The 123,204-nt window shown below is 45.9% G+C and overlaps 1 protein-coding gene and 1 pseudogene across 1 annotated transcript; one reads left to right on the top strand and one right to left on the bottom strand.

Annotated features, from left to right (window-relative positions):
• Positions 1-15,007: 15,007 nt before the first annotated feature.
• Positions 15,008-123,002, bottom strand: LOC145358389 (prostaglandin G/H synthase 1-like). Its single transcript, XM_080212418.1, has 11 exons — positions 122,752-123,002; positions 122,568-122,630; positions 112,149-112,265; positions 110,219-110,362; positions 58,540-58,683; positions 50,893-51,074; positions 43,426-43,509; positions 35,532-35,778; positions 34,087-34,373; positions 31,147-31,294; positions 15,008-17,038 (listed from the first exon to the last, which is right to left on the bottom strand). The coding sequence occupies exons 1-11, from the start codon at positions 122,756-122,758 to the stop codon at positions 16,680-16,682; spliced, it is 1,782 nt and encodes a 593-aa protein (XP_080068544.1). The 5' UTR covers positions 122,759-123,002; the 3' UTR covers positions 15,008-16,679.
• On the top strand, positions 66,726-66,905 carry LOC145358090 (small ribosomal subunit protein eS1 pseudogene; annotated as a pseudogene).
• Positions 123,003-123,204: the final 202 nt, after the last annotated feature.

Raw genomic sequence — 123,204 nt, 5'->3', positions numbered from 1 at the left:
CCTTAGTGATGGAAAGGGATAGGCATGAACCTCGGGTCAGTAGTTTTAGCTGGGGGAAGGGTAATTATGAGGCTATTAGGACAGAATTAGGAAGCATAGGTTGGACTAGGAGACTACAGGGACTGGGAACGTCCGAAATGTGGAGTTTTTTCAAGGAGCAGCTACTGCAAGTCCTTGATAGGTATGTCCCTGTCAGGCAAGGAGGAATTGGTCGAGCTAGGGAACCGTGGTGCACTAAAAAAGTTGATTCGCTGGTTAAAAAGAGAAAGGAGGCTTACGTTCGGATGAGACTTGAGGGCTCAGGTAGTGCACTAGAAAGTTTAGATTGGCTAGGAGGGAGTTGAAGAGTGAGTTAAGAAGGGCTAAAAGAGGACATGAGAAGACTTTGGCTGATAGGATTAAGGAGAATCCTAAGGCGTTCTATAGATATGTTAAGAACAGAAGGTTGGTTAGGGCAAGATTAGGGCCAGTTAGAGACAGCAGAGGGAAGTTGTGTGTGGAACCGGAAGAGATTGGAGAGGCATTGAACCAATATTTCTCTTTGGTGTTCACGCAGGGGGACATAAATGTAGCTGAGGAGAATACTGGGTTACAGGGGTGTAAACTAGACAGTATTGCAGTTGATAAGGTGGATGTGCTGGATATTCTTGAGGGTTTGAAAATAGATAAGTCCCCTGGGCCGGACGGGATTTATCCTAGGATTCTCTGGGAGGCAAGAGAGGCGATTGCAGAGCCTCTGGCTCTGATCTTCAGGTCGTCGTTGGTCTCAGGTATAGTGCCGGAAGATTGGAGGATGGCGAATGTTGTCCCATTGTTTAAGAAGGGGAACAGAGAATTCCCCGGGAATTATAGACCGGTGAGTCTTACCTCTGTTGTGGGCAAGGTTTTAGAAAAAATTATTAGGGATAGGCTTTATAGTTATTTGGAGAGTAATGAATTGATTGGAGATAGTCAGCATGGTTTTGTAGCGGGTAGGTCGTGCCTTACTAACCTTATTGAGTTTTTTGAGAAAGTGACCAAAGAGGTGGATGGGGGTAAGGCAGTTGATGTGGTATATATGGATTTTAGTAAGGCGTTTGATAAGGTTCACCATGGAAGGCTTCTGCAGAAAATGCAGATGTATGGGATTGGGGGTAATCTAGGTAATTGGATCAGGAATTGGCTATCAGATAGGAGACAGAGGGTGGTGGTTGATGGTAAGTATTCGTCATGGACTTCAGTTACGAGTGATGTGCCTCAGGGATCTGTTTTGGGGCCACTGCTGTTTGTAATTTTTATTAATGATCTGGATGAGGGTATAGTTGGGTGGATTAGTAAATTTGCTGATGACACCAAAGTCGGAGGTGTGGTAGATAGTGAGGAAGGGTGTCATAGTTTGCAGGGAGACTTGGACAGGTTGCAGAGCTGGACTGAGAGGTGGCGGATGGAGTTTAATGCGGAGAAGTGTGAGGTAATTCACTTTGGCAGGAATAACAGATGTGTTGAGTATAGGCTAACGGGAGGACTCTGAATAGTGTGGATGAACAGAGGGATCTAGGTGTATGTGTACATAGATCCCTGAAAGTTGGGAATCAAGTAGATAAGGTTGTTAAGAAGGCATACAGTGTCTTGGCGTTTATTGGTAGGGGGATTGAATTTAGGAGTCGCAGCGTCATGTTGCAACTGTGCACAACTCTGGTGCGGCCGCACTTGGAGTATTGTATGCAGTTCTGGTCCCCACATTATAGGAAGGATGTGGAGGCTTTGGAGAGGGTGCAGAGGAGGTTTACCAGGATGTTGCCTGGTATGGAGGGGAGGTCCTATGAGGAGAGACTGAGGGATTTTGGGGTTGTTTTCGTTAGAAAGAAGGCGGCTAAGAGGGGATCTTATTGAAACATATAAGATGATTAGAGGTTTAGATAGGGTGGACAGTGATAGCCTTTTTCCTCGGATGGAGAAAGCTAGCACGAAGGGTCATGGCTTTAAATTAAGGGGGGGTAGTTATAGGACGGATGTCAGGGGTAGGTTCTTTACCCAGAAGGTGGTGGGGGAATGGAATGCCCTGCCTGCTGCAGTTGTAAATGCGCCTAGTTTGGGGGCGTTTAAGAGATCCATGGATAGGTTTATGGATGGAAAGGGATTGGTTTAGGTTAGAGGGTCTTTTTTTTAACTGGTCGGCGCAACATCGTGGACCGAAGGGCCTGTTCTGTGCTGTAATGTTCTATGTTCTAAACCCACTCAGAGGGGAGAATATACACACCGACAGTGACCTGAGGCTGGAATTGAACTCAGGTCTCTGATGCTGTGAGGCAGCAGTGCTAACCACTCTGCCACTGCTCCTCTGAACAATGTTTCACTAGCCCCCAAAACCTGTTTGTCCTACTTGCATAACACACTCATTGTACACATACAAGGATCCAAACAACACTGCTTAAAGACTCAGATTTGGCCTGAGTCTGTATTATAGTTGAGATATTAATTGCTGATCATTCTGTATTGCATTTTCTCAGGGGGAATTATTAGTTTGTGTAGTTCTTATCCCCTTTTCATACCTTGATTTTGAACGTGGCTCGTTTTCTCTTTAAAGCTTGGCTTCAGTCTCCAGTTTCCTGTTTTCACTCTGACGGCTAGAAGTGAAATCAGTATTTTGGCTTTCTCTGAACCTCCTGGGATTGTGTGAATATATTATTTTTGCCAGCAGCGTTTTTGTTTGTGAATGGCTGGGAGCTTGCTAAATCCTGAAGCAAAGAATGAAACGCTGGCCTGCCCTGTTACTGATAACATGGTAGGCAGATGTTTAGGAGATTGGATAGTCCTCACTACAACCTCAGATCAGAGGACATGTGGAAACCATTAAGAAACTTGTTGCACTTCAGGCAGCTAATTGCTACTCTCCATCTTGTCTCCAAACCACCCTGGTTTGCCGACAAGAGGGTCTGGTCGACCTCAGCAGGATTTTATGGTTTCAGGATGAGCACGGCTGTAAAATCCCGCTCTCAATGTTTTCAAGGAGTTAGATACAGATCTTGGGGTGAATGGGATCAAAAGGTGAGGTGGGGGGGAAGTGGGATCAGGCTATTGACTTGAAAGATCGGCCATGATCATAATGAATGGCAGAGCAGGCTTGACGGACTGAATTGCTTCTTCATGTTCCTATTTTCAATGTTTCTAGGATCTCTACAATAATGTTGCATTGTCTATACAGTATCCCTGAGGGGAGGTTTCAGGGAGTGCTGCAATTTGTGAATCACAATGCTATTCAACGCAAGGACCAATTTCCCCATTCAACATGTGTTATCAGATCGCTAACTAACCTCATCCACACCCAGAATACTAACATACATTTGATTGAATGTCAACATTTAAGTGATGAAAGACAAACTTCAAAAAGACATCACTTGTGTGCTAACAGACTTTCTATGGATTTTATATAAGTTATATGTAAGTTCACAATAAATCAACCATTTCTGTGATGGTAGTGGTCTATACTGGAAAAAAAGTGCCCATTATCTATTATGACCTGGTGAGGAGGCGGGAATGGGGATGCACTGTCGATGTACTGAAATGTTCAACACTGTCACTGAAGCAGTGCTGACACAAATACATGCTGGATATTAAATAGAAGTGGTTTTGATGTAGCATAATCCTGTACACTGCATTGGTAGCTATCCCACCTCACTTGCATCTGCAGTAATGAATGCTTTTTTCGGGTTACATACTAAATGTAAAATAACATGTACTGGCCTCTACTGTGACTGTCTGTGATAAAGGTACAAGGATGGGGCATTTGGTATAAGACAATCCGATATCTCCTTTTCAGGCAATGATTGAGAAATCCAATGGACTGCACTGTAGGGGTTCTATGGTTATCGACATGTTGCTACTGTCCTGCCATTAATGACGAGTAGGTGATTCACTTGTTTGTGTCGATTCTATCGAGGGAAGGATTTGCTCACTTTAATTACTTTTTGTTCCCAATTACTCTGAAGCTGATATTGAGCACCTGGGTACATTTGCTCACAGCTATGGTTTTGATTAGCTCAGCTGGCTGGGTGGCTGGTTAGTTAGTGATGCACAGTGACTCCAACAGCATGGGTTCAATTCCAGTACTGGCTGAGGTTTGTTCATGAAGGCCTTTGCCCCTTGCCTGTGGTGTGGTGATTGTCAGGTTAAATCACTATCCCTTTGAAGAGGAGAGCAGCTTGTGGTCATCTGGGACTATGACAACTTCTCCTTATTACTTCGATTTGAATCAGTTAGCAAGATTGGTTGGAGTGAAGTTGTCACCAGCCTATGTTAAATCCAAATCAAATGATAGATCCTAATCTGTCAAAATGTAACGTGCATAGACAGAACTATTGAAAAGACAAGTTAAAAAAAATAGCCTACATGGGATCAAGATTAGTGAAATAAACCTTGGCTTTAAAATAAATATATTCATAAACAAGCAGCTTCATGCAGTCCTGGTGTAGAAGCAATGAAGTGTCCTATTCAATGTAAAATTGAATCTGTTGCTGTGGCTCAGGGGGAGGTGATGGCCTAGTGGTATTATCACTAGACTATTAACCCAGAAACTCAGCTAATGTCCTGGGGACTCAGATTCAAATCCCACCACGGCAGATGGAGAAATTTGAATTCAATTAAAAAGAATCTGGAATTAAGAATCTACTGATGACCATGAAACCATTGTTGGACTATCCCATCTGCTTCACTAACAGCCTTTAGGGAAGGAAATCTGCCTTCCTTACCTAGTCTGGCCGACGTGTGATTTTAGAACCATAGCAATGTGATTAGCTCTCAACTGCCTTCCAAGGGCAACTAGGGACGGGCAATAAATGCAGGCCAGCCAACAACGTCCATGAATAAATAACAAAGAACAGGAGACCATGCAGCCCAATGCAGTTCCAATGACACAGATAATGTCAAAGGTTTATTTACTGCTACCACAGGTACAAGTGCAGATCAATGCAGGAAATGGCTGGTGTGGGCAATTATTTACAATCTCTGCAGAAAATTGACCTTTCTCCTTGAGGCTGCCATTGATTTTAATATAAGACTGTTATTTTGTACACTTTTTTTAATATGTAGTGAAAAGATGCACTCCTGTCTGTAAACAAAATCTGATTTTACTTTGGTTGACTCACTGTCTGTGGCTGATTTTTATGACTTCTTCCTTTCTCAGATGGTTTGAAAAATAAAATAAACTTAATTTCCACGACCAAGCAGTTTTTTTTTGAGAAAGCCATGTTTCTTTTAAAAAGTAGCTGATGAATAAAATGTAAAGAAGGATGTCTAGTCAAACATACTAACTGAGGTATAAGCTTCAGTGGAAAATCTCCATGAATAATGAATTATTCATCTTTTGCTGAAGGAGTGAAGGTCCAAGCATTAATTTGGTTGAAATATCGAACCAAAAGCAACAGATGCTGTGTTGTCAGCCTTTGATTTTCACGCTGTTAGCATGAATTTAATTCGTTTTGATTAAAGAAGTCTTTTTTGATAGTCATGATAATGTTAAAATTGCATAGAATTTACAATATCGAGACAAGACTTGTCTATGTTGATGTTTATGCTCCACACAAGCTTCTTCCTACTCCTATCAATATATCGTTCTATTCCTTCCACTCTCAAGCTCAGATAGCTTCTCTGCATCTATTTTATTCATTTCAGCTAATCCTTAGGCAGTGCGTTTACCGCAGAGGGCTACAGAGGCTGGTTCATTATGTCTGTTCATGGCTGAGATAGGGTGATTTTTATTCAGTAAGAGGATCAAAGGCATTGGGGATAAGGTGGGAAAGTGCAGTTGAGGATTATCACATCAGATCAGTCATGATCTCATTGAATGTTGGGGCAGATTCGATGGGCCAGATGGCCGATTTCTGCTCCCACGTCTTATATTTAAAGTTCATTTATTAGTGTCACAAATAGGATTACATTAACACTGCAATGAAGTTACTGCGAAAATCTCCCAGTCCCCACACTACGGCATCTATTCAGGTACACTGAGGGAGAATTTAGCATGGCCAGTTATCATCTTTGGAGTGTGGCAGGAAACAGGAGCGCTCAGAAGAAACCCACACAGACATAGGGGGAATTTGCAAACTCCATACAGACAGTACCCAAGCTGGGAATCGATCCCTGGTCCCTCGCGCTATGAGGCAGCAGTGCTAACCACTGTGCCACCATGCCATCCCTGGTCCTGGTCACCACTTGGACATCCCAAGGTAACTTTCTGGTAGAGGCTTGACCAATCCCAGCTGGCTCCTCTGCTGGTCATATCCTGTGTGTGGGAGGATGACAGAGTGGAGGATGTGGGCCCAGGTTGGCCATTGGCCACAATATTTCTGCAGAGCCAAGAGGGCAGAACTCCTGCACCTCCCGGATCCACATAATTGTAACTATGGGAAAAGCCAGGATATCTCCAGCTGCCTTTTCAATTGGGAATCCTACAATATAGACATATAAAAGAATGTGACATGATGTTTCCCCTTGCTGCAGTGTCTAAAACCAGGAGTCAGAGCCTCAGAATAAGTGGGTGGCATTTTAGGATTGAAGAGAAAATTCTTCCCTCAGAGGATGTGACTCTTTGGAAATCTCAACCTCGGAGGACTGCAGATTTTCAGTCGATAAATATATTCAAGACTGAGATGTGGAGTTAGTGTAGAATTCAGCAATATTATTATTGCACAATGGAACAGACTCCAGGGGCCATATTTCATTTTATTCATTAAAGGGATGTGGGCTTCGCTGGCTAGGCCAGCATTCATTTCCCATCCCTAATTGCCCTGGAGAACGTGGTGGAACTGCCGCAGTCCATGTGGCATAGGCACACCCACAGCTCTGTTAGGGAGGGAGTTCCGAGGATATGACCCAGTGATATTGAAGGAACAGCGATATATTTCCAAGTCAGGATGGTGTGTGGCTTAGAGGGGAGCTTCCAGGTGCTGATGTACCCATATATCTGCTGCCCTCGTCCTTCTAGATGACAGCAGTCATGGGTTTGGGAGATGCTGTGTGAGGAGTCCACTCCTGCCCCTATTTTGTATGTTATATTAGTAATCTGATTTCCATCTGCAGGATTCCAAATGCTGAATTCAGATGGGCACATTGCACTTAAATGTCACATGTTTCCAGAGTGGGAGTTGGCTCATCTCAGCGGGTATTTGGATGAAATTGGTCCTTCCACTGTTGATGGGTGCAATGTTGCTGCCTTAATTCTCCTTTGTGTCAATAATCACTCGCGTTTAATCCTACTCTGGGTCACATTAGCTTCATAAATGTTGATACAATGACTCCTAGAATCAATGATTGCAGCATCACTCTGGATGGATGGTAAACCTGTCACAGACACAGTTTAGTAATTATCCTTTAATTAAAGATTTGCACAAAATGCAATCGTGTGTCCCTGCCACACAGCTTTTATTCTGTGAACGCAGAGTTTTCTTGAGATCATCTCACCAGAGAATCATTATAGCTATGTCTTCACTTTTTGTGATGATGGTCGTGAGTCATTTGTGGGCCATGTCATGCTCACAGCCCAGCGTCAACCCTGGCACTCACACTGCTGACACACCCAGTTCCTCACCCCTGATGCTGGATCTCTCTGGGACAAATTGCATCAATCCAACCAGGGAAATGAAGCGAGTTGCCTTAATGAGAGTTCCAGCACACACTGGGTCAAGTTGCTAGTTCGCTTACAGGACTGTTGAACTTTATAGTATGGTAGGACGTCATTCATAGAACATAGAGCAGTACAACACAGAAACAGGCCCTTCGGCCCATAATGTTGTGCTGAACATGAAGCCAAATTAAACCAATCCCTTCTGCCAGCCCTTTGTCCATATCCCTCTATTCTCTGCATAGTCATTTGCTCATCTAAAAGCCCCTTAAGCACCCCTATTGTATCTGCCTCCACCATCCCCGACAGTGTGTTCCAGACACCTACCCACAGTCTATGTAAGTAAACTTGCCCCTAACACTGTCTTTGAACTTTCCCTCTCTGACCTTAAGTTCATGCCCCCAGTATTAAACATTTCAACTCTGGGAAGAAGATTCTGACTGGCACCCCTATCTCTGCCTCTCATAATTTTATAGTCGTCTATCAGGTCTCCCCACAATCTCCGCCACTTCAAAGAAAACAACCCTAGTTTTTCCAACCTCTCCTTATAGCTCATAACTTCTAATCCAGACTGCATCCTAGTAAACCTCTTCTGCACTCTCTCCAAAGCCTTCCTGCTGTGTGTGAAAATGAGTCCAGGCCAGAAAGTGGAGTATTTTGGTTTAGTGTGCCTTACTGAAAGATGTGGGAAAAGGGCCTCTTAATATTTCCAAAGAATAAAACTGTTTCACTTACACATTGGCCCCAGTGTTTACGGTAGTTCATTAGTAAATCTCTGTGTGAGCACCACTCTTATACTTTAACGATGGAATTTAACTGGCCCACTACAACATGTCCATTCTGTGTTCCCGACCCAACACAATTAACCATGGTTCCCTGAAAGGAATGCCTAATGTATTTCAATACACTTGAACTTGCCCATTCATTCTAATAAAGTTACACTAATTATATCCAGACACTCTGACCATTATGTTAAAGCAAGTATATAAATAATAGTGACTTTAAGTGTGCATTTAAATTCTGATGAAGAACATCATCCATTCATATGTTTGAAATGCTTCACCATGCAGGCAGCAAGGTCACCAAAATATTAAACTCCCAAGGGAATTTGTTTGCTTACAACATTTCACCCCATTGAGTTGATCGGAATTCCAGGGACAGGAAGGTTGGAAATGTTTGCAAACATCCCGACCAGTTGTATCCAAGGAGGTCAGTCATTGATAATCTGACACTCATTCTACATTGTCAGTGCCTGCAGCAATCTACAGTCGTGTGTTTCGAATTCTGATACTGAATGGATTCAGGATACAGCACCGCCCATTTCAAGAGTCAGCAATACACTGGAATGAAGAGTAACAAGAATCTGAATTCTCTCCACTCTTGCCACTGCCAAAGCAAGGAGGACTTTGGGTGCTCCCTGCTGATGATTTTCTCAGCAAGAAGCCACTCATAAGAACAAAGAACAATACAGCACAGGAATGGGCCCGTCAGCCCACCAAGCTTGCACCAACACACAGTTTCTATCCCTCTGTTTGCCTCCAGTTGATGTGTCTATCAAGATACATCTTGAACGTTGCTAATGTCCCTGCCTACACCACCTCCACCGGCAGCGCGCTCCAGGCACCCACCACTCTCTGTGTGAAAAACTTTCTCTGCACATCCCACCGAAACTTGCCATCTCTCACCTTGAACCTTGTAGCTTCTGATTATCCACCCTGTCTACGCCCCTTATAATTTTGGAGATTTATATCAGGAATTCCAGGAGCCTCACTGATCACATCTTTCTCACACAGAGCCACTCCGCAAACTCTGACTTGTGGAGTTAGCTTCTGCTGAGGGTGTGCAGCTAGGGCTACAGACAGAGCCTACAGGGACAGGGTAACACTAAGGGGGCGAATTTTCCCAATCTGCACGTCATGGGAATTGAAGCGGGTGAGGGACATCCATTGACCTCGGATGGGATTTTCCAGTTTCAGGATGAGCGCAGCTGGAAAATCCCGCCCTACAGAGGGCCAGCACAGACAGCGCGGGCTGAAAGGCCTCCTGCCATGCTGCAACCATGCTGGACAGCTGAAATAAGTTCAGAAAATGTTGGATTTCTCTCCCATGGCCCCTTTGCCACTCTATCTCTCCCTCTTACATTAAAAACTTCCATGGCCAAGCAACTGGGCACCTGAACTGCCATCTCCTTCTGCAGCTCACTGCCAAAAATGCATTTCACCAACAGCACTCTTGTCAAATGCCAAACGGCACATTTTGCTGGGCTAACGGTGCTATTTAAATGCAGGTCGCTACTGAAATACCCAGCAGGGTATACACGGTCGGGACTTTCCACACTTTCCCCTCCCCCCACCCCCATCTCGGCAATGGATCTCCTCATTGTGGAGGTAGCTCGCAATTGGCTGCCAGTAAGGTCTTCCAGGCCTGCCAAAGACTGTGTTCTTCATGAGTCTGCTCTCCACATACACACAAGTGAACCTGTCACAATAGGGAACCCGCCACAAAACGGAACCCCCCTCAGTGGGATCATCTTTGGCAGGACTGGAAGATTCTGCTGGTGGGAAGGGCTGGAAATTCCAGCCCCATCTGTGGAGAGAGAAACAATGGTTCATCCTTCAGGTCCACCAGCCTTCAGGGACACACGATTGTGCTTTGCTCTCCCTTCACAGACACTGCCTGATCTGCTCAGCATTTCCAACATTTCTATTTTCACAACAAATTAAATACACAAGTGTGAATCGTATTTCAATTGGGAATTAATTGGGAACTCACCAGTACTCACATCGGAGCAGGTTTGCCGCTTAGAGGAGGTCATTAGTTAATTCGATCATTTATTTAACGGTACTCAGAAAAGTAGAAGAGTGGAGCGAAAGTGTTTTTGTTAATTCGAGGTGGACAATGTGCAGTCGGACAAATTTTCCAGCCCTTCCTGCCAGTGGGATCTTCCAGTCCTGCTGATGGCGATCCCCTGCAATGGGTCCCATGGACACAGCCAGCAAATGATACAAAGCGCTATCGCCATTGTCCACTGGCGAACTGCCTCCATTGGTGGAAAGCACGACATGGGGAATGGAAAATTCCATAGAGTCCCTTAAATACAAACTCCTGTCTTTCATCCTTCACTGCCTGGCAAACTGAGTTTAAATAGTAACCTTTTCTCAAATGAAGAAAGCAAAGACTTTGCGGCTATATTACTGTTGCTCTTTTCAGGCCTCAGGCTTACGAACCATTGGCCAACCACAATATTAACTGAAGTGGGCAAGATTAATGAAGGTTTGATTTGATTTGATTTAATTTATTATTGTCACATGTACGGAGATACACTGAAAAGTACTGATTTGCATGCCATCCGTACCAATAAAACCATACATAGCTTGGAAGAATTGCCACGGTCCGCCGCCATCTTGAAACATGGATGTGGTCAATCCGCATTGAGAGCAGTACCGCCCACGTCCCCATTCTCTCTCCACTCCCTGTGTCGTAGGGACTGGCGCTAGTACTTTAGGGCCTTGTGTCCATTGACCATGCACACAAAGCATTCTTTGCAAAATGGTTGGTGGAGGGGTTGGGAACAGGCCATATCAGTTGGTTTACAGAATGTATAGGTGAGGTTTAACCCGTCAGAGACTGCCACCGGTCAATGCCCACAGGGAAAGAGTCTAAATATAAGTGGTCCTAATTTAGAAAGGATTTGTCATGGTAAAATTATGGACAACTATTTCCAACTTGTCAGTGAAGCAGTAACTAGCAGCAAAACTTTAGGATTAGTCCGGGGGTATTGCGTAATTCCTCCACCCCTCGTGCACCCCTCCCCACACCCCCCACATACACACGCACACACACAAGCAAAAATTAAGGTATGGGGAATGCATGATCACAAGTGACTGTTGAAGTTGTGCCAATTGTAACACTTAAGAGTGAAAAAAGGAAACACGAAGGGTACAGCACAAAAACAAACCTCAGGGAAAGGGAATTAGGAGGAAATATTTGAGTGTCGAGGGAGAAGTGGCTCGGAGACAATGCAGCCACATGTCACCTTCTGTGCTGGGACTGCTATTGCTGAATGAATGAGTAAATATCATTGATTTAAAACTTTTCAATAATTTCTGAGGAAAGATCCCAGTAAAGCTCAGGCCTTTCATTAAATCAGCAAAAAAGGTACAGAATTCCAAACCTGATTTGGGAAAATACTTTCCTGCAACTTCAGAAATTAGGGAAGAGGAGCCCAACCCCAAAAGTATTTTTATAATCTGCCTTCAATTTTACAATAGATCCGGGATATTTCTCTCACAATGGGGATAATGAACCCACGTTCACCGTGAGCACAATATCTCGCAAGAGCTGGAAAACCAGATTCTTACTGGTGGGATCTTGTTTTTCGATTTTCTTTGCCCCCTCGCCGGTGACGCCTCATTGAAATGCATTTAAAGAGCTTCTCCTCCGTATTTCCCTACCCTACCCCAGGTAAGGAACTCCCCCCTTTGCCAATATTACAACAGCTATTGAAAAATGGGAAGCTGTTGCGGGAAACCCACTAGGGGAGGGGAGGAAAGGTAAGTGTAGCCCCAGGGGGTCGGAGGGGGGGTGGAGTGCCAACATGGTGTGTCCAGGGGGTTGTGCCGGAATGACCCCTCTGGGTAGGTCCACTGGGGGAGTGGGTTCCTCTTGTGTGTGGGCTAAGGGGGAGAGGGTTGCCCTGGTTCGTTTGGGGGGATGGGTAGGGTGGATGAGGCATTTCCTCAGTGGCTTATATGAAGTGGACAGGGAGGGACAAGTTACCCAGTGCTCATGCGGGGGCTACCCCATTTCTCATGAGGGGGTCCCCCCTGTTCTTGGCAGGGAGGTGGTGGGGGGGGGGTGGAGTTTCTTTTTAAAGCTCTTTATAAAGGGCCAGCTCTATCAGTCCCCTGCTCCAACACCATGATGGCAGAAACCATGTCCCCAGATCCTGTGCACAGAATACCAGAGAATATGGCAAGAAAACTCGGCTGCGCCGCTGGAAAGCTACACGCCGGGTTTCTCATCTCAGACAGTACACTGCACAGAGTGCAAAATCCCACCCAGTATGTAGGAGTGGTATCCAAACAGCTCACAAAAACTTTATTCAGTGTTAGATTGTGCTTGTGAAAGGGACTTTAACTTCAATGACAGTTGTGCATCATGCAAAGAGGTGTGAATACACTGGTAACTGCTTAGTCAGGAAGGTGTTACGATAAAATCCACTTAAAAAGTCATGTAAATATCTCGGTCAGTCTGGAATGGCACGGGGCAGATTAATGTTTCAGACGCAGACCGATGGATCGGCTGCGTACTGCTAGCATTTTCTGTTCCTATGCAAGGAATGTCTGTCACAGTCAATGTTAAACATCCCATGTCCGTCTCCGTGTTAAACTGCCCCCTAAATCAGATTTTCCGGCACAAGGAAAGGCTTTCAAAAATTGAGCAGTTACAAGCAAGCGTAAAAGACACTGGGGGGGAGGATTGTCCAGCAGCCTTGCCCCGAAACTGGAAAATCCCACCCAAAGTCAACAAACCGTTGCATGATGCCCTCACCTCCCCCCTGACACCAACCCCACCACCCCCAAACTCCTCCCACTCCCCCACCCCCAACTGACCCATTACGATTCCCACGGTGGGCAGGATGAGACAATTCCTCCCCTAGAGTTTTACAGCAGACAAACAGGCCCTTCCGCCCATCGTGTCTGTGCTGTCCTTGAACTCTGAACCTTTCAGCTTCATCAAGCGGGCTCTAAGGTCTTGCATTTGCTCTTTATTTAACAGCACTGAACTAAAATAAAAAAAATACTGGTTGCAAGTTTAACTTAACGCACCCGATTCACACTTGGCCTCATTTTAATACCTGTTGCATCCAGTGATAAATAAAACTGGGTGGTGGTGGGGGCAGGGGAGAATGTATTGTAAAACAGCAGCTTAGGATAAAATTAGCAACATTCATTTAACATTTATAACATAACAGAACTTCCACAAAGTGTTAATTTATAATGCAGAAACAATAGCTTGCTGAGTTTAAAGCTTTGTTAAATCTCATGTTAAGCATAGCATCATCTAAACACAACTTAGTTACCTCACTTACAGTCATATTCTCAATGGGGAGCATTCTTTATAAAACTTTCTACCATGGCATCAAAATACCATTAATTATTCTCCCTTATCCCTCAGATCATCCCCAAAATGCAAGCAGCATGTAGGAGTTGGACGGAATCGAACGCGGGTCTCTGGCACAGTATAGCCTATTGAGGACTTTGAAAGGCAGATGATTAGCTGGGGCATCAAACATACATTAATAGGGTGGAATTTTACCGGCACATCCACCCGAGGTTCGAACAATCCCGCTCGAGGCCAACACAGAGTGCCGTTCTCCGAGCCTTGCCTGCCTGCCCCCGGAATTGGAGCGGGCGTGTCAGTAAAATTCCAGCAATAGTGTCCCTACATTCCAAAAAAAAGGCCATTCGGCCCATCGAGCCAGTTTTGAAGTTTCTTTATCAGTGTCACTAGTAGGCTTACATTAATACTGCAATGAAGTTACTGTGAAAATCCCCTGGTCGCCACACTCCAGTGCCTGTTTGGGTACGCTGAAGGAGAATTTAGCATGGCCAACACACCAACTTTCCCACAAAGCATCTTACCCAGGCTCACCCCATTCCCATAACCCCATAAATTTACCCCGCTAACCCCCTGAACTACACATCTTGGATCACTAAGGGGCAAGTGCAGCAGGTGGTCAGGAAGGCGAATGGGATGCTGGCCTTCATAGCGAGGGGGATTGAATATAAAAGTAGGGAGGTCTTGCTGCAACTGTACAGGGCACTGGTGAGGCTGCAGCTGGAGTACTGGGTGCAGTTTTGGTTGCCGTACTTACGCAAGGATATTTTGGCCTTGGAGGGAGTGCAGAGGAGGTTTACTAGGCTGATGCCGGAGTTGAGGGAGTTGAACTATGAGGAGAGGCTGAATAAACTAGGCTTGTACTCGTTAGAGTTTAGAAGAATGAGGGGAGATCTTATTGAGACATATAAGATGATGAATGGGATGGATAGGATAGAGGTGGAGAGGCTCTTCCCGCTCAGAAAGGACAGTAGGACTAGGGGGCACAGCCTCAGGATAAAGCGGGGGGCGGTTTAGAACGGAGTTGAGGAGGAACTTCTTCACTCAAAGGGTGGTGAATCTCTGGAATTCTCTGCCCGTTGAAGTGGTGGAGGCTGCCTCGCTAAATATATTTAAGACGCGGGTTGATGGGTTTTTGATAAGCGAGGGGTTTAAGGGTTATGGGGAGAGGGCGGGAATGTGGAACTGAGCCACAACAGATCAGCCATGATCTTATTGAATGGCGGGGCAGGCTCGAGGGGCTAGACGGCCTACTCCTGCTCCTATTTCTTATGTTCTTATGTTCTTATGCAACTTAGCATGGCCAATCCACCTAACCAGCACATCTTTAGGAGGAAACCGGAGCACCCAGAAGAAACTCAGGCAGACATGGAGAGAACATGCAAACTCCACATGGACAGTGACCCAAGGCCGGAATCAAACTCAGGTCCCTGGCGCCATGAGGCAGCAGTGTTAACCACTGTATCACTGTGCCATCCAGAAACCTGAGAATCCTAAAAACTAGGAGCAAGAGTAGCCCCTTTAGCTCCGCCATTTAATATGAATCACTTGCATCCAATAGAAAGGAAACCATTCCCTAAAGGAATCACTTGGAATCAAAACTGAGATCACATCCAGGGACTGAGCAAGCCAAAGGTGGCACAAACATATACTGGCCAAGAGGGACTGTGTGGGAGGAGCTCAGATGGCCAAATATAGAAACAATAAGGAGAAATGTAGATGTGTGCAGGAGTAATCCAGGATGCTCCATCGATTAACAAAGAACTCGGTCGGTGTTTTAAAATACGACTTAAAACTTAACGAAAGCCACTGCAGAGTGGCAGAGTCAAACCAAGAGAAATGTGTGCCTCTGAATCTCTGAACAGTCAGACATCATCTGCTGTATCCTGATCCCATCTTAGACACGTATGAGCAGTGATGGACTGTCTAAGTTATTGAAAAGCGGTTTAAAATTTTAGCCCAGATAAATAGCAGCACTAGGTATTCTTAAAGGTGAATATAACTTTTGCCTTGGTCACAGACTCCAACTCTGCACATTTTCCAATATGGAAAATACCTAATTTATCGAACGGGCAATGTGATTTATTCCTAGCTCCAGGCTGTGTTCTATTTTCATCGAAGAAACATTGAATTAATATCCTGTACAACTTTCATCCAAGGGCTCCTGATGCTTAGAACATTACTGTTAATCAAAATGTCATTTACTGGAGTGTTAACTGATAGGTTAGCAGTATGATTTCAAATGATAATCCTTTAAAAGGGCCTATGGGACAGGGTAGGGCAATCAACATGACTCCTGCAGCATTGTGGATACACCACTGCTACTTCCTGGTTCCACAGGAAGAAGTGTTTTTGTCAAAAGGAACAACATTGAAAATCTCGATCTTTGAATGGTGATTGCAGGAGGCTCTGGAGAATCCTGAGGCAGCACAGGCCGGACCCACTCAATGGGCATGATGTTCTCAAAGGGGTTCACACATCAGCTATTATGTCCCTAATTTGCTTAATTGAGGGATGTAATGTCTGCCTTAGGTGCTCATCCTGCACACCTTAAACAATCTCGCTTATATGTTTGGCAGTGGAACCAATACTTATGCAAAACTGGTAGAGATCATCCCACTGGAACACACAAATTTCTATTTCAATCAGTTCAACAAAAAAAAGCACAGGTTTCGTATAAAATAAACTATCTAAAAAGACATTCTTATTTGGGTAAAACATTCCAAGTGTATTTAGTATCACACCATTTTCGTATTATGCTTCCTAACGTTGGGTATTCTTGGTAAAACATAAAGCAGAATTGGGTACAAAGGATAATTTACTGTTGTTACACGGTCAACATGCTCCTTAAAGCCAACTGAATGGAATAGTTCAGAGTTATCAGGAACGTCATTCCATGCAGCATTTTCTAATGTACCCAAAACTCCCACTGCCTTGGCCCAATAATTCCCCTGGCAGATTACAGCTCGGAAGATGGCTCTCTCTTTCCCTCCTCACTATCAATGTCGGCATCACTTGGGACATGGAAAGCCACGTACGGACACTTCTTAACATTGAGGCAAACCAGTTTCTGAAGCGTTGCTGTGTTGACGATATTAAAGCCTTTTTGCCCTCCAAACGTGCTTGGCTTCCAATAGTCCGGAGAACAAATTGGATTTCCCATGAGACCTTTGAGGGAAAAGGGAGCACCCATTTCCACCATGCTTTCCCCAAAAATGGCATTTTTGTATGGTGCTTCCAGCAGCAGTGCAGGAAAGAATTCCAGAGCGTCAATGTGTCCGTACAATTCCTCCAGTCTAGCTGCCACTTCCGTCTCACCTACGATGAAAGAAAATAATCAGATTGAATTTATTGAGCAAGAAGCCTTAAGTGTTTTATGAATGATTAAAAAAAACCCAGCGGGCACAATCTTACTGGCCCTTCACGCCACACTCCTGCTGTAGCAAGGTCGGAGAATTTAGTGGCCGGGCGAATCTCCGTTCACTGCGGCAGGACGGGAAATCCCATCGGTGTGAACAGTGGTAAGATTCCGGCCTGCATGCTTTGACTGTCAAATTATGCAAGAACAACCCGTATTTATACAGAACCTCTATCGTTGAAAATAAACATCCCGAGGTGTCTCACACAGGAGTGCAAGGAATAAAAATAGACATGATGCAGAAGAGGAGAGTTTGGGTAGAGTGAAAAAATGCTTAATCAAAGAGGTGAAGAAAATTAACAAAGGATTACTAGAGAGAGGGGGAGAAAACACAGTTTCTGCTTACTCAGCGCTCATTTACAGGCTCAAATAACTATTCTAATAAAGAATGAAAACAGAAAATGCTGGAAAAAAATCTCAGCAGCTCTGGCAGCATCGGTGGAGCAAGAAACAGAGTTAACTCCGAAGAACGAAGATAGATGGGTGATGGTGAGAGAGGCTGGGAGGAAGCAGTCAGCGCAGGGATCGCCTGTGGTTGTTCCCCTTGGCAACAAGCATACCATGTTGGACACTGTTGAGGAGAACGACCTACTGGTGGTAAGGCAAGGGACTGGATTTCCAGCACTGAGTCTGTCCCTGTAGCTCAGAAGGGAAGGAGGGAGAGAAGGAGAGCAATATTTATTAGGGACTCGATAGTTAGGGGGACAAATAGGAGGTTATGTGGCAGTGAAAGAGACTCATGGATGGTATGTTGCCTCCTGGGTGCCAGGGTCCGTGACGTCTACGGCTGTGTTTTCAGGATCCTTAAGCGGGAGGGCAATCAGCCACAAGTTGCGGTACACATCGCGTACCAACATTGATAAGACAAGGGATGGGGATTTAAAACAGGAATTTAGGGAGTTAGGGTGGAAGCTGAGAGCCAGGACAAACCGTGTTGTCATCTCTGACTTGTTGCCGGTGCCACGTGCTAGCGAGTTGAGGAACAGGGAGAGAGTGCAGATAAACATGTGGCAGCAGGGACGGTGTAAGACAGAGGGTTTCAGTTACATGGATAATTGGAGCACATTCTGGGGAAGGTGGGACCTGTACAAACAGGCCAGTTTGCACCTGAACCAGACAGACACCAATATCCTGGGAGGGAAATTTACTACGTCTCTTCAGGGGGGTTTAAACTAATTTGTCAGGGGGAAGAGAAAATGAGCTGTAGTCCAGAAGCCAGTGTTGAGAGTAGTGAGGTACTGAGATCGCAGGAGTGTGCCAGCAGACAGGATGGCGGGTTGAAGTGTGTTTACTTCAACACAAGGAATAAGGTAGGTGAACTTGGAGTGTGGATTGGTACTTGGGACTACGATGTTGTGGCCATTACGGAGACATGGTTAGAACAGGGACAGGAATGGTTGTTGGAAGTTCCAGGGCACAGATGTTTCAGTAAGAGTAGGGAAGGTGGTATAAGAGGTGGAGGAGTAGCATTGTTAATCAAGGATAGTTTAACGGCTGCTGAAAGGCAGTTCGAGTGGGATTTGCCTACCGAGGTAATATGGGCTGAATTAGAAATAGGAAAGGAGCGGTCATATTGTTAGGCATTTTCTATAGGCCCCCAAATAGTAACACAGATATGGAGGAGGAAATGGCAAAGCAGAATATGGAGATGTGTGAAGTTCACAGGGTAGTTATCATGGGTGACTTTAACTTTCCAAATATTGATTGGAACCCTTACATGTCGAATAGTTTGGATGGGGCACTTTTTGTACAGTGTGCAGGAGGGTCTCCTGACACAATGTGAATAAGCCGACAAGAGATGGGGCCACATTGGATTTGGTACTGGGTAATGAACCAGGCAAAGAGTTAGATTTGTTTGTGGGAGAGCACTTTGGAGATAGTGACCACAATTCGGTGTCTTTCATTATTACAATGGAGAGGGATAGGGCTATATGTCAGGGCAAGGTTTATAATTGGGGGAGGAATGATTATGATGCGATCGGGCAAGAGTTAGGGAGCATAAGATGGGAACAGAAACTGTCAAGAATAGGCACAAATGAAAAGTGGAGCTTGTTCACGGAACAAATACTGCATGTTCTTGATAGGTATGTCCCTGTTAGGCAGGGAGGAAATGGCTGAGTGAGGTAACCATGGTTCACAAAGGAGGCTGAATGTCTTGTCAAGACGAGAAAGGAAGCATATGTAAGGATGAGAAAACAAGGTTCAGTTGGGTCACTTGAGGGTTACAAGGTAGCAAGGAATGAGTTTAAAAGCTTAGGAGAGCTGGGAGGGGGCAAGAGAAGTCCTTGGCTGGTTGGATCAAGGAAAACCCCAAGGGTTTTTACTCTTATGTGAGAAATAAAAGAATGACCAGGGTGAGGTTAGGGCCAGTCAAGGATAGAAGTGGGAGTCAGCAGAGATAGGAGAGGCAATGAATGGATACTTTTCTTCAGTGTTTACCAAGGAGAGGGTCCATGTTTTTGAGGATGGCAGTGTGATACAGGCTGATAGGCTGGAGGAGATAGATGTTCTGAGGGGAGATGTATTAGCAATTTTGAAGTCCCCTGGGCCAGATGGGATATATCCTAGGACTCTTTGGGAGGCAAGAGATGAGATTGTAGAGCCTTTGGCTTTGATCTTTGGGTCCTCACTGTCCACGGGGATAGTGCCAGAGGACTGGAAAGTGGCGAACGTTGTTCCTCTGTTCAAGAAAGGAAATAGGAATGACCCTGGTAATTAAAGGCAGGTTAGTCTTACTTTGGTGGTCGCTAAGTTAATGGAAAAGGTCCTGAGGGATAGGTTTTATGACCATTTGGAAAGATGCAGCTTAATCTGGAATAGTCAGCACAGATTCGTGAAGAGTAAGTCTTGCCTCACAATTTTGATTGAATTCTTTGAGGAGGTAACTAAATGTGTAGATGAAGGTAGAGCAGTTGATATTGTATACATGGATTTTAGTAAAGCGTTTGATAAGGCTCCCCATGGTAGGCTCATGAAGAAAATGAGGTGGTGTGGGATAGAGGGAAATTTGCCCAATTGGATAAGTAACTGGCTATCTCATAGCAGTAAAAAGTCTGACAACACCAGGTTTTAGTCCAACCTATTTATTTGATAATATACTCACAAGCTTTCGAGGTTCCCCTCTTCGTCAGGTGAATGGAGAGTTCTGGCATCAGACAGAGCATATAAAGCACAGACAGTTTAGAGATTACTGATTAGAATGCGAATCTTTACACCTAACCTGCTGTTCAAGACCTGAAGTGGCTGACAATGTGAGTGGAGGGAGCACTGATCACAGGTTAAAGAGATGTGTGTTGTCTCCAGACAGTACAGTAAGTGAGGTTTTGCAAACCCAGGCAAGTCACGGGGGTTACAGATAGTGCGACATGAACCCAAGATCCCTGTTGAGACCGTCCTCATGTGTGCGGAACTTGGCTATCAGTCTCTGTTCAGCGACTCTGCACTGTCGTGTGTCGTGAAGGCCGCCTTGGAGAATGCTTACCCGAAGGTCAGAGGCTGAATGCCCGTGACCACTGAAGTGTTCGCCAACAGGAAGGGAACAGTCTTGCCTGGTGACTGTCGAGCGACACACGACAGCGCAGAGTCGCTGAACAGAGACTGATAGCCAAGTTCCGCACACATGAGGACGGTCTCAACAGGGATCTTGGGTTCATGTCGCACTATCTGTAACCCCCGTGACTTGCCTGGGTTTGCAAAACCTCACTTACTGGACTGTCTGGAGACAATACACATCTCTTTAAACTGTGATCAGTGCTCCTTCCACTCACATTGTCAGCCACTTCAGGTCTTGAACAGCAGGTTAGGTGTAAAGATTCGCATTCTAATCAGTAATCTCTAAACTGTCTGTGCTTTATGTGCTCTGTCTGAGGCCAGAACTCTCCATTCACCTGACGAAGAGGGTGTCCCTCGAAAGCTTGTGAGTATATTATCAAATAAATAGGTTGGACTAAAACCTGGTGTTGTCAGACTTTTTACTGTGTTTACGCCAGTCCAACGCCGGCATACCCACATCATATCTCATAGCAGACAGAGGGCAGTGGTAAATGGAAAATTTTCAGACTGGAGGCCAGTTACCAGCGGTGTCCCACTGGGAACAGTGCTGGATCCTCTGCTATTTGTGATTTTTATCAATGACTTGGAGGAGGGGGCTGAAAGGTGGGTCAGTAAATTTGCTGATGACACCAAGATTGGTGGAGTAGTGGATGAGGTGGAGGGCTCTTGCAGGCTGCAAAGAGACATTGATAGAATGCAAAGCTGGGCCGAAAAGTGGCAGATGGAGTTTAACCCTGATAAGTGCAATGTGATTCATTTTGGTAGGACAAATTTGAATGCGGATTATAGGGTCAATGGCAGGGTTCTGAGGAATGTGGAGGAACAGAGAGATCTTGGGGTTCGTATCCACAGATCTCTGAAGGTTGTCACTCAAGTGGATAGAGCCGTGAAGAAGGCCTATAGTGTGTTAGCTTTTATTAACAGGGGGTTTGAATTTAAGAGCTGTGGGGTTATGCTGCAACTGTACAGGACCTTGGTGAGACCACATTTGGAATATTGTGTGCAGTTCTGGTCACCTCACTGTAAGAAGGATATGGAAGCATTGGAGAGAGTGCAGAGGAGATTTACCAGGATGCTGCCTGGTTTGGAGGGTAGGTCTTATGAGGAAAGGTTGAGGGAGTTAGGGCTTTTCTCTTTAGAGAGGAGGAGGATGAGTGGTGACTTAATAGAGGTTTATTAGATGATGAGGGGGATAGATAGAGTGGACATTCAGAGGCTATTTCCTTGGGTGGACATAGCTGTTACTAGGGGACATAACTATAACGTTCGTGGTGGGAGATAAAGGAGGGATGTCCAAGGTAGGTTCTTTACTTAGAGAGTGGTTGGGGTGTGGAATGCACTGCCTGCTGTGATAGTGGAGTCGGACACTTTAGGAACTTTCAAGCAGTTATTGGATGGGCACATGGAGCACACCAGAATGATAGGGAGTGGGATAGCTTGATCTTGGGTTTGGACAAAGCTCGGCACAACATTGAGGGCCAAAGGGCCTGTACTGTGCTGTACTGTTCTATGTCCTATGTAATGTTTTGAGTCTGTATGACTCTTCTTTGGAACTGAAGAGGGGCTTTTGAGTTTTATGCAGCATTTTATTTTTATTCCAATAAAGAATGAAGAATTCATTAAGTGTTGGCCTCATGCTATTATCACTGAACTATTCATCCAGAAACTCAACTAATGTTCTGGGGACCCGGGTTTGAATCCTGCCATGGCAGACGGTGGAATTCAAAATCAATAAAACAAAACTGGAATTGAGAATCTACTGATGATCATGAAACCATTGGCCAATTGTCAGAAAACCCCATCTGGTTCACTAATGCCCTTTAGGAAAGGAAATCTGCCGTCCTCACATGGTCTGGCCTATATGTGACTCCAGCAATATGACTGACTGTCAGTTGCTCTTGGGCAACTCGGGATGGGCAATAAATGCTGGACAGCCAGTGACACCCATGTTCCACGAATGAACCAAAAGAATTGTAGTGCATTTGTTCCAGTAATTACTTCCCTGTCACTTTCCTTTTGTTCTTCAATCTCAATGGATTTTGATCATTTCTGTTCAAAGCAGGCTTATACAATGTGACCACAGAAACATACATGCGTAGGAACTCAAAGCAGGAGCAGGACATTTGGCCCTTTGAGCCTGCTGTGCCATTCATTTTGATAATGGTTGACCATTGAATTGAATATCCTGATCCCCCCTTCCCCCCATATTCCTTGATCCCTTTAGCCCCTAAAGCTATACCTAATTTCTTCTTGAAATCAGAAATGTTTTGGCTTCAACTATTTTCTGTGATAGTGAAGTCCACACATTAACCACCCTCTGGGTGGAGAATTTTCTCCTCAACTCAGTACTAATAGGTTTACCCGTTATCCTCAAACTAAGACCCCTAGTTCTGGATTCCCCACCATCAGGAACATTCTTTCTGAATCTACCCTGTTAGAATTTTATAAGTTTCTATGAGATCCCCTCTCACCCTTCTAAACTCCAGTGAATATAATCCTAACCGACTGAGACTCTTCTTATAAGACAGACCTGCCATCCCAGGAATCAGTCTGGTAAACCTTCGGTGCATTCCCTCTATAGCAAGGACATCCTTCCTCAGATAGGGACACCAAAACTGCACACAATACTCTAGATGTGGCCTCATCAGTTGCCATACTCTGAGTAAAAGCACCATTTGGTATCCATTCCAGTGCTCCAGTTTCCTCCCACATCTGAAAGATGTGCTGGTTAGGTACATTGACCCGAAGAGGCACCAGAATGTGGCGACTAGGCGAATTTCACAGTAACTTCATTGCGGTGTTAAGCCTTACTTGTGGTTAATAAATAAACTTAAAGCGGGAAATTGGCAACCGTGGCAACAAATTTAACCCGCAATTTAAATTACCATTGACTTCAATCAGTATAAAACAGGATTGGATGGCTTGTCAGAAGGATAAATTGGAGAATGTAGCCCAGGCTATTAGAGGGTCAGAGTGAATTTCATTGCTACCTCGTCACTTACTAAAGCAACAACCAATCAGCTTGATAAATATCAGCTACTTCTCCAGTCACTGAAATAAAAATAATACAGATGAAAACTCCAAGCCAAACATTAAACGCAACTGGCTCCAAAAGTGGATGCGAACAAAAGCCTGGATTTCCCACTTGAGCCATACTGGCTGTCACTTGTAACAAGGGTACAATTTGGCAGAAGGCTTCTTGGAGCTGTTTGGAACGCTCCCTGTCCAATTCTGGGTGCTTTCCCATACGGGTGATGGAAATCACACCCCACTGAACAAGAGCAGACACACTTCAACATTATGCAAATGATTGAAGCACGTTAGTTACTCTGTGGGAAGGCAAGAGTAGATTTGAAGCCAGATTTCCTTTCAGTGAAGCACTGTCAACTTTCCAACTCTGAGACGTGCATGATCCTACAAGTTATTTCATAGTGTTGACTGAAAAGTGTGGATTTCAATACCCACCTCAGGACACGTTAACTGTGTACTTGTTTTGATTAAAGAAAAACACTGAGAGCAACTAATAACCGGATCTATTTACTATTTTAAAGAGAACTGCCTACCACTTTGGTGTTATGGGCAAAATCTCACCAGTTTAGTCTGGGCCCAATTTTAGACCGGGAACCCCAATCCCTGGTTTTCCCCAGCAAACCAATTAGCTGCCTGCCTCTGGGTTCCCCAACCAATCAGGGAAGATGAATGGGAAGACGCCGGCAATGCAGGATCGCTGTTTGAAGGGATTCCAGTTGGATTCGCAATGTAAGCGGTTCTTGGAGGGCAAAACCACTGTGAGAGAGGACAGAGTTGCTTCATGCATGCCAGGCCCAGAGAAAGCTTCCTCACTCGCACACACCCATCCCTGGGGGGCCATGATTCAACCAGTGAGGAAGTGGAGAGAAATACTCAACAGAAAACAGTCAAGCAGGCGTGGGTTAGATAAAGGCACAGGCACAGTGGCACAGTGGTTAGCACTGCTGCCTCATAGTGCCAGGGATCCGGGTTCAATTCCCGGCTTGGATCACTGTGGGGTTTGCACATTTTCCCCGTGTCTGTGTGGGTTTCCTTCAGGTGCTCTAGTTTCTTCCCACAGTCCAAAGATGTGCGGGTTAAGAGAATTGGCCATGCTTGGGCGGAGAGGTGGCAGATGGAGTTTAATTCGAACAAATGTGAGGTAATGCACTTTGGAAGGTCTAATACAGATAAAATATACAGTAAATGGCAGAACCCTTAAGAGCATTTATAGGCAAAGAGATCTGGGTATACAGGTACACAGGTCACTGAAAGTGGCATTGCGGGTGGAGAAGGTAGTCAAGAAGGCATACAGTACGCTTGCCTTCATGGGCCGGGGTACTGAGTTTAAAAATTGGCAAGTCATGTTGCAGCTTTATAGAACCTTAGCTAGGCCGCACTTGGAATACAGCGTTCAATTGTGGTCACCACACCACCAGAAGAATGTGGAGGCTTTGGAGAGGGTACAGAGAATATTTACCAGTTTGTTACCTGGTATGGAGGGCATTAGCTATGAGGAGAGGCTGGAGAAACTTGGATTGTTCTCACTGGAGCAACGGAGGTTGAGGGGAGACCTGATAGAAGTTTACAAGATTATGAGAGACTAGGACAGAGTGGATAGTCAGAAGCTTTTTCCCAGGGTAGAAGAGCCAATTACTAGGAGGCATAGGTTTAAGGGGCAAGGTTTAAAGGAGATGGATGAGGCAGATTTTTTTTTTTACAGAGAGTAGTGGGTGCCTGGAACTCATTGCCATGGAAGCAGATATGGGAGTGACTTTTAAGGGGTGTCTTGACAAGTACATGAATAGGATGGGAGTAGAGAGATATGGTCCGTGGAAGGGTAGGGGGTTTTGGTTGAGTCGGGCAGTATGGTCAGTGCAGGCTTGGAGGGCCGAAGGGCCTGTTCCTGTGCTGTAATTTTCTTTGTTCTTTGTTCAATTGCCCCTTCTGTCAGGGGGACTGGCAAGAATAAATACATGAGGTTATGGGGAAAGGGCCTGGGTGGGATTGTGGTCGGTGCAGACTTGATGAGCCAAATGGCCTCCTTCTGCACTGTAGGGATTTTATGATTCTATGAGTAGGCCAATCAGCCCTTCAAGCCTGCTCCGCCATTCATTTCATCAAATTTGATGTCCGACTCCCTTGATCTGTTTAGCCCCAAGAGCCATATCTAATTTCTTCGTGTTACTGAGGAGGCGGTGTCATGGTATTTATTTATTAGTCACAAGTCGGCTTAGATTAACACTGCAATGAAGTTACTGTGAAAATCCCCTAGTCGCCACACTCCGGGGCCTGTTCGGGTACACCGAGGGAGAATTTAGCATGGCCAATGCACTTAACCAGCACATTTTTCGGACTACGGGAGGAAACCCATGCAGACAAGGGGAGAATGTGTAAACTCTGCACAGACAGTGACCCAAGCCGGGAACTGAACCTGTGTCCATGGCGCTGTGAGGCAACAGTGCTAACTACTGTGCTTGCCTCTGTTTTCTAAACCACATCTGCTTGACTGTTCTCTGTGCTATCGTGTTGCCCCATTGTCACTGGACTAGCAATCCAGAGAACCAGGGTTGTGCTCTGGGGACCTGGGTTTGAATCCCACCATGGTACGTGGTGGAATTTGAATTCAGTTTAAATCTGGTATTAAAAAAAGCCTAACAATGACTGTGAAGTGATTGTCAAAAAAACCCATCTGGTTCACTAATGTCCTTTAGGGAATGAAACCTGCTGTCCTTAGCTGGCCTACATGTGACTCCAGAGCCACAACAATGTGGTTGATGCTTAAATGCCCTTTGAAATGGCCAAGGAAGCCACTGAGTTCAAGAGGAATTAGGGATGGGCAATAAATGCTGGCCCAGCTAGTGACACCCATGTCCCCGGATTTGATATCAGGAAAGGTTTGTAGCCTTCATGAGGATTGGCTCGGTGAATGTCCTGGGACTCTCTCATCTCCCTAGCACTCCTCTGATCGATACACCGTACTGTCACACACATTCCTTATCATACCCTCCCCCTTAAACCTCAACTTCAGCAGACTCAGACTCATCCTTATTTTCTTGCCCTCACACTCCTTTATCCTCACAATCACCGTCCTCCAGCATCTGTCCTCCGTCGTCAGCTATCAGCTCACTTCACTTTAAAGACCCTCCTATGTTTCTGCAGGTTCTCCAACAGGCAATAAGTTGAGATGATACTTCAGGGAAATCCAAAGCACTTTTGCAAAATGTTTCACCGAGACTTTATTTCCAAACAAACCCGTGAGTTTTGATGAAAGGAACTGCTCCCCTCAGTATCAGTCTGTCTGACCTTGGACTTGTTAGTTTCATCTTTGATGCTGCTCACATTATGTCAGTTTCACTGAACAATGATTTCCCACAAATGCACTCATTTAAGCCACACAAGTGCAAGGTAATGACTACATCCAACAGGCAAAAACTAAAACCATCTCCCCTTGATGGCATTACCGTTGCTGAATCCTCCGCTATCAGCATCCCTGGGATTGTTATTGATGAGAAACTGAACTAGCCATATAAATACTATGGCTAAAATAGCATGCCAGAAGCTGGGAATTCTGTGGAGGGTAATACACTTCCAGACTCCCCAAAGCCAGTCCACCATCTACAAGGCACAAATCAGGAATGTGATGAAATACTCGCCAATTACCTAGATGAGTGCAGCTCCTCAAAAATGCAAGAAGCTTAACACCATCCAGGATAAAAAAGCCCATATGATTTGCATGTCATCCACCACCTTCAACATTCACTCTCTCCGTCACTGACTCACAGTAACAGCAGTGTGTACCATCCACAAGATGCACTGAAGCAATTCACCAAGTCTCCTTCAACAACACCTTCCAAACCTGCAAACTCTACCATCTACTAGATGGAGAAGGGCAGCAGACACATGGGAACACCATCACCTGGGATTTCCCCTCCAAACCACTCACCGTCCTGAGTGGAAATATATTGCTGTCCCTTCACTGTCACTGGGTCAAAATCCTGGAATTCCCTCCCTAAAGAGTACTGTGGGTGTACCTACACCTCAGGGACTGCAGCGGTTCAAGAAGGCAGCTCACCACCACCTTCTCAAGAGCAAGTAGGTATGGGCAATAAATGCTGGCCTAGCCAGCAACGTCCACATACCATTAATAAGTAAATGTATAAAAGCCCATCTCCTCTAACCTGTCAAGTTGTGGACACAGTGTGGGATCCGAGTTTGAATCCCACCCTGGCAGATGGTGACATTTGAATTCAATAAAAATCTGGAATTAAAAATCTAATGATGACCATGAAATCATTGTCGAAAAAACCCCCCAGCTGTCCTTTAATGAAGGAAATCTGCCATCATTACTTGCCCTGGCCTACGTCTGACTTCATCTTCATGTCCCATCACTGTGGGTTTCCCGCTGTTTGCACTTTTGGCCACCTGATGTGAGCTCACCCTTGGCAGAACCGGACAATCCCACCAGTGGGAATAGCCGGAAAAGCCCGGCCTATGTATCACGTTAGTAGAACTGTTTTGAAAAAGGCGTTGATAACGCAAGGAATTTGTTTTATAGTAGGACTTCTGCACGAACCACATTTCATTCAGAGAATTGATAGGAGAGTACTGGATGATGCCACTGATTCTCCTCAGGCCTGTGCTACGGGCTGTACAAACACTTTGACCACTTTCTTTGTGGATCACTGCCCAAAGATTGGTATCAAAGTTTTTCACCAAGTATGTCTAGAAAACCGGGGAGCAACAAAGACTGGAGTGGGCTACTTTAGCTTCACATTCTAAATTAATACAGAACAGACACCATCAAGCAAGGAACACCGGAGTATAATGGGACAATGCTGGTTCAGGGTCGGAAACAAGACTGGCCCTGATATTCATTAAGGGATGTAAGTGTTTACATACGACAAAGCCAGAGGTCAGAGTTTACCAGATGCTCTGCAGGATTTAATCATGGTTTACATTTTTCTTTCAGTAGGTTTCCTGTCTGAGCGCTCGGCTATCGACTGGGTGGGAAAGCAGCCAACAGCGGACGCTGGAAGAGTGGGGATTGGTGGATGTCAGGATGGTGTTAGGGATTGCACGGGTGATAGTGGGGAAGTGATGGGGGCAGGAGATTCTGGGAGGTGCGGCGGGGGGGAGACTGAGATATTGCAGGAGGTGTGGGGGGGGGAGATTGGGAGATTGCAGGAGGTGTGGTGGGGGGGAGATTGGGAGATTGCAGGAGGTGTGGGGGGGTGGAGATTGGGAGATTGCAGGAGGTGTGGGGGGGGGAGAGATTGAGATACTGCAGGAGGTGTTGGGGGGGGGGGAGATTGAGAGATTGCAGGAGGTGTGGGGGGGGGAGAGATTGGGAGATTGCAGGAGGTGTGGGGGGGGGAGATTGGGAGATTGCAGGAGGTGTGGGGGGGGAGATTGGGAGATTGCAGGAGGTGTGGGGGGGGAGATTGCAGGAGGTGTTGGGGGGGGAGATTGGGAGATTGCAGGAGGTGTGGGGGGGGGGAGATTGGGAGATTGCAGGAGGTGTGGGGGGGGGAGATTGCAGGAGGTGTTGGGGGGGGGAGATTGGGAGATTGCAGGAGGTGTGGGGGGGGGGAGATTGCAGGAGGTGTGGGGGGGGGGGGAGATTGGGAGATTGCAGGAGGTGTGGGGGGGGGAGATTGCAGGAGGTGTGGGGGGGGGAGATTGGGAGATTGCAGGAGGTGTGGGGGGGGGAGATTGGGAGATTGCAGGGGGTCGGGGGGGGGGAGATTGCAGGAGGTGTGGGGGGGAGATTGCAGGAGGTGTGGGGGGGAGATTGCAGGAGGTGTGGGGGGGAGATTGCAGGAGGTGTGGGGGGGAGATTGCAGGAGGTGTGGGGGGGAGATTGCAGGAGGTGTGGGGGGGAGATTGCAGGAGGTGTGGGGGGGGGGAGATTGGGAGATTGCAGGGGGTCGGGGGGGGGGAGATTGCAGGAGGTGTGGGGGGGGAGATTGCAGGAGGTGTGGGGGGGGGGAGATTGCAGGAGGTGTGGGGGGGGGAGATTGCAGGAGGTGTGGGGGGGGGGAGATTGCAGGAGGTGTGGGGGGGGGAGATTGGGAGATTGCAGGAGGTGTGGGGGGGGGGAGATTGGGAGATTGCAGGGGATGAAGGGGAGATTGCAGGAGATGGGGGGGTGCGAAATTGGGTGGGGGTAGATTTGGATATTGCAGGAGGTGTGGGGTGAGGGGGAGATTGGGAGATTGCAGGGGGTCGGGGGGGGGGGAGATTGGGAGATTGTAGAGGTGGGGGGAGGAGATTGGGAGATTGCAGGAGATGAAGGGGAGATTGGGATATTGCAGGACGTGGGGGCAGGTTGGGAGATTGCGGGGGGGGGTGGGGGTAGATTTGGATATTGCTGGAGGTGTGGGGTGAGGGAGAGATTGGGAGATTGCAGGGGAGCAGTAAGAGACTAGGGAAGTTGTTAAAGATAAAGGGATGGCAATGGGAATTCACAAACGGTTATGGATGGGGGTTAGTTTGTTGTGCTTAGAGGAAACATTCCTCATCTCCTGACACACAAGCTGGCCCTTCTTGCCTCCTTTTATCCCTAGGAAACCTGGCTGATAAAAAAAAATTACAAACATGCTAAAATGGAGCCTCCTCCAAATCAGTGACCAAACTGCCCGCCTGCGAGTGGATGTGTCAGTCACCTGGAACCTTATCCCCACCTCAACTCTGACCCCTCTTACTGAAACCAAAAGTAGGCAAGTAGGCAGCAGGTTGGAAATACTTTACTTCTGACTCAATCCAGACCTATCCACTCTTGATGGATAAAATTCCTCTCTTTATGTCTATTGCCCAATTCGCCAGAAAATATTGGGCTGGATTTTCCAACATCAGGCCCCAAGTGATGGTCACAAGCCCCAATCTTCCTGGTGGGAGCTTCCTCGTTGGTGGCCTCCATGCTTGCTGTTTGGCTCCTGAGGTGGTAGGCCCAATCAGAGGGCCTGCAGTGTGCTAAGGCCGGAAGCCCCACTGGGAGTTGCTGAGGTAGGCAGACGAGAGTGAGGGCGCCTCAACATGGAGTCACCTTCAGTTGCCTGTCTAGAAGCTAACAAGTAAAGAGGCCCAAAGCTGATAAGGTCATCCAGTTGGAGGGAAAATCCTCCACAGTGCTACTGATGGATGCATTGTGGCCTTTTATCTTGGTGGGCATGGAGCCTCCAATCGCCACCCCCAGAACGCTGCTACCTTGACTGAGCTGGCAGCCTCCTTCACGGTGGGAGGGGCCACTCCTTTGGCCTCAGAATGGTCCTAAGAGGGCCTTTATCGGACAATTGCTCACCAACATTGAGCGGGCAACTGACACATTTCCCAGTCTGCCCCAGGAAAGCCCCCTTGAGGCTCCCACCATCCCGCCCCCCCACAGCCAGGGGGTTAGGAACATCTGCATCTTACCAATTCCACACCTCATTCTCTGGATCCTTACCTGTTAGCTCCTGGAAGGATTTATACGGCGTTAGACCAAACCACTTCCGGTACTGATTAAACGGCTGTAGCCTTAAGTGTCTCCCGTGTTCAATGGCACCAATTGCCACGTGAAGAACATTCCTGTGGATATTTTTCCCTCCGCCAATCTGTAATAACAATATTAGCCATTTGTAAATGAATCCATGCTTGTTTTTGGCATTATTTAGATAGCTTATTCAATTCTTACACATTGACAATTTAGTAATGAACAATTGTACCTTGAGCTGGTCCCCTTGATGGGGGCTGGGGGGGTGGGAGTGGTGTTGGTGGGATCATGCTGCACAGCTATTCCACAAATGTATTCCTATTTTCTCTTTAGGTGTGTTACAGAGGTGCTGTAGAGATTACACTAATATTTAGGTCTTCTTATCAGGTAAATACAGTGAGGCGAATTTCCCTATTCCGCCCGCCATGGGAATCGGAACAGGGTAAAAAGTCTGACAACACCAGGTTTTAGTCCAACCTATTTATTTGATAATATACTCGCAAGCTTTCGAGGGGTTACCCTCTTCGTCAGGTGAATGGAGAGTTCTGGCCTCAGACAGAGCATATAAAGCACAGACAGTTTAGAGACAGGGACAGACCATGGAAAGGTCTGTTGACCTTGGGCGGGTTTCCCGGTTTCGGGGGGCTGGAAAATTCCGCCCAGTCTTTACTTTGGCAAATAGTTATTGACCGTTTCGTCATCCGCTTTCTAAAATTTTCTTTTGGTGAAATAAAAGGTGCAGACACCCTTGTTCTGACCCCAAGCAGAAAAAGAAATAAAACGTGGGTGAAGTTATCCGCACACAGAGTCTGCCAAGTTTCCAAAATTAAAAAAACAAAAGGTCTGACATGTTTCAACTGCTACCATAATGTGCTTGTTAAGAAGGCTTATGTAATATTTGTCTTTATTATCCAAGATGTGGGTATGCCGGCGTTGGACTGGCGTAAACACAGTAAAAAGTCTGACAACACCAGGTTTTAGTCCAACCTATTTATTTGATAATATACTCACAAGCTTTCGAGGGGACTGCCTCTTCGTCAGGTGAATGGCGAACCTGACGAACATTCACCTGACGAAGAGGCAGTCCCCTTGAAAGCTTGTGAGTATATTATCAAATAAATAGGTTGGACTAAAACCTGGTGTTGTCAGACTTTTTCCTTTATTATCCAAGGCAGAGAATGTAAGTACAGGGAGGTTATGGTGTAGCTTTATAAAACACTTGTTAGGCCACAGCTAGAGTACTGTGTGTCGTTCTGATGGCCACACTATAGGAAGGCTGTGACTGCACTGGGAAGGGTGCAAGTGAGATGCACACCTGGGCTGGAGCATTTCAGCTATCAAGAGAGGCTGGTTAGGTTGGAGTTGTTTACCTTAGAGCACAGAAGGCTGCGGAGAGACCTGTTGGAGGTGTACAAAATTATGAGGAGCATAGATAGAGTGGATAGGAAGGAACTTTTCCCCTTAGTAGAGGGCTCAATAGCCAGATTTGAGGCAAGGGTCAAGAGATTTAGAGGGAGCTTGAGGAAAAACTTTTTCCACCCAGAGGGTGGTGGGAATCTGGAACTCACTGCCTGAAAGGGTGGTAGGGGTGGGAACACTCACAGCATTTAAGAAGCATTTAGATGAGCACTTGAAATGCTGCAGCATACAAGGCTACGGACCAAGTGCTAGAAAATGGAATTAGAACAAACAGGTGTTAGATTTTTGGTGCAGACTCCATGGGTTAAAGGGCCTCTCTTTGTGCTGTAAAACATAATGATTCTATGACAATGTGGATAAGACGAACTAATGAAAGAAGATGGGCATGTTTTTGAATCTGATCAAACTGAGGGTTTTTGGATAAGGTGAGCCTTGTTGACAGCACATTGAAAAACATACATGATTGTTCTGTCAACATTGAACGGGTAAACTACAGTTATCCATTTGCTCTGTTTTCAGTGTAAAACCTAATTTAATTGAATGAAATGGTTGAAAATGTTGTGTTGCTCTGGATTGAAGCATTGCGGCTATCCCAACAGAAATGTGTATAGAATCTTGCAGTTTTGTGATTAAATTGTGCATGGCTCTTTGGAACAGATTACTGTGTTCTCATAATGCTGCATATCTTTAACTCTCTCATGGTGACAATTTTAATGATTGATTTCCATTTAATTGCCTAATATCGCGTACAATGACACCCCAATATCCAAGTAGCATTGGTGAAGATATGTTGGGACTCAGTTCTGCAATACTTTCCCATCTTTGCAGCATTAAATGGAGAGTCATGCATACTATAATTAGCAGGAGGGAATCTTATCGCCGTTCAGGCCAGCGAGAGTTTCCCAGCCCAGCACTGAATGGAGATTTGGCTGGTTGCCAAATTCTCCAAAGTAAGAAGTCTCACATCAGCAGGTTAAAGTCCAACAGGTTTATTTGGTAGCACGAGCCACTAACGTTCAGAGTGCTGCTCCTTCGTCCTGATGAAGGGGCAGTGCTCCGAAAGTTCGTGCTACCAAATAAACCTGTTGGATTTTAACCTGGTGTTGTGAGACTTCTTACTGTGCCTACCCCAGTCCAACACCGGCATCTCCACATCAAATTCTCTGAACTCACTGCAGCAGGAGCATGGTGTGAACGGCAGGTAAGATTGCGCCCATAATGTTTCAGCCTCTGTGTTAAATACTTTGTGTTCACCTGCACGATCACAGTATAAATCGGGGTGAACTTTACCGTCCTGCCTGCCACGGGAGTCGGAGCTGGTGAGGGGGGGGCGCGGGGGGGGGACCATGGAAAGGTCTGCCGAGCTTGGGCGGGATTTCCCGGTTTCGGGATGAGCGCGGTTGGAAAATCCCACCCATCCAGCGCACAATACCAGCATATCAAGCGCTTTCAGGTTTTAAATAGTTAAAATTAAAAAGACAATTTTTTTTTTACCCGGCCCGCTCTCTGTTTCGAAAATGCTTCAACTAAAGCTTCCGTTCCGAAATTCAAGAGGATATCTGTATTGAAAAGAAATTCTTCATAAGAGAACTCCTGGTCTTTTATGTTGAAGCTATCGGGCATTAGTGCGTGCCAGTGATAGAGGTGGTTGAACTCCACTGCAATCCGGTTTCGATACTGAAAGTGCTCGCTGAACAGAAGTTCGGGATTAAAAGTCATCTTGAAATTGTAGCCACTCAGGTGCTGCACATAGTCCTCAATAACGATTTTGATCGTTTCCCCTGAGAGAGCAGGAAATGTACAAGATTAAAATCAGAATTTTACTTAGTCAGGTTCCACATACTCCAGACTGAGACTTCTCATTTATTAGGTTAACAATTCGTTACACTTCAATAGCACGGGGCTCAGTTGGCTTTCTAATTTGACGCTTTTGAGTTTTCCGTTTTGCAGTCAAATCGATATAACACATTGGAACTCATCTCTCTTCACTGAATTGCCATCACAGAATTGTTCCAGTAGAGACGGAGTCCATTTGGACCATTGGGGTGAGATTTTTCTGGCTGGAAAATACCTCCGAGGGTCAATGGACCTTTACATAGTCTGTGTCCTGCCCAGTACGATTCCCTTGGGCAAATTGCGCCGCTTGTGTCTGCACTGGCCTAGCTTTACTGGATTAGATCTCTTGTTCCAGTGTCTGACACATTATAATCCACATTTCTGATTTAAAGTTCTCATCCGCTTACCGAGGTCACAACCTTCTCTATCTCTGTAGCTCCCTCCGGCCCTGCAACATCCCGTACATTCTCTGATCCTATGACCATGGTCTGTTGTGGATTGCCCCATCCTCCCTGCACCCCCCAGGTGCCTTCCCCATCTCATCCCCATACCCCGGAGTCCTCTCTCTATACCCCTACTCACCTCCACTGCATGACCCTCCCTCACCCCTCGCCCCCACCCCTTCGCCCTTATCTTGAGGGACCTTTTCTTTCACTGAGCTTTTTGCTACCCCTCCTACTATTCCGTTCTTGGGTTTGGTGTCTACTTGTTTGATTACAGCTCTGTGAAACACTTCTGGATGTTTTCCTGCGTTCAAGGGATGATGTAAATGTGATTGTTATTACTGGTTATTAACATTGTTCCCTCTGTTACCCTGTCCTTTAAATTATTTCTGAACACTAATCATTCGTGCCTTCACTGAGTGTGTTTGACTTTCTCTTATTAAATGGGCACAGCATTGTGGAACTGGATCTTGAAGTGTTCCTCTTGGGAGAAGGTCACAGTTGGGAAAATGCAATGTGCCACTCCACTGCGCCATTTCATTTGAAGGGGTCTGACGTGGATGGTGAGATCAGATGTGTCTCGAGAGTGAAAACAGGCAATGAAACATTGGTCAAAAGTCAGGGAAGAAAACCTTGTACAAAACAAAGGAAGATCCCCACCTATAAGTATGAGCCTGGTGGTTTGGAAAAGCTGCTCATCACTCCAGGTTGGATGCTCTTCCTTCAGGATATCGCAGACTCGGTTGTGCTCTCGAAGCCAGATGGTGGCGTACATCATCAGTCCAGGCACCAAACCAAATGTGTCGTGGCCAATGGCAAAGCGTTTTTCCTCTGGTAAAGTGCTGGGATAGTTCATTTTGATGGGTACATCCTTCACGGACGGAGGAAGAACTTCTCCTTTTATTACCTGAATGCAAACCAAACATTAATGAAACATTAAGGGTGGCATGGTTGTTGGCACTGCTACCTCACAGCATCAGGGACCCTGGTTCGATTCCAGCCTTGGGTAGCTGTCTGTGTTTCCTCCGGGTGCCCTGCTTTCTTCCCACAGTCCAAAGATGTGTGGGTTAGTGGCCTGGCCATGCTAACTTGACCCTGAGTGTCCCAAGATGCGTAGGTTAGATGGATTAGCCGTAAGAAATGTGTGGCATTAACGGGGTAGGGCTGAAGGGAGGCTCTAATATGACTGTCTGAGTGGAGTTTGCACATTCCACCCATGTCTGTGTGGGTTTCCTCCAGTGCAGACTTGATGGGCCGAATGGCCTCCTTGCACTGTAGGGATTCTATGATTTCTTAGTTTATTCCTTTACTTCACAGAGCAGGCTCGAGAGGCCTACTCCTGCCTCTGATTTGACTGTTCGTGCGTGCTTAAATTCTTTTCTAGCTTTTCAATGGGAAACTAAAAGCAAGAAAATAAAGCACACTTAATCAGCTATACCCACTCCTGAATGAGAAGATAATAAATCAAAGCAATTTTCATAAGAGATCGTAGTACAAAGAGATTGTGAAGGTTGTAGGGGCTGATAGAATAGCACTGCCTAGTGCACAGTCTGGTGTAAAGTCCAAGTATTGCGTCACCTTGAAGAAAAATTTGATGTTTTGAAGTGTTTTCAGTCAAAGTTTCCTCGTCTTAATGGAAATACTTGATATATTGTAACATTTGTTCAGGAATTCACAGGATAAAATGGTGTTGATGGGTTTATTGCTGAATCGCCACTTGATGTGTACAGTAATGCAGCACAACAGCAGTACAGTTCAACTTCTGACAGTCTATATTTCACCCCTTTTTGTTAATGGGGTTGTATATTGTAAGTAGACTCATCAACCTCACTGGATCAAATATTGATTCCCGTGTCTTGAGGTCATTGGTGCATGACGCATGATAGCCAGTTCTGGTACGACAGTGGTGCACTGGTTAGCTCTGTTGCCTCACAGCGTCAGGCACCCGGGTTCAATTCCGGCCTTGGGTCACTCTCTGTGTGGAGCTTGCATGTTCTCCCCGAGTCTGCCTGAGTTTCCTCCGGGTGCTCTCGTTCCCCCCCACAGTTAAAAGGTAAGGCAGATTAATGGGATAAATGTGTGGGGTTATGGGGACAGGGCAGGGAGTGGGTCTGGATCAGATGCTCTGTTGGAGAGTCGGTGCAGACTCGATGGGCCTAATGGCCTCCTTCTGCACTGTGGGGATTCTATGATGACAGGAGTTGGAAATGAACTCCTCTGATGCAGTGTGGGACATTTGCAAACATTAGCATCACACAAGTTGAGAGGTATTGATCGGGTGGATTCTCAGAGGCTTTTTCCCAGGGCTGAAATGGCTGCCGCAAGAGGACACAGGTTTAGGGTGCTGGGGAGTGGGTACAGAGGAGATGTCAGGGGTAAGCTTTTCGCTCAGAAGGTGGTGGGTGCGTGGAATCGGCTGCCGTCAGTGGTGGTGGAGGCAGATTCGATAGGGTCTTTTAAGAGACTTTTGGATAAGTACATGGGACTTAGTAAGATAGAGGGTTATAGATAAGCCTAGTAGGTAGGGACATGTTTGACGCAACTTGTGGGCCGAAGGGCCTGTTTGTGCTGTAGTTTTTCTATGTTCTAAGTCAATAACGACCATTTATTGATACTGGAATCAACATAATAATCTGTGGAATTGCTGACTCACTGCTTTAAAGGAAGGGTTTCAGAGGGTCACAGGGCAGACTAAAGGACCACTACTACCATCCACATGGTAAGTGATGCCAGGGTTGAAAAAGGAAACAAGGGAGAGGGGGTGATCTTGAGCCACTCATACCATCGCAGGATTGCCAGTGGGGGTTCACGATCCGGAAGTCGCTGATCTCGCAAGCAAGATCGGAATTTTGGATTGTCCCCGTCCCTTCCAATGACATCATCCCAGGGGCATGAACCTGGTACATACATTTCAATAAATATACAACCTCTTTGCCAGATAATGACCACACCACCCCCCCACACGCTCCCCCAAACCATCCCCCCACCTCCCTTGAGTTCCAACATTTTGGGGAGGGGTGAAAGGGGCCAAAGATTGCTGGGGGGGGGGGGCGGGGGGGGAGGAGTGGAGGCAATGACGCTGGAATGAGTGCCGGCTCCGATTGGGACGGGGTTGGAGTGGAGCTCCTGAGACTTCCATGGTGGGCTGGGAAGGAGGGAGGTGGGGAGGGGGGTGTCAGACTATTGCTGTTCTAATCAGGGCACCCTTCAGAGATGGCGCTCCAATCTCAGTGCAGCCAGGCTTTGCCTGTGTGTTTAGGCCCCAACCCCCCCGCACAACAGTGTGGAACACGCCCCCTTGATTTTTTTGAGCAGAGTGTTGTAAGATTTGGAGAGAAAACCAACCTGTTTCTCTGAAGAGAAGCACGCCGGTTTTCTCACCAGAAACAATATTCTGTCGCTTTGTGGTCAGATTTTGCCTCACATTACCTGCACTCACTGGAATTTAGTAGAATGAGGGATGACCTTACTTAGGCGTACAGGATGCTCAGGGGGCTTTGGCAGGGTAAATGCCAAGAGGTGGTCTCCCCTTCGGAGAGTCAAGGACTAGAGGGCATAATCTCAGAGCGAGGGATTGCCCATTTAAAACAGAGATGGTTAGGTGGATTGGCCATAACAAATTGACCTTAGTGTCAGGGGGACTAGCTGGGGTAAATGCATGGGGTTATGGGGATAGGGACTGGGCAGGCTTGATGGGTCAAAAGGCTTACTTCTACACTATAAGACTCTATGATTCTATAAGATTAAATTTGTTCTCAGAGGTTGAATTTCTTCTGAGAGTGAATCAGTGGAATTACCACAGAGGACTGTAGAGGCTACGTCATTAAGTATGTTCAAGGCTGAGACAGACAAACATTTAATTAGTAAGGGAATCAAGTGTTACGTAGATAAAGTGGGAAAGTGAAGTTGAGGATTAGCAGATTAGTCATTATCTCATTGAATGGTGCAGCAGAACCGATGGGCTGAATGGCCAGCTGTTGCTCCTACATCTTATTGTTTGATTATGTAACCACACTGGAGAACAACTGTCTGGGAATGTGACACTGGCATCTGATCCTTTCGCGCTTGTTTAATGTCCACTTGTTGGATTCAAAAATTCAGCCATTATGTAATTGGGAAGACATTCAGCTTTCTAACACAATGCATCACATTATGTTTGCTTGTGCACGCTTACATTTTGCTACCAGAATCTGCCAGTGATTGTGAAACTATATAAAAGGGTCCTTGTCAGTGTAAGCAGCGTTTGTAACACCAGCCATTTAATTACTCTGTAATTTTTGCACACGTGGGCATTTTAAGCACCAAGGTCCAATTTATTTTTTGCAATACTTTGAGCTGAACGAAGTCATGGTGGGGATTCTCTCGGCCCGCTATGCTGCTCCAGTACCGCAGCAGCCTGGAGACTTCAGTGGGGGCCTGTAGCAGGACTCACAACCAGTGAGTCTCCCAGGCAATGTCTTTGAACGTTATTAGTCCTGCACTAGAAATTGGCGCTAGGCTGATGACCATATTGAATTTCAATGTGGTTAGTGAGCCCCGGATGGTAATCTCCAGGCTCTCTAGTGTCTCCCTCCTCGCTGGGAGAACTTCCATCATGATGTGGATGTGCCGGCGTTGGACTGGCGTAAACACTGTAAAAAGTCTGACAACACCAGGTTTTAGTCCAACCGATTTATTTGATAATGGACTCACAAGCTTTCGAGGTTTCCCTCTTCGTCAGGTGATTCACCTGACGAACTTCCATCAACAGGGATTATAGCTGAACCCTATTAATGGGGACCAGGCGTGCTCACCCCACTGGTGGGGACAGAGGCCACTGAGGACCCCTCCAGGAGGTCGGCGGCAAGGGGGATGCTCCTTGGGCAATGCCAGCCTGGCGATATCAGCCCGGTACCCTGACAGTGTCAGCCTAGCACTACCCACCAGGCACTCTGACACTGTCCACTAGGCACCAGGCAATGCCAAGGAAGCAGGGTCTACTGGAAGGAGCGATCAGTGGTGGTGGGGGTGGGGGTGGGTCACCTGCTGTGCATTCTCCAAAGGGGTCAGTGGGAGAGGGATGGAAGAGGCAATTGGGGCTGTACATGAGGGGATGGTTTGGGGCTGGCTATTGCGGGGGGGGGGGGGGGTTGGTGATTGGGGCTAGCTGGGGTGGAGGGGGAGGAGGAAGGGTAGGCTGGCGATTGCGGAGGAGGGGGTGTTTGGGAAGCCTGCAATCAGCTCCCTACTAACAGATCGGTGAATGTGCAGTGTCCCGTTCAGCATTCTGCTGCCGGCCTCTCAAGTGGGCCGAGGTCCTGCCTCCCCCACTTACTGCCATTAATCCCCCTGAAGCACTCGCGGAACTCAGTGCCAGAAATTTGTGAAACTAAACATGCCCCTAAAAAATGGGCGGGAAAATCCCTCATTTTCCCATGTGTTGGGCACTTTGTTTTCTTTTGGGAGAATCCTGGCCATATGTCAGGTTCACTGAGGCCAAGTCATATTCCACAGAAGCTAACAGTTCAATTGAATATCTTTAGAATGGCACAGTAGCACGGGGTGGGATAGGTGCCTGAAGGGAAGAAATTTGGGGAAATGGCAATTGTTGGAACCACAGAAATTGCTCTCACAGAGATCAAGCATGGGCTCAAAGGATCGAACAGCGCCCTTCTGAACTTTGACCAATCCACAGGCAAAAATGGTGCCAAGGCTTTTAATGGAATCATCTTAGCCAGATTTGCATTCATTGGTGAGGTCACCAACTACTTCCCACATGAGTTCTGGCCTCCATTAGTTACAGTCATCCTGAAACTCAGAACAGGCAGACAACCAATGTTAAAATGATCACCCTCCACATGTTGTTCCCATTTACTTTCTATCAAAAAATGCCCCCACCATTGATCCTGAAGCTTGCCTTAGAGCTTGTGAGATCAATATGACACACAGGATTAGGAAAGAGAGTTAATGTGGTGGGCAACAGGGTAATAGCTGCAAACGTGACTGAGTCACCTAACCCTGTGCCCGGTTCCCCCAGTCCCAGCTCTGAGTCACCTAACCCTGTGCCCGGTTCCCCCAGTCCCAGCTCTGAGTCACCAAGGCTGTGCCCGGTTCCCCCAGTCCCAGCTCTGAGTCACCCAACCCTGTGCCCGGTTCCCCCAGTCCCAGCTCTGAGTCACCTGACCCTGTGTCCGGCTCCCCCAGTCCCAGCTCTGAGTCACCTAACCCTGTGTCCGGTTCCCCCAGTCCCAGCTCTGAGTCACCCAACCCTGTGTCCGGCTTCCCCAGTCCCAGCTCTGAGTCACCCAACCCTGTGTCCGGTTCCCCCAGTCCCAGCTCTGAGTCACCCAACCCTGTGCCCGGTTCCCCCAGTCCCAGCTCTGAGTCACCCAACCCTGTGTCTGGCTCCCCCAGTCCCAGCTCTGAGTCACCCAACCCTGTGTCTGGCTCCCCCAGTCCCAGCTCTGAGTCACCTAACCCTGTGTCTGGCTCCCCCAGTCCCAGCTCTGAGTCACCTAACCCTGTGTCCGGTTCCCCCAGTCCCAGCTCTGAGTCACCTAACCCTGTGTCCGGCTCCCCCAGTCCCAGCTCTGAGTCACCCAACCCTGTGTCTGGCTCCCCCAGTCCCAGCTCTGAGTCACCTAACCCTGTGTCTGGTTCCCCCAGTCCCAGCTCTGAGTCACCTAACTCTGTGTCCGGTTCCCCCAGTCCCAGCTCTGAGTCACCTAACCCTGTGTCCGGTTCCCCCAGTCCCAGCTCTGAGTCACCTAACCCTGTGTCCGGTTCCCCCAGTCCCAGCTCTGAGTCACCTAACCCTGTGTCCGGCTCCCCCAGTCCCAGCTCTGAGTCACCTAACCCTGTGTCTGGCTCCCCCAGTCCCAGCTCTGAGTCACCTAACTCTGTGTCCGGTTCCCCCAGTCCCAGCTCTGAGTCACCTAACCCTGTGTCTGGCTCCCCCAGTCCCAGCTCTGAGTCACCTGACCCTGTGTCTGGCTCCCCCAGTCCCAGCTCTGAGTCACCTAACCCTGTGTCTGTCTCCCCCAGTCCCAGCTCTGAGTCACCTGACCCTGTGTCTGGCTCCCCCAGTCCCAGCTCTGAGTCACCTAACCCTGTGTCTGGCTCCCCCAGGCCCAGTCTCAGCAGAAGCAGCAACTCTCGACATGTGTAGCCTCAAGAACAACACAGTGTAATTGAGGTGATTAAGAAAGGAGCTGGGATTGCTCCTGCAAGGTAACTATAGCAACCCGAGCACTATAAATGCTCAATGCCAAAAAAGCGATTTCCTTTCCCTGAGACTGATGTTATGAGCACATGCACAATCATGCCAATTCTTTTCTTTTGGTAATTCAGCAGCATGTTCAGGATTAGCTTCCCTCTTTGTTTTCAGCCAGAATTAACAAACTGCTGGTGAGATGACAGGAATGTTTGGCCTTGTCCCATGGGTTTTCTGGGAATGAGGTTTTATTGAGCAGAAAACAGGAAATTAAACACTTAATCTGCTGCGGCATTGTAAAATAATAATAGGCAGTTCACTCCTGCTGTCTGTATTTCCATGTGATTCTGCAGATGATAACGTCGCTTTCACCAAAAGCCAAACTGAATGGTTTCTGAAATGGTTCACTGTGGTTCCCGGGAAGGCCTCAGTATAAGTTGCTGTATCCCTCCTGATCTTTGCGACCCAAGTTGCAGGCTTCAGTCACAGTTTCCTTCTGAGGTCTGACTATTGGCATGCACTGCCACTCCACCGCACACCTGCAGGGACTGTAGCGGTTCAAGACAGCAGCGCAACACCACCTTCTCAAGGGTAATAAATGCTGGCCTCCCAGCGATGCCCATAAATTTAATCTCCATAAGTTATTATCATTTTAAAATGCTCACTGCTGGCACAGTGGTTAGCACTGCTACCTCACAGCGCCAGGGGCCCTGGTTCAATTCCATCCTCGGGTGACTGTGTGTGAGACCTGCACGTTCTCCCCGTATCTGCGTGGGTTTTCTCTGGGTGCTCCAGCTTCCTCCCACACTCCAAACATGTGCGGGTTAGGTGGACTGACCATGCTAAATTGCCCCTTAGTGTCCAAAGATGTATAGGTTAAGGGGATTAGTCATGGAAAATGTGTGGGGGCCAAAGGGGAAGGCGTGGGTGGGATGCTCTTTCGGAGACAGGGTGCAGACTCGATGGGCCAAATAGCCTCTTTCTGCTCTGTAAGAATCCTATCCAATATTTCTCCAGCTCTTGGGACTCAAGGGATCAAGGGGGAGAAGGCGGGATCAGGATATTAAATTTGATGATCAGCCATGATCAAAATAAATGGTGGAGCAGACTCGATGGGCCGAGTGGCCTACTCCTGCTTCTAGTTTCTACGTATCTTAAGTGCTTCCAAAACTGGCAGTGCAGAGGCACCAGAGATTAAAGCTGCTTTTAACTGATGCCACCACCCCAGGAATCGGTGTGCCAATACTTTAGGCCACCAAATTGCATCTAATTAAGAATTTTAGCTGCTGATTCTGCAGCATAAAGTCCCAATAACAGGGTCTCTGATCATTTCGTTTACAAAGAGCGTTTCTGGTTGGGTACCTGATATTTGAGTTTCCCGTCCTTGAAGAGTCTCAGATGATGCTGTCGCTCCAAAGTGCTTCCATAAATATGGCTCAAATCCACCTGGGAAATATAAAAGCACTTTAAGTTTTGGGCAAATGTTTTTTTCCCCCACTAATATCCCTCGAACACCCTGAACAAGCTGACACTCAAGAACAATGTTTTCGCATTGAACTTGTTTTGCTCCCAAAGGGCATCTTGCCCATAAGATAATGTCTTTAACTGCAGTTAATGGTTGTGCTCACCCACTGTTAGCTGCCAAAGCATTGTACAATCGGGAAGTGGATAACGAAGGAGGTGAAGGAAAGTGTTAAATTAAAAGCGGAGGAATTTAGAGTAGCTAAGAGCAGTGGGCGAGAAGAGGATTGGGAAAGGTTTAAATGTCAACAAAGATTGACAAAAAAGTTGATAAAGGAGGGTAGGAGAAGCTATGAAGCTGGGCTAGCGCTTAATATAAAAAAGGATAGCAAGAGTTTTTATAAATATATAAAAAGGAAGAGGCTGGCTAGGGTGAACGTTGGTCCCTTAGCGGATGAGAAAGGGGACCTAGTGGTAGGGGATGGGGATATGGCTAAGGTCTTGAATAACTTTTTTGTTTCTGTCTTCACGGAGGAGGACGTGAATAATTTGCCGGGTGTTAGCGATGGAAAGGTGGTAGGACTGGAGGGTCTTAATGACATTACTGTTACTAGAGAGGTGGTGCGCGACAGACTGGAGGGGCTGATTGTGGACAAGTCCCCAGGACCGGATGGAATGCATCCGAGGGTTCTGAAAGAAATGGCGGAGGTGATAGTGGATGCCTTGGTGGTTATTTTCCAGACGTCGCTGGATTCCGGGGAAGTGCCGGAGGATTGGAAAACGGCTAATGTTACGCCGTTGTTTAAGAAGGGTGCCAGGCAAAAGGCGGGGAATTACAGGAAATTGCGAGGCATCTTGAAGGGAATTGCTTGATAGAGCAGACGCAACACGGTTTCATTAAAGGGAAGTCGTGTCTGACAAATTTACTGGAGTTCTATGAGGATGTGTCTAGGGCGGTGGATAGAGGAGAGCCGGTGGATGTGGTCTTTCTGGATTTTCAGAAGGCGTTTGATAAGGTACCTCACAAGAGGTTACTGCAGAAGGTCAGAGGACATGGAGTTGGGGGTAGGGTGTTAGCGTGGATAGAGGATTGGTTGTCAAATAGGAGGCAGAGAGTGGGGGTCAATGGGTGCTATTCGGATTGGCGGTTGGTGACTAGTGGGGTGCCCCAGGGGTCGGGGCTGGGGCCTCAGCTATTTACCATTTATATAGATGATCTGGAGGAGGGAACCGAGTGTAGGGTGTCGAAATTTGCTGATGACACCAAGATTGGGGGAAAGGCAAATTGTGCGGAGGGTGTGGAGAGTCTGCAGAAGGATCTAGATAGGCTGGGCGAATGGGCCAGGAAATGGCAAATGGAATTTAATGTTGGCAAGTGTGAGGTGGTCCACTTTGGTAGGAAGAATGGTAGGAAGGACTATTACTTACGTGGCGAAAAACTGCAGCAGGCGACGGTGCAGAGGGACCTCGGGGTCCTTGTGCATGAGTCGCAAAAACCCAGCCTGCAGGTGCAGCAGGTGGTCAGGAAGGCGAATGGGATGCTGGCCTTCATAGCGAGGGGGATTGAATATAAAAGTAGGGAGGTCTTGCTGCAGCTGTATAGGGCATTGGTGAGGCCGCAGCTGGAGTACTGTGTGCAGTTTTGGGCGCCGCACCTGCGCAAGGATATTTTGGCCTTGGAGGGAGTGCAGAGGAGGTTTACTAGGCTGATACCGGAGTTGAGGGGGTTGAGCTATGAGGAGAGGCTGAATAAACTAGGCTTGTACTCGTTAGAGTTTAGAAGAATGAGGGGAGATCTCATTGAGACGTATAAGATGATGAATGGGATGGATAGGATAGAGGTGGAAAGACTCTTCCCGCTCAAAAAAGACAGTAGGACTAGGGGGCACAGCCTCAAGATAAAGGGGGGGCGGTTCAGAACGGAGTTGAGGAGGAACTTCTTCACTCAAAGGGTGGTGAATCTCTGGAATTCTCTGCCCGTTGAAGTGGTGGAGGCTGCCTCGCTAAATATTTTTAAGAAGCGGGTTGATGGGTTTTTGATAAGAGAGGGGATTAAGGGTTATGGGGAGAGGGCGGGAAAGTGGAACTGAGCCACGACAGATCAGCCATGATCTTATTGAATGGCGGGGCAGGCTCGAAGGGCCAGATGGCCTACTCCTGCTCCTATTTCTTATGTTCTTATGTTCTTAATTATGATAAAGGCGTGGATTATTCATGCGGTCCAACTCTCTTTGTTCTGACGGGAGATGAAGTTGCACGCTTGAACAGCTTAGAATCTGTACAGTGCTGAGGAGGCCATTCAACCCATCGAGTCTGCACCAACCACAATGCCACCTAGGCCCTATCCCTGTAGCCCCACCTATTTACCTTGCTAGTCCCCCTGACACTAAGGGGCAACTTAGCATAAGAACATAAGAAATAGGAGCAGGAGTAGGCCATCTAGCCCTTCGAGTCTCCCCTGCCATTCAATAAGATCGTGGCTGATCTGGAAGTGGTTCAGTTCCACTTACCCGCCTGCTCCCCATAACCTTTAATTCCCTTATTGATCAGAAATCTATCTACCTGTGACTTAAACATATTCAATGAGGTAGCCTCCACCACTTCAGTGGGCAGAGAATTCCAGAGATTCACTACCCTCTGGGAGAAGAAGTTCCTCCTCAACTCTGTTCATAACCGACTCCCCCTTAGTTTGAGGTTGTGCCCTCTAGTTCTTGTTTCCTTTCTAAATGGAAAGAATCTCTCTGCCTCTACCCTATGTAGCCCTTCATTATCTTATATGTCTCTATAAGGTCACCCCTCAGCCTTCTAAACTCCAACAAGTTTAGGCCTAATCTGCTCAATCTCTCCTCATAAGCTAACCCCCTCATCTCCGGCATCAACCTGATGAACCTTCTCTGTACTCTCCCCAAGGCCAGTATTTCCTTTCAGAAATAAGGGGACCAAAATTGCACACAGTATTCTAGTTGCGGCCTCACCAGTACCCTGTACAGTTGCAGCAAGACCTCCCTGCTTTTATATTCTATCCCTCTCGCAATAAAGGCCAGCATACCATTTGCCTTCTTGATCACCTGCTGCACCTGCAGACTGAGTTTTTGCGATTCATGCACAAGGACCCCCAGGTCCCTCTGCACCGTAGCATGATGTAATTTTTCACCATTTAAATAATAGTCCATTTTACTATTATTCCTTCCAAAGTGGATAACCTTACAACGGTTATACTCCATCTGCCAGATCCTTGCCCACTCACAGCCTATCCAAATCTCTCTGCAGACTTTCCGCGTCCTCCACACAATTCACTTTCCCACTAATCTTTGTGTCATCAGCAAACTTTGTTACCCTACACTCGGTCCCCTCCTCCAGATCATCTATGTAAATGGTAAACAGTTGAGGTCCCAGCACTGATCCCTGTGGCATGCCACTAGTCACCAACTGCCAACCGGAAAAGCACCCATTTATTCCAATCAACCCAATCACTTAGCATGGCCAATCAACCCAACCCGCACATCTTTGGAGTGTGGGAGAAACCGGAGCACCTGGAGGAAACCCATCCAGACACGGGGAGAACATGCAAACTCCGCACGGACAGTGACCCAAGCCGGAAATCGAACCTGAGTCCCTGGCACTGTGAGGCAGCAGTCTAACCACAGTGCCACCATGCCATCCTGGCTAGAATGGAGATTAATATTGCTCTTCAGTTGATGGTCATTGCAAGAACTGTTTGCTTGCTGGATGACCTGTCCATTTGCAATGCTGAACTAAAAAATGCCCAGGAACTTTCAAGATCACCAGCCTACTTCGTGCTGAGTTGGCCAATCTAAGCAAGCACTAAAATGAACGGCAGCATCTCTGGGCGTGAGGGATTGGGAAGAGAAAATCAAACGCCTTTGCTAGGTCCTCAGGGCAGAATTAGACTGAGCACTGTGATATCCCCATGGTTTGAACATATGAGCCATTGTGCCACAATAGATTTGTGCAGGTGCAGTTGTTCTGATGTTGTCACGAGTCTCCCAAACCACCCCACAGCTTAAACCACTGGAAGTGTCATTGCACTATTAATCAGTTATCACTGTAACCGTCATTTTACCTCAGGGTTTGCAAAGATTCACAGCTAACTGCAACCCTCGTTATATAGTTTCGTAGAAAATCATAGAATCCCGACCATGCAGAGGAGGCCATTTGGCCCATCGAGTTTACACTGACCACAATCCCACCCAGACTCTATTCCTGTAATGCCACATATTCAGTCTGCTAATTCCCTTGACACGAGGGTTAATTTAGCATGGCCAATCCACCTAACCCGTGCATTTTTGGCCTGTGGGAGGAAACCTGAGCACTCAGAAAACCCACACAGGGAGAAAGTGGAAACTTCACGCAGAGGTTGGAATTGAACCCGGGTCCCTGGTGCTGTGAGGCAGCAGTGCTACCCACTGTGCCTGTATGTCGCCCTTTCAAATAGGTGATTAATGATTGGAAAGTATCCAAGTTTTGAATTCATTATCAATCTTTGTGGTTTTAAGTTTGACATAGTAAAATCCATTATCTAATCAGATACCATACTGTGATGTACTTCATTTTAATAAATAAGGGAAGCCACACATTTTCTGTCACTTTCTTCTCACCTTAAATTAATCTCACTTGAATCTGAGAGCAAATGACCTATAAAGTGTTAGTTTTTTTTAGTTTATTTATTAGTATCACAAGTAGATTTGGCTTACATTAACACTGCAATGAAGTTACTGCAAAAATCCCCTTGTCGCACAGTCCGGCACCTGTTCGGTATACTGAGGGAGAATTTAGCATGGCCAATGCACCTAACCAGCACGTCTTTCGGACTGTGGGAGGAAACCGGAGCATCCGGGGGAAACCCAGGCAGATACGGGGAGAACGGTGCAGACTCCACAAAGTCAGTGACCCAAGCCGGGAATTGAACCCAGGTCCCTGGCACTGTGAAGCAGCAGCGCTAACCACCATGCCACCTAGTCTGGTGAAGACGTAGCAATTAGACTATCAGACTGGAGCACACTGCTGTTCCTGACCAGTCAAGGGATACAACGCACATTGTATAAATGTTTCTGAACTTTGAAATTCTCTAACCAGGCATGTGCAAAAAAGGGACTTGCTCGCATTTCAAAGTGGAATGAACATTTAATACACCAAATTTAAAAAAAGGCAAATTGGCTCACAGCAGAATGGATCGTGTCTCAAGACACAAGCATTCAGTGGGAACAGGCTAGGTTCAGTGAATTTCGCTGTGATTGAACAAAATGGATTAATACAAATATAGAACATTGTGCTCTAGACTACATCTTTCATTTCATGATGATAATAGTCCTGGCTGCATTTGAAGTGCTGCTCATTATTGTTTATGGTTTTACAACCATTTATTGAAATAGTGCATGTGATTAGATTTCTAAACCCCTGCTCAATGAGCTTTTTAATTGCCTGGGCCGTCCGCAGAGATTCTATTTTTATCCTGAAAAAATATCCTCAGTGCATGACTGTGAACAGCTCTGGAGAGAGTCACATCTTCCTCCCATGCCTCCTTCACTCTGCTCTGAACCCTCAATTCAACACTCGGTTACATCAGGGTTGTCTGCAATCAAGCACAATGTCGAAGGGGAGGGATAGAAAAGATATCCCTGAATCAAGATATTAAGCAAGATATGGGGGCACTGGTACAGTGGTTAGCACTGCTGCCTCACAGCACCAGGGACCTGGGTTCAATTCTGGCCTTGGGTCATTGTCTGTGTGGAGTCTGCACATTCTCCCCGTGTCTGCATGGGCTTCTCTGGGTGCTCCGGTTTCCTCTCACAGTCCAAAGATGTGTGGGTTAGGTGGATTGGCCATGCTAACTTTCCCCTTATTGTCAGAGGGACTAGCTAGGGTAAATGCGTAAGGTTATGGGAATAGGGCCTGGGTGGGATTGTGCAGACTTGGTGCAGACTTGATGGGCCAAATGGCCTCCTTCTGCACTGCTGGGGTCTTCATCGTTAATGATCGCTGCGTGCATCCAGATTCAAAGCGTAAGGAAGAAAAATGGACGCAATGTTAGGATTCTGGTGAAACCCAGGGTAAATTTTCAGCTGGCTGCTCCCATCTTGGAGAGGGCACCCTTCATTGAATGGATCAGGGTGGCATCTGAGCTATTGCAAAACTAAGAAACTTTGCTAACTAAATATTAAAATGGCTACTGGAGCCCAGTTGCCCAATATATTAGGTCAAGTTGGTTGCTTTGTAAGTTAGTCAGGACATTGAGGCTTGCCTATCAGCCATTCTCTGGATTTTCCAGTCCAGCTCGCAACGATGCCCACCTCTGGCAGGACAGGTGCTTGTTAAGTTGTACTCTGTTCCATTAGCATGGTCCAGTTTAACAAATAAGGCCCAAATCTCTGTTGGTTCTTCATTCTATAAAGATGCTCCACTGTTTTGTTTGGTCTTAGTTGATTTGACAGTTTGCCATTGGTCCTTTTGACTGAAGTACATATTAGAGATTTCTTGCAACATCTTTAGTTCAATTGTGAATCCTTCTACTTCATTTGTCAAATTAATTTATACAGGCACCCATGGAATAGCAAGATGGTTTGTGTTAGTGTTTTGTCTTAAAGAAAGTTATCCTCTAATACGTTGTAAATCTAAAAAGATCATAGAATGGAATTCCTAAAGTGCAGAAGGAGGCCATTCGGTCCATCAATCCTGCACTGACACCAATTCCACTTACGCCCTATCCCAGTAATCACCCTAGCTAGTCCCCTTGATACTAAGCGGCAATTTAGCATGCCCAATCAGCCTAAGTCGCACATCTGTGGACTGTGGGAGGAAACTGGAGCACCCGGAGGAAACGCCTGCAGACACGGGGAGAACATGTGAACTCCATACAGTCACTGAGGCTGGAATTGAAGCTGGGTCTCTGGCACTGTGACGCAGCAATGCTACTCGCTGTGCCACCGTGTTGACAAACAAAAACAAATGTGAACACTTGCCATATGAAGAACGCTGAAAGTTCCACCGACTTTCTTACAAGTCTAAAGATGTGCGGGTTAGGTGGATTGGCCATGCTAAGTTGCCTCTTAGTGTCAGGGGGATTAGTGGAGTAAATATATGGGGTAATGAGGATAGGGCCTGGGTGGGATTGTCGTTGGTGCAGACTCAAATGGCCAAATGGCCTCTTTCTGCACCGTAGGGATTCTATGATTGTATAAATGGTGCTTTAGAAAAGTCAGAAATCCTCCAAGTAATGTCAGGGAAAATAAAACTTCCAGATTACAAATGTGAGGGAGTTATCGAAGAAACCAGCATTTCAAAATCTCAGTTGCACACATAGATCTTTCCTATGATCGGGGCACTGTACCTTTAAAAGTCTCTACTTACCCCATGGCCAAGAGCTTTTGTAAACCCTGGACCCCTCTTGAAATCGGTCCTAAAGAACTGGTGAGTGAAGTGCTGGGCAAAGAAAGCAAACATCAAGTTGGTGTCCTGAGGATCTGGAATGAACGTCCTCCTCAACAGAAATTCCTCGGCTAACTTTTTTACATCGGGTAATTCCTTGTATCCTGCAAAGTTTCACAGTAAAGTTAGTTATTCATAGAATCACAGAATCCCTACAGGCCATTTGGCCCATTGAGCCTGCACTGACAACAATCCTACCTAGGCCCTATCCTTGTAACCCCATGTATTTACCCTGCTAGCCCTCCTGACACTAAAGGGGGCAATTTAACATGGATAATCAACCTAACCCACAAATCTTGGGACGTGCCATGATAAATTGTCCATTTATCACTTACAGCAAGCACAGGTTTGAATCTTTCTGTTGTCAACTGCAAGCTTAAAAAAAATTCTTTCATGGGATGTGGGCACCCCTGGCAAGACCAGCTTTTGCTGCCCATCCCTAATTGCCCTTAAACTCAATGGCTTGCTAGGCCATCTCAGAGGGCAGTTAAGAGTCGACAACATTGCTGTGAATCTCGAATCACACATATGGGCCAGATCAGGTAAGGATGGCAGATTTCCTTTGCTAAGGAGCATCAGTGAACCAGATGGCTTTTTACAATGATTAGCAATAGTTTCATGCTGACCATTACTGTGGCTAGCTTTTCAATTCCAGGTTTTATTCAGTGAATTTAAATTTCATCAGCTGCTAGGATGACCACTATGCCACTGTCTCCCCTTCTCTTCTGAATACACTTTCAGGACTGACATTAATTTTACTAATTCATCGACGACAACACAAATCAGAGATATGAGACAAACAGGTAATCATTAGCAATATGTCACGGCAAATCATTGCATCTGCAAAAGCAAAATATTTCAAATCCTGAAAATCGGAGATGAAAATCTGAGCTTATGCAGCCTAAATGCTGGATAAACTCAGCAGGTCTGGCAGCATCTGAGGAGAGAGAAACAAACTTAATGTTTCGAATTCATACAACCCTTCTACAGAACTGAAGTGATAGAAATGTGATGAATTATATAGTTGGAGAGACAGAATGTAAGGTCAGTGATAGGTCGGGAGTTAAAGAGAGGTTGATAAAGATGGCATGAACATGAGACAAAGGAGCTGGAATGCATGGAGAGTATAGAGTATTACAAAGCAGAATATACTTGTGAGAATGTCATAGAATCCCTACAGTGCAGAAAAGAGGCCATTCGACCACAATCCTATCCCTGTAATCCCACATATTTACTCTGCTAATCTCGTGACACTAGGGTCAACTTAACAGGGTCAACGAACCTAATCCTAACATCTTTGGACTGTGGGAGGAAACCGGAGCACCCGGAGGAAACCCACACAGACATGGGGAGAATGTGCAAACTCACACAGACAGTCACCCGAATCGGGAATCGAACCTGGGACCCTGGTGCTCTGATGCAGCTGTGCTAACCACTGTGCCACTGTGCTGCCCACTGTGTCGTTCTGAGAAATTGGTTCTTAAGTATTGATGCCCTACTTTGTGTTTTAAATCCTTTCCTTTCATTTGTGGCTCGCAATCAGCAAGCAGCCAGTGTTTGCCCTGGGGGCTGGCCAGGTGATTTATATGACCTTTGTGTGCTTCATTTACAGCCAGTCAAAACCTCATTGTGAAATTCATTAACTAAGTGTGTTTCACACCAAGGTTAAGACCATGCAATGGGATCACGTTCCAAGCCTCCCATGATGGTTCTTCAGCCGCCTACTAAGTGATGCACAAAGACAACCTATTCTGTGTATTGTCCCATACGCACCATAGAAAAGTGCCAAGCCTCTGCTCCATAACAAAGTGCCAAGTTTCTGCTCAACTTTCTCCCAGTGCAAGAGAGTCCAAAAACGAACTGAATAATGGCTAGGCATGCGTGGACAGTGAAACTTCAAACATATAACTGAATATATTTCCAACGCATTATTTCCTTGACTTAGAAGTGCTTTGTAGTGATAACCACACCCGGCGGGGGGAGGGGGGGGACAGAGTCTGAACATATGGTTTGTCTCTGCACTGGAGAATGCCCAGGGATAAGAAAAAGGGAATCGGGAACTAACTTTTTCTGGATTATTGATTTGTTTAATGAGGTTTTGCCTGAAATTTCACTGCTTCCTCAATGACAAAACACAGGATGAAGCAGACTGAGTGATCCCCTGTGACTGGCAACAGGGTGGGAGACAACGGGCGGGACTTTCCAACTCTTCTCACCAGCGGGATCTTTCAGTCCCACTAAAGGAACCCCCCACCCCCCCCTCAATGCGGGATGCCTGGTAGCAGGGTGGGTAAGTCACATAAAATGCCATAAACTTCGCTAGGACTGGAAAATCCTACTGGTGGCCAATGGTGAGTTGCCTCCACCACCACAAAGCAGGCTACAGGGTGGGGGGCTGGAGAGAGGGAGTGTCACCTTTGATGGGACTGGAAGATCCTGTCGGCCGCTTGGGCTGGAAAATCTTGGTTGATGATTTGTACAGTTATTGATGACTATTAATGAATTGGAAACTCTCAATCACTTGTTTGAGTTTTTTTTTAAAAGGGAGTTACGTAACAAAGCCACATTTGTTCAATAATACCATCATTAATACCCCACAGAAGCTTTATTAGTGTCACAAGTAGGGTTACATTAACAATGTAATGAAGTTATTGTGAAAATCCCTTAATCGCTGCACCCCAACGCCTGTGCGGGTACACTGAGGGAGAATTTAGCACAGCCAATGCACCCTAACCAGCTAAACTTCCAAACTGCCTGAACCGCTTTCTGTCTGTATGGATTGCTTTCATTTTTTTAATTTTCTCACTCTCTGGTCGGGATTCTCACTCTTCTTGCCAGTGGGATATTCCATTCCCGCCTCCCCACTGTGGGCTACCTGGGCGACAGGGTGGATAGAATGGGGAACCTCATGAATAGCAGCAGGACCAGAACATCCTACCTTCTGTCAATGGTGGACTGCCTCGACAAAACACCAGCACGGAGGGCTCAGAAAACCCCGTCCATTACTTGAATCTGTCATCAACGTTTCCTTTGTGACTTTGATAGGATTGTGACTGGCTTTCCTGTGCTTTCTGTCTGTTAGGAATTCCTCTTGAATGTCTTGAGTGTGTATTCGAATTTCATAGCATCTGATTATATTATGACTTTCTGCCAATGAGTCTTTTACAGATTGCAAATCAGTGATAAGCGCGGGATGATGTATATTACCTCAGTGTGATATACACGGTGTCACAATTTCTGGAAGCTATTGGGATTGAGTCATGGCTCTGCCAATAATATCAACTAAGCTGGAAAGATGGAAACAAATCATTGAGAAACGTAAGCTGTGCCCCATTTATACTCACATGATCTGGTACTTTGGACAGGAGCCCTAAAATAGATTGTCTCTTTTCTCTCTCACTGTCTTGAATGGAGAATACCAAAGGAAAGACCCTTTTAACTCTCCAAAGCTGTGACCTTATTTGCTGTCTCGTGTAATCAAAGTTATTTTTTAACCGCAGATGTTGTTGTATAAGTTGACTTAAAGCCTCGAAAATAATCACTCCAAGAACAGGGTTGTCTTGTACGCTGGGGAAAGGAGTGAGTTGCCAGGTTCACTTGGATGGTCGCCATTTTGAAATGTCATCTGCATGCAACAGGAAGAATGGGTGTGTGTTGAAGTCCCATGGATCTTTGCAACACAGCCAGTGTTGCCTGCTTGACTCCTCGCATCTAGTTATAACAAACCGGTAAAAGCAACCATTTGGAGGGGTGAAATCAGGTTGATGGTTAGTGCAAGTATGATGTATTGTGGCTGAAAATTGGTGGGGGGGGAGGTGTTGGAGTTTGTGTAAGACCTTGACTGGGACTCTCTGGAGATACCCTCACACACCCACACACCAGCATGGCAGATTCTCCCACAGTGGAGGCAGCTTCTTCTGGTCCCACCGATGTCAATTTGCATTGCTTGCTAAGCATGGCACCTGGTAATCCATGGGGAAGGGGTTGCCTTTGTGTGGACTGTAAGAACTCACCAGTGGGGAGGGCCCACTAGACTGGCCCCAGCTCGAGTATCGGGTGACGTACATCTGGAAAGAGGTGAAAGCTTTGGAGCAAGTGAAAAGATTCCCCAGAATGGTTCTGGGATGAGGATCTTTTCGTTGCAAAGACAGATTGGAGAAACTGGGGCTGTTTTCCTTCGAGAAGAGAAGATTTGACAGAGGTGTTCAAAACCATGAGGGGTTAGGACAGAGGAGATAGGGAGAAAATGGTTCCACTTGTGTAAGGATCAGCAACGAGATTTAGAATAATTGACAAAAGAATCAAAAGCGATAGGAGGGAAACCTTTTTCACATAGTGAGTGCTTAAGATCCCTAATGCACTGGCCTGAGTGTGTGGTGTAGGTTGCTTCAGTCGAGGCTTTCAAAAGGAATTACGCTATTATTTGTAAAGGAACAAGGTGCAGGTTATGGGAAGAGGGCAAGTGATTGGCACTAAATAGGTTGTTCATTCAGACAGCCTGTACGGACACAATGGGTCAAATGGCCTCCTTCTGAGCTGTAAAAACTTTGTGATTCTATGGGACACGATCTCATGAATAGTGTTGAGTCACGAGAATGTGAAATCAAGGTGCAATTTTCACAGGGAGGGAGTGGAAGTCTCTCCCTCAAACTGAACTCTAAAAGCTATTTGTGATGATCTCTCCTCCTGTTCTCTGGATTTCATTCTAAGTGATACCATCGCCAGCCAACACCTGGCACCTTTAAGTGCCCCTCCGTAAATGCTTTGGGAAAACATGAGGCAGGGTGCAAAAAAAATCATTTCGATTTTATCTCGTTATCTTTTGGAAGAAATGTTGGTTTTGGGCCAGTAGCGGGTGAGTTACAATAATCAGACTTGGCACAGTTAATGCTCTCACCGGAAGGATATTATCAGAAGCTTTCAGTCAAGGGAAGGATTCCAGTTGATAGAATAAGGTGTGGGATGGCAGCTTTACAATGCAAATATAGATAGTTATTCACAAACTGTTTTAGGCAAATGGTTCCGGCAGTGGAAGTGATCGGAGGGTTCATCTGTTACTCAAATCCAACTGGAAAAGTGACAGAAACAGGAAGTGCTGGAAAAACTCAGCCGATCTGGCAATTATCGGATGGGATTTCTGTGTCCCTGTGGCGTGTTTTGAGGAGGCGGCTCGCCATTGGCTGGCGGTGGGATATTCCAGACCCGCCTGCTCGCAATCTTCACCGCCAGCAGGCAAGGTGATGTAAGAGAGATAACAGGCCAATCTCACCAGAGAATGGCAGAGTGTTGGTTCCAACAAGAAAAACCAGAGTGCTTCCCACTACCAGTGCCAACGTGTTTTTGGGTCAAATTTTATGCCTCGTTACATAGAACATTACAGCGCAATACAGGCCCTTAGACCCTTGATGTTGCGCCGACCTCTGAAACCAATCTAAAGCCCATCTAATCTACCCTATTCCAATATCATCCATCTGTTTCTCCAAGGACTACTTAGCGATAATTTTATACCCATGGGGGTCACGCTGCTCCAGCTGTGTGTTCCCTCTGATTCATCCATCCTGCAACAACTTAACTGCTGCAAACACCGGGGAGCTCCGTATAAACAGCTCCCCAGCCCTTGCTCCACAATGGCTGCAGGGGACTGCAGGCAAGCCCCATGCTTTTCGGAGGGGCCTTCACATGGATGCTGATGAGGTGGAGCAGAGTGGAGTAGATACACTCTACCCCCCTGCACCTGGAGGCAGCCTTCCAGCAGGGTTACCTCCCTCTGCCTGGGATGCAGTGGCAGCCCTGGTCAATGCAAGAGCACTCCGGAACAGGGCAAGGCAGCAGTTTCAGAAGATGAATGATCTTCACTCATGATGTGGAGATGCTGGCATTGGACTGGGGTAAGTAAGCCTCACAACACCAGGTTAAAATCCAACAGGTTTATCTGGCAGCCCTACAGACAAGCTCTCTGTATACATCGGACCCCCTGATCAGATGAAGAGGATCACAACAGACACCTACAGATGCTGAAAGACGCCCTCATAAGAACAGGATACGGCGCTCGATTCATTGATCGACAGTTCCAACATGCAACAGCAAGAAACCGCACGAACCTCCTCAGAAGACAAACACAGGATACAGTGGGCACAGTACCCTTCGGCGTCCACTACTTCCCCAGAGCAGAGAAGCTACGAAATCTTCTCTGGAGCCTTCAACATGTCATTGATGAAGACAAACATCTCGCCGATTCCCACACCCCCATTTCTTGCCTTCAAACAACCACACATTGTCTAACAGACCATTGTCCGCAGCAAACTACCCAGCCTTCAGGAGAACAGTAACCACGACACCACACAACCCTGCCACAGCAACCTCCGCGAGACATGCCAGATCATCGACACAGATGCCATCATCTCACATGAGAACACCATCCACCAGGTACACGGTACATACTCTTGCAACTCGGCCAACGTTGTCTACCTGATACGCTGCAGGAAAGGATGTCCCGAGGCTTGGTACATTGGGGAGACCTTGCAGGCGCAACGACAATGGATGAATGAACCCCGTTTGACAAATATCCAAGCAGGAGTGTTCCCTTTCAGGCATTCAGCCTCTGATCTTTGGGTAAGCATTCTCCAAGATGGCCTCCACAACACACAACAACCCAGAATCGCTGAGCAGAAACTGTGTGGTTTCCGCACACATGAGAACAGCCTCAACCGGGATCTTGGGTTCATGTCACACTACCAGGAACCCCCACGACTTGCCTAGGCTTGTAAAATCTCAGTAACAGTTCTGGCTGGAGACAATACACATCTCTTTAACCTGTGCTTAACCCTCTCTCCACTCACATTGTCTGTACCTTTAAGACTTGATGACCTGTAAAGACTCGCATTCTAACCATTATTTTGTAAATTGAGTTTGTGTCTGTAAATGCCCTGTACAACTCCTCACTCACCTGAAGAAGGAGCGAGACTCTGAAAGCTTCTGCTGCTAAGTAAACTTGTTGGACTTTAACCTTGTGCTGTGAAACTTCTTATCCTTCTTCACTCAGCCAGGGTAAATGAACACTCCCAGTCTCTCTATGGGCTCCCCTCAGACACCCTTCACACCCCAACCCTAACCCTCATTTGACTACCTTGGCCGATGCTAACACCAGGCACCAGGTTCCCTTCCCTCCTTCCCACAATCACCATGTTCCCCCAGTAGCTGCCATGCTCCTCAGACTCCAGCCCCCACCCAAGCCCCATGCCTACCCACATTCATCACCATCTTAAATGTCAACACTTCCACCTACGCTCCCCCTATCTGTGTTATAGCAGGTCAAACTCAACCAGAACAGGCACCAGTGGGTGCAGGTACCTGGAGTTGTGTTTCAAGCCACTCCACCTGCAATGGGCCCATACGACCGGAACTCGGAAACTCAATGGCGCGAATTCCGCTCTCCAAATTTTGGGCGCACGCTGCCACTCTCACAGGCGGAGGGTGTGGGCTCCTCCAGTTGGCCTAAGGCAGTGATATCTATTTGGCAGAGTGAGGATTAAATGAGTGAAGTGGTTGAACTTACATGACTGTTCTTACCTAGTGTTCCAGAGGGGGTCGGGCAGTCCTTTGGTACAGGTGGCAGGAGTCGAGTGAAATAACTAACGTTGGCATATCCCTCCCAGGAAAGGTAATGATAGTCAGAGTTATAGGTTGGGGGACTCGAAATCAAATTTGACCGTGCTGTGGAGAGAAGATACATTACTATTAGTTATCTTGGTAGGAGATGGTTAATATATCAAGTTGTAGTTCATCCATCATCCACTAATTTAGGTGCTAGCAAATCAATCATTTTGTATTTGGTTCACATTGAAATAAAAGAGCATCCCTGTTGTCTAAATGCACAATTTCTTTAACAGCAGCATTTTGTTGTCAGTGTGGAATTTGCACTTTCTCCCCATGTCTGTGTGGGCTTCCTCCGGGTGCTCCAGTTTCCTCCCACACTCCAAAGATGTCCGGGTTCGTTGACAGGCCGTGCTAAATTGCCCCTTAGTGTCAGGGAGATCAGCAGGGTAAATGTCTGGGGTTACGGGAACGGGCCTGAGTGGGATTATGGTCAGTACAGACTCAATGGGCTGAATGGCCTCCTTCTGCACTGTAGGGATTCTATTCTACGATTCCGTAATCCAGCTTAGTGAACAGTGGATCAGAAGGAAACCCTGTGTGATAAGCCACGGGTATATCTACTGCCTGCATAGATGTAACACACTGCAGGCGGAATTTTGCACTCTGTGCACAGAGTGCTGATTGAGGCGGGACAGGAAAACCAAGGTGTAGCTCTCCAGTGTGTAGCCCTCCAGAATCTCTAGTGCTCTTTGTGTAGAAATGTTTTTTGTGGTTTTCATCATCGCGCTGGTGGGACCTGCTCAAGCTGGCAATGCTGGCTCCACAGACATCGGAGGATCTACACTGTTCCCCAGCCCCCAAACCCACATCCCTCCCCTCAAGCACCGTGCAAAACTTCCCTGGGTCAACCCCTCCTCCCCACGGATAAGGGGAATCTCCCCATCTGCAGCTGGGCAACCCCATCCCTCCACACACACATAACACCCCCACTGGAGCTTCCCAGAGGACCCAACCCTGCAATGCCACATTGTCAATGCATCACCCAGGTGTGTCCCTTCCCCCCGGGGCCTATACTTACCAGTGTGGCCCTTAGCACCTTCCCCTCAACTGTTTCATGTTTTTAAACATGTGCTGTAAATCTCGCTGACATGACTCAACACAGGGGGTTGGGGGGGGTGGGGGGGGGGGTGGGGGGGGGTGGAGGGCAGCAAAGCCTTTTAGCTGCATTTCAGTTCAATGATGAAAACATATACAGTGAGGTTATGAGGTTCCTGCAGTGGGAACCACGCTATGTCCCCAGCGAGGGGTGGTCGAAATCGGAAAATGAGATCTCGCCAGCAAGCATCTCTTTTTCCAATTCTCACGTGATTTTGTGCCCACACCGACACTGCCACTCGTGGCAGTCACAAGCGCAAAATCACCCCACATATTTTCCAGTTCCGAAGGAGAATTGGACTCTAAACTTTGGCTGGATTTTCCAGTCCTGCCGGTTGTGGGGATCATTGTGAGCGGGACAGGAAGTCCCGTGGCACGTGGGACTGTAAAATGCCATCCATTAACTCTGTTTCTCTCTCCACAGACACTGCCATGCCAGCTGACTTTACACAGCACCTTCTGTTTTTATTACTATTGCGGTTAGATTTAAATAACAAATGATCTCTTGAATTGTTTTCACTGTGCAATTGTCTGAACAATGACTAAAGCAGTCTTAAAATAACTCTCCACATTTGCATTGAAAAACTGCAGCCCCACAATTTACTCTATCAACTGGAACCTTTGTCTTGACTGAAAACTTTGGATAACAATAATCCCTTTAACGAGAGCATTAACTGCACCAAGCCAGATTGTTGTAACTTGCCTGCTACTGACCCTAAGCCACATGCTAATCTTTTGATAGCAGGTGACAGTTGTTTAGCTGAGGTATATGCGATCGGGCAGTTAATTCTTTCGGATGCACCACAGTAGGTTTTACTCAGCGCTGTACCTGTGATTTCGGGAAGAAATTGGTTATTGCTCTTGTGGATCAAGGGATATGGGGGCAAAAGGGGGAATCAGGATATTGAATTTGATGATCAGCCATGATCAAAATGAGTGGTGGAGCAGACTCGAAGGGCCGAAAGGCCTACTCCTGCTTCCAGATTCTTTGTTTCTATTTTCTATGCTTCTGTTTTTTATGTTTCTATGAATTTGGCTTTGTGGTTGCTTTTTTGTCTCGGGGATAGGGGTGAAACTAAGCCAACATCCACCTGCTTACCCCTCTGCGTCCACCACCCAACTCTCGGAGAGCATGCAGAGGATCTGACTGCATGCGCTGGGCATCAGTTGGAAATTGCTTGCTGTCTATGCAACCAAAGCGACAAGGAGGCAATGGCCAACAGTTCAAATCGAGCTGCTTGGATGTGGCAGACTAGGGAGAACAGTCTCTGGGAAGGGGATCAGTGTTGGTGAGTGGTGGGGAAGGGTGGAGTGGGAGGAAGGAAGAGGCAGGAAAGCCTGGGTGGGTGAGGCCTGGAATTTCTTTACAGTGCAGGGAAGTACTCTCCTTCTCACTGCTGGGTTCTCACCAAGTAAGTCCTCAAGCTTACTTAGTACATTGACAAGAAAGCACCACCAGGCATAAGGGATTGGTTAACACATTATTTGTAGGTTAATTTTTTAAAATATTTATTTGTTCACAGGATATGGGCGTTGCTGACAGGGTTAGCATTTATTCCCCAACTCAAACTGCCCTTGTGAAAGTGGTGGCGAGGCATCTTCTTGCAGCACTGCAGTCCATGTCGAACTTCAGTGTTGCTTGGAAGGTGGTTCCAGGATTGTGATCCAGGGGCAGTTAGTTTGCGTCAGATCAATGCTCACAGTCTTACCCTGTTGCAGAGCATTCTTATGACATGTACAGATCTTTCACCGTTTTTTTTTAAAGGTGATTGGACCCAGGATGAGGGATGTGGTAAAAGTTGTTCTTTCTGCTGACTGGCATATTCTCTAGCCATGCCTCAGATGCTTTTTAATGCATTGTGCTATCTGCCTAAAAGCATCTCTTTCTTGTGAGCCTTTCCTGTTTGGCCTACACCCATGTGTGAGTGATAACATAGTTGTCAGATGGCAAAGATTCTTTATCAAGAGACAATGCAGTTCGGTGGCACAGTGCTGCCTCACAGCGCCAGGGAGTCAGGTTCAATTCCCGGCTTGGGTCACTATCTCTGCAGAGTCTGCACGTTCTCCTCGTGTCTGCATGGGTTTCCTCCAGGTGCTCTAGTTTGCTCCCACAGTACCAAAGATGTGCTGTCTAGGTGCAGTGACCATGCCAAATTCTCCCTCAGTGTACCCGAACAGGCACAGAGTGTGGCGACTAGGAGACTTTCACAGTAACTTCATTACAGTTAAGTTAAAGTAAGCCTATTTGTGACACTAATAAAAAAAAACACACTGCAACTCGACAATGCACTGGACAATATCTTCCTCTAGTTTCCACCACAAACCTTTTGCCGAGGATGTCGGTGTGAAAACACAATTAAGATTAATGTTTGTCATTTGATGTTGGAGTGATTAGGCTGCATCACAGGTAGGTATTTTAAATATGGGTTAACTTTTGTGTAGTATCCATGCCCCTGAACCTTTTCCCCCTCAGGTGGGTATCTCCAGTATGATGACCAGCTTGCCTTGACTCTGAAAGGGCCAAGAGGATCTCACATGTTCATCAACTAGTTTTGCAGAAATTTTTTTATTCATCGTTGGGACAGGGGCGTCATTGGCTGACCAGCATTTATTACCCATCCCTAGTTACCCTTGGGGGGCAATTGAGAGTCAACCACATTGCTGTGGCTCTGAAGTCACATGTAGGCCTGACCAGGTAAGAACGGCTGAATTCCTTCCCTAAAGGACATAGCGAACCAGATAGGCTTTTCTGACAATCGACAATGATTTCATGGTCATTAATAGATTCTTAATTCTAGATTTTTTTTATTGAATTCAAATTCCACCATCTGCCATGACGGGATTTGAACCCGGGTCCCCAGAACATTAGCTGAATTTCTGGATTAATAGTCTAGCGATGGTACCACTAGACCATTGCCTCCCTTATATAGAATTCCTCTAGCGTGGAATCTTCCACTGCCACTTCTCGTAGTTGCTGATTTTTGAGTTGTGCAAAATGCATCAAGTCAATCTGTAGAACGTCTTCAAGTTCAGTATCAGTCAAATCAACCTCTAGATCTGAGGATAAATCTGGTGTCTTCAGTGGATTAGTCTATCTACTAAACAAATCTGATGCGACAATCATATTACCATATTTGCACCTAATCTTGCAGTCACTGTCTTGGATCTCTGTGTGGGTATTCTTCTAATTGTGCCAATGGTTGAGGTTGTACATAAGACCTAGAAGCTTTGTCAATCTGCAATGATCACTGTACCTTTGTCTGTCTTTAGGTACACTCTTCAATGCTGCAGCTTTTGAATTTGTCCAGATCTTTCTGAAATGTTTCCATTGGAGTGGATGCAATCACCAACTCAGTAACAGTCTCTGCCAGCTCCACTTAAGAGAAGTCACAGTAAAGACCCTTTTTCCACCAACAAAATGACCTGTGGATTTCTTTGGCTTTTGCAGAATGACATAAGTTCTAGCCAATGGATATGAAATTTTAATCTGACCCTGAACTGGTCTTCCAAGCTTGTTCCAGCTTTTTTGGATCTTTATGTTATTTTTTCTTTACTCTGGATGAGTTTAGCTAATGCATTTCCAACTCTTAATGGCTTGCTTGCCTGGTTCAGACATGCCCAGGTTAAGAAACAGTTCTGTACACCATTGAAACATTTTGAACTCGGATAGTATTCCGATTTAAGTTTGGGAATTTTGTAGACAGTTTCACGGTATTCCCCCACATTCCTTCTGCTGTAGTTACTGGGGTCCATTCCACTACTGAGGTACCTGGGATGTTGATGCTTTTGTATGCTCTTGTAAAACTCCTCCCATCAAGATGAGTTGTAGCAGAAATGCACCATGATGGCTTGCAAAGCAAACAATGACGTAGTTGTTTCTTTTTTGCAGCAACTCCTGATTATGCCAGTTGTTATCACAACCCTATTTGGTGTGACCTCCATAACAGTTTTTGGTTCTCCCTTGTTGGCGTTTGATTTGGTCCATACCCAAGGTACTCAGCATACCACAGCGCTGGTCTTATCATAGTGTCATCTTACTTATACAACTGACAGACTGTGCTCTGCAATCCCCTACTGGGTATCACACATCCAACATTGACTAAGAATCATAAAATCCCTACAGAGCAGAAGGAGGCCATTTGGCCCATCGAGCCTCAACAACAACCCCACCCAGACCATACCTCCATAACCACGCCTGTTTACCTCATTAATTCCCTGACACTAAGGGGCAATTTAGCATGGCCAATCCACCTAACCCACACATCTTTGGAGTGTGGGAGGAAAACAGAGCACCAAGAGGAAACCCATGCAGACATGGGGAGAATGTGCAAACTCCATACTGGCAGTGACCCGGGACCAGAAGCGAAGCCAGCAGTGCCACCGTGCTGCATATTGATAAACTTCAGCTCTGGTACAACGTTCTGTTTTCAGACTTTGCACTGTAGTCAGCATTTTTTAACAACTCTTTGACACAACGGATGGAATTTTCCCATCCTGCCCACCAAGGGAATGGTAGTGGGTGGGGCTGGGGGGGGGCAGACCATGCAAAGGTCCGTTGGTCACAGACGGAATTTTCTGGTCTTAGCGTGAGCGCTGCCAGAAACTCTTACCCCACATCATCACAGACTTTGATTGCTGCTGCCGTGTCGAGAGTATTCTTGAAAAACTCACAACACTGCTACAAGGCAGCGCATTTAAAACAATCTAACAGTGTCACCCTGTCATGCGGCACAGTGATGAGCACTGCTGCCTCAGTGACCCCGGCTTGGGTCACTGTCTGTGTGGAGTTTGCGTGTTCTCCTCGTGTCTGCGTGGGTTTCCTTCTGGTGCTCCAGTTTCCTCCCACATTCCAAAGATGTGCGAGTTAGGTGGATTGGCCATGCTAAATTGCCCCTTAGTGTCTTGGGATGTGTAGGTTAAAGGGATTAGTCAGGTAAATACATCTGATTATGGGGATAAGGCCTGGGTGGCACTGTTGTCAGTGCAGATTTGATGGGCCGAATGGCCTCCTTCTGCACTGTAGGGATTCTATGATTTCTGCTTCTATGATTTCTAATAAAATAAGTCCTTGAATTTATTTGCTGTGTGAACATCAAGGCACCAATCATGCATAAGAAGTTAATTATCCCTAATTACCAATTTTAATCTTGCTCACATTCTTCATAGGTTCATTTATTAAATGTCAGATAGATGATAAAAGTCTTAAATTGTGGCAGGGCTTGATAAGGTGTCAGAATTGTTGTGTGCTCAATGCAAACACAGAATGAGACTAAGTGTGGGAATTTACATTCCCATTGCGGAGGGATTCACTGTGGGAGAATCAAAGGCCCAGCCAAAGGTCCGATGACTGGATGATTGTGGTGGCAGGTGGGGTCAGAAAATCCCGCCCAAGACTGAATCAGATGACTAATTCCCTTCGGGCCCGTGTCCTCCGCAACCCCACACCCTCCTCCACTTCCTCACCCATCAACACTTTGAAAATTGTCCCGGAGGTATCGGAATCCAAAGACAATCTCCAGGCTGACGGTTTTCAAATCACGCCAGTATTGGATCCCTGACCCTGCTAGCATTCCTAAATTCACTCCACCTGTGTTCTGAATAAGATTTTCAATTAAGGTCCCGTGTGTCTGTTTTGGGTGGTTCTCTTTGCTCTATCAAGGAAATGCTGGAGAGAGAACAGTGTCCAGGCTAATCTTCACTTCATGATGAACACCACCAAAAACAGATACACTGGTTATTCCTCTGACTGCAAATTGGCCACAGTGCTTAAGCTAACTGCTTAACAGCAGCTGCAATCCACAGGTAATCCATTGGCTGTAAAGCACTTTGGGAAATCCAGAGGAGGGGACAAACATGATATCACAGAATCGCTACCGTGCAGAATCCCTACGGTGCAGTGCAAGGTTGGTGCCTTGATGTTTACGTAGCAAATAAATTCAAGGACGTAGTTTATTCGAAATCATAGAAGCAGAAATCATTGAAACCCTACAGTCCAGAAGGAGGCCACTTGGCCCATCGAGTCTGCACCGACCCCAATCCCACCTAGGCCCTATTCCCGTAACCCCACATATTTACCCCGCTAATCTCCCTGACACTAGGGTCAATTTAGTGTGGCCAATCAACCTGACCCACACATCTTCTGGACTGTGGGAAGAAACCCGCGCAGGAATGGGGAGTATGTGCAGTCTCCGCACAGACAGTAACCCGAGTCCGGATTTGAACCTGGGTCCCTGGCAGTCTGAGGCAGTGCTGCCTCCTGTCAATAAATCTTTCTAACACAGGAAGTAGCTACACCTATAAATCCAATTCTGAATCCTTAGTGGAGATGGGTATTTTTTGATCTCACAGCAGATCTCTATACGATGGTGGATGCACCAATTCCAATAACAGCTCTACACAATCTTTCTTATAATAGTTTCCACCAATTGCTTTGTGATTGGCCTAACATAGCAACATCTAAGTAGTAACCAGATTCAATTAATAATGGGGGGGTGGGGGTGAATGCAAAATTACTCCTTCTGATCAGTAACTGTGCAGTTTTAGTTTGAGGTGATCTGTCACATTGACCTCTTCTTATTTTCTTCTCAACAATGTGAGGGAGATGGAAATCGAACACTCTGTTATTTTTGGCACGGAGGGTGTGTTTCGTAAGGGTTTACTCCTAAATTCTTGGACAATGTTTACTGGTTGCATTTTTTGAATTCCTCCACCTGCTCTGTCATATCCACCTCCAGCACTGGGAAACATGTCAATGGCTGGCCAGTGTACAATCCATTCTTTTTTCAACCTCTCTGCCTAAGTGCTGCAGGAGCAGGCTGCACCAGTTACAAAAGAGAGTGACATCTGCAAGTTTGGGCTGATTCCCCACATTTATTGAATCTTGCCTCGGTCTGTCACACTCTTGCCTCTGTGAGTAGCAAATGCAATCAGGAATAATGAATATTGGGTTGGGGGGTAACTCTCCTGCGTCAATCTTAATTGTTCTTCCCAGCTCTTGGAGCAACATGGCAGTGGGTAAAAGCAAGAGGATGACCAAAGGAGGCAAGAAAGGGGCCAAGAAGAAGATTGTGGACCCCTTCTCCAAGGAGGATTGGTATGATGTTAAAGCTCCAGCAATATTTAACATTAGAAACATAAACAAAACCTTGGTTACCAGGGCACAAGGAACATCTCAGGAGGCTTGAAAGGCCGTGTATTTGAGGCGAGTCTTGCTGATTTGCAGAAGATGAAGTGGCCTTCCACAAATTTAAACTGATCGTGCAGGACGTTCAGGGCAAAAACTGCCTGGCCAACTTTCATGGCATCATTCTTAATTAAACAGCAGAGTTTGTGAGACAGCCCCAAAGTCTGTAGACAAGATAGTATGGAACCAAAAGAGAAAATGGTGGAAAATCTCAGCAGGTCTGGCAGCAACTGTCAGGGGAAAAAAGAGCTGGCGTTTTGAGTCCTTTGTCAAAACCCTTTGGTAAGATACCAAGCAGTTTGGCTTGTGGGTTTAATTTACGAACATGAGAATTAGGAGCAGAAGTAAACCACTTGGCCCCTCAAGCCTGCTCCGCTATTCAATAAGATCACAGCTGATCCGATTGTAACTTCAGCCACACGTTCCTATCCCCCCAGAGAACCTTTCACATACTTGGTAATCGACAAAATATTTAACTCTGCCTTAAGAATATTCAAACATTCTGCTTCCACTGCCTTTTAAGGAAGAGAGTTCCAGAGATTCTCAATCCTCTGAGAAAACATTGCTCCTCACTTCTGTCTTAACTGTGTATTTTTAAACAGTGCCCCGAGTTCTAGATTCTCCCACCAAAGGAAACATCCTCTCCACATCCGCCTGTCAATACCCCTCAGGATCTCAATGACTTGAATTCAGAATCACCCCTCTGCTGTGCTGCCATACCTTTATCTTTGGAAAGAGAGTTATTGTGTAACAACTCACACCAAGTCATCTGAGCGTAGTGAGGCTGGGAACCGAGATTCTGGTTCAAACCAAAAGACAAAATATTGCGGCGAGGAATTTGGTGAAAGAATTATTATGTCAGGAATAAAATATTCAAGGATTTTCATCCTCAAGCTGAGAGGTTGTAGGAAGGGTCATGTTTAATAACAGCGGGTGGCACGGGGTCCAGTGGTTAGCACTGCTGCCTCACAGCAGGGACCCGGGTTCAGTTCCAGCCTCGAGTCACTGCCTGTGCGGAGTTTGCACATTCTCTGTGTCTGCGTGGGTTTCCTCTGGGTGCTCCGGTTTCCTCCCACAGTCCAAAAGGTGCGCTGGTTAGGTGCATCGGCCATGCTAAATTCTCCCTTAGTGTACCCGAACAGGTGCTGGAGTGTGGCGACTAGGGGATTTGCACAGTAACTTCATTGCAGTGTTAATGGCAGCTGACTTGTGACACCAGTAAATAAACTTTACAAGGAAAAAAAATCATACAGGTTTCTCACAATTGTATTTTGCTACCTCAGCTTTAGGTACTGATTTCTGTACATGCTTGGAATATATTTTGTGTTGAAATAACTCTGTAATTTCTGTATTAGTTTAAGGCTGTGTACCACCTTGTACTCTTTCAATCAACTTTGTCCGAATCACTAGCAATCAGCATAAAAACATTCACCAGCAAGCAGTTCTTCCAACTAAAGCACCGGTTAGCAGCTGCCTTGATGAGAGTTCTGTGAGACACACAATACTGATACCTATACATCAATAAGGCACCTGGGACAATCAGCCCAAAACCACAACACCACAAACTTTCTTATCTCATACAAGCAGATGCAGAAACTATCTACAGATGCCTCATTACCTTTATAGAACCCCATCAAATCGAATGAAATAATAGAAAGGCTACAATCACAGGGATGTTCACACAATGACTGCTACATAGAAAATAGGTGCAGGAGTAGGCCATTCAGCCCTTCGCGCCTGCACCACCATTCAATATGATCATGGTTGATCATGCACTTTCAGTATCCCAAGCCTGCTTTCTCTCCATTCCCCTTGATCCCTCTAGCCACAAGGGCCAAGTCCAGCTCCCTTTTGAACACATCAAATGAACTGGCCCCAACAGCTTTCTGTGGTAGAAAATTCCACGGGTTCACAACTCTAAGTGAAGAAGTTCTTCCTAATCTCAGTCCTAAATGGCTTACTCCTTATTCTTAATGTGGAGATGCCGGCGTTGGACTGGGGTGGGCACAGTAAGAAGTCTCAGGTTAAAGTCCAACAGGTTTATTTGGAATCACGAGCTTTCAGAGCACTGCTCCTTCATCAGGCGAGATGAAAGCTTTTGATTCAAAATAAACCTGTTGGACTTTAACCTGGTGATGTGAGGCCCCTTATTCTGAGACTGTGAGCCCTAGTTCTGGACCTCCCCTACATCGGGAATATTCTCCTGGGGTACCTCAGGGGACTGGTCAGGAGATAGGCAGAAAATGACATTGGTAAGAAACCAATCACACTAAAACACTAATCACACAACACTTAGCAATCAGGGACTGACCACATGTTGCTTGGATCAGAGTTCAGAAACACCACTGGGAAGGGTTACTAAGCAGCAACGCTCAGCAACAAGGCCCCTCACAGCAAGAAAAAAGTTAGACTACAGAACACCTCAAGTAACAGTGCTGCAGTCGGCCACAGGTCACAAGCCAGACTTCCAAAGGAAACTGACTGCTTCCACTGCCTTTATTAAGCATTGCATTTTTGTATTTAACAACTGGAATTTTACCGGGAATCGGAGAGGGTGAAGAGCGGACCAAAGGAAGGTGCATTGACCTTGAGCGGGTGTTTATGGTTTCAGGACGAGCGAGGCCATAAAATCACATCTGTCATGATTAACATGCTGTGAAGCTGGTGACAGTGTATCTGTACTCCACGTGCTTGAAAGTGAAAGTGAAAGTCCCTTTTACATCAGTTCTGCCAAGTCAGCCCAACAATTCAAACTGATCTGAGTCTTACAGTGAAGTTAAAGAGTAGCCCAGATCTTGCAACAAGATTCTTGGTTCAAGTCCCGTGCCAACACTAGAGCACAAAAGTCAAGGCTGACACGCACTACAGTGCTGCACTGTTACACCTTCCATCTTTAAGATGAAATGTTCAACCATGTCTGCATACAGTAGGTGTAAAAGATCCCGTGGCAATCTTGAAGAAAGGTGGGGGGTTATCGCCAGTGTCCTGGCCAATATTCATCCCTCAATCAACATCACTAAAACAGATTATTGAAAGTTTATTTCTTAGTGTCACAAGTGGGCTTACATTAATACTGCAATGAAGCTACTGTGAAAATCCCCTAGTCGCCACACTCAGGCGCCTGTTTGGGTACTGAGGGAGAATTTAGCATGGCCAATGCAGCAAACAGCACACCTTTGAACTGTGGGAGGAAACCAGAGCACCTGGAGGAAACCCACGTAGACAAAGAGAACGTGCAAACTCCACACAGACAGTGACCCGAGGCTGGAATTGAACCGGGGCCCCTGGCACTGTGAGGCAGCAATGTTAACGACTGTGCCACCATGCCGTCCATTGCCACAGCATCAAGCATTCTTATTTGGCCATTATCACATTGCTGCTTGTGAGAAATTGCTTCATGCAGATTGGTTGCTGCTTTTTCTGCATTCATAGAATCCCTACAGTGCGGAATGAGGCCATTTGGCCCATTGAGACTGTACTGACTAGAATCCCACCCGTACCCTATCCTCATAACTCCAAACATTTACCCTAGCTAGTCCCCATGACACTAAGGGGCAATTTAGCATGGCCAATCAACCTAACCCGCACATCTTTGGACTGTGGAACGAAACCAGAGCACCCGGAGAACTTTCAAACTCCACACGGAGAGTGACCCAACCAGGGATTTGAACCCAGGTCCCTGGCGCTGTGAGGCAGCAGTGCTAACGACTGTGCCATTGTGCCTCCCATTCTAACAGCAATTAAATATTTCATTGGCTGTAAAGCACTTTGAAACGTCTGGCGATCATGAAATTTTTCAATTCTTTTCCCATACCTGGTGAGGCGCAAAGGCAGACTTTTGTCTGTTTCCATAGTGAGTAATTCCTGGAACAGGTCACTAGTCTGTCGCCAAGGGCTTATAGCTTACGGGGGCACCCTCCACATCAAGTGTGGCGGACCACGAGTCTCTCCTGCTCTGACTACCAGTTATTAGTGAGGATTTGCAGGTTGACACTCAGCTTGTTTGCCCGTGTTAGGAACGCACCTTCCTTGGCCATCGATCCTGGAGTGGGACTCAAACTTGGAGCTTCTGGCTCAGAGGTCGAGATACTACAACTGCGCCACAAGACTTCCAGTGGTCCGGAAAAGCACTACGTAAATGCAAGTCTTCGTTGCTTAAATGAAATCTCAATTGTTTAAAGTACTGTTCTAACCAATTCCTTGCATGTTTTTGTGCCATCAAAAGTTGTGACTCAGTAGTTTTTCATCATTTGTGTCTCTCACTGTGGTTGATGCCTCATTAAATTTAATCTGATTCAGTCAAGTTTATTTCTTATCAGCAATGACAGGTCAGTATCACTTGGTGCAAACAGATTGAGGATCAACCTTTAAATTCTTCCCCAAGCCGGGTGGTAAGAAAGGGGGAGATTCTTGGGCAGCCATATGATGGAAAAAAAACTCTAATATCACGATCCCTAGCTCCAGAGTACAACATGCACACAACATGCAACTGGAACTCTTCTTGTGAATCAGAGCACACCACATTGTCATTCTTTGGAGTTTATTTCAACTGATCCACCATCATTTGTAACATAGAAAAACTGCAGCACAAACAGGCCCTTTGGCCCACAAGTTGCACTGACCTAATTCAAATAGTGCACACAATTGCAACATTTTACCACAACCTCATCCATCAGCATTTCTCAATTGCAGAACAATCTCCGTGTGCCCTGTGTGTTTCTTCCCAACACTTAACTCACACCAGGTGAAACTGATTTTCTACACTGCTTTTAACAAGTTAGAGACTGAGTCTGTTCGGATTTTATTCGTTAGAGTTTAGAAGAGAGGGTATCTCACAGAAACATATAAAATTCTAACAGGGTTAGACGGGGTAGATTCAGAAAGAATGTCCCCGATGGTGGGCGAGTCCAGAACTAGGGGTCATTGTTTGAGGATAAGGGGTAAACCTTTCAGAACTGAGGTGAGGAGAAATTTCTTCACCCACAGAGTGATGAACGTATGGAATTCACTACCACAGAGTGTAGTTGAGGCCAAAACATTGTGTGATTTCAAGAAGAAATGAGATACAGCTCTTGGGGCTGAAGGGATATGGAAGGAAGGGGAGGTCAGGATATTGGATTCATTGATCATCCATGATCAAAATGAATGGCGGAGCAAGCTTGAAGGGCCAAATTGCCTACTCCTGTTTTTAGCTTCTATGTTTCTGCATAAATTGTACAGAATTAAAGCTCTGGCCCATTCAAATTCATTAACCAAAATTACATTGTTGGGTGTAGGCTTGGCTGAGAGGTTGGCCGGTGCCAAAACAGCACCCAGCTATGTTGGGATTCGTATTTCCAGGGCCAGTCCCATGAATGTACTGTGAGTGGGCTCCTGGACAGAAGATGCCTGACTCTAGAAGCTCATTTATTGTCGGTGGGACGTCTGATACCGCAGCTACATTTAAAGATCCCAGCATTCTGAAGGGATAGGCGCGGCAACTTTGCAATTTCTGATAATATGGAAGGAAATTTGGCCAAAAGCATGAAAGGAATATAAGAAAAGAGGGAATGGCGCATTTCTGTAGTGTTCCTTCCCCTTGTCTTCAGGGTTTTACTCATACACAAAATGAATATCAATCCCCATCCATATGTAAAAGCTGTTTAGAAGTACCCTAGCGATCTTGGTTCCTCCTCTGGGTTTCTAAGTAACCTACTGGAGGGACACTCCAGCAGAATATTCTGTCACTCATTTTCTCTCTCCCCAACACATATCTTTTTTTTATTGATTTGTGGGACATTGCTAACCAGCCAGCATTTATTGCCCATCCCTAGCTGCCCTTGAGAAGGTGGTGGTTGTTAGGAATGAGTTGATAGACCTTCTAACTAAGTCCTAATTTGATGTTAGTTATTCAATAGAAGCCACTGATATATACAGGGGCCACAGGTGGCACTGGGTGTTGATGGAGAATTGTATGTGGAGCCGGATCAAAGAAATAAAGGTAGTTTATGAAGAAGCAGAACTCGTGTCTTCTTTAGTGAACTGCACCCTAGAGGCTCAAACAGTGACGAGCTACCTTCTTGAAACACCGCGGTCCACGTGCTGTGGGTGGACCCACAATGCTATTAGGGAGGGAATTCCAGGATGTTGATTCAGAAGAGCCCACTGCAGGATTTAACGGGCAGGTTATAGGACAGCGCATTGGGTGAGTAAGGTACATTGTATGTGAAAAGCAACTGGCGGTGTTGGCAGACGAGGAGCACAAACTAATCAACTGTGTCCCTTCCTGAGCCATGAGTCCAAGGATGGGGAGCTCTGCAGACCTGTGGTTGAAAGAAGTCTGCTTTCTGAGTGTTTGTTCAAGCATTGAGAAGCAGACGTTCTCCAGGAGCTCATTTGCAATGTGTACTGAGCCTCATGTGGTAATGATTCAACTTCCCCATATCGGGGTATTAAAAGCAGCTATTGTATAAAGACCCGAAATTGATACCATAGAGGCTCGGAGTTTCAGAGCGGAACAGGTTCTCTCTCTTTGGGCCTTTTTGAAAGGCTTGGGGTTAGGTTGGAGAAGAGCATCTTTTTACCAAGTGATTTTACGCTTGGCAGCAAGGACATGCATGGATGGAATTTTCCCACCTCACCCAGGACACGGACCATGCAAAGGTCCACTGATCTCAGGCAGGATTTTCCGCCTTTGGGGTGAGGGTGGCTGGAAAAATCCTGCCCATGGTTTCAATGAGTGCAATGATGGTATTCTTCCTCAGAATAATCACCGTCTGGCCAAGGGCACACGGGAACAAGCCAGAAATGGAGTGTGGCAGCGGTTGTAGAAGGTAATTAGGACAAGTGCAGCACTGAACTGCACGTGCACATAATCTTGGAACTGATCTCAGTATCAGCTTTATGGTGAGATGGGAAAAACAAGATGAGTCACAGCAAAGTCAGAATTAAGCACAGCAATGTAGGTCACTTACGAGATAGCAAAATCCAACCTAAAACTGTGCAAACATGGCAATTGTCCTCAGTATCACTGAACGGGAGAATAGGGAAACTCTGCCTGATCACCATAAGGGAGGCTCGCCTTAGAAAGTGAAGAAAAGTTAAAGTTTATTTATTACTCACAAGTAGGCTTACATTCACACTGCAATGAAGTTACTGTGAAAATCAGAACGTTCACCACACTCCAGTGCCTGCCCAGATACACCGAAGGACAATTTAGCATAGCCAATGCACCCAACCAGCACGTCTTTTAGATTGTGGGAGGGATCCAGAGCACCCAGAGGAAACCCATGCAGACATGGGGAGAATGTGCAAACTCCACACACACACACACACACACACACACACAGACAGACCCAAGCTGGGAATCTAACTCAGGTCCCTGGCACTGTGAGGCAGCAGTGGTAAACACTGTGAAAATCCCCTAGACACCACACTTCAGTGCCTCAGCGAGGTCGAGATTGACTGGACTGATTGGTGCTCACACAGCTTCACACAAAGAGAGGCCATTCGGCTAAGGTCCTGAGGCAGATTTGAGGCCTGTGGAATTGAGCACAAACCTCAGTCACTGTCTACAGGAGCTCAGTGATTCTGCAAACCAGAGGAAGTTAACGATTTTTTAAATATTTGAAAAAGTACAGAGGAAAAAGAAGCCCCACCCCCAATCCCCCAGCCCCGCCCCCACGCCCAATCCCCCCAGCCCCGCCCCCACGCCCAATCCCCCCAGCCCCGCCCCGCCCCCACGCCCAATCCCCCCCGCCCCGCCCCCACGCCCAATCCCCCCCGCCCCACCCCACCCCACCCCCACACACAATCCCCCCTGCCCCACCCCCACACACAATCCCCCCTGCCCCACCCCCACACACAATCCCCCCGCCCCACCCCCACACAAATCACCCCCTGCCCCACCCCCACATAAATCCCCCCACCCCACCCCCACGTAAATCCCCCCCACCCCACCCCCACGTACAATCCCCCCCACCCCACCCCACCCCCACACAACCACTCCCTCCCCTCCAGGCCAACCCCAAAAAAGGACATGACCTTTTAAATAAAAGCACCACAGTGGATTATTTATAGACAGCAACTAAAAACTTACATTTGCAAAGGCTGAGTGTGATACCTTGCCTTTTGGGTTATACTGCACTTGTTGAAGGTTTAATAAAAGCATCATGTTTTAGATGTGAGGCAAAAGCTGGCGTTTGTGGTGATTCTTAACTGAAAATCTGACACGTGGGATTGGTGCATCACTGCGTGGGTGCTACTGTACTCAGTCCCTTGTACTATTTGGGACACGGTGGCACAGTGGTTAGCACTGATGCCTCACACTATCAGGGACCTGGGTTCAATTCCCGGCTTGGGTCTCTGTCTGTGTGCAGTCTGCTCGTTCTCCCCATGTCTGTGTGGGTTTCCTCTGGATGCTCTGGTGATGTGAGGAGGCACATGACCCAGGCCTAGCATTGGTATAGTGTTGGCCGAGAGATGTTAAGACCTAGAGATGGAGATGGCTCCACGCCTGTGACCCAGAGTGTATACATGTGTATTGTTACGAGTAGATAATAAAGTCTTGCTGTTAATGTACAGAAGGCTGTGAAGGCTTTCCTCACAGACGTGTTCCATAACCAATACCAGTACAGCAGGATCCGGCAGAAGCCTCACTCTGAGACCAGGCATCACAACAGCATAATGTCTGAATAGGAAATCACCCATAATTTCACATCTCTGCACTGCCACAATCCCCAGCAGGCCTCCTGCTGGAATAAACTGTCAAAGCCACCCTCTCTGGATGGGGAATATTCTATGGATAGGCTGAGATATGCAAGTGAACCAAAAGCAGCAGCAGCAATAGTTCAGCAAGCTCATACCCTGACCCTTTGACCTGCACCAATCCCACATGTCAGATTTTCAGTTAAGAATCACCACAAACCTCAACTTTGGCCTCACATCTAAAACATGAAGCTTTTTTTAAACCTTCAACAAAACACTCTGAAAGACGTGCTGGTTAGGTGCATTAAGTCGTGCTAAATTCTCCCTCAGTGTGCCCGAGCAGGCACCGGAGTGTGGTGACTAGGGGGTTTTCACAGTAACTTCATTGCAGCTTAAATGCAAGCCGACTCGTGATACTAATAAATAAACTTTACAGATCCCTCTCCATATTTCCTCTGGTCACAAAAATATCCGTTCAGCCTCCTATCCCTTTGTCTATTATGGACCCGTGTTATCACCGTCCCTTTGATCCCGTGTGTTTCTGTTTTCCAAATAAATCTCTCACACGATACTTCATCAAATGTGTTTTGAAAGTCTATACATACAACATTTACTACAGTGTCTTCATCAACTCTTTCTGTAACTTCATCACTTTAGCTATGCTATACATTCCTTATTAATCCATGCTTCTCCACATGAGAATTCAGTTTAACTTTGAATGGTTTCTATAGTTTTCCACCAATAATAGTTGTTAAACATTCATTACGTATTTTAAAACAGCAACACTAAAGGATACCCAATTGCAGCCTTGGCTGAATTTGTTATCTGCTGACAAAGCATTTCCAAATCTCACTTAGATCTACCCGATTGCACTTAGCCTAAGCAGAAATGTAGTATGAGAGGAACAAGATACCATTCAGGCATTGAGTCTGCGCGCACACAACTTTTTTCCAACCTTCCCTGGCCACAACTTTAATTGGTCATAGCAAATGTGGGAAAGGTTGTTCAATGACATACCACCAAACCCTCTTTGGATATTTGGGGCAACACGGTGGCATAGTGGTTAGCAATGCTGCCTCACAGCACCAGGGACCTGGGTTCAATTCCCGGTTTGGGTCATTGTCTGTGTGGAATTTGCACATTCTCCCCGTATCTGCATGGGTTTCCTCCGGGTGCTCCAGTTTCCTCCCAACATCTGAAAGACATGCTGGTTTGATAAATACTCTCTCAGTGTGCCCAAACAGGCACCGGAGTGTGATGGCTAGGGGATTTTCAGAATAACTTTGTTGCAGTGTTAATGAAAACCTACTTGTGATTAATAAATAAACTAAACTTAAACACGACAGCCAAATTGTGTAAAGCAAACTCTCACAAATAGTGATAGGCTAGTAACCACGTGATGTTTATTCCCATGAGCTGTTATATGAGAGATACATATTGGTCGGAACACCTGCGGGTGGGGATTTATCCATCTGGCCATGCTAAATTTCAGGTCAATCCCTGAAATGGTGTAATGGTTTTTATACATACACTTGAGCAAACGTAATTAAAATAAGGCACCGCTGATCCTCCGATGGTGCAGCACTCCCTCAGTGCTTCTCTGGAGTGTCAACGTAGATTTTTACACTCAAAGCCTGATGTAGGACTTGAACTTGGAACCAGTGTGATCAACTCTGAGCTAAATAATAAGGAAGACCTCAGCGTGGAGGGGTGTTGGAGAGGCAGTATAAGACATTCATGTGATATACTAATGAGACATATAACACAGAGTGATGGGGTTCCAGGGATAGGTGGGATTACAGGAATAGGCGGGACTGTTGGTGCAGACTCAATGGGCTGAATGGCCTCCGTCTGCAGTGTAGGGATTCTCTGATGCAACAACGCATGATATGGGAAATACATGTTGGACTAGCCAGCAGTGCCCACATCCAAAGAATAAATAAAGAAACATTTTGGGCTGGAAATCTACCACTCCGTCCACCATGGGAATCGGAGCAGGCGAGGGGCAGAACATGGAAAGGTTCTAATAACCTCAGGCAGGATTTTATGGTTTCAGGATGAACATGGCCAGAAAATCCTGCCCTTGGAGTGCTGATATCTTAATAAAGGATAACAAGAGACAGTTTAATTAGACAACTGCTTTGGATCCTTCTGATGCTGCACCGCGGTTGGAGAATAACTCTCTTCAACCATCATATGTCAAACTACCTGAGCCAGGACATATAGAACTCAGGGTGATAGGACAACTGGATACAACCCTGCAATGTAGAGAGAGAAAAATCATTGAAACATTCAATGTGATACTGAAACAGGCCTGTTCATTCCCAAGCGGGAAAGCTTGAATCAGTTTGCATCAGATTTGCTGAGCAGAGGATAGACAAGGTTAGTCTAAAAATGACACAGCTGAATATCCACAGCTGTTCACTGAACCTGGAAAGCTGAAGACACCATTGCACATCACGCTACATCCTCAAGCCAATGTATCTGTTAACACCTATTGTTCCATTGACATGGAACTGTGACAAACATTACAAAGCACACAACCTGCCAGATGAAGTGGAAATGGTCCACAGCTTAAAGTTTCCAACAACCCGTTCTGGTCTTTCCACGCTGACCTTTAATTAAGAAAGCCCACCATTGCCTCTACTTTCCTCAGGAGGCTAATAAAATTCAGTATGTCCGTTACGACTCTCATCAACTTTTACAGATGCAGCATAGAAAGCATCCTTTCTGGATGTATCACAACTTCTGATCTGACCCAGATCGCAAGAAACTACATTGGATTGTGAACATAGCCCAGTCCATCAGGCAAACCAGCCTCCCATTCCAGTGGCTCTGTCTACACGCCCCGCTGCCTTGGAAAAGCATCCACAGAATAATCAAGGATCCCATGCACCCCAGACATATTCTCTTTCACCTTCTTCCATCGGGAAAAAGACACACAAGTCTGCGGTCATGTACCATAAGAACATAAGAAATAGGAGCAGGAGTAGGCCATCTAGCCCTTCGAGCCTGCCCTGCCATTCAATAAGATCATGGCTGATCTGTCGTGGCTCAGTTCCACATTCCCACCCTCTCCACATAACCCTTAATCCCCTCGCTTATCAAAAACCCATCAACCCGCGTCTTAAAAATATTTAGCGAGGCAGCCTCCACCACTTCAACGGGCAGAGAATTCCAGAGATTCACCACCCTTTGAGTGAAGAAGTTCCTCCTCAACTCTGTTCTAAACCGCCCCCCCTTTATCTTGAGGCTGTGCCCCCTAGTCCTACTGTCCTTCCTGAGCGGGAAGAGCCTCTCCACCTCTATCCTATCCATCCCATTCATCATCTTATACGTCTCAATGAGACCTCCCCTCATTCTTCTAAACTCTAACGAGTACAAGCCTAGTTTATTCAGCCTCTCCTTGTAGTTCAACCCCCTCAACTCCGGTATCAGCCTAGTAAACCTCCTCTGCACTCCCTCCAAGGCCAAAATATCCTTGCATGAGTGTGGCGACCAAAACTGCACACAGTACTCCAGCTGTGGCCTCACCAATGCCCTATACAGCCGCAGCAAGACCTCCCTATTTTTATATTCAATCCCCCTCGCTATGAAGGCCAGCATCCCATTTGCCTTCCTGACCACCTGCTGCACCTGCAGGCTGGGTTTTTGTGACTCATGCACAAGGACCCCGAGGTCCCTCTGCACTGTTGCATGCTGCAGTTTTTCGCCATGTAAGCAATAGTCCTTCCTACCATTATTCCTACCAAAGTGGACAACTTCACACTTACCAACATTAAATTCCATTTGCCAGTTCCTGGCCCATTCGCCCAGCCTATCTAGATCCTTCTGCAGACTTTCCACATCCTCCGCACAATTTGCCGTTCCACCAATCTTGGTGTCATCAGCAAATTTCGACACCATACACTCGGTTCCCTCCTCCAGATCATCTATATAAATGGTAAATAGCTGAGGCCCCAGCACCGACCCCTGGGGCACTCCACTAGTCACCAACCGCCAATCCGAATAGCACCCATTGACCCCCACTCTCTGCCTCCTATTTGACAGCCAATCCCCTATCCACGCTAACACCCTACCCCCAACTCCATGCCCCCTAACCTTCTGTAACAACCTCTTGTGCGGCACCTTATCAAACGCCTTCTGAAAATCAAGAAACACCACATCTACCGGCTCTCCTCTATCCACCGCCCTAGACACATCCTTATAGAACTCCAATAAATTTGTCAGACACGACTTCCCCTTAACGAAACCGTGTTGCGTGTGCTCTGTCAAACAATTCTCCTCAAGATGCCTCGCTATTTTCTCCTTGATCATGGATTCGAGCATTTTACCTACAACTGACGTTAAACTAACCGGCCTATAATTCCCTGCTACCCTTCTTAAACAACGGCGTAACATTAGCCGTTTTCCAATCATCCGGCACTTCCCCGGAATCCAGCGAGGTTTGGAAAATAATCATCAAGGCATCCACTATCACCTCCGCCATTTCTTTCAGAACCCTTGGATGCATTCCATCCGGTCCTGGGGAATTGTCCACAATCAGTCCCTCCAGTCTGTCGAGCACTGCCTCTCTAGTAACAATAATGTCATTCAGGCCCTCCATTCCTACCATCTTTCCATCGCTAACACCCGGCAAACTATTCACGTCCTCCTCCGTGAAGACAGAAACAAAAAAGTTATTCAAGGCCTCAGCCATTTCCCCATCCCCTACCACTAAGTCCCCCCTCTCATCCTACAAGGGTCCAACATTCACCCTAGTCAGACTCTTCCTTTTTATAAAAACTCTTACTATCCTTTTTCATATTTAGCGCTAGTCCAGCTTCATAGTTTATCCAGCCCTTCTTTATCAACTTCTTCGTCATCCTTTGTTGATATTTAAACCTCTCCTAATCCTCTTCTCGCCCACTACTCTTAGCTACTCTAAACGTATCCGCTTTTAATTTAATACTCTCCTTTACCTCCTTCGTTATCCACAGCTGATTATCTCTCCTCCTACGATCCTTTCTAACCATCGGAATAAATTTCTGCTGAGCACCAAGAAAGATCTCCTTAAAGATCCTCCACTGCTCCTCAGCAGACCTACCTTCCAATGTGGTCCCCCAATCAACATTCGCCAATTCCTCTCTCATCCTATCATACTCCCCTCTGTTCAAACAAAGGACACAGGTCCGGGAACCCACTTTCTCCTCCTCCATCTGCATCAGAAATTCCACCATACTATGATCACTCTTCCCAAGAGGATCCTTCACCACAAGGTCCCTAATTCTACCTGCCTCATTACATAACACCAGATCCAAGATAGCTCGCTCCCTCGTCGGCTCCAACACACACTGTTCAAGGAAACTATCCCGGCAGCATTCCAAGAACTCTTCCTCAAGCCCATTGCGTCCAGCATGGGTCGACCAACTGACTCAAGAACAGCTTCTTCCCTGCTACTATCAGACTTTTGAATGGATCTACCATATAGAAAGCTGATCTTTCTCTACACCCTAGCTATGACTGTAACATTACATTCTGTGCTCCCTCCTTTCCTTCTCCTCCGTGTGCTTTATGAACGGTATGCTTTATCTGTACAGGCACGCAAGAAACAATACTTTTCATTGTTCCCAATACATGTGACAATAATGAAGCAAGTCAAATCAAACCATTAGAGCCAGTTTGTATCTGAGAACAAGCTTGGTAGGGACAAGTCTTGCATCCATGGTCCTACCTCATCCAAACACAGACTGGTTCAGTTGAGAGGGAGTAGACGTGTATTAGTTGCCACATAGAAGCAGTCTCCTACACAGATGAAGCAGTCATCAATCAAATCTAACAGACCAGATATGTTGCATTAATCTACCAATCCTGATGACAATGAAATTGGTGAACCAGTGGCATCTGTCAATTCTCCCCCCCAGCAAAGTCAGGGAGATCAAGGTAAACATATGGGGGAGATGGAGTATAACAAGGAGAATCAGACATCGGGTGGAGGTGTAGTAAAGGAGGTTAATTCTAACAGTGTGAAATGCTAGTGTGATTCACTATACATCATCACTGGAGGGGATGCAACATCTCATCATCTGGTTCTGTCTTGTACAACCCTTTGGACAAGGTGTGGTCACCATTAGAGATGTTCCAATAAAATTAGAGTACGATCTTATTGGCTGCTCATGCCACACAGCTAAATCTCTGTTCATTGCAACGGGATGGGAAAATCCTGCCAGCGTGAAGGCCATAAGGTTCCATCCTTAGTGTTTTCTTACCTTAGCGGATTCAGTAAGTACTCTGCATTAGCACAAGACCAAGAATATACGGTGAGACTGTGGAAGCAGGCGGGTGGGGCTCCGAGAAAGCAGCAAGACCGCGGGATTGGTGGTGGAATTAACACCCACTGGACACCCTGATAAGCAAATCACCAACCTGCAGCATAATCACAAAGCTTGCTGAAATGAAAGAGAGCTGGGATACAGCAGGTCCCGGAAAGGCCTGAGCCAGGAGGTCATAGAGGGCAGAAAAGGCCCTTCAGCCCATCAAGTCTGCACTGACAATATCTACTATATCCATAATGTCAAGAGGTAGAACGAAGGGTTGTGAATTTGTGGAATTTGCTACTCCAAAGTGTGGTGGATGCTGGGACAATACGTAAATTTAAGGAGGAGTTAGACAGATTTTTAATTAGTAATGGGCTGAAGGGTTAAGGGAAGAAGGCAGGAAAATGGGAATGAAAAACATATCAGCCATGAGCGAGTGGACTTGATAGGCCAAATGGTCTAATTCTGCTGCTATATCTTATGAACTTACGAAAAACCACATTATAGGGCTGAGAATCTGGGATGGTTGGTCATTCTATCTGGAACCTTTGATTCAGAGGTGACATACCCATGGAGCCATGACTGCTATCAGGTGACCTCCATTGTCCAATTTTGCTGTAGAGTTTGAGGGTCATGCTCGTTGACCTCTCCTTTGGAAGGCCACAAGTTACTCAGCGTTTATTACAACCGTTCCGGGCCATCTCCGCACTTTTTGTTGACAGAAACACAGGACCTTAACCTGACAGGAAATACATGTCCCTCTCTACATTGTGATAATACACTTAATTCGGAGAAGTGTCAGTCTTCAGTTTGCCGATTCCGGTAATGCAGACTCACCCCTGCACGGAACAGAATTCCCGGCTGGCAAGAAGATTCCTCGCAGCAAAGTCCTGGGCAGCAGGAAATTCAGCGCAAGGAATAAAAGTTCAGAATTTAGAAAACAGGGAGGGAGTTTTTGAGAAAAATAGTGAGTTATTAAAGGAGACGAAACAGATTTGAATTGCTTTGGGAATTTGGACTGCTATTAAAGGGGGATAGTGCAGGTGCTATGGAAGAAGAGGGGTGTAGTGGCTGGAATTGTGGATTCTCCAGAGGCTGGGCTGGATTGAAAGGCAGCACTTGTTTAAATAAGCCAGCCAGACTAAAACACTCTCAGGCAGATAGGATGGCGCCACCAAACCGCAGCTGGGAAAGACAAGGCGGATGAGAGGGTAGGGGTCAGGTCAGGGAGGGAGGCTCACTGAGATTAGTTGGGCGCCAGCGAAATGGGTCCAGGGCTGAGAGATGGGTCCAAATGCAAGGAGTGGCACAATATTGGCACTGCTACCTCACAGCACCAAGGACCCGGGATCGATCCCCAGCTTGGGTCACTGTCTGTGTGGAATTTGTACATTCTGCCCATGTCTGCGTGGGTTTCTTCCAGACGCTTAGTTTCCTCCCACACTCCAAAGATATGCTGGCTAGGTGCATTGGCCATGCTAAATTAACCCCTAATGTCAGAGAAGGACATTAAGCAAGGACAAATACATGGGGTTACAGGATAGGGCCTTGTTGGGATTATGGTCAGTGGAGATTCAGTGGGTTGAATGGCTTCCTTCTAAACTATAGGAGTTCTATGAATTGCCCTCTATTCTATTCCACGAGGGTAGGGACGATCTCTGGGGGATGAGTTGGGGGCTGGAATCAAGGTTAGATTATGGGGCGAGGGGAAAGCAGCCACATTCCTCTGGCCTATAAGCAGTGCTGAAAAGATACTTAGTTACAAGATCCTGTCATTCTTTATACAAATCAGCGACAGGGTTTCTCGAGCCCTGGGAAACACAACTCGCAAACATTAAATCTAAAAGCCTTCAGAAACGCAAGACATGATGCATCACGGTTAGCACTGCTGTCTCACAGCGCCAGGGACCCAGGTTCAATACCAGCCCTGGTTACTGTCTGTGTGGAGTTTGCACATTCTCTGTGGTGGTAGTTCCTTTGGGTGCTCCAGTTTCTTCCCACAGTTCAAAGATGTGCAGGTTAGGTTGATTGACCATGCTAAATTGCCTCTTAGTGAGCCAAGGTGTGCAGGTTAGGTTGACTGCCCCTTAGTATCAGGGGAACTAGCAGGGTAAATACCTGGGGTACGGGGATAGGGCCTGGGTGCACTGTATGGATTCTGCATTCTACGATTCAAATATTTAGATCAGGGGCATACCTCTGGAGATCAGATTGGCTGTTTCATCTCAGTCTGTCTCCATTAACAACAAGACCCCTTCCCACAACACCACACATTGTAGATGGAGGAGCTGAAATTGGAATTACCCTGATAATGCCGACTATCAAATCAAAATTAAAGACGGTAGTGAAAGTGTAGGAAGTAGACTAAAATATCCACGTTATAATCGAGATAACCTGGGAGAGTGTAAAAAAAAATTGCTGAAGTCAATTAATTTTTAAGAAGTGTTAAGAAGTTGCAAATGTTGACCAATTTAAGTGCCATTTAAGTGATGAGCTAATTCACACTGAAAACTCAAGGAATGCTTAAACTTAAAGAAAAGTAGATATCACTAGTGATCACCGTTAGTGATTCAAAAAGAGGACTAGCTTTGCCAACACTTAAAACAAGATACATAAATAAGGAGGAGGAGATGAATCTTCATTCAGAGGGTTGAGAATATTTAGAATTCTCTACCTCAGGGTTGTAGGTGCTCAGTCGCATTCAAGATGGGGATTGATGGATTTTTGGATTTAAGCAACCAAGGAATATGGAGATAGTGTGGAAAGACGGATGTCAGGTAGATTGGCCAAAACCTTGAGGGAACAAAGGGCTTAATCTGCTTCCTATCCTTTATGTTCTTATGCTGAAATATGCAAACAGTAGTAACTAATTCTGGGTTTACTGATATTGCTCCATAAACAGTTTACACTCATTGTAAGATTAATACTCAATAATGTATGCTATTTAATTTCCACAAGGGAATGGATAAATTGTGCTTGCGTGGGTGCTTGTGTGGGTTTCCTCGGACGCTCCAGTTTCCCCCCAAAGATGTGCGGGTTAGGTTGATTAGCCATGCTAAATTGACGCTAGTGTCAGGGGATTAGCAGGGTAAATACGTGTTATGGGAACAGGGCCTGAGTGAAATTGTGGTCGGTGTAGACTTGATGGGCCGAATAGCCTCCTTCTGCACTGTAGGGATTCTACGATGATCGTATGAGGAGGAAAATATATAGGGCTATGGGGAAATGTCAAACGAGTGAGACTAACTAAATAACTCCAGTAAGAGTTGGTATAGGCTGATGGGCCAAAAGGCCTCCTTGTGTGCTATATCATTTTGATTATATGGTTCAGTGTGGTTAACTCAGTGAATAGTGCTGCCGATAGAATTTCACTCTCTCTCTCTCATATACTCTCCTTCTGCAGCTAATAGCAACACTTGAGGCTAAATATTAGTGTTAGGTTGGTTAAGTGAAGGGGTGCTCACAACCTTTATGCTACAGCCTACAGGTCTTGCAATAAAGTAGGGTCTTTCCACAGAATAAATGCAGCTGTGACAGTTTGGCACAGGAAGGATTTAGACAAATTTTAAAACATGAGGCTTTAAGGGGTTGGATTCCAATATAATTCAATGAGGAATGGAGTGATGGGGGAGACAATGACCTAGTGGTATTTTCATGGAGACATATGATTCTGTGGAGACAGCTACAGACATTCACGTGGTATTAGAGTAGAGAGCGTATCTGACCATCGTCATCTTGTGCACTTAAAAGGGACTTATGTTAATGAGATATTGTTTCTTACAATGGACTTTGTAATCTGTGTTAATCTTAAATATATGAATATTTGTTAAGGTAAGGGGGGAGTAAAGGAGTATTATATTATAATCCAACTTTTTTCATACTTACTAATTTTTTTCTTGTTGTTAAAACTAATTAGTGGTCCTATGACTCTGTTCCTCCACAATTTATTTTAAAAAATGTATAAGTGCCAATTAGCTCATCGATACTTGAGCTGAAAGGCACTTAAATTGGTCAACATTTGCATAAGTCTTCTGAGCCCGGGTTCCATTCTGGTATCTTCCTGTCTGGTTGTGACACCAACCTGGATCATAACAAAATCCATTACTTCGTATACATCTGAATTTGATGTCAATTAACTTTGTCCAGTTCTGTACGCCAGACTTTAGAAGGATACCAAAGCTTTGTGGAGGGTGCAAAGAGGATTTACTAGAGTGGTACTGAGGATGAAGGGCTTTAGTCAAGCAGAGACTAGAGAAGTTGGAATTAAGTTAATGCTGACTACCCTGAGATTGATTGACGAGATATATGTAGTGCTATATATAGATGTAATAAACCTGCTCAGACACGCGGAACTGCAGTTGGCTCTGTTCTGTGTCCATCAAGGATCAGAACAATTCAGACCTGAAATCTCTGCACGTTGCTTCAGTTCTGCAGAATCTTACCAGTAACCACATTTCACCACACTGGGAGTTAACCTTGTGCACAAATCAGTAGTTAGCCGGGACTGATAGCTCAGCATATTAATTTGCTTTGAACAGAAATTAAACAACTTGCATCCGTTGGACAAACTGAAACAAAATAACAAAGCTACATCTGGAAAGGTTTGATAATTGTATGCTGAGGGTCTTTTCCAGCGCACTTTGGGAAAAAATCTCCAATTGAACAGCAAAGGCTGATGGGAGTTTGGTGTTGGGTGGGGGAGGTGGGTTGTAGTGAGCGGGGAGAGCACCTTCCACATAAAACTGCTGGTGCAGCGAATTCAAACCACCATCTTCAGTTTCCCATGGCGTGCTATCAGATTGAGATCTGCTCTCTCTACTCTTATGACAACCAGATCGTCTGATTGTAGGGACCTGTTAGTTTGATGGATGAGATATTTATTTCTCAGAATCTCAGATAAAATGAGAATTAGAATGATTATCTCCATACTGACGAATATTGTCGTATATTGGGCTGCAAGCAGTGAGAAATTGGGTTTTCCTACACGTCACGCACCAGTTAAGAAAAGCGAAACTGCCTGCTTAGGCCGAGTTCTCAGGGCCATTTTGCAACGGGCCATTAAAAGAGGGAACATTGGTCTCCTTAGTGCACGACCATGGATAAGTGTTTGAGGTTATAAAGTGTGTGATTATTCGAAATGTTTATGCTCTCATGCATTGCTTGTAATTGATAGAAACAGTTTTACTTATTAGTATCACATGTGGACTTACATTAACAGTGCATCGAAACTACTGTGAAAATCCCCTGTTCACCAGACTCCGTTGCCTGTTCGGGTACACTGAGGGAGAATTTAGTTTAGCCAATGAGCCTAACCAGCACGTCTTTCAGACTGTGGGAGAAAACCGGAGCACCTAGAGGAAACCCTCAGGGAGAACTTGCAAATTCCGCACAGACAGTGACCCAAGTCGGGAATTGAACCCGGGTCTCTGACACAGTGAGGTAGCAGTGCTAACCACTGTGCCGCCATACTTCCGGGCATAGTGTTTGAGGTTATAAGGCATGTGATTATTAGGAATGTTTATGTTCTCATGCCTTGCTTATAACTTAAGGTTAGCATTAGACTCCAGACAAAAAGAAACTCTTTCATGAAGCAATACCGTGTTAACAAATTAGATTATACAACCTCACTTTTATCAACAGGTTTTCATCAACTTAAGAAGAAAAGTAGTTTTATTTTTTAAAACGTCATTTGAAAGGCAGGGAAGTACGTCCAAACACTTTGATAATGGTCACATTATCAATAAGATGTATGAGTGCTGACTCGGGGTGAACTGCCGTAAATTGGTGAGATTAAGAATGATAGTGACCACCAAGTGCAGCTGGGCTTTCAGTGACATTTGATAAAGTTGCTGCATCAGACTTTATCACTGGAGGCTCATCCAGATAATGAAGATAAAAGGCAAATTGCATGAGCAACACTGGGTCACCACTAGTAACGGTAAATGTTGGCAGAAGTAGATAACAGGAAAATAAGGTTTAATACAGAACATAGAACATTACAGTGCAGTACAGGCCCTTTGGCCCCCAATGTTGCGCTGACCTGTGAAACCAATCTAAAGCCCATCTAACCTACACCATTCCAATATCATCCACATGTTTATCCAATGACCATTTAAATATCCTTAATGTTGGCAAGTCCACTACTGTTGCAGGCAGGGCATTCCATGTCCTTGCTACTTTCCGGGTAAAGAACCTACCTCTCACATCTGTCCATAGAACCATAGAACACTACAGCACAGAAACAGGCCTTTTGGCCCTTCTTGGCTGTGCCGAACCATTTTTCTGCCTAGTCCCACTGACCTACACCTGGACCATATCCCTCCACACCCCTGTCATCCATGTACCTGTCCAAGTTTTCCTTAAATGTTAAAAGTGAGCCCGCATTTACCACTTCATCTGGCAGCTCATTCCACACTCCCACCATTCTCTGTGTGAAGAATCTCTCTGTCCTATATCTATTACCCCTCAATTTAAAGCTATGTCTCCTCGTGCTAGCCATCACCATCCGAGGAAAAAGGCTCTCACTGTCCACCCTATCTAATGCTCTGATCATCTTGTATGCCTCTATTAAGTCACCTCTTAACCTTCTGTCTAACGATAACACACTCAAGTCCTTCGGCCTTTCCTCATAAGACCTTCCCACCATACCAGGCAACATCCTGGTAAATCTCCTCTGCACGACCTACCCTTCACAAAACCATGTTGACTATCCCTAATCAAATTATTCTTTCTAAATGATTATAAATCTTATTTCTTACAATCCTTTCCAAAACTTGGCCCACAACAGAAGTAAGGCTCGCTGGTCTATAATTACCAGAGTTGTCTCTACTCCCCTTCTTGAACAAAGGACAACATTTGCTATCCTCCAGTCTTCTGGCACTATTCCTGTAGACAATGATGACATAAAGACCAAAGCCAAAGGCTCTGCAATCTCCTCCCTAGTTTCCCAGAGAATCCTAGGATAAATCCCACCCGCCCAAGGGAGTTAGCTATTTTCAGACTTTCCAGAATTGCTAACACCTCCTCCTTATGAGCCTCAATACCGCCTAGTCCAATAGCCTGTATCTCAGTACTCTCCTCAACAACAGTGTTCTTTTCCTGTGTGAACACTGACGAAAAATATTCATTTAGCACCTCTCCTAACACTTCGGACTCCACGCAAAACTTCCCACTACTGTCCTTGACTGACCTAATCTTACCTTAGTCATTCTTTTATTCCTGATATATCTATAGAAAGCTTTAGGGTTTTCCTTGATCCTACCTGTCAAAGGCTTCTCATGTTCCCTTCTGGCTCTTTTTAGCTCTCCCTTTAGATCCTTCCTGGCTAACTTGTAACTCTCAAGCACTCTAACTGAGCCTTCACGTCTCATCATTACGTAAGTCTCCTTCTTTCTCTTCACAAGAGATTCAACTTCTTTAGTAAACCACGGTTCCCTCGCGTGCTTCCTCCCTGCCTGACAGGTACATGCTTATCAAGGACACGCAGTAGCTGTTCCTTGAACAAGCTCCACATTTCAATTGCGCCCATCCCCTGTAGTTTCCTTCCCCATCCTATGCATCCTAAATCTCACCTAATTGTGTCATAATTCCCTTTCCCCCAGCTATAACTCTTGCCCTGCGGTAGATACCTATCCTTTTCCATCACTAAGGTAAACGTAACCGAATTGTGGCCACTATCACCAAAGTGCTCACCTACCTCCAAATCTAACACCTGGTCTGGTTCATTACCCAGTACCAAATCCAATGTGGCCTCACCTCTTGTTGGCCTGTCTACATACTGTGTCAGGAAAGCCTCCTGCACACACTGGACAAAAACTGACCCCTCTAAAGTAGGTGCATTGGCCTTGCTAAACTCTCCCTCAGTGTAGCCAAACAGGAGTGTGGCCACCAGGGGACACCCACAGCAACTTCATTGCAGTGCTAATGTAAGCCTTACTTATGACACCAATAAGTAAACAAACTCTTTCTCATTCTAATGCGGTTCTCTATCACTCTCTCTCTCCTTTGATTTCTCAGTGGGTTTTTGAATTCTGCTGACATTCAGCATGGTGAAGCCCTGTTGAAGTGACCGATACTCCTCCCTGTTTCTTTCTCCTGCGACTATGGAACCTGCAGCGAGAAGACTTTTGTTGGCTAATCAGTCATGATGAGACATTGGGAGGAGGATGGTGGGCCGGATTTTTCACTGAAAGTTTCCACCCAAGGTCAACAGACCTTTGTGTGGTCCATCGAGTTTTCTGTCGCGCCGTTACAATTCCCATGGCAGGGAGGATAGGAAAGTTTCTTCCTTTGTGCTCTTCAAGCTTGTTGGAAAATGATACAGTATTGCCTCATTCACTGAGCGCCACGAGGAGCAGCCATCCAGACAGGAGGCAGATTCCAAGAAACTGACAATACTTGAGCACACGGCTGTGTGCCCACCCAACACCCCAAATCAAATGGTCACTGCAACTCCAAAAACTGCTCATGTATTAGGATGAGTAATCCTCTCTCACTGTGAAGCTGGATAGTCTGATTAAGAAATACACTTTGAAAAAAAAGTCTATAACCACATGTTAAAGCTCTCAGGAACCAACCCTGAGCCAATTATTGACCTGAGACTCATTAAGAACAAAGAATTACGAACAGCAAATGAAATCCTCAGGCTTCCTATTTGGAAGATTACACCTCAGTCAGTGAAAGATAAATTCAGCTGAAGAATATCAGATTTCTAACTGTTTTCTACCTATTTCCTTATTGTCTTTCTTTATTTTTCTATGCCCCCATTCCTTACCTTTTCTCCCTCTTTGCTTCCCCTTTCTCCCACCCACCTACCCCCCCATCTCCATCTGTCACAGTTTACCCTCTGATTTCAGCTTCTCTGCCGTTTGGCCATTCATACCTTCTATTCTCTCCATGGGCTGCCATTAGCAGCCTTTCCCCTTGTTCTTGTGGCTATGATTCATTTTTCATTCCATCCCTCTGCAGTATAAATATCTCCCAATATTTTTTACAACTAAGAAGCACAAAAGATCTTTGGTAATATATAGATCAGTTTAAGAACACAATAAATAGAAGCAGGAGCCGGTTAACAGGCGCTTCAAGCCTGCCCTGCCATTCGATAGAATCGTGGCTGATTTATTTTCTGTGCCATTTCCCCCTAACCCTCTATTCCTCAATCTCTTGTCTTTAAAGACTCTTAGCTGGAATTCGCCAGCCAGCGGGATTTCCCAGTCCTGCCAGCAGCCCATCCCTTTCCGTGGGTTTCCCGCAGACTTGGGGTGACGTCAATGGGAATTTCCATTGACAATGGCAGGATTAGAGAATCCTGCCACTAGCAAACAACACGCCACCTCCCACCAGCGGGAAACATGCGGTTGGGAGGCCACAGAATCTTGCTCCTTGTGTTTAATCCATTCCAGATATCATTGGCTATGAAAACAAACTCCCAGATTATACGATGCCCAGAATATGATAGTGCCGACTAGATCTTCAACTGAAATATAACCAGACACAAAAGGTGCACTGACCTCATGCTTCAGGTTTTGGATCCTCACATACAACATACTGGTTCTTCTTATAATCCTCACTTTGTTTGTGAGAGATAAATAGTCATGCAATTTACTTCTGAAATTTAGATCACTTATGTGAAAGAATTGACAAGATGCACAGAAGCAGTGGTTCAATAACTCATTGCCCTCAAGCCTGTATTTACTGCTCTTATAATTATAATGGAATTAAATGTAATCCTTACTGACTGTGAACTGAGATAGATTTATATAGTTTCAAATGTAATCCTCTTTTTGTTTAAATAAACCTATTGGAAACAAGAGAATTAAGGCTGACCAAGCAAATATTTCTCACTGCCAGAAAGTACTGAATTTTTGGAACCTCACAAAAAAATTAATATACATTTCATTGAATCCCTACGGTGCAGAAGGAACCCACCAAGCCTGCACCAGCAACAATCCCATCCAGGCCTCATCCCCATAAACCTACGCATTTAATCTCCCTGACACTAAGGGATAATTTAGCTTGACCTAACCTGCACATTTTTGGATAGTGGGAGGAAACTGGAGCACCCGGAGGAAACCCATACAGACATGGGGAGGACATGCAAACTCAACACAAGCAGTCACCCAAGGCTGGATTCGAACCTGGGTAGCTGGCGCTGTGAAGCAGCAGCGCTACCCACTGCGCCACCTTGCAGTGACTTGTGAAACTTTACAAATATTGGCAAGTGATGTTAAAATGTTTGAACATTGGCAATTTACAAAGAACTTCTTGCATGTTTGTGTGTTGATGCACATCAACGTCTAACAAGTACCTAGAAAAAAGTCAAAGGGTGTTCAATAATTTCAGTTACACTACACCAATATTCAGCAGACAACATTCAATATTCATTGCATTAGCATTCAGCTAAACAGAAATGACAGCTAAACAACAAAGAAAATCATATTTTTTCCAAGAAACACTCACATCAAAATGACCAACTCGACTCTCAGTTATTTCCATGACAGCTGCCAACTCAGCCAGTGATCAATTATTTTGCGCAAGTTTGAAGCCAGGATCTATATGCATCTGAAAAACTAACGGCACACTGAAGGCAGCTCATCACTGCCCAGGCAGAAGCTATATGTAGATGCAGGGGTGACCTTGTAGAGGTTTGTAAAATAATGAGGGGCATAGATCAGCGAGATAATCAACGTCTTTTCCCAAAGGTAAGGGAGTCTAAAATTAGAAGGCGTAGGTTTCAGGTGAGTGGGGAGGGATTTTTTCACAAAGAGAGTAGTGACTGTCTGGAACGAGCTGCCAGAGGTAGTGGTAGGGATGGGTACAATTCTGTCTTTTAAAAAGCATTTAGATAGTTACATAGGTAAGATGGGTATAGAGGGGTATGGGCAATATGGGCAATTGGGAGTAGCTTAATGGTTAAAAAATAAGGGTAGCATGGACAAGTTGGGCCAAAGGGCCTGTTTCCATGGTGCATGGCTCTATGACTCTGCATCTCTATACAGGAAGGAAGTGGAAGGTCTGGATGCTAAAGATGTAAGCTGTTTTGTATAGACTGAAATCCTCTATTTTTATTTTCAAAACTATTGTCCCTGAACCAGTAATTTCCACAAAGGAGTCTAAAGAAATCATCAAGTAGTTATTTTGCGCTATTTCATTGAAGTCATTGTTTACAGACCAGTCAACACAAAATATAACACAATGTTGAAAAATAATCACAAAACCTACCCCATACTATAAAACATGAGTTCTCAGTGCTGGCAAGAAGTTTTTAACTGTGATCTTACACAGCTGGACCTGGAGTGCCTCAAGCTGCCAGCTACTGTCGACAATCTACATTTGAGAGAGAAAGTAACTACACTCCGGCTTTAACTTCCGCCCTGCTTCTCTGGAGTCACAATACCAAGAAAGCGTGGGAATAGCAGCACTGGAGAAGATACGGAAAAAATTCACCAGAACTGAGAGGTTACATTCAGCAGGCCGGAGCTTCAGTAGTTTCAGTTTCCTCCCACAGTCCGAAAGATGTGCTGGTTAGGTGCATTGGCCATGCTAAATTTTCCCTCAGTATACCCGAACAGGCACCGGAGTCTGGCAACTAGGGGATTTTCACAGCAACTTCATTGCGGTGTTAATGTAAGTCTACTTGTGACACTAATAAATAAACTTAGAAAATAAGGAGAAAACTGAAGGATAATCTGATGGTAGTTATTAGGATAATGAAAATAGGTTGATAGGCTAAACAATGCTTCCTCTTGTAGAGAAAAGACTAAAACTAGAGGCCGTAAATATAAGATAGTCACTAACAAACCCAATAGGGAACTCAGGGGTAACTCTTTTACCCAAAGAATGTGGAATACGTCACACAAGAAACAATTCAGGCAAATAGCATAGATGCGTTCAAGGAAAATCTCAATAAGCATATAAGGGGAAAAAAAACAGAAAGATATATTGATAGAATTAGGATTGAATGAGTGTCATGTGGCGTATAATCAGCAGAATAGACCTGTTTGTCAGAAAGGTTTGATCCTGAGCTGTATGCACAATGTTACTCAATGAACAAGCCACACCTAGAATCATAAAATCATACATAGAACATTACAGCGCAGTACAGGCCCTTCAGCCCTCGATGTTGCGCCAACCAGTGGAACCAATCTAATGACCCTCTAACCTAAACTATTCCAATATTATCCATATACCTACCCAATGACCATTTGAATGCCCTTCACGTTGGTGAGTCCACAACTGCTGCAGGCAGGGCATTCCACGCCCTTACTACCCTCTGAGTAAAGAACCTACCTTTGACATCCATCCTATATTCATCACCCCTCAATTTAAAGCTATGTCCCCTCGTGTTAGCCATCACCAACTGAGGAAAAAGGCTCTCACTGTCCACCCTATCCAATCCTCTGATCATCCTGTATGCCTCAATTAGGTCACCTCTTAACCTTCTTCTCTCTAATGAAAACAACCTCAAGTCCTTCAGCCTTTCCTCATACAGCACAAAAGAGGCCATTCGGCCCATCTAATCCTCACCAAAACACCTGAACTCCCACCATCTGCCAGCACTTGGCCCACAGCCCTGAATGTTATGATGTGCCAAATGCTCATCCAGCCATTTTTTAAAGGATGTGAGGCAACCCACCTATACCACCCTCCCAGGCAGCGCATTCCAGACCATCACTGCCCTTTGGAAAGAAAGGTTTTTCCTCATATTTGCCCGAAACCCCCTACCCTCAGCTTAAGCCTATGTTGCCTCATGACTAACCTTTCAACTAAGCTGCTCCTTATCCACTTTGTCCATGTCTCTCATAACCTTGTACACCTCAATCAGGTCAGACCTCAGTCTTCTCTGCTCCAAGCCTACGCAACCTCTCTTCAAAACTTAAATGTTTCATCCCAGGCAGCATCGTGGCGAGTCTCCTCTGCACCCTCTCCAATGCAATCACATCCTGCCGATAAAATGGCAACCAGAACAGTACTCTAACTGTGGCCTCACTGAAGTTCTATACAACTCCATCATGATCTCCCTGTTTTTGTAAGCTATGGCTTGATAAATAAAGGCATGTGTCCCATATGCCTTTTTCACCATCCTACTAACATGCCCTTCCGTTTTCAGAGATATATGGACAAACACACCAAGATTCCTTTGTTTCATAGAACTTTCTAGTGTCCTACCATTCATTGAGTACTTTCGCGTCAAATTACTCCTTCCAAAGTGTATCACCTCACATGGTGGCACAGTGGTTAGCACTGCTGCCTCACAGCGCCAGGAACCTGAGTTCGATTCCCGGCTTGAGTCACTGTCTGAGTGAAGTCTGCACCTTCTCCCCATGTCTGTGTGGGTTTCCTCCGGGTGCTCTGGTTTCCTCCCACAGCCCAAAAGACATGCTGGTTAGGTGCTCTGGCCATGCTAAATTCTCCCTCAGTGTACCCAAACAGGTGCTGGAGTGTGGCAACTAGGGGATTTTCACAGTGACTTCATCATTGTGTTAATATAAGCCTACCTGTGACACTAATAAATAAAGCTTTAAAAAAAGCTTCCAGGGTTAAATTCCATCAGCCGCTTATCTGCCCATTTGACCATTCTATCTATATCTTCTTGTAGCACTAGACATTCTGCCTCACTGTTAACCACCCATCCAATCTTTGTCCCATCTGCAAATGTACTAATCCTACCCCCCAACATAGCCATCTATGTCATTTATATAAATGACAAATAATAGGGAGCCCAACACAGATCCCTGTGGTATGCCACTGGACACTGGCTTCGAGTCACTAAAGCAGCCTTCGATCATCACCCTCTGTCTCCTACAGCTGAGCCAATTTTCAGATAAATAATTAAGAACAAATAGAAAAAGAGCGATAGCTATTGTGTATCAATTATAGGTAATTTTAACTTTAAGTAGTGGTGTAAAATGAACAATATTGATGCAGCCAACCACTACACATCTCCCCTGATTTCCATTGAAGTTTTTGTGGTTCAATTCAGTTGGAGAAAAGACTTCAGAACATATGGGATTAATTATCATCCTAGCCTTTTCCCCACTCCCAGTCTCAGACTTTTCACACATCTTCAGCACATCCTTCACCAGAACTGGCTATTTCCCTGATTTTAACTTATCTACATGTGTTAAATGGGTATTGGAGTTGGAAAGGGGTTTAATAGGGTATTTTGCATCCATACAACAATCTATACACAGCTATCATTAATACCTCCAACCCTGTAACTGCCAGAAGTGAATGTAGTGGTCTCAGACCAGATCAGGCACTGGAACCTGACTGCATTCACTTGAGGACACACAAAGAAATGGGATCTATACTCAGTGAGCCAGTGGAAATGGTGTAAAGGTATTCTTGTGTCTTTAAGTGTTAATTTCTTTGTTTCTCTATTTTAATAGATATTTAAATTTAAATTCTAAAATTTTTGCTAGTGGTCTGAAATTTACTTCTCCTGATTTCAGATACCTCCTCATAAAATACAAATTGTAAATTGTTGTGATAGCTTGTTCAATTTTCCCTTTGGGATTTGGGCAGCCTGCACTTACCACATGCAGTGCCATTGAGAAGATTATGGTTGGAACCTCTGCCACCTTTACCCTAGTTACCCCTCGGCAGCCTGGGACAAATCCCATCTGAATAGAGGACTTGTCAACATTGAGCGAGAGGATGCCAATCTATTTAGCAATTTCTTTTAATCTACTGTTATCTTGTTGAACATCTCTAATCCCTACTCCTCCTCTACCGTAATGTTAACCATATCCTCTTGTTTTTGTAAAGACAGATGGAGAGTACTCATTTGGTACCTCAACCCTCTGCCTCAATCTAAACAGTTCTTCTTTTTCTTAGGTCCCAATCAGTCCCACCTTTACTTTAACTTTCTTGTTACATCTTATACATTGAAATATTTTTGAACTCTTTCCTATGTTACTTGCTAATCATTTCTCATGTATGTTTTCTCACATTTTTATTTTTTTTTGTGGGACAGGGGCGTCACTGGCTGGTTAGCATTTCTTGCCCAACCCTAGTTGCCTGACGGCAGTTCAGAGTCAACCACATTGCTGTGGCTCTGGAGTCACACGCAGGTCAGACCAGGTAAGGACGGCAGATTTCATTCCCTAAAAGGACATTAGTGAACCAGATGGGTTTTTCCAACGATCAACAAGGGTTTCATGGTTATTAATAGACTCCAGTCTTTTTTATTGAATTCAGATTCCACCGTCTGCCAAATCCAGATCCCCAGAACTTTAGCTGAGTTTCTGGACTAATAGTCTAGCAATAATACCACTAGGCCATTGCATCTCATTACTCTTGTATCCTTTCACACTCTGCACTCTCTGCTTTGCATAGGTATTGGCTATATTCTGTACTGACATTTGCCTTCACCCTTTTTTGGCTCATTTTAGCCTCCATTCACTTCATCGTCCATGGAGTGTTAGTTTTGGATGCCTCACTTTTCCTGCTTTTGGGAATATACTTAGTTTACACCTGACGTATCATTGCCTGGATGACGCGCCATTGTTCATTTAAATGGTTAACAGACTTTCTGAACTTGACAGTGTGAGAAAGGTTATATCAACATGGACGCACAATTTAAACCTCACAGTATCAAACTCACAGAGAATATCCTACAGCACAAGCATGGATTATGGTTGGCAGTGGACCCGGATATAAGCAAATATCCTTCCCTTCCAACATTTCATTTCCTGCTATTCAAACTCAGCGACAATGCACAAGGGAAGTTCAGTAGCACCACTGCGATAAAACAGCTGTCAGGACAACACAAGTGGCCTTTATTAAAGGAGCATAGGATGTTCTGATTAGAGAAATGTGAAAAACTGAGCCCGAGAGAGGTGGGGTTAGTTTCTTCCCAGTCTCTCTCATTCTTCTCTTGTGTATATATTTCCACCTCTGTCTGGTCAACTGATACCAACACAGTCCTGTCCCGTAGTCAGTGCAGTTCTGTGATTCTCAGCAGATTGCAATCAAGAATCTGAGAATCCTTACAGTGCAGAAAGCCACTCAGCCCATCGCATCTGCATCGACTCTCCGACAGAGCATCTTACACAGGCCCATCACCACCCTTCACTCCTCCCCAGCCATATTTACCCTGCTAATCCCCTAACCTACACATCTTTGGACACTAAAAAGGACAATTTAGCACAGCCAATCTACCTAACCTGCACCTCTTTGGATTGAGAGAGAAAACTGGAGGAAATCCATGGGACACGGGGAGAACGTGCCGACTCCACACAGGCAGTCATTCGAGGTTGGAATCATACCGAGTTCCTTGGCACTGAGAGGCAGCAGTGCTAACTACCATGCCCCTTCAGTCTGGCACAAAGATACAAGTATTCGAATGACAAACACATCTGATACCAATGTGACTCAAAGCTATGAGTTAACTGATAGAGGCCACTGGACCCATCGAGTCTGCACCGATCACAATCCCACCCAGGCCCTACCCCCATATCCCCACATATTTACCTGCTAATCCCTCTAACCTACGCATCTCCGGGGCAATTTCTTAGCATGGCCAATTGACCTAACCCACAATCTTTGGACTGTGGGAGGAAACCGGAGAACCCGGAGGAAACCCACGCAGACACGAGGAGAATGTGCAAACTCCACACAGACAGTGAGCCACACCGGGAATTGAAGCCAGGCCCCTGGAGCTGTGAAGCCACAGTACTGACCACTGTGCTACCGTGCCGCTCTATTGAAGGACATTGCCCAAATGACTAGCCCCTCACTGGTCACTTGGGCACTTGGTTGCTAAGAAATATATTTGGCGCAGGTTAACGTTGTTCACTGTATAGTTAGCTGGCTGCATACCATTGCTAAATGTTGTTCTGTGATTTCCCAAAACTTTTTTGGTATTCTTTATCTAATCTATGCACCCAGATGGACAAGGATTGCCAGTTAAAGCTGTGGACTTTCACTGGGATGTTAGCACTTTGGTTAAGAGTTGAGGTTTGGGGGAGATGGGGTCAAGCTGAGACAAGCTGCACCAAATTCAAAACTGAACCCAGGTTTCCCTGTTATTTAATTTGTCTGAAGGGATTGACACAGAAACGTTTCTGTAACCTGCCCACCTCACCTCTACTTGCACCTAAATGTGGTGGGTGCAATCTTTCCACCCCACTGTGCTGAACATAGTAGAGCCAGGCAGGGGTGGGGGAAGAGGTCGGTAGGAAGGGAGAGACTCTGCATTCGGGGATGGGGGCTGATTGTGTGGCCAGCAATCAGGGTTCGGGGGTCGCTGGTTGGGGGTCAAGGCTGGTGATTGGGGGGAGCGGTGGTGTGGCAATTGTGGGATTTGTGGGGGGTTCTGATTAGGGGGTTGGTGATCAGGGGTGAGAGGGTCCTTGGGGAAGGGGGCGGGACGATACTTGTTGGAGGAGGGGGTGGGGGTTGACAGATCTTTCATAGACAGTATCTGGGAGATCAGGGCACATGCCTAGCAGTCTGCGGTGGGCTTCCCTGGCGAGCTTAGGCTCTGCCCTCCAACCCCACCCACCCTCACTACCCCCACTTTCGATTGCCAAAAGATTTGACAGAATGTGGGAGAATTGCATCAGTTTTCAGACTAACGTGACACATAGGAATTTTGGGGGAAAATTCTGCCCATTGATGTTCCACCGGGATATGGATTCACAGGTGCAAAGTGCTGTCCTGCTCTTCACCCGGATACTCCAACAGAAACACAAACAGCATCACAGTTTAGCCTGACAAAGCCCTCACATTAACACATGTTCATGGTCTGCAAAGAACAAAATCAAGAGCAGGAACCCTGGCTGACTTTCCCCGTCCTAACCAAAATAACCCAAACAATCTCCCCCTTCTGACATCAGCTTCACCCAGGGATCGAACCTGGGTTCATAATGCTACACGTGACAGCAATCTGGACCGACAGGGGAAAGGCTCGAAGGAAAGGGTCAATTTAGGTTCACCTTCCTTCTGAGCAGTGAAACAGGCCTGAAATCCTGGAGCAGGAAACAAAACCGGCCAAATTTGAACAAGCCTGCAGGTGACCAGCGGACAATGCTTCTCCACATGTTGCAGGGTTAATAATTCGCCAGTTCTTGGAACTCTTCTTAAGTGGTTTAATTTGTGTTATCTGGACAAAGCCAACAGGTCTGGCTGAATGCTACAGCAATTTCAGTTTACCAGACACAATTGGCAATGGTTCAAAGCACTCCAGAGTTTGGTCACTGTGTGTTTGAAAGAAATACTTAGCTTCAGGCACTGCACTATATCCTGCTCAATCTGCTGGTGTGCTGTATCTGGAGCATTACAGATGTCTAGAAAGGATCTTTTGTTTTCTTTAATTGAAGTGACATTCTGCAGCATCCAGATTGGTCATGTGATGACTGGAGAATGTGTGGCAATGTGGCACTTGGGGTGGCGCTGGTGTAGTGGCACAATTGCTAAACTGGGCAAATAATTGCTGGCCTACCAGCGATGCCCATGTCCCATAAATGATTTAAAATAAAACACTGAGTCTGCTCTGCTATTTAAACTGATCATGGTGGATCTTCAATTCCATTTTCCCGCTCTATCTCCGGGTGGCTGACAGATGCAAGGAGTGTCTGGCACAAAAAATACGCAAGTTGGAAATATAGACTGCGGGCAACCCATGGGCTTTAATGGACAGCCTTCGATGGACAGTGAGGTACTAACCAGGTGTAAGAAGGGCACAACCTGGTTAGTTCAGCCTAGTGCAAAATGTTTGCACAACCAGGGACCAAATGTGGAAATACAGAACGAGAAAAGCACACTGGGGTGGCTACTCTGTTCTCCCATGTAGATAGCTAAAGCATACTTTATAAAGTATACATTTATGAGTCTGAAACTCACTGCCTGAAAAGATGTGGAGTCAGAGACGCTCGTAACATTGAAGTATTTACATGTTCACTTGCGATGCCAAATCATAAAAGGCTATGGGGCCAAGTGCTGCAAAACGAGGTTAGAATAGTTAGATAGTTTGTCTTTGACCAGCACAGATGCGATGGGCCAAAGGGCCTTTTTTGTGTGCTGTAGACAACTGTGACTCTATACATAACCTACCCATGTAATGGTTGCTTATGCAACGTTCAAGACTTACTTAACTTACTTAAATCACTTTGTCTGTGCAGGGACATTAACTGCTGATCTTGAAACCCATCAATAAGTCACAGAAACAGAGCCAAGTCTGGATTTATATACAAACTCCCACTGTTAAATATCTGCACGAGAATGTGGCTTGATAGCTCACCAGCCTCTTTGAATTCCTGTTTAGTCGAGTGTTTAAATTTTCGGATGGAATCCAAGCAGCTGAATAAGCACCAAACTTTTGCAAAGGATCTGAGACAATAGTGTAAAACACTTCCTATTTTGACCAACTCTTGTGTTATACATGCTGTGGATTTTTTAGATGGTGCACAACACAAAGGTGGCATTAACTCTCTGAGACTGCTTAAACAAACATATCTTTGCATCAAATAGCATAAAAGCACAAGAGATCACTTGGTTTGATTGTAAACGATGCTTTGTAGAATCAATTGCAATCCAATACATTAAATTCCAATGTGTTCAGCTCACTGAATCTCTAAAAGCAGAACATTCTGAGACTGGACATTATGTCTGACATTGCTGCTTGCTCTCACTGCTATTTGCAGTAGTTCTCTATAGCTTCAAAAGCTGCATTTGTTTCATGTACTTGGGAGCCAGGAGTCCATAAGAAATCCTATTAAATCCTATTAAAAAAGCATTTAGACATTTACACGGGTAAGCTGGGTATGGAGGGATATGGGCCAAACGCGAGCAATTGGCACTAGGTTAATGGTTAAAAACTGGGTGGCATGGACAAATTGGGCCGAAGGGCCTGCTGTAAACCACTGTGACTCTACTTATAGTTTATTATAAGATTTACATTCAGCAATGTTGTTGCGTAGAGCAGTAATCTGAGGCACAGTCATCCCTTAGGTTCAGTCGTAGGGAGACTGTGAGTAATAAGCAACTCTAAAACACAAAACCAGTCAGAACGACATCTGGGAAATGACTTCAATCCAATTGTTTTTGCCAGTGAATTCTGTAGTCCACTCATTACCTCAAAGCTCGCTAGGAGCAGATACTGATGTCAAACCAGTTGCTAAACTGGGGCACTGGCCAGGGAGCACCCGGTTTACAACAGTTACTCACTGGCAGACTGGCACAGGGATTAGCATTGCTGCCTCACGGCGCCAAAGACCCAGGTTCAATTGTGGCCTCAGGTGACTGTCACTGTGGAGTCTGCACATTCTCCCTGTGTCTGCGTGGGTTTCCTCAAGGTGTTCCAGTTTTCTCCCACAATCCAAAGATGTGCGGATTAGTTTTATTGGCCATGCTAAATTACCCCTTAGAATCAGGGGAATTAGCAGGGTAAGTATGTGGGGTTATGGGGACTGGGTGGGATTGTTGCCAGTACAGACTCGATGGGCCGAATGGCTTCCTTCTGCACTGTCGGGATTCTATGATTTTAAGATGTCCAAGTGTGCTGTCCAGAGAAGTTACAATCCTAAATGTCTGGAGACGATCTTTGTAAACCAGGGTTGACTTTATACTCTGCACCAATTTTGACAAATGCTCATTGACCTCTGCTTCTTTCTCCATTGATGCCATTTCCAACATCTTATTTGGATTTGCCGCTGTATTTACAATCCACTGACAGTTAAATACAAGTCTTGTGGGAGACAAGGTTGTCAACTCTGTTCGGAATCCAGGAGGTTTCATCACATGATCCTCCATCTCAAAACCCTACTTCTGCTCCCACACTCCCCCCTCTGCGCGTCTCGCCAACATGTCCATTCTCATGGTGCCACCAATGCTTTCCCACCGAATGGAAATCGTACGGCTGCGCTTCCCACACCTGGTTCCTGTGCGACACTATTTTAATGTTTCAGACTTTGCGGATGGGACTTTGCGGATGGGACTTTGCGGGGGACAGCAGCCGGTGGCAGGATCTTCTCGTCCCGTTGCTGTCAATGGGATTTACCGTTGTATGCAACCCCTGCCACGGGGAAACCTGGGGGTGGGGGCGGGTCTGCGTCAGCGGGACCGGAAGATCCTGCCAGAGGGAACGGCCGGAAAATTCCAGCCAATGTTTTTGTCAATTTATTTGTGGGAAGTGGGTGTCATTGCCTCGGTCAGCAATTAATTGCCCATCCCCAATTGCCCTAGAGAAGGGACCCCCAGAATGATGATTCGGGGGGTGGGGGGCACAGTACAAATGATATTGAACAGGGGCAAGAGAGGCTTTCATTGTTGAGCAGACAGGGAACAGGAATTGAGCATGGGAGGAATTGGTGGAAAGTTAGGATTTCGCCAAGGAATAGCAACGTTAGCTGTTTATATATAAACTGTTGTAAGCCAGGCCACCATTTTGAAAGGGGCAGACTGTAGGTGGGTGCACATGGAATTGGAAACACTCTGCAGCAACTAGTTAACCCCTTTCACTAAAGGGAAGCTGTCTTCTTGTTATATTTGCCACTGCAGCCTCCTCACAGTTTCTTCCGATCCTCTTCTGTTGCTCTGCCACCGGGAACGAGATGGAGATGGAATCACGATCATTGCCAGGTGGATGGGAAGCCTCTCTCCCCATCCCGGTCCCCTAAGGGAGGGGAGGCTTCTGATTGCCTGCTCGCCTCAGCTAGTGCTCGGTGAATGGCTTCAGGATCCAGCTAGTACCATGTCTCCTGAAAACAACGCCACTGGCTTCTGTTTGGACAGGCGCAGGGCCATCTTGCATTAGCAGGAAGCACCCAATGCCAAACAAAGCTAAGCATCTCATTAATATTTAAATCAACCTAACGCCACTCCCGGGCGCTAGGCTGATTTCGCCAGCAGAACAGGGCCGCCAGCTTGGGAGAGCCTCAGGTAACTGTCTGTGTGGAGTTTGCATGTTCTCCCCATGTCTGTATCGGTTTCCTCCGGGTGCTCCTCCATACAGTCCAAAGATATGTGGGTTAGATTCATTGGCCATGCCCTTTAGTGTCAGGGGGATTAGGAGGGTAAATATATGGGGTTAGGGGGATAGGACCTGGGAGGCATTGTTGTTGGTGCAGATTCAATGGGCTGAATGGCCTCCTTCTGCACTGTAGAGATTCTGTGATTCTATGAGAGGCAAAAAAACTGGGCGCGAACCCCAATTTCTTGCCATTCGCCCTATCTTACAGGCTCGCGACACTGATCAACCAGCATGGTGAGCCGGTAAGATCCCGTGTGCTGCGCATGTGCAGAATTCCCTGTTTGTCTTTCACATTTACAATAGTGTCAGTGGCTTCATTTAACTGTTCATTGACCCTGGGCTCCGCAAACAAAAAACATATCGGCGGAACAATTTTGTCAAGTGTGGACTTTGGCTGGAAAAACTGGTTGTTATCTGCTTGCCACACACTTTAAAAAAAAAACGACACACACAAAGGCTGTACAGAAAACACTAAACTGTACAAGAAGAAACTGCTTTGGCCTGTGGGCAAACTGAGAACATGAATGAAATGCAGCCATTACTGTACAGTCCCAGTGAAGGATTAAAGATGAATTCTTTCACACAGAGGCCAATGGGTACGCGTACATTGCGGCAGGCATTCGGTTTAGTAGCAGATAGCTGGTGTACATTTAAGGGAGGCTTGATGTGAGAACCAAAAACAGAGGAATATGAGGGCAAGGTTCATAGAATCCCTACAGTGCAGAAGGAGGCCACTCGGCCCATCAAGTCTATACCAACACCAATCCCACCCAGCTCCTATCCCTGTTTAGCAACCCTGCTAATCCCTCTAACCTATCACATCCTGGGACACTCGGCGTTAATTTAGCATGTCCAATCAACCTGTACTGTGGGGGGAAACTGGAGCACCTGAAGGAAACCCACACAGACACAGGGAGAATGTGCAAACTCTACACAGATAGTGGCCCAAGCCAGGAATCGAACCCAGGTCCTGGAGCTGTGAGGCAGCAGTGCTAACCATTGTGCCACCATATCGCTGAAAGTTGACACCCAGGTTGATAGGGTTGTTAAGAAGGTGTACAGTGTGTTAGCTTTTATTGGTGGAGGGATTGAATTTCAGAGCCGTGAGGTCATATTGCAGCTGTACAAAACTCTGATGCAGCCGCACTTGGAGTATTGCGTACAGTTCTGGTCACCGTATTATAGGAAGTGTGTGGAAGCATTGGAAAGGGTGCAGAGGAGATTTACCAGGATGATGCCTGGTAGGATGGAAAGGTCTTATGAGGAAAGGCTGAGGGACTTGAGGCTGTTTTCATTGGAGAGAAAAAGGTTAAGATGTGACTTAATAGAGGCATATAAGGTGATCAGAGGATCAGATATGTGAGGTTGCAGGGATTGGGCTGAGGGGTAGTCCTGGTTAAGATGTTTTTTCAGAGAGTTGGTGCAGATTCGAGGGGCTGGATGGCCTCCTTCTGCAATGTGGGGAATCTATGGTTCTAAGCCTCTGTCAACAAAGCAGTATGAAATTCAGACTAGTCAGTGTCCATCATCAGTGTAGCTAACGGGATTTACAGGAATGTACAGGATTACATAGGGTGGACAGTGAGAGCCTTTTTCCTCAGATGGTGATGGCTAGCACGAGGGGACATAGCTTTAAATTGAGATGTGATAGATATAGGACAGATGTCAGAGGTAGGTTCTTTACTCAGAGTAGCAAGGGCATGGAATGCCCTGCCTGCAACAGTTGTGGACTTGCCAACATTAAGGGCATTTAAATGGTCATTGGAAAAACATATGGATGATATTGGAATAGGGTAGGTTAGATGGGCTTGAGATTGGTTTCACAGGTCAGTGCAACATTGAGGGCCGAAGGGCCTGTACTGCGCTGTTCTATATAGTAGTTAATTGGAGTGGGAGAAGGCTGGGTGGGACTATAAACTCTGATCAATTGTGCTAAAAACCCTGGGCAGGATTTTAGGAGCTCACTCGGGCAAGGCGAGTAAAACCCTGCCCGAGGCCAATGGAGAATTCTGTTCTGCAAGCATCGCCTGCCCTGGAAATTCCTGTCCAGTTTCACGCTGCAGGTTCTGTGTACATTCCTGTAAATCCCGTTAGCTACACTGACTAGTCTGAATTTCATTCTCCTTTGCTGACAGGCACTTAGAACCATAGATTCCCCAGACTGTAGAAGGAGGCCATTCGGCCCATCGAATCTGCATCAACTCTCTGAAAAAGCATCTTAACCAGGACCACCTCTCAGCCCAATCCCTGCAACCCCACCAGTTTACCCCGCTAATCCCCCTAACCTACTCATCTTTGGACACATAGATGCAATTTACCATGGCCAATCCACCTAACTCATGCACCTTTGGAGTGTGGGAGGAAGCCAGAGCACCCCAAGGAAATCCATGCAGACACAGGAAGAATATGCAAACTCTGCACAGACAGTGACCTGAGGCTGGAATTGAACCCGAGTTCCTGGCACTGTGAGGCAGCAGTGCTAACCACTGTACCACCATGCCAGGTTCCCGCCTGCTCCAACCTCTTAGCGATCTCACAGTGTGCGTGTGTGTGCCTGTGTGTGCGGTGGGGGGGTGGGAGCAGGAAATGAGGCCTTGGATGCGACCCTGCACTTGTCCTAATTGAGGCCCTTAAGTGTCCAATTACTGATCACTTTAGGGCCATTTCACACCCAGCCTCTTTTTGGTGGATGCTGGAGGGATTTCTAGGGCCTGCAAGAAGCCTGGAAATGATCAGGCTGAGGCCTCAAGAAGGAGTCAGGTAGAGGGAGGGGCACCTCCAACAGAAGCTCCCTTTCTAACTTTGGGCACCATCTCCCACCCCCAGCCACCTAACGTCCATTGGCCAATGCACCTTTCCCCTTCGCTCCTTGCCTCTCCCCAACATCCCAAACCCCCACTATCCACTCCCCCCAAGCCTCCCCCACCATCCCGAAAACCCATCTCTCCTTCACTCCCAGAACTTAAGCCACGTGGGATTCATAAACTTTCATTTCTGTCACTGCGGGGATTAGAGACTGCTGGCCAATCAAATTAACAATGTTTCTAAGGTGGGACATCCTCCTGAGTGAGGGGCAGAATTCCCACCTGCAGCCAATTAATACTCATTGGAAGTGGTCGCAGGGCTGGCAGTGTCGACAGAGACTGTTCCAACAACAGATGGGAAACAGCAACCTCTGAAAATTCCTGACCTCCATTAATCAATCCTACTGTAATTATACCTTCCCACCAGTGGCGGCATTGGTGCGCCTCTATTTTGCATCTTTCAGTAATGCAAGAAACCAACTTGACCAAATTAGTCTCTCAAATTGCCAAAAGTTTTGCCGCTTCCCTATAGTTGTACGGCCCCTTCAATTACAGGTGTGGCTCCTGAGGAACATGGTGCAAACCTGGAAGGGATCCTGAAGAGAGTTAAGGAAGCTGGCATGCGGCCGAAACAGGAGAAATGTGCTTTCCAAATTGAGGAGGTTATGTAGCTTGGGTTCAAAGTGGAGGCGAAGGTGAAGAGGAGGCAAAAGCTATTAATGGAGTTCCAGTGCCTCCGATGATGTCAGAAGTGTGTCTTTCCTACAAATGATCAATTACTATGGAAGGTTCTAGCTGAACCCTACACGAGTGTTTTAAAAGGTTTCAGCGATGGAAGTGGCGAGATGTGCAGGAAGAAGCTTTGGCCCAAGACAGTCATTGTCATGGCTTCCTCAGGTCAAAGTGCACAAGCAATCAGTAGTCACTTTAGAGGTCTTGCCACGTGGAATTGGAACAGTTCCATCCCATAAAACAGCAAATGGGGAGGAGAGGCCCAATTGCATTTCCTGCTTCGAGGACTTTGTCAGACACTGAGAAAAAGTTTAGCCACAAATTGACAAAAAAAGTCTAACGGTGATGAAGAAATTTCACCAGCAGCACTGTTAGCACTGCTGCCTCATAGTACCAGGGACCTGGGTTCGATTCCCCAGCTTGGGTCACTGTTTGTGTAGAGTTTGCGTGAGTTTCCTCCGGGTGTTCTGGTTACTCCCGAGTTCAAAGATGTGCAGATTAGGTTGATTGGCCATGCTAAATTGCCCCTTTAGTGTCAGGGGGATTTGCAGGTTAAATACATGAGATTACTGGCTTGGGCCTGGCTGAGATTGTTGCCAGTGCAGGCTCAATGGGCCAAAATGGTCTCCTTCTGCACAATAGGATTTCTATGATTCTAGGACATCTATGGCCGACATTTCACTATTGTGTAAGACCTTAAGCCACTGTCGGGGCTTTTCCAGGAGGATAAGCCAGTGATAGCTATTGCCTCAGCCAGGATGTAGAGATGGGCCTGTTGCACTTGGGTCACAGGCTGGGAACACATATCAAACATGCATGCATTGAGCTACCTTCCCCTACCACTCACCAGAGCATCACTGCTTATTCCAGAGGAGATACTATTGGCTATGCATTTTTTGGACACCCTGCCCATTTCAGCAGCCCACATTATCCGTCCAGGTCGTAGTGACCCTTTGCTGTTGAAGTCAAGAAAATGGTACTGACAGGGTGGCACTTCAACAAGTCAGAGCATTTGCAACGCAGGGACGCGATAAGCTGCAAAGGTGGAGTGCTATTCGGGGAGCTTGTGTCATCGTACCATCCCTGGGTCAGTGCCCCTGCTCCAGGAGTTATATGATGCTCATCCTGGCAAGAGCAGGATGAAAGCACTGGCCAGAAACAATGTCCAGGGGTCTGGAATTGACAGAGAAATTGAACAAATGGTCGGGTCGTGAGAAAGTCGCCAGACTCAACAAGCATTACCACCATCGGTGAATGTACACTCGGGAATGGCCATGCTGTCCGTGGTTATGGCTTCATGTAGATTCAGTTGGGTCTTTGTGGGGCACATGTTCCTGATCTTAGTCGATGCCCATTCTAAGTGGTTGGAAGTTCAGCTCAGGAGAGCCACCACATTACATCTGCTATTGAAAAACTGAGGCAGATCGTTGTGATCCATGGTCTTCCTGAAGTGTTGGTATTAGACAACATAACGGCATTCACGGCTCAGAAATTTCACACCTTCGTCAAGTCTAATGGCATTTGTGATGTCAGATCAGCCTCCTACCATCCTGCTTCAAATGGGTTGGTGGAACAAGCCATGCTGATGCTCAAGGCTTCCATGAAGAAGCAGGCTCATAGGTCCAACCATCGCGATTGCCAAGAACAATATGCTTCAAACCACCATTCGAATCAGTACTGCTAATGGATTGACGCCTACATACCTGTTTGCACCTGTGTTCTCAAATTTGTTGGGGAGGGTGGAGGCTAGGTAAACCTCCCCGAAAGAGCACCATGACACTCAGAAAGGGGATAAATCATTTAATATTGACAATCTCATTTTAGTCAGGAATTTTGCTGGTAGACCTGCCTGGATGCCAGGGAGAGACATCCACAGTGGAGCAAAGACAGCCCCTGGTTTTGGTGGTGGAGGCTGGCAAGGGCATAGCTCCTGAGGCGGTTAATACATCCACTCCATCAGTGGATCCTGTGTCGTCAGCTGCTGGATAACCCCGCACAGAGTTGCAGAATTCCGCAAAGATCCGGAAGACTCCAGACCAGCTGACACTGTTAACTATTTTCCCTGGTGATATTGTTGCTACTCTATGTGTTCTGCCTATCCGATGAAAGAGCAGCACTCCAAAAGCTTGTCATTCCAAATAGACCTATTGGATTTTAACCTGGTGTTGAGAGACTTCTTACTACGCGTTCGCTATTTTTCTCTTTGTTCGTCAGTAATCCAAGTAGTGATGGGGGTAAGGAGAATAGAAGTGTGGCCCCTTTAAGGGGTAAAGCTTCACGGGCCATGTGACTGGGACGGAGCTAATGGAGCGCGAGCACCCAAACCTGGACCAATTGGGAGCAAGGGAGCACGTTCCTTGGGCTGGAGAGCTTCGGTTGGGGTCAGAGTGTTGTTAGGGGTGGACCTGTTAAACCCTACATTGTATATCATTCTTATCAAGAAATCCTCTTGTTAGTTAGGAACCACATCAAGTCACCTCAAGTTCTCAAGCTAAAAATGTAAAATCTCAATATAATTGAGTGACTGTATAAACTTTAAAACGGGAACTGAATTGTGTGACTCAATCCACTTACACCTTACCCTGTAGCCCTTATAAACTGGAATTTTACCGCTCGCTTAGTCCGCCTGAGGCTGGTAGGATCCCGCCCGAGGCCAACACAGAATGTTGTTCTGCGAACCTTGCCCACTCCAACTTTGGGCTGGGCGTGCTGGTAAAATTCCAGCCACAGAGTTTTGATGCGTAGATAAAATGAATCAACAGACAATGTTGACCAATAATTGCCACTGATCAGATGCAAGATAATAATAAGGGCGACATACCTGTTAAAACGTATCGCATGATTGAATCTCTGAGGAATGAAATACTTCCAAGAATATCCCAAAACCACTTATAATGCGTCAGTAAATGATGCATAAAACTGGGCTTTGGCTTCAGGAGTGTGTGAACACGTGACCAAAAAGAAGCTGCAATGAAAAAAAAGTCACTCAGATCAAATCAACCATTGCAAACATTATTAATAAATGCTAACACTCATCTTGGTCTATTCTTATTAGTAATGCCCCCGTACACATATAGTGGCTCCAATACTTTAGTAATTTTAGTTGGACATAAAAAGGTTTCTCTTTTGCCTTTTTTCAGACAGTCCAGCTTTTTTTTACATTTAGGAAGATATGCTTTCTCTGTAGATGGAAAACTGTCATTCTGTTGACGGCACAGTGGCACACAGTGGTTAGCACTGCTGCCTCACAGCGCCAGGGACCCAGGTTCCATTCCCGGTTTCGGTCACTGTCTGTGTGCAGTCTGCATGTTCTCCCCATGTCTGTGTGGGTTTCCTCCGGGTGCGCCGGTTTCTTCCCACAGTCTGAAAGAAGTGCTGGTTTGGTGCATTGGCCATGCTAAATTCTCCCTCAGAATAGCCCAACAGGTGATGAAGTGCGGTGACTAGGGAATTTTCACAAAAATTTCATTGCTGTGTTAATGTAAGCCACTTGTGACACTAATAAATAAACAAACTTCTCGGGAAAAGAATGCTTAAAAAACATTCACATTGAACCACAAAAGATGCTTAATCATTATGAGATTTGCATCATTGTAGTTTATTGTAGACAACCTCTGAGTATGTTTGCAAACTAGCAGGAAACCTTATTGTGTTGAGATTTTGCTTTCTAATGCTACCATGGCTAAGGTATTAAAACAGAATGGCATTTAGAAAGTGCTTTTTGTGACCACTAAATGTACCAAAACCTTCACTGTATCTGGAAGGTGTAGTCACTGTTGTGAAGGAAAAATTCAGCAGTGAATTTACACATAGCAAACTCCCACAAACAACAATGCGACTTCGACAGTGCAGCACTCCTTCAGTGTGGCAATTGAGTGTCTACCTTGATTTTTGAGCTCAATTCCAAACTGAATTCATTTTGTAATTTGTGCACCAGCACTAGAAAGTGATCTTAAAGCTTTTTTACCTCCAACATTAAAAAGCCCCCTGGTTCACTGATGACATTCAGCAAGAGTATAACCCATCCCTCTACCTAATTTGGCACACATATTACTTCAGTTCCAAATTACCCATTTGAATCTTAATGCCAACTAGTGATAGGCGATAAATACTGCTAGTGCTGCCCACATCTCAAGAACAAATAGAAGGGTGGCATAGTGGTTAGCACTGTTGCCTCACAGTTCCAGGGACCTGGGTTTGATTCCTGGCTTGGGTCACTTTCTGTGTGGAGTTCTCCCCTGTCTGTGCTGGTTTCCTCCCACAGTCCAAAGATGTGTGGGTTAGGTGGATTGGCCATGCTAAATTGCCCTATAGTGGGATAAGGTCTGGGTGGATTGTGGTCGATGCAGACTCAATGGTCTCCTTCTGCACTATAGGGATTCTATGAAAAGCTAATATTAGTTGCCCAACATAAGAGTTGGATTGAGTCAGGGAACATATCTCTCCCTTATAATGTTTAAAATTAGGGCGCATCTCAGCTTGAATACACTATTCCACAGTAGCTTATTAATTTAAAAAAATTATTACTCAGAACGAAATGCATGTTCAATGTCACAACTTGTATGTAATCAATTTGCCAAAACAGCGAGCTTGGGTTCAGCCATTTAGAGATTACTGGAATGCTTTGAAATAAATATTAAAAGCAGCAAGGTGCCAGTGGTAATGATGTAATCCAACTGAGCTGCCTAGTCGTGAAGGTCTAAACCATAACTCTGATTAAATCTGACTAAAAACGGAGAATTCAAACTTACGCAAACTGCAGTTGACGCCATAGTACCCAGTGCGTGTGCAGTCACATTCATAATCTTCCTTCCCCACGTTGACACAGATTCCTTTATTCTGGCAAGGGTAGTAACAGCAAGGGTTTACTGCAATAGGAAACAACCGCATTTAGAAACATTTCAGGAACAGTTCTTTGCAGAAAACTTTCACTGTTCATAACCCTCTCCCCAAAGGGGCCTCACTGTTAAATGCTTTTGGGAGAAGTAGCTTTCAAATATCGCAACATTTGAGACAAACAGAGAAGAAGCTTTCGCCAAAAGCATTTGGTTCAGCACTCTGTCAATATGGAAGCAGATTTGACCATCAGTCACCAACAATCAGCTTGGAACTGTCCAACCTCATCTCATGGAGGACAGCTACAGCTACACTGAAGACATCCACCCCTAAGCTGTATTCGGACAGCACAGCAGCACAATGGTTAGCACTGCTGCCTTGCAGCACCAGGGACCCGGGTTCAATTCCTGGCTTGGGTCACTGCTTGTGTGGAATCTGCACACATTCTTTGTGTGGGCGTCCTCCAGTGCTCTGGTTTCTCTCCACAGTCTGAAAGACATGCTGGTTAGATGCATTGACGCCGAAGTGTGGCAACTAGTGGAATTTCACAGTAATTTCATTGCAGTGTTAACGTAAGCCTTCACTGTGACTAATAAATAAACTTTATTTTTGTATTCGTAACACAGCATGAAGTGCAGTGAATCAATCACTCAGCTGCGTTTTTAATAGGTAAAAAAGTGTTAATGGCAACAATAATTCCAATGACAGATGCATCATTTCATTGTTCTAAAGTTTATTTGTCAGTGAAAGAAGTAGGCTTACATTAACACTGCAAGGAGTTACTGAGAAAATCCCCTTGTCGCCACACTCTGGCACCTGTTTGGGTACACTGAGGGAGAATTTAACATGGCCAATGCACCTAACCAGCACGTCTTTTGGACTGTGGGAGGAAACCAGAGCACCTGGAGGAAACCTACACAGACACGGGGAGAACGTGCAGATTCCAAGCTGGGAATCAAACCCAGGTCCCTGACACAGAGGCAACAGTGCTAACCACTGTGCCACCCCAGTATGTTTAATAAAATGATTTGTAAGCAAGTTCGATAAAAAGACCATTGTTATTTTTAAACAATGTTGGAATATATAATTTTGACCTGAAAAGTGAATATTTCAATAAATACATACAGGAGGCAATGTTTACTGAACAGGGACTGAGAACATTAGAAGTACATAGAATGTGTATCATTGTCAAACACCAACTAAAATACAACATCACAAACATTAAAAAGAATGGAGACAACAACCACAAAGGTGTCTAGGTCTCCCCAAAGCTCAGAACAACAGCTGAAGTGGGCATCTTCCAGTAGTTTTTTTTATAAAAAAGCAAAATCTTGAGGAAAACTAAAAGAATGAAGGAAGAAATGATCACTTCAGCTAGAATGAAGGTGGTGGGGCGGGGGGGCAGATCCATATTAGTAAAATAAAGATATGAATAAGGGAAAAAAAGCAGCTGGATGGAAAGGACATGCCTCACTCCAAAAGGATCAAATGCAGAACGCACAACCCACCTTCAACGTCAAACAAGAAACTGATGAACACTATTGTAATTTGAAGTCTGATAATCACAGCAGATGGACTGCAGCCAACTGAGCCGCAAGATAAGCATGGGAGGGAAGCAGTGAAGGGACAACGATTTTTCACGCTGGCTCAACCCAAGCAAGTCATTCCAGTCAGAATGAAAAGTTTGGCGCGCAGCAATATATTTCACAGAAAGTGCTGTTGATTAGGTTCCCAGGGAAGATATCAGAGTCCTTTCAGCTGATTGACCCAACATTGAATGGAGCAAATCAAAATGTGCACTGAAATAATCGCAATCTCCCCAAGATTAGGTTCTGGGGGAATCTAGATGTGAGCACAGCTGCAGAGGTGTGGAATCAGACACCGATCTAATTCGACACAATTCTCCTGAAATCAGCATCACAGACACAAAAGGTGGTGGAATTTTAAATGCAAAGTGCAAGCAGCAAGATCTAGTTTTGGGTCATCTTGAGTCATACAGTCAGAGTCATAGAGGTTTACAGTACGGAAACAGGCCCTTCAGCCCAACTTGTCCATGCCACATTTTTTAAACCCCTAAGCTAGTCACAATTGCCCACGTTTGGCACATATCCCTCTATTCTCATCTTACCCAGGTAACAGTCTAAATGCTTTTCAAAAAACAAAATTGTACCTTTACTATTACCTCAGGCAGCTTGTTCCAGACTCTCACCACCCTCTGCGTGAAAAAATTGCCCCTTTGAACCCTTTTGTATCTCTCCCCTCTCACCTTAAACCTATGCCCTCTAGTTTTAGACTCCCCTTTCTTTGGGAAAAGATATTGACTATCTAGCTGATTTATGTACCTCATTATTTTATAGGCCTCTATAAGATCACCCCTCAGCCTTCTAGGCTCTAGAGAGAAAAGTCCCAGTCTATCCAGTCTCTCCTTATAACTCAAACCATCAAGTCCCAGTAGCATCCGAGTAAATCTTTTCTGTACTCTCTCTTTTAATAATATCCTTTCTATAATAGGTGACCGTACACAGTATTCCAAGTGTGGCCTTACCAATGTCTTGTACAACTTCAACAAGACGACCCAACTCCTGTATTCAATGTTCTGACCAATGAAACCCAAGCATGCTGAATGCCTTCTTCACCACTCTGTCCACCTGTGACTCCACTTTCAAGGAACTATGAACCTGTACCCCTAGATCTCTTTAAAAATCTCATTAAAATCAATGAACTAATATGGTGATTTAAAATTTTCTTCAGTCATAAGAATTAGGAGCAGGAGTAGGCCATCTGTCCCCTCAACCCCGCTCCGCCATTCAATAAGATCATGGCTGATCTTCTTGTGGACTCAGCTCCACGTACCCTCCCACTCACCATAACCCTTAATTCCTTTACTGTTCAAAAAGTTATCTATCCTTGCCTTAAAAACATTCAATGAGGTAGCCTCAACTGCACCACTGGGCAGGGAATTCCACAGATTCACAACCCTTTCTGTGAAGAAGTTCCTCCTCAACTCAGTCCCAAATCTGCTCCCCCTTATTTTGAGGCTATGCCCCTTAGTTCTAGTTTCATAATTGGATTACTAACAGATAGGAGATTGACATGGCGATTTTAAATGTTTTTTTTGCGATAAAACTCACTTTCAGTTGTGCTGTTCAAACTTTATCAAGTTATCAGTCTTAGGAAAATTTGCATTTAAGATATTGCCCAACTGCTGTGGTTCCTGGCAAATTTTATGTTTGGCATTAGGTTTGAGCATAAACTCAGGAGGGGGAGAAAGGTGGTACAATTTTCCCCAGAATTGCCCAAGTGAAAATTCTACCCCATCACACCACCTCTGACAGAAGTTTCAGAGTGTCCTCTTTGAAGAAGGGGGAAGTGTGTTTTTAGTATGATACAAGATCTTACTCTGGAAGTCCCACATCCTATCAGAAAGTTTTGGAACTGAGTACCCTCCATTCCCCCGCTCCCAACCCCACTGTCTCAATTCTGAATTCAGCCACACAACAGCCATGCAAACCAGCGGGACACGTACACGTGTTCACAGAATGCACAGACACACTGTGACATGTGGATCCTCAGCAACAGGAGCTGTCACTGAACATGGGAGTCATTCATGAACATGGATAGCTCTCACCAGTGAGAGATACAACACACACCCAAGTCTATCATAAAACGTTACCTCCTAAAGGAGAGAAGTATGGTGCTCAGGTTTCCTCCCATAGTCCAAAGATGTGCGGTTTAGGTTGATTGGTCATGCTAAAATTGCCCCTTAGTGGCTTGGAATGTGTAGCTTAGAGCGATTAGTGGGGTAAATGTGTGGATTTGTGGAGATAGGGCCTGGTGGGTTTGTTGTTGGTGCAGACTCGATGGGCCGGATGGCCTCCTTCTGCACTGTAAGGTTTCTATGATTCTGTATCTCTTATACAAAGTTCCTCCTCCTTTGCTCAGGATAGAAATGGGATTTTCCATGTCCCTGTGGCATGTTTCACGATGGGGGGGGGGAGGTGTCATCGCACCATTGGCTGGCGGTGTAATCTTCTGATCCTGTCACTTAACAGGGTTTCCCGTTCTATGCAACCCCCCCCTCCTCTATCTTACTACTGAGAAACCCACAGCGGGTCCCAGCCATCAGTGGGGTTGGAAGACTCCACCTGCAAAAAACGGTGGGAAAATTCTGCCCAATCCCTCACTACTTCCTGGGTGAATTTAAATCAGAGTCAGTCATGAAGCGTACCAAAAATGGCAAATTAAAAGAAATCCACACCAAAATGGCTAGTCTCAACTGGCCATTTATTTAACATGCTCAAAGCTGTTTTCGTAGCTGCACATTAGATCATCTAGTTGATGCAAATGAAGGACAAATCAGTTGGCAGGATTGTAAACTTGTATCTGCCAGATGACAATGCCATATAATCCATGTCCAGACAAGTAAACTGCAGCTTGAGTAAGAATTCATGTCCTTTGGCATTTTGACTCATATCTTTCAAGCATTTTTTTAAATTTCATTCAGGGGGATATTGGCTAGACCAGCAATCAAATCCCATCCCTCACTGCCCTTGATAAACGTGGTGGTGAGCTGCCTTCTTGAACTGCTACTGCAGCCCACGTGATCTAAGTACACCCACAGTGCTGTTAGGGAGGCAGTTCCAGGATTTTGACCCAGTGACAGTGAAGGAACCGCCGCTATGTTTCAAGTTTATATGAGGGAGAGAAAATAGAGTACCAATGCGTCCACTGTCAGGGTTGAGGTTGAAGTACACATCAATATGAAAACACTTTGCTCGCCTTACTTCAGGTGGTTTCCATGGCAGCTGATGGCCATGAGCTGGGCCAGCTATCAGGAGGCCTGCAGACAGGGACCACTGCGTGTGCGCTGATCTCAGCACTGACAGATTGGCGCATGCGCAGTGGCCCACTCAGCACTATGCTGCCGGCCTCCTGAACGGGATTAGCTCCTGTCCCCTGATTTTTTTTTTGTGTGATTCAGATTAGTGCACTCAGCAGTGCACAAAGTATGGGAGATTCTACTCTTAACTCCCACTGGAAAAACCAGCATGAATTATTCCAGTTTTCACGTGAATTCATCACTTCGAATTCTTTGGGGAGAATCATCCCCAAAGCTGTACATTAGGTGATCTAGTTGATGCAAATGAAAGACAAGTCAGTTGGCAGGATTCTAAACCAGTAGGATGAAGAGAAAAAACAACTTAATATAAAGGTAGGTCTATTAAAAAGTCTGATGGCAGCAGGGAAGAAGCTATACTTGACTTGGTTGGTACGTGTTTTCAGATTATTCTATCTTTTTCCTGACGGAAGAAGGTGGAAGAGAGAATGTCTGGGGTATATGGACTCCTTAATTATGCTAGCCTTTTTCCCCAAGGTAGTGGGAAGTGTAGACAGAGTCAATGGATAGGAGGCTGGTTTGTATGACGGACTGGGCTTCGTTCACAACCCTTTGTAGATTCTTAAAGTTTATTTATTAGTCACAAGTAGGCTTACATTAACACTGCAATAAAGTTACTGTGAAAACCCCCTAGTCACCACACTCCAGTGCCTGTTCGGGTACACAGAGAGAACTTAGTATAACTAATGCACTTAAACAGCACGTCATGGTACATCTCCGGATATGCCATATATTTGTCTTTTGGACTCTGGCGGAAACCGGTGCACCCACAGGAAACCCAGACAGACAAGGGGAGAATGTACAAACTCCACACAGACAGTGACCCAAGGCCGGGAATCGAACCCAGGTCCCTGGTGCTGTGAGGTAGCAGTGCTAATCACTGTGCCAACATTGCAGTCTTGGTCAGAGCTGGAGCTATACCAGGCTGTGATACATCCGGAAAGGATGCTTTCTATGGAGCATCTGTACAAACTGGTGAGTAGTGGACATGCCGAATTTCTTTAGCTTTCTGAGAAACTAGAGGCATTGGTGGGCTTCCTCAACTGTAGTGTAGTGTACATGCCAAATTAGGATGGACTCTGAATACTGGCTGAGCCAGCAACACCCATATCCCATAAGTGAATAAAAAGAAACATTATATGATCATTAATTCTTTACACTGAAATCCCCTTTCTCAGGAACCAATGCTGATTTTTTTTTTAATCTAGGTAACAACAGCAACTGGATATATCTTCAATGTAAAATAAAGCAACCAGATCTTAAAACTGTATCTAACTATATCTTTTTAAACATCTTGATCAAAAGGTCAGATTGCTCCTAGTTTTTGGGTATTCAAGTTATAATTCATGATGAGCCCACCCGCAGTCTCAGGGAGAATGTCATATCATGCTACATCCTCATTTCATTCAGCTACCGACTGGCTAACTGAACACTCAATGAGGTAGCTGACTGTATGTGTGGCTAGGACATTTCTCCACTAGCCTGTACCTTTTAAAGGCTGTCTGTCCTTCTTAAAGGGGAATTGTACTAATTACACAGAGGTAACTGCCGGCTACCTGCAGTGCAAGTAGCAATTAAGGAGGACACTAAATGCAGCAACAGGCAAGAGAGAGGCCTCCCCTGTTCTCAGATGCTGGCAGCAATGCTGGAAGACATTCAATCACCTCACGCAAGTGATCAAGTTCAGTGAGTGCATCTTTCCACTGCGCTACCAATCCCTCAATGTTCAAAGCACCACAGCCCCCAGTCACTCACCCAGCAGCAGGCCCTGGCTATCAGGAGCCTCTGGATGCTCCTCCTCATCCTGATACAGACCACCAGTGTCGGCAGACTCACTCCCGCCTCTCAGAGCTTCTGCCTATTCAGCTATGGCAGGCACAGCACATTGCAATACACTCGCTGACATATCCCCCTCTCTCCTGCAGGACAGGGTAAGCCAACATAAGGAGCTCAGTGGAACTGGCAGGGAGGGGGGTACAGGGGAGGAGCGGGGGCAGGCGATCCTGCATCATCCATTCCGACTGTGGAAACTGTGCTTAGCATTATGTTCATGCTAGGTATAAGCTTCTTCTCAAATCATCTCAGTCATCCTCCTCTCTGGCATGAAAGCTGCAGGTCCTGTGACCCTAGACCCTCCCACTCTCCACGCAGGTGAGATCCATTGTGTCCAGGCAGCCAACCTCTGGCCTGAAGATGGTGGAAACAGCTGACTGGGAAGACAGTGTGGTGGCTACTGCCAGGATAGTGGATATTAACCAACCTAATGGCCTGGGCATAGCCACACACTGACTGTATGTTAATGAATTGCTATCCTTTGTGACGCCCATACATCATATTAAATACATATGGGGCCTGCAGAGCCATCTTACTGCAGTCAATGGTACCCCCCCCCGCCATTGGAAATCCCTGTACCTTGGGACAGGCAGCTTTCCACTCATCCTGCTTCTCTCCAGTTAAGGAGAAGATGCTGAACTGGGGAGAGGGTTTCCATCACATCAGAAGGAGTGAGGGGTGGTGAACTGGCAAATGTTGTCCTTTTTAACTGCTGAGCCTGGGAGAAATCCAGTTGCATCAAAGTTTAGAGCAACAATAACTTTTGACAGCAAATGGCAGTGCCATCCATGCCCTTGTATATTTGTTTTATGTCCTGTTGAAGGAGGTGGCATAGTTCAGTAACCACCTGGCTGGTGAACCGCAGGCACCTCAGCTATTGCTCCAGGTGGAGGTAGAAGATGTATTTCTAGAAACCCCACCGTGGATATGGAACCTTGTGAAGCCAGTCCTCTTCCTTCTCCCTCTCTGCTGTCTCAGCTCCACTTTCCTGTCATGTTGCAGACCTAGAGATGCAGTAGCTATGGCCCCTGTGATTGTAGCAACGTTTCACCACACAGGTCACAAAACCCCTCCAAACACCCCCATCACGACACAGTAACCCTTCCTTCCAAATCTAGCAAGTCACCAAGACCTGTCCAAGAACACTGCCCAGAACTTCCACAAACCTTCCTTTGTGCAGCTGAATGCAAGTTCAGCTATGAGCAATTAGGAGAGAGCATTAACTTGACCTGCCTGGTCCAAGTTTGTGGAACATGTGTCAGTTTGACCTGAGGGGTGTTTGATGTCACAATCTGCCCAGTATACAGCTTGTGGGCATATGCACAGTACACCCGTGCCAGCATCTTTCCAAGCACAGCACCCATGCACAATACACCCATGCCAACCCAAGGACACCCTTGTGCCCTTTCTAATCCCAGCTTCCTGCACCTGGCCCATTGCCCTGTAGCGTACAGTACCTAAGGTGTAGATCCCAGTACTTTTATAAGAGTTTAGGGTCTCTGCCTCCACCACGAATTCAGGCAGCGAATTCCAGACACCCACCATCCTTTGCATAAAAAACTTCTTCATGTTCTCTTTGCACCTACTGCCACTTACCTTGAATCCACATTCACAGCTTCTAGAATTTTTCACTAAAGGAAACAATTTTATCCAATCCACTCTATCTTTTCCCCTCAATTTTGAACACCCCTATCAAGTTACTCCTCAATCTCTTCTGTTCCAAGAACAATACCCCCAACTTATCCAATCTCTCCACATGGCTACATGTGTCTGCAAAGAATGAATCTGACCAATCCATGTGGCACTTCTAGCAAGCCCTCTCCAGTAGCAATGCCTCAGGCAGAGTCCATTTGCCAGTCAATCAGCACCCTATTCTCCTGTAATGGGAATTGTGGTGATGTTTGAAATTTGACATTCTCGGGCAAATGTTCCCATTCCACTTGCTATGGGAATCAAAGCAGGTGAGTGGCGGACCATGGAAAGGTCCATTGACCTCACATGGGATTTTCCAGTTTCAGGGCTAGTATGCCCGGAAAATCCCTGCCCCTTGCGTTTGTCCTGATGGATGCAAGATAAAAAGCTTCAACAACATGATGGTCTTTTCAGCAGCAATGTTCTACCGAGCGATAAGTTTAGAATGAAAGTTGATCAAGAAGATAATATAATCTTAAGACGGGGACCGAATTATGTCTGTCTGCCAAAGTCACCCACCCACAAACTCCAATCACCTAAAAACTGCACTTGGTTAGACCTTCCCCATCAATTTTCAGTAATGTTGCCCATGGGGACCTGATATGGGTGGAGAGGGGGGGGAGGCGAATAGGCCACTTCCTCAATAAGGGCACTTTTACAATGGAAAAAGTAGGCAGAAGGTCCTGGACACATACACAAAATAAAATCCAAGAGCTATAACACTGAAATTAAGTGTTTTACAGCTTCCAGATCACTGAAGTCTGACAGCAATTTGAATTTATATAGCACCTTGTAGGTAATAAACCATTCCATAATTTGACACTGGAGCAGATAAGATATCCAGGGGAGTCAATTTCACAGAATCATACAATCTCTACAGTGCAGCAGGAGGCCATTCCACCCATGAACCTGCACCACCCAGGCGCTATCCTCGTAATCCCACCTTGCCAGCCCCCCTGACACAAAGGGGAAATTTAGCATGGCCAGACCACTTAACCTGCACATCTTTGAACTATGGGAGGAAACCAGAGCACCCGGAGGAAATTTCTAATGAAAATGTTAAAGTCTGCTGCTAAACCAGGAGCCAGTGTGGGTCAGTGTTGATGTCTGGACGGGTAACTCGAACAGCACTGGAAAAGTAATTACCCTTCAGGGCACCAACTTTGGCAAGGGGTGCAGTGGGTGATTGCTCCCTGAGGATGTTCTCTAACATGGAAGGTCTGGGAACACCACATGATTTGACACTCAGCAATACCACAATGACAACCATGTGGGAAAATATTCTTAATACTTAAAGTGTTTTATAAACAAAACATCAGTCTCAATTGACTGCAGCAATCCCTAAATAGAGGGAAATAGAAGCAAAGAAACAGAGAACTTTGCCTATTGTGGCAAGCTTTCTCCCTTAGATTCAATTCACCTCTAGCCATGATCCTGGTCCAGATCTCAGAGAATATTAAAGTTTATTTATTAGTCACAAGTAGGCTTACATTAACACTGCAATGAAGTTACTATGAAAATCCCCTAGTTGCTACACTCTGGCACCTGTTCGGGTACACCGAGGGAGAATTTAGCATGGCCAATGCATCTAACCAGCATGTCTTTCAGACTGTGGGAGGAAACCAGAACACCTGGAGGAAACCCACGCAGACATGTGGAGAATGTGCAGGCTCCGCACAGACATGACCCAAACTGGGAATCAAGCCCTTGTCCCTGGCACTGTGAGACAGCAGTGCTAACCACTGTGCCAAAAAATTAGAAAACATTTTTTAATAACAAAAGCTATTGCACAAAAGTTCCCACGGGGTCCCGCAATACAGAAGCTGGCTCCATAAGTCCCAGGCTAGCCCATTTGTTTGGTGAAAGACACACATGACTGACACACACACTTTTAAAACGCGTTCACACTTACTTGCTGTGGTATCTTCCACCTTCAGGAAGCAGAACGGGGCCAGAAGTAAGATAATCCTGGTCGCTGCGAGGAAGAAAGCACAGATACGCGAAATAAACTGTTTGGAATTAAAATAGATTTCTTGGGAATGCATGAACTGAGGAGGATTGAGAGAGAGGCAGATGGGTTAGCGTTCACTATTTACCTTTCATCGCACGTTCACTGGTGCAAAAGTTTCGACTTCAGTTGTTCAATGGATAAAGCCCTTCTGAGCGGGAATGTTGCTACAGTCTGTTAGCAGACACTACAGACATGTAAATGTAACCAACTGCTGCTATTCCTGCGGCTGTGACTGTCAAGACTTCTTGCAAGACGACACGAAGCTGGGAGTCTGCCCGACTTGCAACAAGTACCAGTGAAATTCTGGGCGGAGACTAGTACGGACCTGGGTCTTTCTTATTTGCAAATACATTTCTCGCGACCCACGGAAGCGACCTATTTAATATCCCAACTGCCGCCACCCCCCTCTACAAAGGCGGACAACTCAAGAGTTCACTCCATAGCAAGCAGTGAGAAGAAACATGCAGCTGCCCTGGGAAGATGCGGTGAGATATGCTGAGGGCACATTCAACATCCCAGCAATGGTAATGCAGAGGGG

This window comes from Carcharhinus amblyrhynchos, chromosome 25 (genome assembly GCF_965287045.1).
Source record: "Carcharhinus amblyrhynchos chromosome 25, sCarAmb.v2.hapA, whole genome shotgun sequence".
NCBI lineage: Eukaryota > Metazoa > Chordata > Chondrichthyes > Carcharhiniformes > Carcharhinidae > Carcharhinus > Carcharhinus amblyrhynchos.
The sequence above is the reverse complement of the archived record's forward strand: the minus strand, read 5'-3'. Positions and strand labels throughout refer to the sequence as shown.

Coding starts and splice junctions, on each gene's coding strand:
- LOC145358389 (XM_080212418.1), bottom strand. Junction 58,684..110,218: donor CATGCGATACGTTTTAACAG/GTATGTCGCCCT, acceptor TTCTCTCCACAG/CACGGTCAAATTTGATTTCG. Junction 35,779..43,425: donor ACGGGAAACTCAAATATCAG/GTACCCAACCAG, acceptor GTTTGCATTCAG/GTAATAAAAGGAGAAGTTCT.